General features: G+C 47.5%; 4 protein-coding genes and 1 non-coding gene across 5 annotated transcripts; 3 read left to right on the top strand and 2 right to left on the bottom strand.

Moving 5' to 3' along the window:
* Positions 1–3,597: 3,597 nt before the first annotated feature.
* LOC144163254 (sushi, von Willebrand factor type A, EGF and pentraxin domain-containing protein 1-like) lies at positions 3,598–68,939 on the top strand. The gene is made up of 34 exons (XM_077694128.1): positions 3,598–5,265; positions 9,366–9,621; positions 10,191–10,367; positions 11,120–11,278; positions 12,018–12,197; positions 12,488–12,667; positions 14,240–14,434; positions 15,690–15,941; positions 17,230–17,469; positions 18,157–18,348; positions 20,409–20,539; positions 22,637–22,775; positions 25,581–25,787; positions 25,880–26,050; positions 27,576–27,737; positions 28,759–28,920; positions 29,718–29,858; positions 30,797–31,024; positions 32,633–32,834; positions 33,509–33,666; positions 36,519–36,717; positions 41,184–41,356; positions 43,269–43,508; positions 44,489–44,656; positions 45,121–45,294; positions 46,272–46,725; positions 48,964–49,168; positions 51,456–51,559; positions 54,790–55,126; positions 59,021–59,235; positions 60,064–60,291; positions 61,786–62,067; positions 64,203–64,566; positions 66,029–68,939. Exons 1-34 carry the CDS (start codon positions 4,762–4,764, stop codon positions 66,371–66,373), a joined length of 7,524 nt encoding a protein of 2,507 aa, XP_077550254.1. The 5' UTR covers positions 3,598–4,761; the 3' UTR covers positions 66,374–68,939.
* A 7,714-nt stretch (positions 68,940–76,653) lies between these two features.
* Trnar-ucu (transfer RNA arginine (anticodon UCU)) lies at positions 76,654–76,726 on the top strand. The gene has a single exon. It is a non-coding gene; the product is annotated as a tRNA-Arg (tRNA).
* A 7,738-nt stretch (positions 76,727–84,464) lies between these two features.
* Positions 84,465–91,699, bottom strand: LOC144163251 (armadillo repeat-containing protein 7-like). The gene is made up of 5 exons (XM_077694126.1): positions 91,505–91,699; positions 91,335–91,433; positions 91,184–91,252; positions 87,895–88,032; positions 84,465–84,803 (listed from the first exon to the last, which is right to left on the bottom strand). Exons 1-5 carry the CDS (start codon positions 91,581–91,583, stop codon positions 84,652–84,654), a joined length of 537 nt encoding a protein of 178 aa, XP_077550252.1. The 5' UTR covers positions 91,584–91,699; the 3' UTR covers positions 84,465–84,651.
* Positions 91,700–91,806: 107 nt separating this feature from the next.
* Ampkalpha (AMP-activated protein kinase alpha subunit) lies at positions 91,807–105,225 on the top strand. Its single transcript, XM_077694125.1, has 15 exons — positions 91,807–92,144; positions 92,749–92,890; positions 93,010–93,103; positions 93,775–93,919; positions 94,077–94,164; positions 94,287–94,356; positions 95,343–95,391; positions 96,419–96,524; positions 97,459–97,564; positions 98,835–99,023; positions 101,250–101,367; positions 102,241–102,311; positions 103,076–103,141; positions 103,604–103,703; positions 103,827–105,225. Exons 1-15 carry the CDS (start codon positions 92,036–92,038, stop codon positions 103,913–103,915), a joined length of 1,542 nt encoding a protein of 513 aa, XP_077550251.1. The 5' UTR covers positions 91,807–92,035; the 3' UTR covers positions 103,916–105,225.
* A 2,913-nt stretch (positions 105,226–108,138) lies between these two features.
* Positions 108,139–112,272, bottom strand: LOC144163253 (ribosomal protein L37a). Its single transcript, XM_077694127.1, has 4 exons — positions 112,158–112,272; positions 111,781–111,916; positions 111,017–111,101; positions 108,139–108,281 (listed from the first exon to the last, which is right to left on the bottom strand). The coding sequence occupies exons 1-4, from the start codon at positions 112,158–112,160 to the stop codon at positions 108,203–108,205; spliced, it is 303 nt and encodes a 100-aa protein (XP_077550253.1). The 5' UTR covers positions 112,161–112,272; the 3' UTR covers positions 108,139–108,202.
* Between the last annotated feature and the right edge of the window lie 1,461 nt (positions 112,273–113,733).

The following is a 113,733-nucleotide window of genomic DNA, read 5'->3' as shown; positions in this document are numbered from 1 at the left end:
GTTGTATGTTCTGGCTCCACAGCGTAAATTATTGAGATTGTGGAGAATCATGGGAAGGTCTTCGACGTACTCAGCAATTTCGGAGGAATATTGCTCCTTTCAGGACTCAGCGTAATCCTTCCATATACGCAATGATAGGCACACATTGAATACTGCATGCGTGCTCAAGCAAAGTTTTCAGAACACCCTGAAATCAACTCTAATTATGTCCATTTCCTTCGAGAGTACTCATCAGGGCTTCCCAGCGGCGGACCCGTGCAGACATCGTTTATTGCTGTCTTTGCAGAGGGAACTAAAGCAACTAGTTCCCTTTTTTAAATATTGGAAGCAATACTAAGCGACTTGTATTATTAATATTCATGCAAGCGTCTGCTTGCACGTATACTCGATCCTTATGGTAAGCGGGACCATGACCCGTGTTGTAGAGATGGGTTGAGGCGTTTATTGACGGTGGCGTGACTGACTTCATAAAGACGGTGAGGATTTCAAGGGGTGTTAATGGAATATACATTACGCAAGAATTTACGTGTTGGCTGCAGGGTCCCATCTAGATATCCAATCACTTTACCAGTGAGCAAAACCATCTCCCTGTTTACATCAAATTCCCTCAAAATTCCCCTGGAGTATTCGGCTTGAAAAATTAAGTCAAATCAAAGACGTACAGTTCCAAATACTTGGGCACCGCCCACATTAGACTCCAACCATCGTATCACAAGGGCGAGAAATTGTTGCAGGTAGTTAATCGTAGCGCGCAAAGTATCCGTCCAGCAACTTTATTTTCCCTTATCGCAAGATTATCCCCCCTCCCTTTCCCTTTCTTAGCACTGTAACAATTGCGGCCACTTGGCCGCCTTCTGTCCGAGGAAATCAATGGCTCCACGGGTCCTGTGGGTCCTGTTCCCGTCATAGCTGGGTGCATTTAAATTTCAACTGGCCGAAAATTGCATCATCATTATAAGTGCAGAGCAGTATTTTTTAATGAAGAAAACTTGTTTACTGTCACTGTGGCCTATTTAGGAGAAAACTCAACTAAGCTTCGCTGGACGAACTTCGCTGCGGCGTCTCGAAAGGCGGCTTGCGTGACTGGCACGCCAACGTCTGCTCCTGCTCGAACCCGAGCAACGGACGGTGTTGTGTGTCGTACTGGTGTTGCTGCCGAAACAGCACGCACCACGTTTGTTTAGTGATTGTTTTCTTCTTCAGCGAACTACTGCTGGGCAGAAGTCAAAGTAGGGGTGGCAACAATATCCAACGCAACTAAGGACTCTTGAGAACAACAACAAACTCTGATTGAAGCACTTCTTATGAGTTGTGAATGTGAAATCCTTAAAGTCCAACTGAACTCCACAGAACACTCTGCACTGCGCAGAAAGCTTCGGCTCTGTAGTGACTGCTGCGCCACAGGCCGAGGGAAGAGTAACCAGCCGGTGCGAAAATAGACGGGCAGCGTGCTGAAATCGAACGGGCTAAACCAGAGGCAATCTCCGCTTCTCTATGTGGCTCTGCGCACGCCCGAATGATTTTTGTGTTTTATTTCTGGAGGCATACGCTATGGAGGCCAGCATAGCATCAACCCCATTAACAACCCATCCCTTGAACAGTGGGAGTCTGCGCTAACCATCTCGTCGCCGGAAGTTCAAGAAGCCCTAGTGCAACGAGCTATGCATCCGGCGCAGGCTCGCGACCTCCTGGGCATAGCAGGCAGACCACATCCCCTTCCCAATACCCCCTCGCTCAAATAAACGTTTGCTCCTCCTCCTTAGCCAATGGGCGCGTTAGTTTTACTTCAGCCACTCGACCTTATCTCAAACAAGAGTCTCACTGATTGATTTTGGCGCCATTATAACAACTTCGTCAATGGACACCGACGCGAGGCTATTGCTCAATAGGTACAGCATCGTCGATGCTGTCGATGTCGATGCTGTTTTGTGAGTGGAGGAGGAAAAAAAAGGCCATGTGCGAGATTTGAGCGCATACTGGCCTGAACTATTCCGTATCCTGCGTTCTTACGCTGTTCCTCAATACCCAGGCGTAGATACCGCTGCGGCTTCAGCTTCGGCGCGCAAGACACCAATTTGAATTGCTCGCGCAGCTGGTAAGCCTAGCGTGCAGCCGCAATGTGCTCAACGTGACCGACTACGACGTCTGGTTTCGCGTGGACGCGGGAAACTGCCCGGAAGCGCGGGAACGCCGTCTCCATCACGGGCATATGCATCGTCATCATCGTCGTGCTCTCGTTCGTGCACACGGTCACGCTCGTGTTCATGGACGAGATACGCATGATACGCCACATCTACGACAATTACTACCTACAGGAGCTGGAAATACGGGATGCAGCCGGGCAGCCCGACACTACGCGCTCCTCCCGGAGCTGTCACATTCGAGCCTACGAGGACGCCCTTTCATCACTATAATAAGCAGATATAGCAACCTTATTAAGCTCGAAACGTAGTTTTGAAGCACGATACAAAGAACAACAAGTGGCACTATGTCCTTAAGTGGTCGATTGTAAAAACCTATTCGCGGTAAATTTTGTAGCTTGAGCTACACTGGCCGAGGTTGAGCAGTTTCGCGTCACCACTTTATGCTAATCGTACCACTTTATGCTAATGCGCAGTTAACACACTGACAACTCCGTTTTTAATATTACCCTATTACATCACCGCTGATGTCGCTAAATTGCAAAATTTGAGCATTTTTCAATACTTCTTTTCTTTTTTTAGGTTTAAAAAAGTTGCCGCCCCTCCCTACAGAAAGTTGAGAGAAGCACGAAAGCTTTTTAACATCAAAACTTCGTCACAAGTGCGTCAAAAACTTCGCTAAAAGTGCGTATACAACCTTCGCTGAAAGTGCGTCCTATCGATCATCAAACCTTCAAACACCCAAATCGCAAACGAAGAACGAACTCCTGCGACAATTTTTCGCGCACTAAGTAAACGCATGTACGAACGATCTAAATGTATGCCCATGCGTAGTTTATAAGACAAAGGTACACTATTGTACTCCGTCTTCGTGATCGATGCGTGAACTGTCTTATCTAGAACCGTTCCTTTTTCGCGATTTTCAAGTAACCGTTTTAACAGAATGGAAGCCCGGTTCCACGCACGCGCCGTGTGTCCTGAGATCTTATCAGAGCTCTTTGGTCGACCAGCTGGTCTATGGGGAAATGCCTCAGTTTTTTGACAGAACGTCATCGGGCCCACTAAGAAAGCTTTCGCTTTAAAAACATCCTCTAGGGAGTGGAACCCCGCTGAGTGAGTTACGGAAGACTGCTTCTTTCAAGTTAAACAACGTTGTGTTTTGTCTTTACGGTCCTCTTAAAAGTGGAATGGGCAGCAACAGCGAAATTTGCAGCAACAACCCAAGCACTCAGGCAACGCACGTGTTACCCCCGAAAGCGCTACGCACTCCACCCAGTGACACACTTGGAGCGAGTTAAAAACAAACCCAAGCCGTCTCGGCGCCCACTTGCCGCAGGCCAGAGGCCGGCAAGTGGCAGCAGGCCGCGGAAGCATAAAGAAACTCCGGCGCGCAATATAGCGCCCCGAGAATGTAAACAAAACGCGAAAGAAGGAGAACCAGCGAACGCTGCGGAGGCGTCCGCCGGCGGTTCTTGCCTCGGAGGCGGCTTGAGTATCGGCGGGCGCCGGGCCGTTCCCCGGCCGTCTTTGGTGCGGCTCGCCGGAGCGGCGCTCTGGAAGACGCCGCGCCAAGGATGATGACTCGCCGGCGACTCGACGCCGGCAAGGGCGGCGCCGCGGTGACCGGGCGACGTTTATATAAACAAGGAAACTTCGAGAGCACTGCCTGCCTGCACCGGAAAGGCTTCGAAACCTCCGACGGTTGCTCTCCGCTGAACGAAAGCTTCCACACACCGTTGAGCTCTAGATGAGTGCGGATCCGACGGTATCGAGCACGCCTCCTGCCTGCTCCACGAGACACCGAATGGAAGATGAAACAGGAGCGTGATAAGCTACCGATGAAGCGTGCGCTGCATTTTGCTTGAAAGGTGGTGCATCCGGGTGTCTCAAGGTCGTGGCGACTTCGGGAATCGTATGAGAACTTCACCCTCGCGGAAGATATTGCGCAGTAGGAGGTGTGTTCTGGAACTGGTAAGCGACGAGATCGTGGCACCGTTCAGGCGCCTCTAGTCCTTAGTTTTGGCTATGCTAGTAACCTCCAGATGACGTGCACAAAGTCACTCCCGCCGAAGGATACTGGAGAGTCATCTGGTTATGGTCTTGCCGATTCGGTTCTTCTACCCACTCTGGTCTGCTTCCCCGAGAAAGAACACCCGACACTCATTGTGAAAGCAAATAATGTGAAGTCAACGCTACCGAAAGAGAAGGTCGGAACGGATGAAGAAATTGTCCTTTATCCGATACGCTGGACAGGACGTGACGACTAACTGTCGCCGTGGTACGGCCAGACGCAGCATCGGCTCAAGAATTTCAGAGATCATCAAGCGCTGAAGATTAAGGTACGTTGAGGTGTAAAAATACAGATCCAAGAAGACATTAGCTTACTACGGAGACCTCTGAACGTGCATTTTTTTTTACTGGATGAATGAATCAGCCTGGCTGTTCTGCGGGAGTTTCCTAACGAAGGCTTACGGTGTCAGCACCAATCGGTCATGTCATGCATCTCGAACGAAACTCACTGTGTGCTGACTTGATCGTTAGCTGTAAATTCTTTACGTCTTTTCCGTCATCGAGAATATTCTGTGTGGCATCTGCACATATTTCTGACGTTCACTGAACAATGACAAGACGGAAGAGGACTTTGTTTCAGTGGTTGCAGCTTTTCTTTCTTGCTGTTCTGGCGTTGTCATCCATCACTGGCGGTCCACTCAATGTCCAAGTGAACGGCCATTCGGTTCGGGGCCGATTTCCCGAGCCCACCCCCAAAAGCGAACGCCTCGACGCCCTGGGAGAGACTCTAAGATGGCATGTGGCAAAACTCCGCAGCACCCAAAGAGCCGACATCGTGTTCCTCGTCGACAGCTCGGCGTCCGTGGGTGCGGACAACTTCGTAAACGAACTACGCTTCATCAGGAAGCTGCTGGCCGACTTCACTGTGTCTTTTGAGAGGACCCGAGTGGCGCTGGTGACCTTTAGCTCTAAGCAAAAGGTCGTTCGGGAAGTCGACCAGATCACGGCACCGTCGACCGCCAACCACAAGTGCGCGCTGCAGAACAGCCAACTGGTCGGCGTCAGGTACGCCGGTGGCGGCACCTTCACGCTGGGGGCCATGCAAGAAGCCGTGGTGAGTCATCCTGGCTCAGGCGGGTGAAAACCACGCAAGTAGCGCAAAGTTCACGTTAACGCTTAACGTAGGCCCCCGCCAAAGCCTCCGATAACAGTGCAAAAGTACAAAGAGTACTACTTTACCGTAAGTACATTCAATCGGGCCCGTTCTTTTCGACAAGTGGATTGCATGTGAACTTCTCTGCCCAAGGCCCGCGAGTTCTCGTAGATACCTGCATTAGGGGCTGGGGCTGTTGGAGTGTCCTGTGGTCGTGGTCGTAATCATTGTCTCATGTACTAAAACACCAGGAAACTCGTTTACGCCTCGCGCTAGAACGTAACGCGCACTAAAAAAAGCCCGGGACACTCGTTTTCGCCTCCCTCTGAAGCGCTTCGTAAGCCCTCATTCACACTGCCATTTTTCACACCGTCACGTCACCGTCTTCCGTCATGGTCGACGGTTTTTCGGACGATTTCTCGCCAAAAACAGTGCGACGGTGACGGGAGGCCGAGCTCTACGTTTCCGTCCCGTCAACGCGACGGGACCATGCCCCGCGGTAAACCAGCTCACCAGAAAACAAATTTTTGCGGCTAAGTTTAGCGAAAAGTGAGCACACGTAAAAATCTAAGCCATCTTCTTCACTTTTCAGATTAAGCGCGCTCAGTTCCAGGTTAAACTGATCACTACAGGCAGACGACCCTGTACACTGACGGAGAGCTCCAGTACGAACGCTACTCCGTTTACGCCTCCGTCCCGGTTTCTTGACCTGACGGGGCCGTGACGGAGAAGGTGACGGCTGTGTGAATGTGGGCTAACGCGTACTAAAAAAAACACCGCGGCACTCGCTTACGCCACGCGCTAGAGAGCTTCGTGCTTCAAAGACACGAGACTTTTACAGCAAAGCTGTATACCTCTTCCACCCACCGGTTTCATATCCGTTGGCAAAAATGCCGAGACGCCAAGAATAAACTTATACACTGCGTGCTTCGATCCTTTCCAGGTTTCACGTTAGTGGAGATGGCCCGGTATTTTCTGTTAAGGCGGCAATATGGGATAGTTGTTGCTTGTCAGTATGAAACATACAGACAGCCCATGTAAATGTAGGAAACAGATGGACAACCGCGGGACAGGTGTAGGACAAGAGCTGGATTTTAACCAGCTAGCGCTTCACCTGTGTTCTCTCTTTTCGCCTAAAATGAAGCGTTCTCAGTGCTGCGAAATAGTGACGGAAAGTATTAAATCAGTCTCAGAAGGGCATCCGCTACAAGGCTACTGGTAATGACTAATCTGCACGAGGGCACCAGTACATGTGCGTGTATTCGGAGCACGACTCATGGCTAACATGCGTACGATACAGGTCGGCAATGACCAGTAATAAGAAGACAAAGCCAATCAAGCGCTTGTTATAGGCTCGTTTCATCTCCCATTTTGTGGTGGCGTCACGTAAATATTGGGTATTTAAAAGGTGTTATTCTGTTTATACTGAACAAAATAATTGAACATTGCTCTTGGCCAGACAGTCTAAAGTGCGCAAGCGTGGTTCCTCTCTATAAATGCGAAAAAAAAGGACCCTTAAAACTACCGCCCTGTTTCGACTGCATCTTATTTTTCGCAAATTCTCGAAAAGCACATATTGGGTGTCATGACGTTCTTTGTAACAAAACATCAGTTACTGAGTGAGCATCAATACGGGTTCATTTCCGGCGCGGGCACGCAGGTGTTCCTTGAAAAGTTGTCTAATACCCTTCAAAACAGCATAGATCAGAATAGGTTTCGTTTAGGTTATTTCTTGATGTTAAGAAAGCATTTAATACTGCGAACCATGATATACTCTGTACTAAATTATAGCGTTATGGCTTCCGCAGATCCTTTCTATCTCTGCTTAAAAATTACCTTCGGGATCGTTCTCAAGTGGTGTCACTTGGATCGGTGCTCAGTGATAGTATCAGACTTAAGAGAGGTGTCCCGCAAGGGTCTGTCTTGTCACCTCTTCCTTTTAATTTGTATGTTAATGACTTAGCTACTGTTGTTAAAACTTCAAAAATTTAGCAATACGCTGATGACACCCTGCTGGCATCTGGCAACTTTGGTTATCACGCCTTCTCAAATCTTCAAGATGATATCAGAAATGTAGCCGATTGGTTCGAACCAAATTTAGCAACAACCAACCGTGCAAAAAGTCGGCTAGTTTGTTTCTAAAATTGACAGAAAACAGTGCCGAATGACTGTTTCACAACGATACACACATCTAATCGTGCATCTTGTTCCTGTGCCCGTATTTTCTGTGTCGAGTCTGTTAAATACGTACGTGTATATTTTGATGGGGATCTTTCGTGGAACACACACATGGCTCACACATGTAAAAAGCTTAGAAGTACGGCCTGTCTATTGTACAACTTAAAAGTGTTTCTGCCTTTCTCTGTTCGAAAAATACTAGCTCAAAATTTGGGTTATAGTGTTTTTCGTTATGGCATGTCCTGTTTTTTTCAACTGCTCCGCTACCTGGAGTTTTAGAATATCGTTACCATGTTTACGTTACCGTATATCGTGTTACCGGAAGCCTGAGTTTCCGTTTACTGCTGAAAACGATAGGACACCTTTTAGCACGCCGCTTGAGGTTTTCGTATACCGGCCCACCAGACGCGGTAATGCATGTAACCACAATTGATGAGTTAGCCTCCAAAGTAAATGACACAAAGCTTTGTTGCTCAGACCTATCCGCTTTTGTTTAAAATAGCTTTAATCAGTAACCTTTAAGTGCAGACAACTTTAGGGGCTCGCCTTGTCGTCGTATCTCGCTGTAACGCTCGATTTCAAGCGACTGCCGGAATCAGGCGGCGCAGCGAGGTAATGGACCCAAGTAGAGCCCGGCATTACCTCGCTGCACCGCCTGGTATACGAGCCCGGCGTACCCGTGGTAGGGCGTCCGCAGAGGCTTCGAAAACCAAGCAGTTTAAATAGTCATAACCGTTAACTCGTGAACCGCTGGCGCTTGCCACACATCTCCCCGTTAATTAGCGCAAAGAAAACTGCAGGTACATTTCAGGCTAAATATGCGTAATTAACCCGCAGCGCCCGCGTTCATTTAGTTAAGAACGCTCGTTGGGTTGGTTTTTTACGATAGTAAGCGAAAAATAGGGGCAGTGCAACGCCGGCACGTGCGGGAGAAAAAGCAAGTACAAAAAGAACAGAACTCCCGCTGGCGCTGTTTCAGGCAGGGGGCATGCGAGCACTGCGAAGGCGGGAAATTTGAATTGCATTGGGTGGTAGCAGTGAGCGGATAACAGCGCTAAAGTCCATTATGACGAATCACTGCTCTGCACTTCCGACAGCTTTCACGTTGAGTGGAACGGCTTTAATTTTTAAATTAGCTGTTATCAAGGCAATTATTTTTCTTTTGAGAATATTGTAGAAGTATCCCGTGCGGCGTAAACAAATAGCGTATTATGGCGGTTTCGTCATCTACTGGGCACAGTGTGCATCATATAACGTTGACTAGAGTTCCCGTCTGTGCTCAAAATATACGCATAAAATGAGTAAAATATGACCTAATAACTACGCAAGGACCTACATTTGCCGGCCCAGTACGGTTTGGAGGCGGAAGAAGGATTTGCGAAATCGTTTCGAAGTATTTGAGGCGGGCGAGGCTTAGCGCAAGCAGCTAGGGGGCGGTCATATTGCTCACACATCTGCAAAAAACTGGTCCTTTGTCGCACTTTCGGGCATTTTTCAGGAGCAATAATGTTATAAGCAAATCAAATTAGATTACTTTAACCGGCTGGTACAGGCATTAGGCGCCGAGCGTTGTGCATTTGCTGCAATCGATACACAGGGTACACTTCGTATGCGCAAAAGCTCGGTGGCGACGGTAAAACCTGTGCCGGTAGGTTACCGCTCACGGTAACTGCTTGCGCATGCGTAGTCTGCTCCCACTATCACGGCAGACGGTAACGTAAACAAGGTAACTCTATGCTAAAACTCCCTGTAACACAACGTAAAACAGAAGTGTTGCACATGCGGTAAATTGTTGTCCTCCTCAAGGAACCCAAGTATACGTCGTTTTTTTCTTACGTTGCAACATGTCGCAAAGGACCGCTCACTGTTTTTTTTCTTCGTAGGAGATTCTCAAGTACTCGCGCGACGACGCGTCAAAGGCGGTATTTCTCGTCACGGACGGCTACTCGAATGGCGGAGACCCGCGGCCCTGCGCGAAGATGCTACGCGACAGCGACGTCACCATCTACACGTTCGGCATCCGGAACGGCAACGTCCGGGAGCTGCAGGACATGGCTTCGGATCCCAACCGCGAGCACTGCTACATACTCGACAGCTTCGAGGAGTTCGAGGCGCTGGCTCGGAGAGCCCTGCACGAAGGTGCGCTGTCGCTTGAAGCTCGTCGACGTTTTATTCTTGCGGGAGCAATAGATGGGGCGTGTTGCCAAAAATTTGCGCCGTCGATCCGCGGACACAGAGCGAGGGGAGAATAGAGAACGAGAGCGCGTGCGGAGAGGGGGCGTCAAGCCGAATCCTGAGCCGGCAGTGACACTCGCTGCGGCGGCGCTGCAGTCATATACTTTTGCCCGACGCGCTCGTTGTACGGCTTCCCTACGCATCGTAAAATGATGTGTGAAGAGAGTGCAGGGCTGCGTAGGCAAGAAATAGGATGGAATGGGAATGACGGCGACAAAGTACCGGTGAAGACAACCGTTGACAGGGTGTGCGAGATGTGTGCGAGAAACGCTGTAATGCGCTTTTAAAGCCGGAGAAAGGCGTAAGCATCCAGCGCTGAGCCTCAAGTTTCGGAAAGAGACAGGGGCTAGATGCTCAAGCATCCTTAGAAATGCGCGAATGTCTCACCTATTGTTTTTGTACTATTTCGCTCGCTGCGGGGTCCGGCAATGTTACAGTGTCGCATGCTTCGCCTTCGTGTTCGCGGACTGCAGACATGCACGTTGGTCCACACCAGCTGCTGAACGCGACGGACTGTGACTCCTTGTGCCCCGAAGGCGAGCGCTGCTGCCACCCCGAATCGCTGTGTTCGTGCGGAACATCGTCGGGACAGTACTCCTGCCTTTGCCCCAAGGGACACTTCGGTTCGGGCCTCCGGGACGACTGCCACCGTAAGCATGCAGCTGCGAAAAAACTGCAGTATGTTACGGCGTGTGTTTTTTACTGCATGAAAAAAAAATGAGGTTGGCGCCAAAAAGGAGCGTTCGCTATTCCTTTTATGGAGCATTGTACTTAGAGAAATTCATAAGGCAGAAGCTCAATCTTTCAAACTCTAAGAATGGGCTGTCTTTCAGTGTCTCTGTACTTGGAGACAGTGGGAACTCATTTTGAGCGTTTTAGGATATTTGGCGCTAGTCTGAGGAAGCTAGTTAAACCATTTCATAAGTCCATAATTTGCGAACACGAAGGTTTTACGCGAATTTCAACTTGGAAATTGTGCGAATTCCGGGGGAGTTTGTGTATAATTATAATGTTGGGGACTGCGTCTTCGAAGTTCTTGAGTGTTCCCAGAAGTTATCCTGCAATTTTGCCGTTGAAGTCACAAGATTGCGTTTAAAAGATTATTGCATGACATTCCGAAAGATTTAGATATTAGACGTAACCACATATAACTATCGAGCTTGGAAGAAAAGCCGTTGATGTGGTTGCTACTTCTACTCTTATTTTACTATACTTCCACGTTCGTTATGCCTTCGACCACGGAGTGCCATCTCAACTCTACTAACACGTCTCCCGTCGGGTTGTCGTCTCCGTGTTATGTTGAGAAGCCGTCACAATGACAATGCTTTCCGGCGCATGATCGGCTGCTCCACGGAACGTAATCTTAGCGTAATATTCGCCTTTTCTTCCCTTCGTTCTACAGCATGTCCACGAGGAACGTACCAACCGCTACAAGCAAGCGGAGAGGTCAGCATCTGTGTACCCTGCCCACACGCGCACCAAAACTCTGCTCCGGGCAGCACCAGTGTAGCCCAGTGCCATTGCAAGAGGGGCTACAGCCCCGATGGTGGCACGTGCAAAGGTACGCTTCTGCCTGGCGTCGTACATCATTGAGATATAGCCTTGTATTGAAGAAGAAAGAAACAGTTTAGTGGACGTTCTTAGCAGCCATCAGGTGGCGTGACGACCCTTCTCGACCCTTATCGTACTCATAGCGTAGTATGGGAGCTCTTAGACATTGGTATGCGTAGACGTAAATGGTGGTCTCACGGTATAAAGTTTCCAAAAAAGAAAACCGAGCCTTTTTTAGCGAAGACGGCTGTTGGCCAGGCGGGTTGGGAAGATTAAAATGCTGCAAAGGGTTCAATGCTTTCTTTGTCAACTCTCTGGAAAAGACATCACTAGTCTCGTGCTCACTCCAGCCTGTCTACTCTGGCGAATATCAAGCACGCCATATTAACTAAAGCTAGGGCGGGAAGCCATTTTTTTTCGGTGGTGTCGTTTCCATGGTAGACAGCCGCTCCCTGGACGTCCTTCTTTTCCCCTTTCAAACAATCATCCGTACTACTTCTACTCACTACTACTTACTCCTCCTCCTCCTCCTCCTCCTCCTCCACCTCCTACTACTACTACTACTACTACTAACAACAACTACTACTACAACAACAACAACAACAACAACAACTACTACTACTACTACTACTACTACTACTACAACAACAACAACTACTACTACTACTACTACTACTACTACTACTACTACTACTACTACTACTACTACTACTACTACTACTTCTGCTACTACTACTACTACTGCGCAGTTGTGCAGTGCGACCAACTGACTCCCCCCGCCAACGGCTACATGGTGAACGCCGACTGCGCGGTGGTCTTCAACGCCGCCTGCGGATTCCGCTGCAACCCGGGTTTTCGCCTCATCGGAAACAGCATCCGGGTTTGTCAACACGACGGCACGTGGTCCGGCAGCGACCCCTTCTGCGAAAGTGAGTCGGCCGCTGCAGACGCGCAGTTGGTTTTACAGCGGTAGCTGTTAGTGCCCCTTTTTTAAGGCGAAAGACTTGAGTGACCTGTTGTGCAAAAAACCGGCGTTCTTGTTGTCGCCCGGTAAAAAAAAAATGGAAGCCGCTGTAAACAATAGAAAACACATTGGATTGCGTATTGGAATAAAATCCGAGGCTGCAGAGCTAGACTTCAGTAGCTAGTTCTAAGCGTCATGCCGTATTTTACTAGTAGGTCTCCGCATCTGTGGTCCCTTGCCGGTTTTGGTTGGCAGAGAAGAAATGCTCGCCGCTAGAGGCCCCCTTCCATGGCATGATGAGCTGCTCCGGCGACTCGTTCGACTTCGAGACAACGTGCGAATTCGAGTGCGAGCGGGGATACGCCCTCATCGGATCCCGCAAGCGGACCTGCCTGTCCATCGCCCTCTGGGACGGCCTGCCGGCGCTGTGTCGACGTAAGGCAACAGACTTCACAAATTTATCTCACAGTCGTGCCACACAATGCGGGCTAGATGTTCATGTACGTTTACAGGACATTTATTTAAAACTTAATCTTTTAAATTTATGCAAGTTTCCCGTAAGCATTCCAGCAAAAATTGTACTTATTCCCTGCAGTCTAACCATCTCACTCTAGCAGAATCGTACGGATACCTGGGTGTACTCATCAACAGCAAACTAACATGGACTGATCATATCCCACAGCTTACGGCCGATGCTCCAAAACATTCGGTTTAATCAGAAGGTCCCTGTCCCACTCACCGTCCTCCGTTCGCAAGCTTGCCTATGAAAGTTACGTCCGTAGTTAACTCGAATATGCTGCTACAATTTAAACTTCACATCAGCCTTACTCAATCGACGTCCTTGAACCCATTCAGAATCGCGCGGCTCACTTCATAACTCCCCGGCATAATTTCCGCACAAGTGTTACTACTATAAAATTATCACTGTCCCTCAACTCGCTGAATCTTATACGGAAAATAGCACGCATCTGCTTGTTTCCCAAACTTTATTTCAATTTTGCTTACTTACATGGCTCCCTGCTTCTTTCACCAATTCGAACTTCGCGCCTTCTTTTCAATTCCTTGAGTGTTCAAAATTTAAAAGGCTCCACTAACGCTTTCAACAGATCTTTTCTTCCGTTAGCGATTGAGGATTGGAATCGGCTTCCAAATGGAACAGCCAATGAGCGTAATCCTCTAAAGTTTAAAACGTTACTCGAAACACATTTGACAACCATACCGTCGTAATTTCTGTGCATTAGTCGTGTAACCAGTTTTTTTTTTTGTATTTTACACTTTTATGGCACTTTTAGTTCTGCTATTAGTTGCGTATACGAGTTTTATTATCATTACTGCACTCTAATCCCAATTTTTTTAATTGTACCCTGCCTAATGTTCTTGGTCTGAAATTGCCTTTGTGAATGCATGTTCGAACCCCACCTTATCTAATACCCCGTCAGGGGCCCTTCAGGGTAAATAAATGATGATGATGATGATGATGAAAACGACAGGACTCGCTATAACAAAATCGCCCTATTCAAGTTCTGACTTCGGTCGAAGTTTTTTCAAGGCCCACACTAAGTAGCTGAAAGGGCGACTGATATCTGATTTTAACAAAGTATCGCTTAAAACGAAGTCAATTTCCTGTCACAAAAACTTGGTTATAACCGTAAATTTACTGCACTTGAAATTTCATTCGAAATTTCATTTTGCACGTCCTCGTTTGACTAAAATGGCGTTAACTGTGGGAAATGACAGTTGCGCTTCATCCCCGACATTCTTGAAAGCGGCAAATTTTAAAAGAGCTGTAGGGCAAACAAATGAAATGATAAAATGCACAACCTGTTACAAAAGGTCGAATGATACAAGTTGGCACAAAGCTATTCTTTAGCATTGTTCGTTATGAATTGGTTAAAAATAACTACGTTGGGAATAAGTCGTAATGGGCCTTCGCAATACTGTGACCTAATTTCAACAATGACTGACTATCCTGAATGGGCCTGACGTTACTTTGTGTCGCAATCGCAGCCGTCACGTGTCCGCCGCTTGTGGCTCCAGAGCAGGGTGCCTTCAGCCCGCCACACTGCGGCGAAGCGAAGTCTTCCTTCGGCGAAGTTTGCGCCCTGCAATGCGCCGAAGGCTACCGCGTTCGGGGTCCGGCTACTCGTCAATGTCTGGGCACGGGAGCATGGAGCGAACAAGACGTCGCGGCTACCTGTGTCGGTGAGGGCTTGTTTCGAGAGTATATACCCTTGAAAGACGAGAGTCTTTCTTGGGATACTTTAAACCCGAGAATTTTGTTCTGTCTGTCTGTCTGTCTGTCTGTCTGTCTGTCTGTCTGTCTGTCTGTCTGTCTGTCTGTCTGTCTGTCTGTCTGTCTGTCAGTCAGTCAGTCAGTCAGTCAGTCAGTCAGTCAGTCAGTCAGTCAGTCAGTCAGTCCGTCCGTCCGTCCGTCCGTCCGTCCGTTCATCCGTCCGTAGATTGAGCCATCAGGCCAGAAGTTAAAAAAATTCTTGAGCAACAAGTTTATGTAACTTTCCCAAAGCACTATGTATAAAAACAAGCCTCATGCTTGTCAACAGTGTTGAGCAAAAATAAAACGATAGGCATATTTGAGGAAAAACGTCAATGAACAAGCGGTATTCACAGTGTTCTTTTAAATAAATATTCGCAGCTACCTAATATTTGCACTAATAAAAACTGCGTGCTGAAAACGATATCGTGACCCAAAAAATAGAAAAAGAGCTCCCGCGAGCCTGGACCTTGTGGCGGCTTTCCAAGTCCAACAGTAACAAAAGGTTCCATTAGGGGGTACGCGAGCAGTGGAACCCGGGAAAATTGAGTTGACTTGCGCAAACATCCACCGTGTTTATCGGGGAAGAGCGAGACGGGAGGGTACGAGCGCGAGAGGAGGGCGGGAGAGAAGAGAGACATTTATGTGGCAGAGGCTGTGGAAGAATATCGTCTTTCGACGACATTTGCGCGAGGTGAACATGGCCAGTTTTTAACCTTGGATAACACGTTGTAATATTTATGACTGTGCTGCGCATGCGCTGTTAGGTGGTCCTGTCGACTGCGCCAATTAGATCAGTGCTAGCCCAGCCCAGTGACGAAATGGCTGCTCCCAGGGCGAATAAGTTTAAAAGGTCTATAGCTGCAAAGAGCTCTCAAAGTGATATTGTGGTTTACCGAAACGGATCCCACCGTTGTTTTTCTTGTGTTTGATATGCGGAGCGTACCTTCGCAACTACAGCAGAATTTCTGGCACTTGGTCGTCGACTTTTTAGGCTGACTTGAACTCACGGTGACAGTACAGCTGCACAAAAAAATACTTCTGAACAAGCAGGGAGGAGCAGAAACAAGACTGGTATGTAGGCTACCAAATCGATCGATTCAGTTCACTGTGGGCGCTTACGCATCACGTGTGTAGGCCCTGCACTAATGCGTTTTTTAACTGAATTACTTATTTTCTGAGCAGACGCTGAGCCACCTACCATACACAACTGCCCGGACGACATAGCGGTTGACTCGGAGCCTGGATACGCTGAAGCTATTGTCGACTGGGAGATGCTTGAAGCTGTGGACAAAAGCGGAACGTCCCTGTTCTTGAACGTCGCCCCCGCTGTGATGCCTCCGCACCTGTTCCCGATTGGAGAGCACCGAGTCTCCTACTGGGCAGAGGATGCTGTGGGAAATACGGCATTTTGCAACTTCACCGTTACGGTTGCAGGTGCGTTTAAGCTTTACCTTCGTCATTAAACGATTATGTGCTTCCTGTCCTGTTTTTTATGCACTTCCTTTTTCTGCTCATCCACTTAATAAGAATGGCCTGATCACGTGCCCACCAGTCATTCACAACGCTGTCACAATATGTGCGTTTACAAGTCCCGCGTTTAAGAATTGAACCTAACCTGCGAATCCGTGAGCTTAGCACTTGAGCTATTGCTAATTATTGCAGCGCAGTTACAAAGAACCGATCTTTCAGTATTAAAGACGTCTGACTTTGGCACCGAATATGTTTGTCCTGCCTTTAGAGGCAAAGACGACGGACGAAAAGCTCTCTGTCCGTGCACACGTGCGTCCTTCTAGTCCATCGTCTTTGGTTGTGCCCTTAATGAGATGCACTATTAAACCGCACAAGGGGAACTTGGTTGATTCCACGGTGGTTGATGGACATTAAGTGAGAATAAGCGGTTTCCTGGATGATGTTAGAGGGTGTGAGAGCTAGATCAATTATGCAAAATTTTGAACAAACCGATTTAAAATTTTGGGGGTTCCAGTTTCCTTGCAAAAACTCTGTTGAACGCTTGAAAAATTAGACTGAAGGGAAATTTTGTTAAAACATTGTCCCTAGGATTCCATCTTCGGCGACAGAGTCGAATAGGCCTCGTGGTGGTAAGCAAACGGTGCTTTTCCACAAGCCCCAAAGTGAACCAGGAGATCTATTACTGAAAATATTTGATCGTTCAATTTACAACGCCGTTTTCTAATGAATGCGAAAAACAATAACGCCCGTGTGTCTATATTTCGATGCAGGTTAAAGATTCCCGGTTGGTCTAAACTTGTAGTCTTCCACAACGGCAAGCCTCACAGGAGTCACAGCCCAGGCGTAGCTTCGGTGCCTAAAACACCCAAAATTTGAAAATGTGATATTTCAGCGCCATTGAGGCGTTTTACACTGACATGAATATACTACCATTATTGCTATGGCCATAGTTCTGTCGGAATTGTTTCTCACGCGCTGGAGTTTCAATGTCAGTCAGGGTAATAGAACTGCAATCAGGTCTGGCAGTATTGGTTTACATCGGGCATAGCGCTACAGGCGCCAGACAAGAGGTCGCAAGGCGACGTTAAACAAAAGAGGGGCCAAGACAGAACCTTGCAGAACACCCCGGCGCGGTCGCAAAGGTCCATAGAGTGGCTAAAATAACTATTATTACGAAATGTTTCGGCAGTGAGAATTTTTTTAAAAGCTAGTATACATAGCTTGTTAGATTCTGTCTGTGTTCTATCCGCAGACATGGAGCCACCCTCTGTGGATAGTTGCCCTGACCAAGCTGAAGCATTTTCTGACGGCACGGCGTCTGCGTATGTCTCCTGGGAGGAACCATCGTTCTCGGACAATTCTGGTGTGGAAATGAGGGTTTCCCAGTCTCACAGTCCAGGGGACTTTCCTGTTGGGGAAACAACTGTGACGTACGTGGCAACCGATGGCTCTGGAAACAATGCTTCCTGTGTAATCAAGGTAGTAGTGAGAGGTAAGCGTTGCACTAGTGCATTAGCACCATTTTTGAACGTCTAAGGAACCCACAGTCAAATAGTGTGACGTCACTTTCGACTGAGCCGGACAATCAACTAGTGTGAACGCAGTCGCGAGTGTGTCGAGAGCTCAGCCCAACTCTGAATTCAACAGGGTGACTATAGCACAGTGGGCGCTCTTGGACGCTGACACGTCCACAGTGATCATGTATGAAATCTAATGACTTAATGGATGCTTAATGGCGAAGAGATAAAAGCAACTGTAAGAATGGAAAAAAGGGACTTACGTTACGATGAATAAAGCCTTACCCATTGTTGCTTTCCAGAAGAGTATACGTACCCTTCTCGCGCTTTAACCCTCTGGTAAAGGCAGATGTTTTACTTTTGTTAATAACAAGTTCGCAGCATCGATGTATGATTTAGAATTCCTAATTGCGCTTTTTTTCTGAGAACGTTATTTCCGAATGAAAGTTATTATTGCTATTTTTTTGAACAAACGCCTCGGTGTTGTTTATTGTGCTAACCTCTTTTCCTGTGTTTTAAGAAATGAGTAGCGATTCCAAAAATGTTGCGCTAGCTAAAACCGGCTAACAGAGACCGGCTAACACTTGACGGTAGACGTCGTCCTACGCCAAGCTAGAGTCATCAGTGAAATTAGTTAGGTCGCCTGTTGGCTGTGCTTGCAGATCACCAGTGCGACCAGCCACCGCCACCCGTCAACGGGAAGGCTGACTGCCGGCAAAGCAGCGCCGGCATCAACTGCTCGATCTTGTGCTCGGAGGGTTACGACTTGGAGCCCGACAGCCCCAGGGAGTTCGCGTGTGCCTTCAGCGGCGGCTGGTGGCCATTTCGACCCGCCTCCTTTCCTGACTGCTCTGGTGGGCGAATTCGCCGATGGCGCTTATCTTCGGTCCTGCTGGCTTAACGATGCTTGTGCGTTAGGAGTGCTTGGGAGCAGTCGTAATTTTTTAAGTGCAGAGCACTTTAGGGGCTCGCCTTGTCGTCGTAGCTCGCTCGCTGGACCAAAGTAGAGCCACACGGCGTTCCGTCGTAGCGGCGTGACCCAGAGGCTTCGAAAGTCAAGCGGTTTAGGTATACAGTCGAACACGGATATATCGAACACGGGTATATCGAATTATTGTCTATATCAAACTCATGAATTATCCCCTTGAAAATTCTGTGTAAAAGTATAGGAATTCGTACGTTTATATCGAACGGTATTTTTCCCGACATTGGGTATATCGAACACCGCACGAGCTGGAAGGTGCTCTTCGGCGGTCGCTGCACCCCCGATTTCCGCGGTCGCTTAGTGCCTTTAGTGCCTTCACCGAAACCCAACAGGGACAGAAGCCGGGGCGTCGGAGCGTCACGCTTGCCTTCCCATGGATAACTGCTCGGCCAACCAAACCACCTGCGAGCTCGACAACATCGAGCTCAAGTTTCTGCCTCCAAACACAACAGCCAGGCTGCAGCCGCTCGAGCGTCGTTCAAGGTTGGGTACAGGAGGCGACTCCTCGATAGGCTTTTCATGAACCTCCGCGTGGGCACCGAGCTTAAAGTTGACCAGCTGGGGGCCATACACATGATTACGGGTGCCTGGAACAGCGTAAAGCAGAGCGTGGCCAACTGCTTCCGGAAGGCAGGCTTCGTGACGGCCGAACATTCGGAAGCTTGCGAAGACGGCGACGACGACGAATAGGACATGGTCGACCCGTTTCGTGAGCTGTCGTCCATTTTCCCGGCTGCTGTTCCAGCCGGACTGTCTGCCTGCGACTTCGTGAACGCTGACAGCAATGTTTAGGCTGTTGCGAGCGTCGGTGACGAGGATATCGTAGCTGCGGTTGCAGGAACCCAGGCTGATAGCTCGAGTGGCGAAGATAGTCCGAACGAGGATGCGGCTACACGATCGTACTCCGCCGGTGAACTGGCGGCTGCGATCAGCTTGATTCTGCGTAGTTGCGGCGACATGGGAGGAACTGGGCTGTCACACCTGGATAGCCTCGAGAATATCGAAACCAGCGTCTTTAATTCCATGTACAGGACGAAGAAGCAGGCCAAGATCAGCGATTTCTTTTCACGCAAATAAAGCATCCTGTTGCGTCGTTAGTGCGGAATTAGTTGTCATTCTTGAATGCGCCGATCGGTAAGTGGTCGTCCGCCACAGGTGAGGTCTCAGAGCCCATATTTTTTATATCGAATTTTTCATATATCGAACTATTTCGCGATCCCTTTGGAGTTCGGTATACCCGTGTTCGACTGTATAGTCATAAGCGTTCGAAACTCGTGAACCGCTGGCATTTGTCATCCATCTCCCTGTTGTTTAGCACAAAGAAAACTCCAGGTGCATTTGAGGCAAAATATACCTAATTAACCGGCAGCGCCCGCGTTCATTTAATTAGGAATTTAATTTGTTTTTTACGATAGTAAGCGAAAAAAAGTGGCATTGCGACGCCGGCACGTGCAGGAGGAGCAAGCACAAAAAGAACAGAACTTCTGCTGGCGCTGTTTCAGGCAGAAGGCGTGCGAGCACTGCGAAGGCGGGAAATTTGAATTGCGTTGGACAAACCTGCGTTAAATTAATCAGAAGAGGAATGAGACAGGGCGGCGAATAGCGCGACGGGTGGTAGCAGTCAGCGGATAACGGCGCTGCAGCCAATTATGGCGAATCACTGCTTTGCACTTCCGGCAGCTTTCACATTGAGTGGAACGTCTTTAATTTTCTTTTTGTTAGTAGAGTTCGGCGTTCCTTTATTTTGTTGAATAACTCGTCATCGTTGTTTTGCATGTATTTATTTTATATCTCAAAAGAACAGAGCTTTTTTTTTCTTCAGTTCCCCGCACAAGCTCATTGTTGCACGGTGTTTCACATAGTGTACCGGTCGTGCCAGCAGACGACCCCGGTGGGTTTCGTTTATGCACTTATTGTACTGCGTTTCAGAGTCTGTCCCTCCACCATCGGCTGCCGTAGATACGCGGCTGTTCTACTCCGCGCCGCCGGGCGTCTCCTGCACGGACCAGCTCACGCAAAGCAAACTCCGAGACCACATCCAGATGAAGCTGGCAATGCAGGTAACCAACCGAACCACCTGCCTTCAAATACTATCGCAGAATATATGTGTGTACGGCTCCAATGAAAATAAAATGCGCGCACACGCGCTGTAACGCGCGGTCAATGTATTAACAGCGATGCTGTTAAGCGATTCGTTGATTCCGGCGTTCCACAAAACTCAGTAAAACAGTGTAAAGAAAACAAATCACCGGAACCGGCAGTCAGTCCTCATACCCACTCGGCTACGACCGTGAGTTCGTACCCAAGGGTCAAGCGGCTTACTCACTCGGCTGCGATCCTGGAGAGAGGAATCACGCCACCTACTCGACACAGAACACGTGATAGGGTACGTGTTGCACATGCGGGCGACTAGTTTAAGTGTGCGCGTTCCGCTCGTTCGTTCTGCGTTTTCGAATTGCTTCTTCTCCACAAAGACGGAGTAAAGGTCGTTGCAGCGGCGAAGAAGAAGCAAATCGGCTGGAATGGTGGACTTATGCCGTCGCGATGGTCGTGAAGGTTGCGTACAGCTTCGCTACCTTCATCTTGCGCGTTAGTGTGAGCTTCCTTTATTTTTCTTTCCCGCATATAATGGGGTTGCGCCGAAAGAGTTTTCCGCGTACACGGATTCGCCGGACTTTTTTTTTCGCCTAGCCATGTAAGGCTTTCCTTTAAAATGTGTCCACGACACAACGCCGAGGCTATCATCATCATCATCATCATCATCATAGCATTCTTCAAAATGACCGTTTTAAGTGTCGTAATGGCAACGCCCATACTCAAGCCACAAGCTTCTTTTTTCTCATCGGCGATGCTACTAAATAACCTCAATTAAGAATGAATGAATGAAACAAATCTTTATTAAAACAACAGGTGCAGTTGTTAGGGCATCCGCCCGGTGGAGGGGATCCCTAGTCCGGGATCCCCTGGCTGCGGCTGGCTGCGCGGGCCCTTTGCACCAGGTCAAGCTGGAACGTAGGGTCCTTGCTGGTCAACCGCGCCGTCCACTGTTGTATAGAGGGGTTGGGGATTGGGTGCAGGTCCGGTGTCTTTTGGCACTCCCACACCTGATGGTATAGGGTACCGGGCGCTGGGCAGTAGTGGCAGGTGGCTGGATAATCTGTCGGATAAATGGCATGAAGAAGGGTACGGTGTGGATACGTGTTAGTTTGAAGTCGTCTGAACGTTGTTGCTTCATCCCTTGTGAGTTGGTGGTGTGGAATGGGGAAAATTTGCCGTTTGAGTCGGTAGTCCGCCAATTCTCAGGCAGCGTGCAGAAATTACTTACAAGGTCGAATTTCTGAAACGGCACTTCGTCTTCTTTTAACAAGACAGAGCATTCCCGAAGTTTATATAGTTTGGGTGCCAGGACACGAATCCCTTGAGGGGAATGAGGCGGCTCACGCCGCTGCCCGCGATTACATACACCGGGCCATTTCTCTCACGGGGCAGTCACCACCTCATCCACCTAATCCGCAACCTCAATTAAGACAACTCCTCTACTTAAAGGAGGCTCACCGGATCACATTACTATGGGACTTACTTATGCATAAAGCATAGGCTTAAAAATCACTGTGCACGAATACAAAAGTTTTACAAATCCATTGAAATGTTCCCAATTGCCTAATTAGCTTGTTTAGAAATATGACTTATTTACCGATGTATAAAAATAAACAAAGAGCACACTTTAGTTTAGCCAGTATGCACTAGATGGCGCTAGCTGGTCTAGCAAGCGAGAGATTTATTTTTTTTATGTGCAGAAGGGTCACATTACGAAAGCAATCAAACTGGGCCGTCAGAAATATTGTATGTATTTGCAAAGACTTTTCATATTTGTGCATCATGGTTTTTAAGCGCGTGGGTCATCAACTAGTAAGTTCCATAGGAATGTAACTTATCAGGTACCCTTCAACTTAGCATGAAATCTGCCATTTTGCTTTTTAGATTATTTCCCGACCAACTTTCATAAGTTTACACACTTTCTACAGCTACCTATTTGTCATGTTTCCTTCTCATTTTTTTTCTTCTGGATCAACTATTCAGCCAACGTCACAAATTCATGAAAGACTTAATGATACTTTTGCTGGGACCTCTGGCGGCGCAAAATTTTGTCTCCTCAGGCATCAGAATGTCCAGACGGCGTGGGCTGTGCCATCCAAGACCTGATCATTAACTGCCCACCGGAACATCCTCCACAGCGGGCCCGTCGACGTAAGCGCTCCCAAGAGTACGACATCGGTGTCTCCTTTCGCGTCGCAGGTAAACATTTACTGCACCATTTTTAGCGCGCACATAACCCCTTAGCTTAAGCCCACATTCTACGTGCTCTAGGAAAACTTGTAAAAACAGCGGCCCCCATTTACAGCGAAGGTGTGTATTGCTGGGATCCGAGGGTCTCGCGCCGGCGGCAACAATATACTGAGCGGCACGACGGCCCGGACTAGGGCTGTCAAGATAATAAAGTTCTCTCTTTCTATCTCTCTCTATTAATCTCCCTCGTTCTCTTTATCGCTCTCTCTCTCAATCTCTCTCGCTTTCTTATCCCTCTCTCTCTCTCTCTCTCTCTCTCTCTTAATCTCGCTCACTCTCTTAATCTCTCTCTCTCTCAATCTCTTTCGCTCTCTTAATCACTCTCTCTTTCTCTCTCTCAGCGGCGTGTGTTCCGCGCACGCAAAAATTCATAAAAAGGTTAAAATGAAAGGTCGCCTCTACATTTTGAAAAAGACGGCCTATATTGCCCCTAGAAATATGTCTTCCCGGGAAAGCACTTGCTATTGAAGGTGAAGCCGATTTTAAGGAGATCGGGTAAGCTTTGTCTTCGTAAGCTGGCTTTCCCGCATTGCGTGGTGCAACACGGTGCAATGCGGGGTGCAATCCCGCATTGCCTGTGCCTGTGTCGTGCGGTTCTTCTTCTGTTGTGGGTTTTTATGCGCAGTTTTTTTACAATGGACCACCGGGGACATCGAACCCCAGAAACGTACAGCGGCCGGTGTGGAAATATATGCGGAAATGTCGGAAGCCTGGTTTGAACATTTTCAGCGATACTCTGTGGCCGACCTCGTCAAAAATGTTTCAATCATTCATCCCAAATTTGAAATATGGGAAAACAGAGATTTTTGTAGCGAAAGCTACACTACGCTACCTCGGGCATTTTTTTGCGGGGTGACCAGTTTTGGCCTTGAGAGCTAGAGGTTTAAACCACACCCAATTTTGCAAGCGCCCGGGCCCCGGCACGGAGCAGCGGGCCGACGGCGGGGAGATATATGCGGTAGGGGAGAGATAGGCCCACGTCGCCACCTGGCGGAAGAAGGCGAGGAGGCGGCCGCCGTAGCAATAAGTGCGCGCCAAGAAGGAAGGCCAGGAGGAAACGTACGGCGCAGAGCCACCCTTGTGCAAGCGTCCGGCCCGGAGCAATGGCCCGATAGCGGGGAGATATAGGCGGCAGGTGATTCATTGCAAACCGTTCTGTACATCATTGCGACACGCAACCTCGACCACACCTCGACAATAGACCTAACCAGGGAGTCAAGTTCTCCCCTTCTCTTCTCTTACGTCCGCCTTGCTGGTTGAGCGGCAGATGGATGCCGCTGACATGGGGAATGAAGACGAACTCGTTATCTGCTGGCACCTTGAAGATAAGACAACCACGACATCTGAGAGAATAGAGTGTTTAATTCGTCTCCTGCTCTATTTACAGTGTATTTACAAGAGGTTATATAGACTTTCTAAACACAAATGATTCATTGCAGCCCAATCAAAGAACAGCGCTTTCCCTTTCGTGAACTTCCCATTGGCTGCAGGCAAAAATGTCCAGCCCGTGTTCCTTCCAGCCAATTATCCGGTGGAAAACCGCCTCTCTCAAGGCGATCATTCGTCGCTTGCGGTCTTGCACGGTCCTTGCCTCATTCTTCGTAATTCACAGGGTCACCTCGAGTTCAATGGGTCCTCCGCAATGTGGTGCGCTTTCCATCGTGGTGGAATCATCGCGCCACCTACGAAGGCTTCATAACACACGCGTGCGTGCACTGGCATTGTCGGTCACGCAGCTCCGCGCGATCCCTTGGGATGTCGTATGTCCACGGCCACTCGCACGAGTTCCTCGCAGAGCGAAAACACTTCATGTGATGCCAGGGTCAGCGTGGTTTGGCTCTGAGTGGCCTGTCCGCCTCGTGGTCGCCGCCGCTTAATCGAATCAGGGTGCAATGTAGAGGCAATGATGAGACAACACGTTCTTCAAGTGGTCGCGGATGTTTTCGAACCTAACACAGGGCTTTCGCTATCAACTAGGGTTAACCAAAGCTAAACCACAGCAATTTTTTCATGTCTCTTGTTTGTGAAGTTTAAAAAAAAGGCATCCACGGGCCCCGCCTTTAAACTGTTCGTGTTGATCACGTTAGCAATAATACGTTCCGGGTGTTATGGCGTTTCCTTTAATTATAATAGGTATTATAGAGCATTATTATTATTCCATATTAGAAAGAAGACCACGTAATTCTTTTTTTTTTCTATTAGATTGGCACTACCAAGCAACGTTTCGTTTTTACTGCTGACAACTCATATGGATACGCTAGCATTGCTGCCTGTCTGATATCTCTGTATAAATAACTTCTTTTCAATCGCTTTAAGTGTACTCGAGTGATATTCAAAGCTCTTGGGCACAATCTCCTTGACGCACATACACACATACATAAATGCCTTCACAGCTGGGGTTCGCTGTGTAGGCATTCAGCCTCTTTCTCTTCCGCAAAATTTTACGATGTCGAAATGCGACGAAAGGTCACCGACAGCAGTGAAACATTCCTTAAATACTTCCCGGAATCGCCTACAGCCCTACCCAATATCTTCACGACGCTGCACCGTTCAGTGTAAAACGATCGAATACAAATTGTGTCAGCTCTTAATCAACTCATATAAAAAAATTCGAGCCGCTCATGGTATTTTTTGTCATGGAACATGATGCATACCTTTCTACAGATAATTTAGAGGAGGAATAAATCCTGCATAATTTATAGCGTCCCACCACTCTCCCCTTCTTCTTCGTTGATGGACACGTCTTGGGAACAGGTGCCCTCAACAGGACGGCTTCGCAAGATTCCCGCCTGCTCTCGGCGATGAAAGACCTACTGACTCGAATAAAAGACGCAGTGCTGCGTAAGGAGCTGGACGTTACCCTAGAAGAGGGTTACCTGTCTGCCAGGGTTCTGGAAGACTACGAAAAAGGCGTGATCGTCGTCTGCCCGGTGGGAACTGTCTCTTTAGCGGAACGGTGTGGTGAGTTCTCAGGCTTATCCTTTGTGCACGTTAACACCAACTACAAGGCCCCGCTGCGTTAAAACATGGACGTCCATTTCCTTCAATCGCAGTGAAATGTCCAGCAGGAACGTTCTACGAGGCATTCAACACAACGCACGCAATGTGCCTGCCCTGTCCGGTGGGCACGTTCCAGCCAGACGAAGGACAGGAGCTTTGCCTCGCTTGCCCCAACCGGACCTCAACGCTAGCTGGAAAGTCCAAAACTGTCGACGATTGTAAAGGTATGTTGCTTTTTCTTCTCGTCACTATGTCGTGAGGGTAGAACAGAACAAGCGGTTTGATGACTCGGCTGGTGCCATATAGCTTAGTAAAACATGTTGCTGGGCTAGTTGGTTCATGATCATAAAAACTGGCCAGTCCTGTCTATTTTTCTCTTACGTGTGTCCTGTTCTTTAAAGCGCTAATCCCAGTTTTTATGGTGCCATATAGTTTGCCTGTTCTATTACCATCCCGGGACTGTCCGCTGTTCGGTTGGTTTTGCATGCTTTAGGTACGTTTATGCTGCGATATAACCATATAACCCCCATAGCAAGCTCAGATGACGGCTGGCTGTACTGACTAGGAAACGCATACACGCGTCCGGTACACAATCAGGCGAACGTTTCAAAGTCTTGGAATATGATGCATGCCTGGCTAAGAATAGGAATTATACGTGTGCATGTGTGTCACGACGCATCGACGTCGTGACCAACACGGCCCACTGGGGTGTAGGCGTGGAGTATATACACTGGGTGAGCCAACTGAGCCCAGCCCTCATTACCCGGGGAACGGCTTCACGTAACGCCAGGGAAGAACGAGTGACATGTGGGAGCCGTGTTACAGTCTACTGCAGGATTAAAAAATGCGCCGTTTTGAGGATCAAAGTAATACGACGCGCAAGTTGCTTACTAAATAAAAATATTGCGTGAGGAACTGGCTGCAAGAGAAGCATTTCGGCGTCGAATTTGCCCCTGGCATATGGCACTTGCTGTGAGAACTTGCTCCACAACGGGCTGCATTCGTGGTATACTCGGAAACAACTTAAGAACGGCAATGGAAGTTTCCGCTGTGCCTCATCACCGCAACCGGATGTTACTCCGCGCGGTGCAAGTAGTGCGCTACTGGCAATATTTTGAACTTGGCACGAGCCGTTTTCGTGATTTTTGGGACTTCATATGCTTATAAACATCGACGACAGACAAACTACGTGAGGAAGGGTGGACGATATCGCGCATCTACAGCCACTCCTTTAAAAACGCGCGCGCTCGTTGACATCCGGGTTGATCAGTTAGGAGGAGTGATACCGTACATGAGCTATTGCCGTTCTTAACTTGTTCCTCAGTATAGCAGATGACGTGACAGTCCCCCTTGGGGTGGACAGGAAAACTTGGTCCGTCCGTCCGTCCATCCGTCCGTCTGTCTGTCTGTCTGTCTGTCTGTCTGTCTGTCTGTCTGTCTGTCTGTCTGTCTGTCTGTCTGTCTGTCTGTCTGTCTGTCTGTCTGTCTGTCTGTCTGTCTGCCTGTCTGTCTGTCTGTCTGTCTGTCTGTCTGTCTGTCTGTCTGTCTGTCTGTCTAAATCAGCCATTATATTAGTTCCAGCAATTAGTGGGAGTTACAAAGGGCTGGTTCTCCGAAACTGAGCGAGGTTGTATTTTGTCTTTACGGCCCATTTAATACACAATGTGGGGTTCACCAGTAATGTGCCGCGAGACCAATTTGACTTCCCTGCACGATAATGCGCTGCATCTCTCCGCGCCACTTGCACAGGACAGTGCTTACCGGGGACTTACTCGTCCACTGGCCTACAGCCGTGCCGACCTTGTCGCAAATCCAACTACCAACCGGACTACGGAACGACGGACTGCCTACAGTGCCCCGATGGCCACAGGTCTAGGCGTCGCGGCTCCATTAGCGAGAAGGAATGCAGAGGTAAGTTCGGTGGTGCTTTTAGTGGAGCTCATTAGATTAATTCGCGCTGAAGCTTACACGGTTTTGTAGCTTTGCCGAATTTGCCTTGCAAACTCGTGTCTTAGCCTTCCTGCGTGCAATGATACGCAGCGCATAATAAGTCAGAAAAGTTCGATGTGACACTTGACTCCGCAAATATGGAACTGAGTGAGTGAGCTGAGTGAGTGAGTGAGCTGAGTGAGTTGAGTGAGTGAGCTGAGTGAGTGAGTGAGCTGAGTGAGTGAGTGAGTGAGTGAGTGAGTGAGTGAGTGAGTGAGTGAGTGAGTGAGTGAGTGAGTGAGTGAGTGAGTGAGTGAGTGAGTGAGTGAGTGAGTGAATGAGTGAGTGACTGAGTTGAGTGCGTACTGAGTGGGTGAGTGAGCTCCGTGTGTTGAGTGAATGAGTGAGTGAGTAAGTTGAGTTGAGTTGAGTTGAGTTGAGTGAGTTGAGCGAGTGAGTGAGCTGAGTGAGTTGAGTGAGTTAGTTGAGTGCGTACTGAGTGAGTGAGCTGAGTGAGTTGAGTGAGTGAGCTGAGTGAGTGAGTGAGTGAGTGAATTGAGCGAGTGAGTGAGCTGAGTGAGTGAGTGAGTGAGTTGAGTGCGTACTGAGTGAGTGAGTGAGTGAGTGAGTTGAGTGTGTACTGAGTGAGTGAGTGAGTGAGTGAGTGAGTGAGTGAGTGAGTGAGTGAGTGAGTGAGTGAGTGAGTGAGCGAGCTTCGTCCTGAAGGAGGGATGCTGAGAGGAAGGAGCGACGGTATCCCATTGCAAACGGAAAGACGTAAGCGTACTTGCGGACAGACTGACCGGCGGTCATCATGAATAAGATAAGCTAACCCCTATCAATACTCCCACATTTATGAACAAAAGAGTAATCTAAACGGCCTATAGGTCTACGTATCTCGGAACGTGTTCCGGTGACCCAAGTACATACACAGCCTGGCATCCAAATCCCGCCGTTTCGCTTGTGGTTAATGGCATCATCAACCGTCCTGCGTATGTCGCAGCTCTCTGTCCTCCTGGCTTCGTGTCCAAGTCCGGCGTCGAGCCCTGCCACAAGTGTCCCGAAGGATTTTACCAGCCAAAGCACGGGCAAAGGGCGTGCCGACGGTGTCCGGCACATCTTGACGTGGCGTTCGCGCAAGTGGACACTTTCGGCCACTGCAATGGTCAGTTGTAGCGTGACGCCACGCTTGGTCTCAGTTAAGGTCAATTAAGATGGGTTAAGGGGGGCTAACAAGAATAATGTGAATTACAGACGGTAAAATAGCGGGGCCGCTGTGTTGACGGGCGAACGTGTTTACAAAAGGTGTGTACAGTTAACCAGGATTTCGCCTTCAAGGCACGTGGGAAGACTTGAGTGCCCCGAGAGTTTTTCAGTGGACAACTTCTTTATTATGTGACATTGGAAATTGAGTATTACGGGGTCACTGCTGCTGAGGTAGGGCTCCACGAAATTGGACGATCAAATACTTTGTATCAGAGCCTACGCAGTATGATAATCAGAGGCATACTCGTGCGGCCGTCGCAGACGCCGGAGTTCGCATCTAACCGGCTTAGACATAAACAATTTAAAGCGAAGTACTCAACTTTTGTGGCCCTGCTGCTGATGTAATCATCATCGTCGTCACCAGCCTATCTACGCCCACTGCAGGGCAAAGGCATCTCCCATTACTCTCCAATAAGGACTCGCTTCCTTATTTTATGACCGTGTTTAGGCGTTCAACCTCATCAATGCTCCCAGAAATGGCTGTCTCAGTGTACCATTTCTTAATCCCATGGAATTAAGTACGCCCTATCCCATCGTGAAGGTAAAATTACGTACGCAACGACAATTCACCTTTGGTAATGAATGGGTGATTTGCGAAATAAGTTCGCCTTTGGGGAAGCAACCTTAACGAGTTCGTAGTTTTTCTACGCGGATTAACAAATTAGATGTGTGATTCTGTGATTTGCCGTATTTCAGGCACAGCCTCTACGAGCGAGAGATACGGATCGGGAGACCTGATCGAGGCGAACCCTTGTTTCTCGCAACCTTGCTCGAACGGAGCGACCTGCGCCGTGGTTCCGGCTGGATTTGTTTGCGTGTGCCCCGCCTTGTTCTCAGGTACTGTTTCATTTTTCTTTTAACCTAGCAGCGGGCTATTTACGAGGGTTCCGCATAGCCTGAACGAACGGATGAGGTTTCCGAAGGGCGCAGGCAGGAGAACTAAATCTACTTTTTTATTTATTTATTTATTTATTTATTTATTTATTTATTTATTTATTTATTTATTTATTTATTTATTTACTTATTTATTTATTTATTTACTTATTTATTTATTTATTTATTTATTTATTTATTTATTTCCAATCAAATGACAATTCTACCAATCAATCAGGAAACATTTTATTGTCTGACAGATCGATCAACCCACCTTAAGCGGACTAATTAACCGGCGAAAACAACCAGAGTTCGGATTCCTTAAATTGTAATAGAATAGTATCCAGTGTCATCCCTGAGCTCTGTTAGAACACGAGCTTTTCAATCTTGATTGCTCCGTAACAGAAAAAAAAACTGCGTTTGATTCCTCTGTCATAGGAATCGATAAGACACGAAAGTGAAATGTGCAGCGAAATCTGCAGCTGAGCGTGATTTGGGGGTCGGCGGCTGTCTCGCGGGTGCGCTTGGCGAGCGACGTCCTGCTGGCGGGTCACTTCGGCAAAGGTGTACTAGCGTCACTTCCGTGGAAGATATGACGCGAGTGAAATCTTGGGGTATCGCGGTATAAAACATTTTCGTGTTAAAACATAAAACACGAAAACGAACCGCCCTAAGTATAACATACTCTTCAGTACTAAAGGTTGCTTCCCCGAAAGAAGACCCTGTGTGCAGGGGTGCACCCTTTACAGGCCACTCGCACCGCTGTAATGGCGTCACTTCCGTGACGGATATGACGTCAGCGAAATCTTCGTGTATCCGGAAATAAAGCACTTTCGTGTTAAACTGACGCACGGCGTAGCGTGCGCATCTTACAGCGCTCGTATTTTCCCGCCAACCCGCAGGCCCGTACTGCGAGCGCAGGCTGAGCCACTGCTCCCAAAGGCCCTGCCATTTCGGAGGGACGTGCAGGGAGGAAGCCGACGGCTACCGCTGCGAGTGCCCTCCCGGTAGGACGGGCACCGACTGCACGCAGGACGTGGACGAGTGCGCGTCGTCGCCGTGCCAACACAACGGCACCTGTCTCAACACGGTCGGCAGCTTTGCCTGTGGCTGCGCGCAAGGTTTCGGAGGTGAGTATTGCGGCGAAATCCTCGTATGTCCCATTGTAATGTGACCTCGAATGACACCCGGCGACGACACGAACGGTAAAAAAAAACCCGTGGCCCCAGAAAGCCAACAAGCAAACACGCATGCCAGCTGTGTATAAGATATGAGTGGTAATCACCAATGCTAAGAAATTATTGATCGGTGATTGATCGTAATGGTTAGCAAGCTGGAATAATTTGGGATAAAGGTAGATTAAGATGAATTAAGACTGATTAATTTGAATTAAAACGAAATAAGATGCATTAATAGATTAGTGGTTGATGGTAATGACTCGTAAGGTGGGCTTAGACTGATTAAGGTGGGGTTAGGATCGACTAAAATCGATTACAATGAATTGAACTGTTCAAGATGGATTAAGGTGAATCAAAATCAATTAACATAGATTAAGGCAAATTAAGGATGGTAAAATATCATGGCTGCTGTGCTGACAAATGAACGTGTATATAAAACGTATCCATCACAATATTACGCCGGGCTTTCCCCTTAAAACACGTAAGCAGACTCTAAAGCTCCCCCCCCCCCCCCCCGCCCCAAACTTCAAAAAGAAATTACGGCGGAGCTGTTTATGTCTCGGTCCTCAAGGTCTCGGTCCTGTTTATGTCTCGGTCCTCAGAATATGCTTTGCGGCAAAGCTAACCTTTTCGCGAATACATTCATGCTGACTTCAAAGTGGCTGTGCCATCAATTATCCAAGTTGTATATAGCCTTGAGGACATAACGCAGTTTGTGGAATCACCTAAAGGCTGTCTGACCTGCGCTCTTTCGAAATCAGCAGCGATGCAATTGACCTCAGCAATCGTGTTGGGTGCCTAGCGTGACCGGGTTTATAGCAGATGTAACGGGGACAACGAAGGAGGTAAGCGAGGTCAAAACATCGCCACAGAAAGCCGTCACGGAGACGTTGAAGTAGTTCCCGGTGATGGTATAAAGATGTCTGCCAATAAAGATGTCACATGAACTTTGCTGATTTTGTGCGGGACCCATCGTGAAATGCACTAAGTCGCGCAAGACTTGAACCATACCGAAGCTCCAGGAAATCTTTCTTCGTGAAGAGTGAAGGACACATCACCACGCATTTGTAAAAGTTTGAAATTGTTTGTTTACACTTTCGTTCGCCGCTTTGCACCGCGCTTGTAGTATTCATCGTCATATGCATCGATATCGTCGTGTTCCTCATGCCAAGCATTACATGAGCGGTAGCACTTGACACTGGGGCGCAGCGGTGGCGCGTACGTGCATGACGCATGCGCGGTGTTCCTGGAGTCACGTCGAGACGTTGCGCCAGCTGTGGCGTTTTTGGTTGCTAGGCAACGCGAGGCGCTCCGCATGGTTGTCGCCGTTTTTTTTTTTTGCTAAAGCCGCTGCGCGAGCCGGGGACGCTCGGCAGTCGCCGCGAGGAAAGCGCTCACGAGCGCTCGGCATTTTCTTGGTGTATTTAACGCGTTACACGCCACACATTACGGACAGCTGCAACAAAGATATCGGATATCTTTGTAAATAAGCGCTTGCTCGGATGTATAGCCCAGAAATACCTCTAAATATTTTCCTTCTCCCGTCAACGTTCCTGGCAGGGTCGACGTGCAGCGTGGACCAAGACGAATGCGCCAGCTTCCCGTGCATGAACGGCGGAACGTGCCTCGACCAAGAGGGCAACTTCAGCTGTGTCTGTCCGGCGTCCTTTGCGGGACGCTATTGCGAGACGGAGCTGGACGCCTGCAGAGGGAACGGCTGCGTCAACGGCGCGACATGCATCAACATGGGATCGCACTACCGGTGCGTGCCCCTTAGTTTATCATTTCCTTAGCCTGGACCAAAGATCGACAAAACAGAAATAGTTCACTCAAACTCAATCACATTATTTTTCCTTCACGCTGTACTCACTCAATCTCAAAAAGCTCGTCTCTACTGAAATTACTCGTACTCACTCATCACATACTCATTTGTAATCGCACTCATCTTTACTCAAACTCATTAGCCCTCACGGGTACTCGTACGCGGTATAAAACACTTTCGTGTTAAAATATTAAACCCGAAAATGAACAACCCTGTATATAACATGCCCTTTCATACTAAAGGTTGCTTCCCCGCAAGAAGAGCCAGTGTGCAGGGGTGCAACCTTTACAGGCCACTTGCTTCTTTGCACTGGCGTCACTTCCGTGACGGATATGAGGTCACCAAAATCTTGGTGTATCCGGGAATAAAACACTTTCGTGATAAAACAACGGGGCAGGTGAGATGTATCTGTCTCCAGAATACCTACTTACGAGAACGTGCGGCAACGAAGCCATCGTTTGCTTACGAAGAGCACACCGCCATTCCTGTAATTTCTGTAGGTTATTTTCGACTTTTGGAACGGCGCTTGTATTTCGTTTCTACGCTCCTTTTGTTATTTTACCTGCAGTTTATGGCCAAGCATCCTAAAGTACATTTTTTTTGTGACATTGCAGGTGCGTCTGCCGACCGGGATACCAAGGCCAACACTGCGAAGAGGACATCGATGAATGCGCGTCCGTGCCTTGCAACGTGGGCTCTACCTGTGTTAACCTGCCGGGAAGTTTCGAGTGTATTTGCCCACCTAATCTTACCGGCAGGCTTTGTGAAGCAGGTGAGGTAATCTGCTACCGACTCGCTCAGCTAAGCAAAGAAAACTGGTCGCGGACTTTACTGTAGTCATGATTGCGATAAGGTCCACGCATTTATCAACCGCGCCCCTAAAAATGAGACTTCTGACAGAAGTTCGCTTGCTTTGGTTGTTGCGCAATCGGGGCTCTCACAGGATTTGACCACGAGAACCGAACGAATTGGAAACAAGTGACCGTCACAAAATGAGCGCTTCGAGTGTGCAATAACATAACTATTGATTATAAGGTTTCACGCGCCGAAGCTACAAGTTGGCATTGAGGAGCGCCGTAGTGGAAGGCTCCGGATTAATTTTGACCACCCGGGGATCTTCAACGTGCACCGAAACCTCGAACACACGAGCATTTTCGCTTTTCTCCTCCATCAGAAAAGCGGCCGCGCAATAATGATAACAATTAAAAGGCTGTGAGAGAGGAGGACGGTACAGGAATCAAAAGGCGGACCATACGGAAGTATGCGTGAGAAGCCGTATACTCTGATGCACCACCATCCTGCCATTTTTTTTTTACTTAGGACACCTAGGCACAAAAGCGCAACGTCAGAACGAAATGTCAGCACGCAGCGTTGCCTGTGAGCATGCAAGACGTCATAGCCGATGCAGCGAAGGTGCATTCCTTGGCAATGCACTGCTAATTTTCGTGCACCTCGAAGCTCGCCTACATTGCGCAGAGGTCTGATCTGCCCATCGAACGCCAACACCGACGATTAGCACTTTTCTTATTGTTACACAGGGTAAACAGGGCCGAAATGGGTGTCTCACTTCCCACAATAACACCCTTACCCCTCGCGGGTTCGTTTCCTGGCCGCGGCGGCCGCTTTTCTGATGGAGGCGAATAGCAAAAATGCCCGTGTGTACGAGATTTCGGCGCACGTTAAAGATCCACCGGTGGTCGAAATTAATCCGGAGCCCTCCACTGCGGCATACCTCATCGTCTGCGTTGCGTCGGCGCATTAAACCCTACAATCTATCAACACGCTTACCCCAACAAAAATGCATCACATTTCAAAACAAAAGGTGGCTTTTTTGTTTTCATTGTTGCTACTGGGAAACATGGCTAGCGAAATAACACAGTGCCAAAATCGCCCGCACGCTTGCAACCGTGAAGTTCGCACCGTTGGCACGTTTAATAAAGGAAAACAAGCCCGCTACACTGTGCCGCCTCACAAATTTTCAAAGTGAAGCTAGCTCGCAAAGCTGTCTTGACTGAACGCTCTGCAGAAAAGCTTTACATCGTTTCGCATCTCGTCAAACTCCGCACTCCGCACTACATGGCGCGAGTTTACGTGCGAATAGGTGCCGCAACGCCGCTGGTGCGGCAGAGCAACCAACTTTCGCAGCTGCGACAATTCGCCAAGTGTTTGGGAAGGCGGAACGTTTTGTGTGGGCGGTTTCACCATCACGGCTTCACAATGTCGTTCAGGCTTAAATACCTTGTCCCAAAGATAAGATGTTTCCTTCTTTAAGGGGAACTCACCTGATCACAATCCTATCGGAGGTACTGTTCATGATCCACGGGACATTAAAAGCATCGTGTACCGATACAAAAGGTTTGGCATATTCATAGAGATGTCCCTAACGACCTGGTTTGCTTCTTTTAGAAATATATTACTTCTTCGTTGAGATAAAAAATAAACGAGAAACGCATTTTGGTTTATCCAGTTTTAACTAGATGGCGCTAGCTGTCTAGCAAGAAGAGATTTATTTTTTTAAATGCAGAGCATTTCAGTAACTCACGATGTCACCCGCGTTGACGTCCGTAGTCGTAGTCCGCACCCCTCCCCCTACACTATAAAAATAATACCATCCGGCGCCTGGTTTCGATCCCTCGACCCTGCGGGCGGAACGCAATGTACATGGTGCTCTACCCACTGCGCCACAAAGCCGACACAGATTGGAAGGCTACGAACGCACCTTATATCCTTGACTCATTCAAACTACGTCAAGAAGCTGCTGATACAACGCATTCACTACCACCAACTCCCCAAACACTAAACGTTAACGCAATACACCCACCCCCTATGCGACGCATTTACTCGAGTCCCCCTCGCGGGGAGATGGGCCCAATTTTTTTACTTTAGTACAGAAGTGACATATCTCTAAAATCAGCAAATCCGGCCGTTGTGAACATTGATATGTATGTGTAAAGTTTTTCGTATTGGTGCACGATGGTGCTTAAGCCCGTGGGTCATGAAGCAGTCAGTCCCACAGGAATTTTAACAGGTGAGTCCCTTTTAAGAGCACAAAAACTTCGCTCGTGACAGATATAAGTAGGTCTGCAATTGATTGATTGATTGATTGATTGATTGATTGATTGATTGATTGATTGATCAATTGATTGATTGTAGGTTTTAAAGCGCCGACGCAACGCAGGCGATGAGGTGCGCCGTGGTGGAAGGCTCCGAATTAATTTTTACCACCTGGGGATCTTCAACGTGCGCCGCAATCTCGTACACGCGGGAGTTTTTGCTTTTCGCCTCCATCAGAAAAGCGGCCGCCGCGGCCGGTAATCGAACCCGCGTCCTCGAGCTCAGCAGCACAACGCCATAGCCACTGAGCAACCGCGGTGGGTAGGTCTGCAAATAACGTGTTTCTTAAATGTGAGAAAAACCGCAGGCAATGTAGAAGGCATTGAGATTGTCGCAAGCGGGGATATTCACTCCTAAATTTACAAAAGAAAAACGCACTGTAGTACGGAATGAAAAGCCCACTTTTAGACGTACTGTGATATGTAATAGGGGGAAGGGGGAGGGGGAGGAGCATGAATGCTCACTTCAGTCGTACTTCGCGGGTAATTTCAACAATTTTAACCACCGCAGAGCCGGACCCCCGTTTCAAGCTGCACTTTTCCGGGACGAACGTGTTCGACAGGGCATCCGTTCGGGCACTGAGGAAGCCCCTGCGGCAACTCACCGCCTGCATGTGGATCACGACGACGGACAAGTACAACTACGGGACGCCCTTTTCCTACGCCACCGACGACGTCGACAACATGCTCACCTTGACAGACTACAGCGGGTAGGATCCGGGCTTTAACCACGGCGAGCGCAGAGTTGCGTATCGCTCGTACGCCATTGCGCTGCCGCGCAGTGCTCGTTCGTTTTGATGAAAACTAGACTCTTTCCGACAGAAAACAATCATTGGATAATATCCAGCCCAAAGTTGTACAAGAGTACAGTACAGTCCAGCGTGTAACAGTGTAGTTGCGGCACAGTATAATGCGGAGCAGTATACAGTATGACATAGCACAGTTCAGTACGGTACTGACAATACCGTGCAGGACACTACGGTGCCGAACGGTACAGTAGGGTGCGGAAAGCGACTTTCGTGGGTTTTACCTACTTATAAAATTCCTTTTTGGTGGTAATAGTAGTAACAATATTAATACTAATATAATATTATTGTTTGTACTACTAAACATCCCGGACCATCTCCCCTAACTCGAGACCTGGGGAAGGGCAAAGCATGCAGGGTATAAGTGTGTTCCTGGCGCCTTGGCGTTTTTGCCAACGGAAATGAAACCGTTGGGGCGTAGAGATATACAGCTTTGCGGTAAAAATCTCTTGTCTTTGAAGCACGAAGCTCTCTGGCGCGAGGCGTAAACCAGTGTAGCGGTAGTTTTTTAGTACGCGTTACGTTCTAGCACGAGACGTAAACTACTTTCCCGGTGTTTTAGTGCCGTGGCTACATGAGACGACGATTACGACGACGACGACAGGAGACGCCAACAGCCCCAGCCCCTAAGGGGCTTCGCCCCTAAAAAGGCCCCTTCAGACGACAGTATTTCGACGGCAGGGAATGAGGCCTACACCCTTCAGCTTTCTGACATGTGTGCTGAGTATGTTCTTAATGAACTTCTTCACAAGTATTCATTCTTTTGATTCGCTATACAGAACGAGGACAAACATACCTTTTTTTAGCAGTAGCAGCTAATGAGCTGTTCCTGCCCGAACGTGATGCCGAAACTGAGAAGCACCGGGGAACCTTGCGGTGCAGCTGCGTCGTAGAAAAAGTTAAAGCAGCTCCAGTCAACGCGAAAGCTGTCGGAAGTGCAGGGCAGCTATTCACCCGAGAGACTGTGGCGCCTATATCCGCTCATTGCTACCACCGCTCATGAGCTCTTCCCCTCCTTGTCTCACTCCTCTGTTGGTGAATTGAACAAACGTCTGTCTAACACAATTCAAGTTTCCCGCCTTCGAAGTACTAGCGCGCCTTCCGCCTGGGACAGCGCGAGTTCTGTTCAGAGCACTTTAAAGGCTCGCCTTGTCGTCGTAGCTCGCTCGCTGTTACGCTGCTCGATGTCAAGCGACTGCCGGAATCAGGTGGCGCAGCGAGATAACGGACCCAAGCAGAGAAAAGAGAATTTATTATAACCCACATAGGTACTGAAAGTGCACAACACAAAGGCTTCGAAAAACAACCGGTTTATATAGTCATGACCGTTCTAATCTCGCGAACCGCTGGCGCTCAGTTGTTTATCGCAAAGAAAACTGCAGGCACATTTGAGGCAAAATATACGTAATCAACCTGAAGCCCCCGCTCCCACGCGTTCATTTAGTTAGGAACGCTCGTTGGGGTTTGTTTTACGATAGTAAGCGAAAAAAGTAGCAGTGCAAGAAAAAAATGGCACGTTCCAAACTGCGCACTAAGGCGCCGGCACGTGCGGGATGAAAAGCAAGCCCAAAAATAACCGAACTCCCACTGGCGCTGTTTCAGGTAGAGGCGCGCGAGCACTGCGAAGGCGAGAAATTCGAAGTGCGTTGGACAAACCTTTGTTCAATTCATTAGGAGAGGAGTGATACACGGCTGCGAAGAGCGTGATGGGTGGTGGCAGTAAGCAAATAGCGGCGCCACAGTGAATTATGGCAAATCTACGCTGCCCTTCCGGCGGATCTGACGTTGAGTGGAACGCATTTAATTTTTTTGTGCTTGCTTTCATCTGGGGAGACGTTTTAGAGGTGTGAGGAAACCAAGAAGGTTGGAGGAAACCCACAGGGGAAGATTCTTGAAGGCGCTGACGACTAAGGATCTTTCCTTTGCGGTAGTTTTCAGGCCAGGTCGCGTCCTGTGGGGGTGGGTCAGAAGAAACCATGGGAGGATGTGAGAGACTCTCGCGGGCAGCCATGTGGGCTAACTGGTTCCCTGTGTCACCCTCGGTGTGCGCCGGGGTCCAACCTAAACGAACGGATACGAATTCTTGCCGTAGCTCCTGAATCTTTCTCAGTATAGTAGTGGCAGTTGCGTTTGGGGTGAAATAACGATTTAATTCACGAAGTGCCACGTGGGAGTCTGTGATAACGCGTAGTTTGGTTTGAGGAAGTGACGGGCGATTCTTTTGGATGCTTTAAAGGGCACCCAGAATTCCGAGAAAAGGAGAAGTTATTGCAAACAAGATATACACAAACTGTGCATATACCCCCGACATTCTCTTTAAATGGACCTATCCTCGTACAGAATATACTCCAAAGTGCATATTTTGTGGGGAATCAGTCATTTTCAATCTTTACCAGCGTATCTAGATGTGCTCTGCCTTTTCACAAGGACGATCGGAACTTTTAACACTACACTCCATCCCGTGTGATGAACAGGACCATATTAGCCAAATGCGTGCTAATCCCTCTGTATTAGAGGCAATTGTAGAATTCTCTCTCCAGAATGGTCTCTATAAACCAGTTTGATTCGTGATTGACTCATCCCTGTATGGGTCAGTGATTCTGTGACAAGTGCGAACTGCCTTTCTAATGGGACAAAAAGTGCAAATGTGTTATCGATTACTTTTATTTTCATATTTTTTCCCCTTTTCCCACTCTCCCCCATTCCCTTCAGGGTCTTATGACCTCCTCCAATAAACAGCCAATTAATCAATCAATCTTGCTTTCATCTAACACGTGCCGAAGCCTTACTGCGCAGTTTCGAACGTGTGTCTTCGGCGACCACTTTTTTCGCTTACTATCGTAAAAACCAACCCAACGAGCGTTCCTAACTAAATGAATGCGGGGGCTGCCAGTTATATACACAGATTTTGCCTCAAATGTACCTGCAGTTTTCTCTGCGCTCAATAATTGGTAGATGTATGGCAAGTGCCTGCAGTTCAGGAGTTTTGAACGGTTATGACCCTGTGTTACGCCGTTACGCCGTGTGACTCTGTTTAGGTCCGTTATGTCGCTACTTCGCCTGATTGAGGCGGTTGCTAGACAGCGTGACAGCGAACGAGCTACGACGACTAGGCGGGCCCTAAAGTGATCTGCACTTAAAGGACCTTACCACGCCCGGCGCTATTGTCATTGTCGCAGCAGAAAACACGCGTCTTTAACAGCTCGATTATGGTCGGCCTCAGGTAAACGCTTTGCAGCGACAGCTGCTACGCGGGTGGGCCTGAGCCTGACGATGTGCCTGAGCGTGATGCCGTAACAACACAAAAACATGCATAGAGAAATTACAGATAATGCAATGAATTAAACCGAGGGAATACCTTACGAAAGACCTCGCAATTAAGAAATGCTCTGTTAGTGACACGTGCTGAACCTCCAAAGATTGATCAAGAAAGAGTGACTCTGTCCGGTGATAGGGATGGGAGGGGAGGTCTCTTTTCTCTTTTTCTCCCCTTGAAATTAGCATAGGCATGTCTCACTGATATCAGTAGCAGATTTCTCTCCCGTCGTAGTTGTGCTAAATTTTTATTTATTTTTTTATTTATTTATTTATTTATTTATTTATTTATTTATTTATTTATTTATTTATTTATTTATTTATTTATTTATTTATTTATTTATTTATTTATTTATTTATTTATTTATTTATTTATTTATTTATTTATTTATTTATTTATTTATTTATTTATTTATTTTTATATAAAATAGACCAATTGAACGGTCCAAGCAGGATGGATAAAACAAAAAATGCACGTACACATACAGTGCAATGCACTACAATACACAATACAATGCAGACAATAGCAACGTCAACACAAAATACACTGCAAGATATATAAAATAAAAAAGTCAAAACTTACAACAAAGTCTCAACACATGGGAACACAGGCATAACAAGGTTTCCAATCCACCTAAAAAGAAGTGGCATGGAATACACTTTAAAAATAAGTTGCTCTTTTCGGACAGCACGTTTTGTTCTGACTATTTTTGTGGGATGGTCAAGTTCTACGAACAGAAATGCAAATCTACCCCCGCGTGGTGCTGGAGAAATTCAAGCGTGGTCACAAGACTGGACGCGAGTTGGTTGCGTGGCGTGGTCAAAAGACTGAACGGTATCGCCCCGCTACCAACTCGCGTACAGTCTTGTGACCACGCCTGCATTTCTCCAGCACCACGCGGGGGTATAGTTGCATTTCTGTTCGCAGACTAGTACCCAAACTCTCCTTTTGCAGTTTATATACGTAATCACATCAAAAATGGAGCTAGGAAGCTTTGTCAACTGTCCCATAGCCATTCCTTATTGGCCTCCTGCGCATGCGCCACTTTCGGCAGCTTCGTGCTGTACGTCAACGGCGAGAAGGTCATCACGGACGTGGCCGCCAACGACGGCTACTGGCACCACATCTGCTTCTCCTGGAGCTCCGAGGGCGGCCTCTGGAGCATCCTCAAGGACGGAAAGCTGGCCGCCAGCGGCGCGGGTTTGGCCACGGGCTGCGAAGTTCCAGGTACTCCCGTAGTAGCGATCGCCGAACTAATCAGTTAACGAAGGCAACGTGTTGACCGCATGGCGTAACGATGATAACTGCCTGAACGATGACATCGTATATCCCTACCTTTAGGCTTATCGCTTGTAATCCCGGCTGTCACTTCACCTGTGCGTACGTTCCTGTAGTTTACGCTATAAAAGCGTAAACTATGCGAAACGAAACAGCAACATGCTATACGCACTCCCATCGGCAGTTTGATGTCACGCACGAAACGTTATGATGTGCCGCATTCATCATCATCATCATCATTATTATTATTATCATCATCATGTGTACGCCCACTGCAGGGCAAAGGCCTCTCCCATGGATCTCCAATTATCCCGGTCCTGTGCTAACTGCGACAAATTTATCCCCGTAAACTTCTTCTTGATCTCATCTGCGCACCACTCTGTCGCCCTTGATGACCAACGGTTATCTTGCCTTCGCATTACATGCCCAGCCCATTCATGGGGGCTTTAATCGCTGATATTTGCTCCTCGCTGAGGAGAATGTTGAGCAGCGGGATTATAACCTCTTCCTCGTGGAGGTTATCGGTTGTCACACAACTCATCCTGCGTTAAATGTTTCATGAATAGGTGTAGGGACAATTCCCTCACTGACATTAGGAGCCGGGTGAGAAGCGGCGTTTCCATGGCGTATTTTGTACAAACATCTTCATATCTTAATCTTTGATAAAATCAGGACATGTGTTGGACTGCGCTGCGCATGCGCAGTTAGGTCATCCTGTCGACTGCGCCAATTACAGCCCACAGATAAAATGGATGCTCAAAGGACAAAGCAGTTCAAGACGTCTACAGAGACGCCTAAACAACCGCAGAGCCGGACTTACTGTACAGTGAAATGCTTCCAGTTATTTAGACCTTCCAGGAAGTAAACCCAGAGCTTTTTGATGGTAAAACCGAGCACTGAATGGCCTTATTCAAAGCGAACCTGTCGAAAACGAATACCTCTCTGATCTGTCGCTAACTTGGACCGGCAGCTACCAAATTTGTCATTGCGATGAGATTACAGTAATTTTTGAGCCGTAATATATTTTGTTATTTTTTATTTATTTACGTTAATACGGACAATTTGGCGAGTTCGTACATTTTCATAGTAACCGCGCAAATACAACGGGGAAAAAATAAGAGGGCGAAAACACAGCGCTGACTAACAACTGATTTTTATTGCTTATGCCAGTGGTTTTTATATACGCATAGGCAAAAAAAAACGCAAAAAAAAGCAGCACATAACCCCACCCCGTTCATCAATAATTGGTTTCGAAAAAGCTCTAGCGTTTTTTTAAACGGAATTGTGTGTTGTATTGGTTGTACTTCTTGCCCCGCAAGTAGATCAACGCGTAAAGAAAATGTCGAGTCATCATCACGCGACGCTCACACCCTCTCAAGTGTTCACGCGCTAATTTAGTATTTCTTTTCTTCTCTTTTTGTTGTTTTTGACATATGCGTGGATAAAAAAACACTGGCATAAGCAATAAAAATCAGTTGTTAGTTGCCCTCTTCTTTTTGTCTCGTGTTGTTCGCGCTGTTTCTACGAATACGTTTATTTACGTATTTACGCAATATTAAAATGTAACGTTCGATTTTCTGTTCGCGAGGCCCATAGTAGTAATATATAGTCAACAGGCTACTACGAAGCACTCTCGAACACCAGCTTTGATTTTCGTGTGAACTATATTGCCTCCATCTCATTCTTTCTTTCTTTCTTTCTTTCTTTCTTTCTTTCTTTCTTTCTTTCTTTCTTTCCGTCCCTGAAGCAAAGGGAATTATTTGGATTTGGTGCCGCAAAGCTCTTCAAACACCAGCCTTAACTTCTCTGCGAACTGTCTCACGTTCTTTTCATTTTTCCCGTTTTCCGTCCGTCCCTGCAGCAAACGGCAGCCTCGTCCTCGGTCAGGAACAGGACCGACGTGGCGGGGGTTTCTCCATCTCGGAGTCGTTCTCCGGGGAGCTGACCCAGGTGAACGTCTGGAGTACGGTGCTAGAAATCGACGAGGTGGCCTCGCTTCTCACAAAGTGCGAAATGTACTACGGCGACGTGGTCGCGTGGACTGACTTCCGGGAACGCCTTCACGGACACATTTCGGCGACAAGCTGGGCCTTTTGCCAGGGTTCGTTGTTTATAGACTTTCACGCAGCTCTATGGCTCCTTGCGCCATGAAACACTGAAGCAGTCCAAGACGACGTTTCCGAGTATATGAATAGACATGAAAATAGATCTAGCTATAGAAACTTTGCTCTAAAATCTATTAATATGAGAACACGAATGTTAGGTTCCCTTTTTCCCCCTGCTTCCTTTCACGACTTCTTTTCCTTTCCCGTGTATTTTCCCTTGTTTCCTGTCACCTTCTATCCACTGTTACGCCCTTTTCCGCCCGCATCACTATCTTTTGCCTTTTTTTTCTTTTCGTTTCTGTCGTTTTGCATTTTATTCTATTTTTATCTCTTCCTCCCTCCTTCCCTTTCTGCTAATTCCGTTAACATCATGCATCAGGGTAGGCTGTATCTTAGTAAGCCCGTCCTTCTTCTACTCCGTCGTGCACTAAAACTTATCTTCGAGACGTACGCACGGGTGCGGAAAATTATTCCGAAAGCCCAGTATAGTATATGAGAGTTGTTTGCTCCATCAATCAGCCCCCCTCCGGAAATTTTAAAGCCAAAGCCCCTCAGGGGCTCGGGATGTCGGCGTCTCATGTCGTCGTCGTAACCATCGTCTCATGTAGTCACGGTACTAAAGCACCGAGGCACTCGTTTACGCCTCGCGCTAGTACGTAACACGTACTAAAAAAACACCGGGACACTCGTTCACGCCTCGCGCTGGAACGCTTCGTGCTTCAAAGACACGAGACTTTTACAGCAAAGCTGTATAGCTCTACCCCCAACGGTTTAATATCCGTTGGAAAAAATGCCAAGGCGCCAAGAATACACTTATGCACTGCATGCTTCGCCCCTCCCCACGTTTCACGTTAGTGGAGATGTCCCGGGATTTTTTGTGTCTACGAGTTCAGTTCTAGTTTGTACACACGGGTACAAACGAAGAGATGTAAACAAGAAGCGGTATAATTCTTTGGGTACGTTTATTTCTCAACAGGATGCCATCCTCCGCCAGCTCCTCTGCGTGGCATCGCCAGCTACTCGACGACCGCAACGGGTTCCGTGGCAACCTACAGCTGCGAACGGGGGCACGCTCTTGAGCGAGCCACCACCCGCCGGTGCCTGGCGTCGGGAGAGTGGTCACACCCGATACCGGTGTGCGTCGGTAAGCGAACAACCACGGCGTCTCCTCCACCCTTCCCCACGGCTTACCCGTTGCTAACGCTGAGAAGGAACTGGACAGTTCCCAAAGCAGCTATCTGTGCTATGGATATGTCATATCTGAGGATGTCCAGCGGGAGATCACAAAAAAGCGTCTAGCAGCAAAGTTTAACGAAATCTCGCACCCCTCAGTGTCCTCACCCGAAATTTTCACGTAATTCTAATTTCGACATCGTGTGAATGCAGTGTCATGATCCGCTAATGTTGTGGATGAGTTGGTGGATTGGGAGATGACCTGTGCTTTGAGGGGGAGCTGAAGAGTTTAAGTGTGTCCTTGACCTCTTCTATTCGTCACCTTGTATCACGCGACGGATTAAGCCGGCTGTGGGGGAAAGATTTCGCGTTAGGATAACTAAAGAGCAGGCTACCTCGCAGCCCGCTGTGATGCGCACTCAAACACCCTTTCAGGCGTTGCGTGCGGGATTCCGCCCTATCCAACGAACGGCAGCGTCATGGGATCGGTGTTCCGCTACTCCGGCAAGGTTACCTACGTCTGCACGGGCGGATACCGCATCTCTGGCTCCTCCCAGAGGTACTGCCAGGAGGACGGCCAATGGAGTGGAGTCGCGCCAAGTTGTGAAGGTACGTTCGAACCACCATAAACAAAAGTTCAAAATAGGTCTGTACTAAAAGTTGTCTGGTCACATGTGCAGGTTTCGATTCCTCTTATCATGCTTCACCACTTCGTGTTGTGAACAAAATCTGGATTGTATCTCGATACCACTCCTGTGGCGCTCCTGTAGCACGAGTACATACATGTCCCACGCAAGCCTGTTATGTGGTCATTTTATTTTGACCATAGATCTGTATTGTGAACTGTACTGTGTTACATCGCTGCAGGTATGTAAGTGTGTATCACTCCTGCCTTGGCCACCAAGAGGTGGCTGGCAGTATGTACTAAATAAAAAAATAAAAAAAAAACTGTTGCGACTAGGTGTGCCTTATCGGACAGCAATTAACACAAAAGTTTTCATCGGATGCGTTGTATCTGTGCGCCTATGATGAGACATCCAGATGGCTTTATTCTACAATTGGTCGCGTCAGTTCGGTACATTCGCTTTGAAGAACGCAGCATCAGCAAGCGTTTGCACTATATTTGCATGGTATACACTCGAGGACAATCCCGTGGTTCAGTGTCACCGCAGTGCACTCTAGGCTCAAATCCATGCCGTCAACAAATCAGAGCCTGCGAATGACAGCAATGTGCAAAACATTTGACTGAGAAATGTGATCTGCGCTGTGGCATCCGGCAATGCAGAACGTCACACGTTCGTTGAGTGATACCACAGCGCACACCGAACTTCTGAGTCAAGTCGTATGCTCGACATCGAAACTTGCCGAAACTTTATTGTTTCTGCGTAGACTGATCCATCTAATGCGCTGTGGTGAAGCCGAACTACGATATTAGTGCATCACGTAGGGTCGCGCCCAGAATCAGCTATAACGCCAGTTAGTATTCACAGATTCTTGTAAGTTCCGTTTAAAATTAGAGCTTCGAAAACAAGTGCAGGTACAAGAGTTTCGCAGTATTTTTTTACGCTTAACCCATGTTATTTCAGTCGTCACGTGTACAGGTTATCCCAAGGTTGTCAACGGGATACTGGCAGCCAGCAACGAAAGCGTCTTTCGGCCGGGTGCCAGGTTGAGCGTCGTCTGCGACGAGGGATACGCATTTCCAGAGCAGGAAGTTGTCTGCACCGACGAGGGAGAGTGGCGGCCACCGAACGCAGTGTGCCAGCCGATCGGCTGTCAGGAACCCCTGACCGTTGCCAATGGGGTCGGAGCGTTGCTTTCAACGGTGGACGGAGGACGCCTCGTCGTTACCGTAAACTACTCTTGCGACGACGGCTACGAGCTGAGAGGGAATAAGACCCTGTCGTGCGATGCGGAAGAGGGTACTTGGTCCAGTGATGCGCCCGCCTGCGAACGCGTGTCGTGCGGGCAGCCAACCGACTTGGCGCCGGGTGTCCTATGCGACGTTGGATCGAAACAGTTTTTCGGCGACGTAGCGAGGTTGGTGGCTCTCTCATCGCTTTCGAAGTTGTCGTATTAGCCGTGTGAAAGGCGCAAATAATGCTGTTTGATTATTCGGCTTTAAAGTAAAAGGCGGTGGAATCTTTGTATGACATTGTCTGGCTGCATAGCTTCAAGGAGTACTGACACGAAATTTTCGTGTTACGTTTTTTTTTTTCGCTGCTATGTGTGCCTACCAGCCCACTAATTATAGGATGACACATTAGACGGTCGAGCGAAGCGTAAACATTCATTTACGGCGTTGTTTATTCGTGTCAGTTTCGGTTTCGACAAAACGAACGCCGAGCGGCCGCCATGACAGGAGTATCACGTGACGTCACCATTCTTGCCATGCCGCTGCCGCTCTGGATGCGCGCGCGAGCGAGCGCACGCGCGCGGCCAGACCGGCCGAGGTCTTCACCGTCCCCACGCGCCCGGGCATGATGACGTCAGTCCCACAACCATGACGTGTACGAACGCAGGAGCAGCGCGCGCCAACCACAGCCAGCGCGTCGGCTTCATCACGAGAGCCCCGACGTCGGCAGTTTGGGACAAGTAGCAGATGATGTCATGTCGGCCCGCTCTGGGATTTCTCGTGCGGGCGAAGATTAAAATGGATTTAAAATATGTTGCGCCGAACGGTTGCTGTTGAAACTTGCTGGGAGATGTCTCCTGATAAAACGGAAGCATTTTATATAGTTATCTCAGCTGTGAAATTCCGTGTCAGTACTCCTTTCAGGCTACAGCTGTCCGCAACCGATTCGAGATATTGTAAAAGCGAAGTGGTGTACAAAGCCGGGCAAGCACGTTAAGCCACGCTGTTTCTTTCGAAGCAGCATGTCATTACGTGCGACCATCCACCGGTTTAAGTATTGCGCGAATAATACTCCTACGTGACTCAGTATTGTACTAACTGCTTCTGTTCTGCGGCTGCGCACCTTTCGATAACTGACTTCACAAAACATCCGATTTCAAGGCACTCCTTTTCTTGGTAATTTAATGCAACCCATGCCGTAATAATGTGGCTTCCTCGTTTTCGGTTTTACACGAAACGCTTCGCATAGTTACCCAGTCAATCTGCCCAGTCCTACTCACCTGCATGCCAATAACAATGTCCTCCAAGTACAATGAATTTCACCAACTACTGCCTGGGTGAGCCAATAAAATCTTTGATGTGTATCACGAGCTATGTTAACAGGAGCTTCCGTTTGAAAACGGCTCAATGCTCATTATACAAAATGTAATTATAACGCTCTTGTTTCATGTTCCAACGAGGTGCCTCTTTGTGACCCGTGAAAGACGGGCACCATCCGCTAAAAAATGTTCGCCGGAATAGTTTAATCGCCACGCTAGAAATGCAATTTCAATCATCGAATGCGCAATCACTAAGTGATGCCCTGTTGATGCCACTTAGCTAAATGCTACGTAGCTGTAACTGTATCTTATCTAGTGACACGAGTTACAACTAGTGTCACTAAATATGGTCACAGAAGATCGGCACTTTTTTTCTGCTATTGCTCCGTGCCGCCACCGTTATCATTGGTCAGTTCGTGTCACGTGACATTTGTTTACACTGCGATGGTTCAAGGGCACCGCCATTTAATTGTTTATGCGTTTTGGTCGGTCAACTATGGTCAGCTTGTCCTCACTGCTCTGCGGCTGCGCGCGACTGGCGTCGTTTCGAACGCTAAACAAATATGACGCTCTTCGCAGCATTTCAGCGGCAGAAGTGTGTCCGAATATGCCGCGCTGCTGTGTGTTGTTTACATCTGCAGAGTTGTTTACAAATGACCTCGTCAAAGTTACCAGTGAGGCCGCAGAAGAAGTAATCTGGCAAGACTGATAAACACCAAAATGGCCCCTGTTGCTCACTTGCGTGCCTCAGTGACCGTACTCTGTATCTTATCTAGTGACACTAGTTGCAACAATGTACAAGATGGCTTTTTTCGTTTGTATTGCACTGCGAGTGTCCTGCGCCATGACCTTTTCACTGAATGCTTAAATGATGAGAAAAAATCCGCATTGCTTTTTTTTTCTTTTTGGTGTTCTTTTAATGACGTAAAAAATTCGGAATTCCTTGCTATCTGGTACGTTGCTTTGTAAAGGGAGCTGGATCGCCGCCAAGCTGGCTACAACCAGCTTTTTGGCCCTCATTCCTGCATTCTATTTTCTTGTTCCAAAATAAATGTAAAATAAGCTGAAACTGAAACAAAAACTGTTTGTAAATGCGGTCCGCAGGTGTCGTTGCAAACTCGGCTACACGCTTTCCGGTGGAGCCGACTTAACCTGCCTCGCCAACGGGACGTGGTCACCGCTGGAAGCGAGGTGCGAGCCCGTACAGTGCCCAAAGCCTGCGGACCCGGTGCACGGCGAGGTCACGGCTCCGAGCCTGGACTACGGAGCAGCGGCTACCTACCTCTGTCACCCTAACCACACGCTATTCGTGAGAACGGGTTACTTCCACTATTCGTAACTCGGTCTGACGAAACCATTTTCACATACGCGCGTGCACTTAGCATGGGCCGTGCTAAGCGGCGTGCTACCAATCCGGGGTCTTGAAACGGTTCCCAGGGTTCATACAAGGTCTCTACAAGTGATGAAATCTTACTAAAACGGTAACATTCATTAATGTTATCAAGAACGACGAGGCAACTGTCACCGTGCGAGAAATTCAATAAACCCTTAATGTAACGAAATCTCTTAACTCAAAATAGCGGTTTATTAGACAGTGTTTTTAATGAAATGACTTTATTTCCATATAACAAATACAATTTTATGGGGAATATTTCGGGGGCAAAGTTGCGATTAGGAAACTTGACTGGCCCTAAAATCCACATCGCCAGACAGCAGGAGCAAAGACACTAACTAAGGAAACAGAGAGAGAGAGAGAGAGAGAGAGAGAGAGAGAGAGAGAGAGAGAGAGAGAGAGAGAGAGAGAGAGAGAGAGAGAGAGAGAGAGAGAGAGAGAGAGAGAGAGAGAGAGAGAGAGAGAGAGAGAGAGAGAGAGAGAGAGAGAGAGAGAAGAAAGTGATTGCGAAATACAGCCGACAAATACACGATTTTCATTAAAAGAGCAGTACATCTTACAAGCCCAAAATTTTCACGAGTATACATGTACAGTGGCTAACGCGGCATAATATTGACGATAACAAACAGATTCAGTAGATACTCTAATTTCTTACGAGGAAGAAAAATGGCGATGCAATTGAGTAGTGGGAAATGAAGTAATATCTGTGTTTGCAGAAATAAGGCAGTTTAGTGGCCTCGGTAAACTGGACCGTAACATCTGCATGACATAGTTAATTCTAGGCTGCAGTACATTCCAGTGCTCCGGTGTACGTGTACTTTAGTATTTATGATATCCACTGAAATGTACAAAGAGCAAATCACTCCCGCTTTTAACAAATTATCGCCTATAGCAAAGAAATCTTGCTGTCCAGAAGGCTTCATTATAACGAGGGCCTAATGAACTACAATACGTTGTAACACTGCAACAGGTCACTGTATACCAAAGGAAAAAAAATTAACTGGCTGCTGAGCACGGCGCGCAGCTTCCAGCGGGCTTGATTTAGAGAACCGCATTGCTGTAATTGTGTGATGCCGTTCTTTTTGTTATGATTAATTCCAAACTTCAGCATGCCGCGTACTCAGGAATGAGGCGCTGACACTGTGCGAAAGGAGAAGGCAGGCATGTGACATTTGTTGGAGGGTTAAGCTCCGTGCCGAAGTGTAACCGTTTTGATACGCAGCGTAGCGAAAGCGCTGCGTAACGCATAAAATTCTGGAGTGTGGAAGTGAGTCCTTGTAACAGAGCCCAAAAAACCGTTGTCATAGTGGAATAAACTGCATTCTTTGTTCCGACTAGATTTAAATGTAGAAGTCACCTTTCGTGATGTCTACATTTTACATTCTACGACCGTTCCTTGAAATGATTATTTGTGGCAGTTTGGGTAGCGCTAGAATTTGTCGCTACTGTGGTTTTTATCGCTAAAAAAATCCCGAGACATCTCCACTAACGTGAAACCTGCGGCGGGGCGAAGCATGCAGTGTATAAGTGTATTCTTGGCGCCTTGGCGTTTTTGCCAACGAAGATGAAACCGTTGGGGGGTACAGGTACACAGCTTTGCTGTAAAAGCCTCGCGTCTTTGAAGCACGAAGCGTTCTAGCGCGAAGCGTAAATGAGTGTCCCCGTGTTTTTTTTTTTTTAAGTACGCGTAACGAAGCGTTTTAGCGCGAGGCGTAGGCGAGTGTCCCGGTGTTTTTTTTTTTTTTTTTTTAGTACGCGTTACGGTCTAGCGCGAGGCGTAAACGAGTGTCTAGGTGTTTTAGTACCGTGACTACATGAGACTATGGTTATGACGACGACATGAGGACATGAGACACCAATAGCCCTAGCGCGTAAGGGGCTTCGCCCCTAAAACTCCCTTCACCCGCTCTCCGAAAGTTCTGAGCGGCGTGAGTATCCTCCCCTGTAAACGGTGCACCGCTGCAAGCCGACCCATGATGTGGGGAAGTGTTCTACTGCAGTAGTTGGCGGCATGGCTAGTTCGTGACTTCGTGACGCGTACAGGGCTGACATATGTTTAAACTGTTCGAAACAAGCTTAAGTCGGTCTTCTTCATTCGGCCACTTCTGAACCAAAGGCACCGTGCTACGTCTAGCAAAAAGCTAGCACGAAGAGCAGCAACTTTTTAAAATATTTTTACCTATTTCCGTGCTTCACATTTCAGGGAAGCCATTTGAGGCGGTGCAGGTACGACGGCTCCTGGAGTGGCAGTGATCCAACGTGCATTCCGCTCCAGTGTCCCCCTCACCCGGCGGTCGCTAACGGGAGGCAAGCTAAGAAATCATATCTTCTGCTTCTACAGTTGAACGTCGTTATGACGAACACTGATACAGTCAAACCCGGTTATAGCGAACTATAACATGCGCCGGGATTAGTTCGATATATCCAATAGTTTGATATAGCGGAACCCGTCTATAACAAATTTTTTTGTTACGATTTCGCAATACACGCACCCCCGCTGCCAATCTCACATAGAGAAACGAACCCATAAAGTATGCCATTACCTTACACAAAACAATCCATTTATTGCATGCAATAAAGCTACTTTCAGCCTTAACCGCCTACTTCGCAATAGAGCGGTGGTTTTCGTTTTCACTTTCTTTTTGGCGGAGACATCGTTAGCACCACTTCAAGTCTATGTCATCCAATATCGAAGCAATATTGGCTGACTGGATGGGCTCTGTCGTGAATCACGTGCGTCGGACACAGTTACGGAAGGTGTGCGGGGCATCACGTCGCTCCATGCGACTGTCAACATCTCAATCGCCGCTCCGAGACCCCATGCATTTTGGTGGAAATTGTAGGCGCGCCGATTTCGATATATCCGGTGTGAACTTCGTTATCAGTAATATGTTTAGCATGCATTTTAGTAACGGATTTGGGTTTGTTCGATATATAGCATAATTCGCTCTATCCGGGTTCGTTATAATCAAATTTGACTGTATAGCGAATTACCGGCTATAGCGAACTAAATACGAACTTTGATTGGTCATGCTTCATTTCAATGAAGGCTATTTTTTATAACGAAACTTAAACCGTGGGAACTGCGCGCGATATCGGATACAACAAAGAAATATTGGCCAGTAGACCGAGAAGCTATTTGGAAAAACTCCCGGAGTCCGAAACTGCTGGAGTAGAAAGGGCCCTTTCGTTCGTGGACACTGTGAAAAATTTCATCCTGCTCAGTGCTGTGAATATCCACCAGACGAAGATCACATCATTTCTTAAAAAAATAAGGACGCAGGCCTGTTTTGTCAGATAAACTTTATCCTGTTGTAATTTCCCGTTTCATGTTCTAGTTAATTGCGCATGACATAAGGATTGTCTTGTTTATAGTGGGTTCCAAGCTTAAAATATTTCGTGTTTGTATCAACGGTTTTTGTGGGAGCTAGATTGCCGACTGGATAGAGCCTATTTCTAACTCTACCTTTACAACGAATATCGAATGTAACGAACTAAGTTACTGTCCCGATACTACTTCGTTATAACGAGGTTCGACTGTAACATTCAAGAGTCAGTTCTTTCAGATGGCACCGAATGATGCAGAGTTTGGTGTGCGCCTCTTTCGCGTGCTTACACGCTGAAAATCTTCCCTGTGTCACCTTCCTCACAACGCACTAATGTTACGAGAAGCGGTGTTCAAGGCAGAAAGAACGGCAGAAAGAAAGGCAGAAAATTTATGTACCATTTCAAGGAAATAAACTCAAACTCAAACTCAAGCCTGGACATGTAATTTCAGTCTACAGTTTTACCATCTGTATACGCAAAGCAAAACGTCATGCTTGCACTGAATCATCGCAGTGCTAATCCCGCTACATTAACACGAAAGTGTTTTATTCCGGGATACACGAAGACAATGACGTCATATCCGTCACGTAAATGACGACAGTACAACAAGGCAAGCGGCTTGTAAAGGGTGCACCCCTGCACGCAGGGTCTTCTTGCGGGGAAGAAACCTTTAGTACTAAGGAATACGTTATACTTTGGGTGGTTCATTTTTTGGGTTTTATATTTACAAAGTACTTGCCAACACGGCCACTACACCTCATATGATCCATAAATGGCAGACACTTGCTGACCGGAAGAAGGGCATTGGCACCGCTGCCCCCTGCACATGTACCTTCTGCCACACTGTGTGTGAAGCAAACATGGACCATCTTATTCTGCACTGCTCCGCTTTTGATCTTCATAGACTAAACCATAGTGTTTTTCAAAATTCAAATATGGAAGCATTACATAGGGACATTCTCGAACATCCTCAACACCTGGTGACCTTAGCCGAGTTTGGCGTTGCCAGTGGCCTGGCGAGCGTGCTTTAGTGGGTGTCTACCTCCCTCCCTATTCCCCCTCTTCCCCCTCCAGCGACCTTCGGTCCTCCCCTTCCTAATAAAAGAATTTATCATCATCATATTTTAACACGAAAGTGTTTTATGCGGGGTACACCAAGGTTTCACTGACGTCACATCCGTCACGGAAATGACGCCAGTACACCTTTGCCGAAGCGACCCGCCAGCTAGACGTCGCTCGCCAAGCACACCCACAAGACAGCCACCGACCCGCAAATCATGCTCAGCTGCAGATTTCGCTGCACATTTCACTTTCGTGTTTTAGAGATTTATTGACAGGGGAATCAACCACAGTTTTTTTAGCTAGGTCGTGTGCTGGGCCGTCATTGACCTAATTTTCTCTTTTCATAGTAATTTATGGTCGTTAAAATGTATTGCAGTGACGCAGACCCTAAAAATCTAAAGCCAAAAATCCGTACCTCCACAGTTGCTCGTTGTAAGTACGAGATGGCAAACGGACAAAGGAAAACATCAACATATCATAAGAAGCCACAACTAACGCCTCCAAGTTTGAAACTAGTTGGCGTAACCAACTTAAGTAACAATAACGGCACGAAAACGAGAAAGAGTCAAGAAAACAGGTATGTCGAACGCACCGCCAACTTACAGCTACTACTAGCGTGGAAAAACAAATTTTTACATGAAAACATGTCCTCCTTGTGACGTCGTGTGACCTTTAAGCCTCCGCGCTCATGGTTTCCGTCTTCTGGTGTCCTTGGCCATTTTGCACCTTTATTATTCGTCAAGCAAACATCTTCGACAGGATTAAGGATGTGGCGTAAAAGACTTATGAGGTAGGATCGCAGGACAACAATATTTGATGCAAATCATCCTTGGTGTGTCTTCTGGACCTCAAACTACCGTCCCATTTCAGTCTCTGCTCTAGCTGTAAATCCAGCTTTCGCGGTTTCAGTGGTTGTTTAAGCTACTTTCAAGACGTTTAGCGCCACTACACCCCTTGCAGGGTATAAATATCCTAAAAATGTGTCATTTGACAATTCAACCTAAGCCTTTAAAAACCGACCCTGTAAATGACAAACACCCTGAACGTCGGCTGAAAATTGTATTTTGTCATTGTGGCCCCACTAAATGCAACAACAGTCACCATACCTGTTATACTTCATTTTTTTAAATATTTACCTTTGCGTTCAGGATCATTGGCACGGACCGTACGCTGGGCAGCACCGTCGAGGTCACGTGCTCGCGAGGTTTCGAGCTTCGTGGGCCCGCGATTCGCACCTGTCATTCGGCGGCGCAGTGGACGCCTTCCAAGGCTCCGGTCTGCGTGCCCTCTGTCTGCCCCGAGCCCAAACCCGGACCCCACACCCTCCTCTCTTACTCGAACACGGCCCTGGGAAGCCAGGTGGGCTTCTCCTGCCAAGACGGCTACGTTCTTCAAGGGAGTGATACGGCTGTGTGCGGCTGGGGCCGGCTGTGGGCCCCGTCGGTGCCTGCCTGCATTCCTGTAGACTGTGGTCCACCCCCACCGGTAAGCCTAGGGTGGTTTTTTTAAGACGATGGTCTTTCTTAGACTACTCAAACGCAGAAATTTTGGTATGTCTGTTCGTCTGTCTGTGACTTGATTCAGCCACCGGGCCAAAGTGAAACAGAAGCTGCGCAATTGTCTTATATAGTCACAGCTAAATGTCAATGTCAATGCTCATATTTGTCAAACATTGTTGTACGAGAACAGGACATTACGCAAATATAAGGCAGACAATCAATACATAAGTGATATTTGCAGTGTACCTTTATTAAAAAGTGTATGGATGCTTGGTTTTTGCCATAGCAATTGAAATACAACATCAACTGCAGAAAACCGTCGCCTGCTGTTGCCCGCGCTCCTGGCGGCATTCAAGAAATCGAAGGGCATCAGTAACGAAATGTCCCACTAGATAGGTTCCACGTTCCGCTTGGAACGCTCGTGGAGTAGGGCGACGTGGTTCTATCAACGTTGTAGTATGGTGCCTCGATTTACGCGCGCCTCCGCCGTACGGCAGCGCTGGCATCGAGGCACCCGGCGGTAAATTTAAATTGACCCGACCACCCGAACCCCCTCCCTTCCCCCACCCCGGAGCAGTGGGAGTGCGGGCTGACCAGCTCTCAGCTCGGGACTCAGGAACGCCTGACCTCCCGGGCTAGAGCAGCAGCAGCCGCTCGCGGCTTTCTGAACTGAGAAGAGGCCACCCACCTTCTTTTTTTTTTTTTTGTCGGCTCAAATAAAACGTTTTTTTCCTCCTTGAGCGAACCTCTAGCGTGTTATCGTGGGAGGAACGAGACGGGAGAGGAACAGCATGAGAGGTGAGCGGGAAAGAGAAGGGAGGCATTTACTTGGCAGGGGCGCCAGCCAACTAACATTTGCAACGAAAGTAGCAGATACGCTTGTTCCTCGGTCACAATCGAAAATCAGTCATTGGAATACGTGTCCTCATGACGACGTTCCTGGGACAAAATTGACTTTGTTAGCGGTATTTCATTTTTTATAAGCGGAGATGATGTTCTCTTGTAGCTCTACGGTTGGGACGGTTTAAAACCTGGAATAAAGCGGCACTACTTATGAGCTGACTTTGCTATAACGAGGGTTCACTGTATGTGGGATAGGGCTTGCGCTAGGAAAGCACAAACAAATAACGACCGGTGGGCTACTTCTGCCGCGAGGAAGTATGCAGTGACTGCGTTGCAACTGAAAAATTCAGCGTCCTTCCACTCTGTGAAGAAGGATCGCCAGCAAAGCTGGGCCCAGTACGAGGTCGGCGATGCTTCACCGCCCACACCGCCCCTGCCCGCCGCTGTCGCTTGAGCTGCACTACACGCAGCTCGCTGCGCGCGTGCTGTGCTCCGATGCACCGTTTCTTCTTACTAGTGCCGCTAGATGCCAGAGTGTAGCGTGTCTTCGGTAAGCAGAGTGTAGTATTGGGCGAGTCGGTGATCCATCTTAACAATACAGCGCAACAGAAACAGACTTAAGCTGAGGCACACAGGAAGAGCGCTGACTTCCAAACTGAACTTTTATTACAGAAACGAGCCGTATTTACAAACAGGCATGCACCCGCCTATACGATAAAACATTCGACCCGATAAGTAATCTACATCAAACTGTGCCGAAAACATGAGAAGCTACACAACACCGAAATAATTACCACCCTCTTCGCATTATGTACACACGTGCTTAATGAGAGGGGGGTGGTAATCATTTTGGGGTTGTGTTGCGTCTCATGTTTTCGGCACAGTTTGATGTAGATTGCTTATCGGGTCGGCTGTTTTATCGTATAGGCGTGTGCATGCGTGTTTATAAATATGGCTTGTTTCTGTAATAAAACTTCAGTTTGGAAGTCAGCGCTCGTCCTGTGTGCCTCAGCTTAAGTATCTGCTTCTGTTGCGCTGTATTGTCAAGATATCTTCTGTAAAGCAACCCAGTCTCTCTCCACTTACTTCTGATTCCTCTACAACCTAGATTTTTTGCGCGTGGGGTTGCGTCGGCGGAGTTTTCTGCGTACACGGGACCGCCTGATTTTTCTTTCATCTAGCCATCTTAGGCTTCGCTTTAAAAGGTGCCACTGAATGGCATTACCGTCGGCAGGCTTTCGTCTTGAGGATACAAACCCGTTGCATTGCGGGGAAGAGGGAAAGGATAGAGGGAGAAAGTGGGGAGGAGGGGAAAGTGTCCCTTTTGCACACCCCTGCCGACGCCCCTGATGAATGGTTGCGCAACCAACGCATACTTCTGGGACAAACGTCTAGGCCAGAGAGCTGTGGTCTTGCTATGCACCTTGAGAAAATATTTGCCGGACCAGACGCCAGCTGAAAGGAATCAAGGGTACGAGGGTACCCTTTAATTGTACCCTTGCCTCCAAGGGTACCTTGTTAGGGTACTACAAAGTTACGAGGCGAGCAAACGCGTTCAGAGCCCATGAATACAACCCAGCATCAATAAAAAGATGCGCGCCAATCCACTGTGTGAAGTTGGTTGGAAAGCAAGGCTGTAAACGACACCCACAACGATTGCCCATGCGACGTAATTTGAATTCACACGTGGCTCTACAATGAGTGAAACCATAGACAAGTGAAACCACATCGCTTATTAGATCAAAGAGATATTCTTGGCTAAGGTTAGATCAATGCATGATTCATGAATGGTGGTTGGTTGAGTTGTATTGGTGAAGCACACGAGTGGGAACTTTCTTTTTTATAAAATTACACGAAGCTCAAACCCGGTGTTGGCCGATTTCACTTCTCCTCCGTCTCTGCCGTAGCCGACGGAGGCGACTAGTTCGGCGGCAGAGACGGAGGAGAAGGGAGATGCCATGCGTTGGTGTGAGCTTCCTTTAATTTTTACATCTCCTAGCGCATGCGCAAAGCGCGCACAAGGCCGATATACATGCCGTGGGCACAGCGCGCATTGCCGCGAGAGGTCGCGTAACGCTACCACGTGGCATTCAGCGAGGACGCAGGGGGTAAACCCGCAGGTGTGCTCGGTGCTTGCACCGTCTGTCTCCCCCGTCTCCGAGTTGGCTCGTAGCTCAATTGGTATAGGACAATGGGCTCCCGCTCCACTTCTCTATTAGTTCCAGGTTCGATTCCTGGTTGTGCCAGTAACTTCTTTTATTTGTTCGCGGGAGTTTTCTGTTGACACCAACTGTCGCGATAGAACCGTTTAGGGTAGAAGTAAAAGCTTCGCTTCAAAAGACGCTGGGTTGGATTGTCCATGTGATGCGGACAACAGACAAGAGGTGGACTGCATGACTACCCAAGAATAGAATGGCTACTGAAGGACGAGAAAGCTGTATATATATAGCCGCAAGCTGAAAACTTGTTGTAGGGACGAGACGAGAAAGTTTGAGGGAAAGAGCCAGTCCGGGTGACGCGAGGTAGGAGTATTTGAATTTTTATGAAGAGGCATTCTTCCTTTATATTAAACAGCTGGTGATGATCATCATCATAATCGTCGTCATCATCGCAGTGTTATCGGTGCTTGACCGGTCATACACACACATAAGCCCCTGAAAGATGAAAAAAATGAGCATTTGTCGAATAAATTTAGGTGCTTGCTCACGCTGTCTCGGCGATCGGTACCAGACCCCTTTGCCTAGATAACGCTAACAACAGCGCGGCAAGATGTCATCGGAACCTCTTTCAATTCTGCTCATTATCTCTTAAGATTTCCGCTTCGAAAGACGGTACCAGCGTTAGGTTTTTACTTACCAATGAATGGCGCTGATTACTAATGCACCACTCCGTTTTCACCAGTGCAGCTTCGTCTTTTCCATCCTATGCTCAAGTTATAGCGTCCCGTGAGAAAGGACCTTCAGGTTATGGCGCGTGCTTTTCGCGTTGATCCACTCCAGAGCGCGCTCACTCGAGCGACTTCACTGGTCCCACGCAGCTGGAAAACGGTGAAGCCACAACGGTGTCCGGCACGACGTACCAAGGCGTGGCAAAGTACAGCTGCCGGCGAGGGTTTCGTATTGTCGGCGCCGGGCAGAGAACGTGCGCAGCCAACGGGACGTGGACGGACGACTACGCCCTCCAATGCACCGTTGTTACGTGTCCCACGCCTGAAGATGTACCGCACGCCACGGCCGTATATCCAAGCACCAGGTATGGGCGCATTTTTGAGAGAGAGAGAGAGAGAGAGAGAGAGAGAGAGAGAGAGAGAGAGAGAGAGAGAGAGAGAGAGAGAGAGAGAGAGAGAGAGAGAGAGAGAGAGAGAGAGAGAGAGAGAGAGAGAGAGAGAGAGAGAGAGAGAGAGAGAGAGACTTTGTTACAGATGAATAGGTACAGAGGTTTGCCGACATCAGTTCGCCGTCATGGTACTCTGCGTCATGGTACTCTGCGTCATGGTACTCTGCGGTCGTCTTTGGCGGCAGCTGCTGAACCTGGGGCGACTGCAATGCCTCAATCGCCTTTTGCCTCAGCACCTTGGCAATTTTATTGTCAGAAGTTCAATAAACAAACAAACAAACAAAAGGAGAGAGGGTAAAAAGGCAGCAGACGTAGTAAGAAGAGCATTAGAGAAGAGAAAAGACTAAACAATAAATAACAATAAGATTGTGAAATGTCTCAAAGTGCATGGAAGAACAAACAAGCTTCGAGCCTCTGCTTGATCTCCTGCATACGGGTGCAGTATATATCCTCGACGCACTTGGTGGGGAGGCTAATTAAAACACTACGTACAAAACGGAAGTACGGCTTAACCGGTTATAAACAACGTTGGGAATGCTGGTTTGATGTTCCACTTGACCGCGCTTTACCCCTGGGGATATGTCTATCCGTAATCGGTATCACCCCATGCCGCGATCCTTTGCAAGGTATGGGGGCTTCTCGATCTCTCAATTCATGTAACATTTAGGGCCTATGCCCTTGGTAATGTGACATTATAGCAAACGTAGCACACTCCGAGCCAACATCGCTTTCGTCTGCACACAGCTTCGGGTCCATCGTCGAGTACCGATGCGACCCCTGGTTCGAACTGCACGGGCATCAGCAGCGAAGTTGCCAGGCTGACGGAACCTGGTCCGACTCCGCGCCCCGCTGCCTCCCCACGTCCTGCACGATGCAGAGGACGATGGAGCACGGACGCATCCACTCGACGCCGTCCTTCAGCCTCTTCTCCTGCGATCCGGGATTCAGGCTCACCGGGCGCAAGGCACTCAGGTAAACAATAGAAGCAGAACCGCCGCTTCCCATTTCCTGTCTTCTAAGAGTTGTAAGGCTAGCCCGTCTCCCCCGTGGAGGATGGAGAGCAGAGACTAAAGCGAGAAGAGCTTGAGTAGATTTTAGGGGCGAAGCACCTTAGGATCTCGCTTTGTCCGTGGCTTGTTCCTTGGCGTCCGTGTGCACACTGTGTTGCGCATGCGCGAGGAGCATTGGATTGGATTGGATTAAATTGAATTGTATCGGATTGGATTGGATTGGAATTGCATATACTGTACACACGCGTTGTCGCTCAATTACATGCGCGAGTGGGCAATGCCAGTGGTGATTTACGGTAAGAACGATTTCGCCCACTCGTCACGATTCACTTCGTGGAGACTCGTGATTTTTTTTTTTTTTTTTGTAACGCTCCGCCCACATTGCAACAGCTTTTCTCGGCATCATGGGGCAAGAGGAGCTTCTGTGGAGCCCTTGTTGACACAACTGCGCAACAAATGACTGCGCAACAAATGCTTGCACTGACACAACTTCGCAACAAATGCTTGCACATTTGTTGCGCAGTTGTGTCGAATGTTATATCTACCCCAAGCAGTCACCTAACCCGCACCTGAAACAAGGCATTGCAAATGGCGTTTCTCAGATCTCTCACAGCGATCACGCGAATCGCTAACCTGGCATGAAAGGAGGTTTTTCCGGTGTGAAATGCGCGTGCGCAGAGCACGCATATACCTCGATGATCACCGGGACGCTGCAAAGTGGACGCCGAAGTGCTTATAACCGAAAATAAGGTCTAAAAGCCAAATTCTGTGGGTTTCAGGCGATGAAACTGCACGCGGGCTATGGGGCGGGTCTGTAGTTTAGGGCTCCTGAATTATTTAAACAACCTGCGGATCGTTACGTGCGCCGAAATCTCGGCACGTAGCCGACTTTGCTTCTTTATTTTCCTCCATCAGAAAAACGGCCGCCGTGGCCAGGATTGAACCTCTGTTCTAGTGCTTTCCTGCACAACGCCTTAGCCACTGACCTACCGCCGCGATGACAATAAAGCGTCTAAGATGCCCTCATTCATTCATTCATTCATTCATTCATTCATTCATTCATTCATTCATTCATTCACTCATTCATTCATTCATTCGCGCCAGGCCATACGGGCTACCAAAGCTCTGTTGGTGGTCTTGCGGCGCACCGGCCCGGACGAAGTGCTGCGACCAACTTTATTAATTTCCGAACTCTGTGAATGTGCTTGAAAATTCGCGCGCATCAACTCACTTTTTTTTTAATACACAGACTTTCATGTTATTTTTGTCATACGGCGTAGCAAGCTAAGCGAAATGTCAGGGCTAACCTTGCCTCTCTCTATAATTCATTCATTCATTCATTCATTCATTCATTCATTCATTCATTCATTCATTCATTCATTCATTCATTCATATAATCGTTCACTGCAAGGTGAACGCACCTTCTGTCACAATTCGATCACGCTTCCAACGACAGGTGTCTCGCCAACGGTACCTGGAGTGGCGCGCTTCCCGAGTGCGTACCGAAGAACTGCTCCCTCGACGGGCTGCTCCCGAACGGGCGGCTCATCGAGGACGACGCCACCGGGGAGACCGCCCGCGCGGCCTGCGACCCACGCTACCGGCTTCGGGGCCTCGAGCGCTGGACGTGCCTGCCCGACGGCTCCTGGAAGGGTCCCGGCAAGACCGAGTGCTGGCTCGCCGAATGTCCACCTCCCGACCCGCCCATCAACGGAGTGGTGTCGGGAACCGACTTCAAGTACGCTCGCCCTCCGTTGCAGTCAGTTTTTGCAGCGAAGCTGTTAACCTCTTCGTAACTCTGCTGAAGGTCGGGCAGGTGTAGGGGCCCGCCGGCGCCCTCGAACGTGGCCTCAACGGTTTGCTGCCGGCGGCGCGCAGCAAATCGCGCCGCCGACAGCAAATCGCGGAGGCCACGCCTCGAATAAACTGGTTTCCAGACACACCGACGGAGGGCGCAGTGGTCTTGTGGGGGCGGGTTCCTCCCTCCCGTTAGGGGAGGGCGAGGGCGGAGTCTCCCTCTGCTGACGTCTAGCTGCCGATTCCTTTGCCCGTTGACGTCGGAGCCGTCACAAGAGAACCGCAGCTCCGTTATTTCAGCAGGTTTCACACTGGGTGGAACTGGGTTTGATTTTTTTTTGTCGAGGAACGCGGTGACTGAATGCATGGCTGAGAGGGAAGTTTTGTCCGTGCGTACGTACAGTCTTTCTCAAAAGCCTCCACGCCATGCTAATATCTATTAGGCGCAAAAGGATTCAAGGTACAAGCTTACCTCTCCAGTGATGCTGGTTGTTCTGGCACCGATTTTTTTTTTCGCGTCGCTTTATTAATGCGTAGCATCCTTTGCCGTGTACCCCCACGGCCAGGACCGTGTAACGCCCTGCATTTCGACAATAGCGCAATTTCGCAAAAGCTTCATTTGTAATCGCTATAATGCGTACATGAAAATAATTGATAGCACGACATTGTAAAAAACTAAAAAATAAGAAAAACGAGAAATTACGGAAAATGACTACGCCCTGCATTTCCACCTGTAACCAAAATATAAAGAAATACGGGAAATGACAAACTGTATAGCGCCCTGTATTTCCACAATAACGCAGATTTCGCGGAAGTTTCACCTGCAATCGTTATGTTAGCGTAAATGAGATAAGAAAAGAAATTTTAAAACAACAACAAAAAAAGAAAAATATAAAAATGTGAAGAATGGTGACCTGTGTAATGCCCTGAATTTCGACAATAATGAAGATTTCGCAGAAGTTCGAAATTAATCGTTATAATAGCGTAAATGGAGCTATTGGTACAACGAAATTTCGAAAAAAAAATCCCCCCACCTCCCCGAAGGGGATCGTGCGGAAATGCGAATGCATTGGGTGCACCGATGAGTGCGCTGCGAGTAATTATTATTAATGGCGTACTTAATGAAGACAGACGAGAGTGTGAACGTAACCATTTAATCATTCATCAGCACCTGTTTGTGTTATCGTTGTACCTGATGGCCACAATCGAGCGGAGAGGGTACGCGGAGAGGAGAGAGAGACCCGCGCAAACACGCCAGCCCGCGAGCGAGCTCTCTCTCCGCCGAGCTCCGCGATGCGAGCGCCCTCACACGCCCGAGCGCGCTCCTCCTCTCCCCTTGCCCTCCGCTACTCCCGCCCGAGCTACCACCTGCTCCGGTTGCTAGGCGAGCCACAGCTGTTGCTAGGGCGCGGAGAGATAACACCTGCGCGCGGACGCCGGCCAACGGAGCACGACAGTCCCCGACTAAGAAATGCATTCGCATTTAAAACTAAAAAATAAGAGAAATATAAAACATTGCGGAACATGGCAAACCGTACAACACCCTGCATTTCCACAATAATACAGATTTTGCGGAAGTTCGACTTGTAATCGTTATATTAGCGTAAATAGCGATAATTGGTCGGGCAGGATTGAGAAAAACCCCAAAAATTGGCTGCTAAGAATTCACACTCAAAACAAGCGGCATAAGAATGCTACGCGCTTAGTATACGTACAATTGTCTGAATTTCTGCAGATTTTTTTTTAAGTACTTCTGAACTTTTAATGCTTTTAAAGCGCCTTTTTTGTTTAGCGGGTACTGGCTTTTCTGAACGATTCGCAAGCCACCACAAAACACATTTGGCATATACGAACAGTCACGGCGGACGGAACACTTGATTTCTTCGTCTCCCGACAAAGCTTTTGTTGTTTCAAGTCCATCTAATATCTATCTCTTTTGCAATACAGCGCAGACAGTGCATGGGCTGTAATACACGAGTTAGTACCTTCACCTCAGTTTCCGCATTTACACACGTCGATAAAGAAATTTAAAAGCCACCGCTAAACTGCATTTGCCTTTTCTCCACTACGCAACAGCATATCCAGCGTCGTCTTCTACCACTGCAATCCTGGCTACAACCTCACCGGGCCTCAGCAACGCACGTGCCGGGCCACCGGACTCTGGGACGGTGATGTGCCGACCTGCGAACCCGTGCAAGGCTGCGAAGACGGTGCTGGTGTGACCGCGGCGCGGCACTGTCCCAGCTCGTCGTGTCCAGCGCCCCGGCAGCCGCCGAACGGGCGCGTCGTCTACGACCGGCTGACCATCGGGGGCGTGTCCGTGTACTCGTGCTACCCCGGGTTCCGGTTGAGTGGGCCCCCCTCCAGGCTGTGCGGCCGCGATGGACGCTGGGAAGGCAGGGAGCCGGTGTGCCGAACGCGACGCTGCCCTCCTTTGCAGGTACTGTATTTTTGCTCGTATAACCCGCCCCTCCGTATAATTCGCACCCCCACTTTCAGCCCCCCGGAAGAACAAACTCGTCGCGTATTGTCTGCACATTTGACACAGGAAAGGCGCTGCAGCACAGCTACTGCTCAAGCAACACATCACATACTTTGTAGGCAGAAAAAGCCTATATTTAGCAAGTAGAATACACTGACAGCAAGGCGAAAGTCACAATTCACTCATTGTCACTGCTCTCGCTAACACTGTGACATGAGCCGCAGTCCTCACTGTTGTACACAAGGTCATATTGAGTTACATCCATGTTGTTTGTTTTGTTTTTTTTTTCCTTGTTCTTGTATGTTTTGCGCAATTGCAGTCATGGAAGACTTAGTCAGTGTTACTGCGTAGGAGCTTCACGGCACAACGTGCATTGCCACGAAGCTGCACTAAATAAAAAACCCCGCGTATTATCCGCACCCCTACATTGCCACTGAAATTTTCGCATTTTTGGTGTGAGTTATACACGCGAAAGTGTGGCATACATGTGTGGTGGAGAACCGGGCAAGTTGGTGTCGAGTCGTCCTTTAAAACAGCGCGAACAAAGAAAGCGTTGTGTCTTTCCTTTCTTCAGTACGTGTGTGTTTGCGCTGTTTTACGATACAAACGTCGACTGTCTTTAAAACAACGGGGTGTTACAGCAGAGCGTAGAAATAGTTCGAGTACGCTGTCGACAGTCCACCGGCGCCAATGAACATGCGCAGGCAGGTCGCAACCAATTGTGCGCATGCGCAGGTGTGCCGACTGTGTACCAGGCACCGTACCAGGACCAATATTTATTGAGTCGTTTGTGGTCGTTTGTGTTTGTGGCCAAACAATATTTATTGTTTGGCAACGTGCTCATGGCGACTTTAATGCCGTGGTGCTGTTTTTGTTGGAACCCTAGCAAGGCGCCATTGAAATGTATGCACACAAACGATATTTCGCACAAGGAAAGAAAGTGCTTTAGTCACGCTCGTAGTAGCTAACCTGAGTTGGAGCAGCGACATTTGCAATGCAACCTGTAGCCTGGCAAGAACAGCAGCGTCTGTTTTCAAAGCCCAACTTTCCTCTTGTTCGAGTTCTGATTGGGCTTTATAGGACTAAGCTACCCCATGAATATATTGATTGATTGGTTGTAGGGTTTAACGCGCCGACGCAGCGGAGGCGGTGAGGCGCGCCGTAGTGGAGGGCTCCGCATTAATTTTGACCACCTGGGGATCTTTAACGTGCGCCGAAATCTCGTACACGGGCGTTTTCGCTTTTCACCTCCATCAGAAAAGCGGCCGCCGCGGCCTGGAATCGACCCCGCGACCTCGTGCACAATATAGGGCATGCCGTAGTGGAGGGCTGCGGATCAGTTTAGATTAACTAGTAACATTCCAAGCGCGTCAAAATATCGCACAACAAGCGCGTTTACAACTTTCCTTTCTACCCGCAGACTGCACCAGAGCACGCTCGCGTGGTCTACACTGGGTTCACCCTGGGCCACAACGCGAGTTACTCCTGTGAAGACGGCTACTCGCCCAGGGGCGACCCGACGTCTGTCTGCCAGCCAGATGGAACCTGGAGACAGCGCGGCGGGAAGTTCGAATGCCTGCGCGACCTCTGCCCAGCACTCAAAATTCCCGCCCACGGTCACGTGACACTGGAAGGCGCCTGGACCGGCGCGAGGGCCCACTATGCGTGCGACTCCGGCTACGCCCTGCGTGGAGACGTCAACCGAGTGTGCAACGGAGATGGCAGTTGGAGCGGCGTTGAGGCGTCCTGCGACGACAATCCTTGACGGGACGCCCACGTTGTTTATTTGAGCTTAATGCGGCGTTCACACAAAGAAGGGGGTCTGTCGTGTCCACATCGCACTGTGCAAGCTGCGAAAACGACTCATGTTTGTGAAGTTTAGGTAATAGCAGGACGGACACACCAGTACTGATTAGATAACCAGATGGACTTGTAGTGCCGGGTGTTCATTGGCAACAGGCCACTATGACGCAATAATTGGCTAGCTTGTTCAGAAAAACGTGCGAAATGCTTTTTTGGGGCAGGATGGACATGGAATATATGCTGTCGCCTCTTATTGATTCACTGCTAAAATTCGTCGAGTACTCAAAATAACTGACGAGAACATACAAGTACATTCTGGACGGGGGGGTTATCGGCATCAATTTCACGCCCTTACTGCCTTCTCAAGTTCGTAACAACCTATCGTAATAACCCACTGCAAACAAACAAGTGTGCGTTCGAGCGGTACACAACACGGAATAAAACGGATGTAAATTAAAAACAGCAGAAGCACTGAGGTAGTAAAAAAGTGGGAAGGTATAAGAATGTTGCATTTGTCTGCTTTCGCCTCTGTCGTGTCTTTTGTCGCCACTAAGTGGCGACCCTAGTGTACGCCAGCCGCTGTGCTAAAACTGTCTAATAAAGGGCATCGCGGCCTTCGTATTTTCACATAAAACAGCACAAATTGCAACGAAATTGTCTTCGCAGAAATGCACTGGTGTATAGCAGTGAATTATGTTTACAGCTCTTTACATAGATGCACGCGGTTTTATAGAGGTGTCAAATCTTATAAAACCTCTTGTAATGGTATACACGCGTTCACACGACCTTTTGCATGCGTGGTGAATACAGTCCTCCTTAAGAAGGACTATATTCTTCATTTTATCAAGTGTACTTGATAAAATGACATAGGACCTTTTCCTTCAATACCGCACTCTTTACACTGACCTAAAGATGTCTTCTCAGCAATACATGTCTGCATGGTAGTAAAGGCGACTTTACAACGGCTCGGCGTATATGACGTCATTTGGGAGTTTCTCTCTCTCTCTCTGTGGGTTGCTGCCAGACAACGACACAGAAAATTTTGACCAACAAACTCCCAACTGCTCCCCTGTAAGCACCCATTGGCAAAAAGAAAATTCATCGGGGCACTTAAATCTGCTTACGTGCTGTGAAGGCGAAAGTCTGGCGTTACATTTTAACACCTTCCGGGCACTGATTGCGTGAAAAGAGTGTCATCCTTTCACGCAATTAACCCCTGCACTTTTGTGCCATGATCCCCACATGCACATTTCTGTATACACTGCTGATTAAGCAAGACCTCCATCCATGTGTCATCTGCTCAGTGTTTGTCGAGATTTTTTCGGTAGTGGTAGAGCAGCCCACAGAATACTGGCACGCTATCATTTTGGTCTACAATTATCCCGTTTGAATACCTTATCATTTGCCTTGTCACAAAAAGACTGTGCAACTTGTGAAAAACTCACTGCCTTTGCACTCTGTGAAGAAAGATGACCAGTAAAGCTGGGCGTGGTCCAGTGAGTGTACGAAACAAAATACGCATGTTTGTTATTTCTGATTGACCAGGCTTCCTAGCTAATTAGCTGAATGAAATTTAGAAGGACCAGCTAACATGGGGCAGGTTGCTTCCCTCCAGCGACCAGGGCATGTCTGTGTGACCCAACCACCCAAACCACTCGACCATGGAGGAGGGCAGACAGGTAACTTTTTAGGTGCCTTTAAATGCCGTACTTATGAAGCGTACATGCAAACTGCTTAATTTAAAGCTGAAATTTTGATTCTCGAACCAAAACATGTTTGAACGACGTTTGCAGTGACATCATAAGAACAGATCTTTCAGCTAAACTTGGTGTGGAGCGGAGACTTGCTTACTGTTAGTCAACCTAGATGGCGCCACCACACCGCGGCAAGCCGGTTTGTTTGTGACCATATTTAAACCCGACTTGTTTTTGTTCATGGAGAAAAAAATAGTTTCGCGAAACATGGTGCTCGCCCAACAAGTATGGTCATGTAAGACCGTCGCTTGCGTCAATCGGCCAGTGTCGTCTGAGACAACCCCGAAGCCCGGCAGTGCTGTGCATCTAAACCAAGCATAGCGCGCGCAGGACCAACAGCAGTATGCATCTATACTTCTTTGCTTACGTGTGCTTTCGTAACTTCCTTTGTTTGTCCCACCATTCCTGCTGATATAAAAAGAATTTGCCCTAGATTTAAGCACAAATAGCCCATTCAGCAAGCTTATAAGTTCTGCCTGGTTTGCGTTTTCGGGCCTCCGCCAAACGCAGAGCTGGCTGGTACGACATCATAGGTTCTGTTGCGAGGAGTGAGCTAGTGGGCTGCATGGCCGTCCCCCCTTTTCCTAATTGTACAGCTTATTTGAGCGAAGTTTACGTTAAAAGTGGTGTCAGCATGATTCTAACAAGGCAATCTTTCGAATGAACCAGACGAGTTTTGTCTTCATGGCCCCTTTAAATCGAATAATTTCGCAGTGAGTAAAGCATCGTTTGCTTCCGGACAAGTGCTGGGGGCACTATAGAACACGAAATCTTCCGAATAAAACAAACTTGCATTTTGTCTTCACGACCCGTTTAGATGTGCTGCTACCCTGCTGTGTTGCAGCAATGCGCTAAGTGTGAAAACTCTTCCCATTAATCAGTGCGCATGAGGCATCTTATGGTCCCGCATTGACACCAAAAGAAAGCTGTTACCAGCCTGAATCGGTCTCCAGCAGGTCACCCACGTTCCCGATGGCATGCAACTTTAATCGGCCATGTAAAGGGACATTAGAAAAGCACCGTATACAACCTAGGAGCTGGAGGAATGAATTACTAAACACGCAAACCAACGCACAAGTCATTACTTTATTCATCTTTAAGTGGAAGCAAGATGACTAGCTGGGCCAAATCCTTTTGGCAGCACCCAACAGAGATCACTAGATGGGGAAATACTTAATGCAAAACGGAATCTTTTTTTACAGCAAACACAACCAAGCAACAAGTATCACATCAACAAAAGAATAAAAACAAAATATATAAAAAATCTCATAATCAAAATGGCACATGCACATCCTTGTCGAACACACATCTACACAATACATGATAAAGGCACAATTGGAACATCTGCTGCTTGTCCCCGCTGCCTAACAATAAAGTAGAGGCACCATGGAAAAGACGCGTCACACAGCAAGAGAAAACATATTGAGAGACGATGATGAACGATGAAGCATTGTTCACCTGCCCTCAATGAAGAGGGTTGCGGTGAGTTACGGAAAGGCTCAAGAGGTGCAAAACGATGTGTAGGCACAGATTTGGTCACTGTGAACTATTGTAGCAGACTGTCGAAATGACAGGGGCATCATCACAGTATAAGTTTTAACTCAAACACATTTTTGAACTGAAGACTCAGAAACTTCGGTTTAAGAATTTACATCTGTAGTAGGTGGCAGAGCCGTTTACATGTTTACTTCACCCTTTGAGCACGTCCATGTTAATCGTTCGTAAGCCTCTAGTGGCAGCTGTCATCATCACTGGCCATCCGTCTGCCTGAGTGGGTATTTGTGAAATGAAGGTAGGTATGTTGATGCAAAGTAAAATCTGACATCCACCTCAGTGCAGTCGCACGGCTACAAAGGAAAGGTGTACAGCTTTCTCGGATCAGATTTGCCTTCGCAGAAACGGGAATTTCCCCTAAATCTGGTTGATTAGGTATGTTGATGCCGCAGTCAATGGGATCTCTGGAATCGTTCTAGCCACGCCAATAATGCGGACGCCAGATTTTTGTAAAACAGCAGAAGGACTGTCGATTGGGCAAGTTGGTACTGGTTCATGACGGAAACAGCGCACAGACGACGGACTTAAAAAAGAAGGGTTGTATTTGGCGCTTTGCCCATGTCGGCCTTGCGCCATTAAACCATCATCTTCTGGAAAAGAAGGGAAACAGGACACCTGCTGACTAGCAACTGAATTTTTTACATTGCTGAAAATTAAGCGCGAACTATTAAACACTGACAGGAAAGGAGGACGTCACCGGCGCTTACTAACAACTGAAAGGTTTATTTTCACAGTGAACGCACGTGCACACCCTCAGTGCCACCAAAACAGACACGTGCCACTGCTGCACATGCGCATATGTGGGTAAGACCCGCATCTAACCTCTTTCCTTTAAAGCTGTTACTTCCTTTTCAGAATTACCGAGAGATGGTTGGCTAACACAGCTCGAGCCCCTAATCTGTACGTGGAATGCTTCGGCCAGTTCTCTTGTTGCCGAGGACAAGGGCCATCTTTGACCCTATGCATACATGCTTTTTTGTACATAGAATTTCTTATTGGAGTATGCATAGGGTTGAAGGTCGCCCCTGTCCTGAGCAATAATTTTATGAGTAGGGTTGATTGTGACCTGGACCGTAATTTGCAAGGCATTGGACTTAAAGTTGTTCATTATGTTGACAATTTTGTGGTCCTGGGAAGCAGCACTGATATAGAATCTTTCAGCCGTAGTGTTCTTGACGTCTTTAAAGTCAGAGTCTACCATAGAGGCTTGAGTTTCACGTGAGGTTCCCTTAGACAACACCTTGAAGTATCTTGACCTAAACCTAAATTTTTCTGCCAACATACGTGCTGGATGTATGCCCGCGGTCAAGCAAGCCCCTCCCTAGTTTCAGTTCTTTCCACTCCAATACACTAGAAAACGGAATTGCGCTCACGAGCCTAAAATTGGCGATTAACTCGTCACCATCTGGCGCAATGCAGCTTCTGTGAGCAGGTTGTTCGGCTGAGAAATGCCGGCTATCCTGTTTCTGTGTCGCAGCCCATCTGTCAGCGTCGCGTGAAACAATTGAAAGGCAGCGCACTTGGCGAGCCCAATCTGGACAAATGTGAAAAACTGGCTCTCATACCGTATATGCATGCGCTGTCACATCGTTTGAAAAAGACAGCTGACAGACTTAGCCTTTGGGTGGTTTTTTCTGCCAAGAATCAGCTGGGCAGTTTGTGCTCAATGGTTAGCAACACACTTGACACCGGCGGGTGCGCTGCCACACGTGGTTGTACAATCAATAACACAATACGTTTTCTACTGTGCAACACTAATGTCTACTGCATTATTCTGACCTGTGGTCATGTGTATGTGGGCCAGACTGGCCGGTGCATTAATGTGCGCCTTAGGCAGCATCACTTTTCTATGAAAGGGAACCCTTGCACTCACTTGGCCACACATTTTTCCAAATGTGGCTGTAAACCGAGCTTTTACGACACGGAAGTACTTTTCAAGCACCGTGATCGCACAACAAAAGAACTGGCCAAGGCATTCCACATACAGGTTAGGGGCTCGAGCTGTGTTAGGCAACCCTCTCTTAGTATTTCTGAGAAGGAGGCAACACCTCTTAAGGAAAGAGGGTAGGTGCGGGGGTCAGCACAGTTTATTAAAGACTATAGTCGTTCTGGGGCTACTTGAACGAGATAATTTTGGTCTGCCTGGCTGTCTTTAACGTGATTCAGCTACCCGGCCAAAGCGAAATATAAAATGCACAATAGTCTTATATACCCACAGCCAAATCTAAACGGTGTCAATGTTCATACTTGTCAGCAAATTTAAACAAGAACAAGACATTACGCAAATAGTTCGCGTATCGAACCCGCGGCCCGCAGCATTTGCGACTACAGAGGCCGTCCCTCCGCGTCACGGCGCGTATATCCCACGGTTGATAGGAGCTCTTGTAGTAGCGGACAGGACATGGAGAGGGTGGACAGTGTGCGAGAAATATAGAGGGGACATGTCACAAGAGGCATTCGCGGCATTTGGGACGATCGACATTTGGGCGAGTCGAGAGAGATATATATAGAAAAATAAAGCTTTATTCTGCAAAAAAAAAAGCGCGCAGTCGGATTCCTTATTTCAGGATCCCGTTGATGCTTGCTGCTTTCTCCGCACAGTCCACCAGCTGAAGCTGAGTGTAGCTGCTGGAGCTGGCCAGTTCCCTCTCTGCTCATGCGAAGGGTTGGAGATTGGGCGAAGTTTGGGGTTCCTTTGGCATGCCCAACTCATGTGGTAGAAGGTACAGATCAGTGGTGGAAGGTAGAAGGTCAGCGCCGTCCGGTCTTCTCGGCTCCGGCACTTGTTTCTTGAGCGCCCCCCATGAAGGTGTTCACACAGACCGAAGCCCAGAAGACAGCTTCTGCCCTCGTCTGTTGCGCAGTGCAATCGCGTCCATAGTGAATCACGCACTCTTCCGAATTTCCAGAGATGGCGTGTCCAGCTTCAGGGAGTGGGTAATAATGGCCTTCTAACTCAGGTGTAACTTAAGAACGACAACGATGATGATGATGATGATGATGATGATTGCTAGTGGTATCCCTTCGTAACGGGGCAATGACGTGTCACCTTACAAAAAAGACTCTGTGGCTGATTTCTCTGTCATTGGAATCGGTAAAACATTAAAGTGAAATATGCAGCGAAATCTGCAGCTGAGCATGATTTGCGGGTCGGCGGCTGTCTTGTGGGTGTGCTTGGCGAGCGACGTCCTGTTGGCGGGTCGCGTCAATGAAATCTTGTAGTATCTCGGCATAAAACACTTTCGTGTTAAAATATAAAACCCGAAAACGAACACAACCTTATAAGTATAACGTACTCTTTAGTACTAAAGGTTGCTTCCCCGCAAGAAGGCACTATGTGCAGGAGTGCACCCTTTACAGGTCGCTTGCTTCGTTGTACTGGCGTCATTTCCGTGACGGATATGACGTCAGTGAAATCTTTGTGTATCCGGGAATAAAACACTGTTAAAAAACTAATATAGCTATGTTTTATACTCTTTGTTTAGTACTAGCGCTGATAGAGCATGCACAAAATATTTTTTCTGTGACAGGTGGCAGCTGTCCTAGGCAATATTCCCCTCTCTGCTTTTCGTCCACCAGCATTCTAACCTTTTCGTCGCCTCGACAGCCTTGAAGTCCCTCTGTGCTACCCTTAAATCCTAGAAGCCGAATATTTCTCTCGTGTAGATTTGGATGGATACAGTCGCATTCCGACACTATGTGCCGCATAGTTTCTGTTTCTTTTCCGCAGACCACGCAAAACCCATCATTTTGTGTATACTTCCACACAAAGCTCTTATATCTCAAGCAACCTGCTCTAGCCTTAAAAAGCAATGCACTGCCCTTGGAATTATCGTAGAAATTTTCCTTTCCGATGTTCAATTTCTCTGCCCTGTACATCTCTAACGGCGTTCTAGCTTCCATTTTTTGTAGCGTGAGCTACACTGGACGCGGTTGAGCAATTTCGCGTGGCTCCTGGAGAGCCGTGCTGCGCAAGCGCGGCACGTGGCAGCCCGGTCCACTTGATGATCATGCGAGGGGTGGCCGAGTGTGGAACCGATGGCTCGTGCGTCGCAGCAACACCGGCGTGCGCCTGTGGAACCAACTTAGCTCGGGGCGATTGGTGACGTTGCGCCGCAGCCGCTTGATAAGTATACAAGTGTCACATAATGCGTATACCGTGTGTGCGTCATTGAAGCAGCAGTAAGCATGATAATCAAGCTAATCCTAGACAACCGGGAAAGATAAGAATAACCAGCTGCACGTTAACTCACGCTACGTATATCCTGGCATAGCCGAGCTAAGCCACGGCTATTTTTTTTTCTCTCCATTTATTAGTTTCTATCTTCTTGGCTGTCTTGGATTCTCCTCTGCTCTTTCAGTATTTCATCGTTAGCATTCTAGTCTTCCTTAGACACTGCGTGCAGCGTGTCCACGCTGTTTATGTATAGGTACCTAAAAATTTTAGCTGTCCACCTACGTTGATCCATTGCTGTCAACCTCCCCTCAAAACGTATTTTACTGTGACCTTCTGGAACTTCATTAAACACAGCTGGTGGGAAAGTTGGTGCATTATGATTGAAAAAATAGAGCGCGACTTGGACAACGACAGAAATGAAGAACGATACTATGTTGTTCTTCGTGAGCGTTTGTCCCGCCGTTCTTCATTAGTGTCGTTGTCCAAGACGCGCTATATTTTCTCGAACTTAAAACGACGCCCAGCCCATATCTCCCTGCACTGCTTCGTTAGTTCTTTTTCCATGCGCTCCTAAGGCCAAATGGCCGACCGTCCTCTGCATTGTTCACTTCAAGGCATGAAAGAGTCTCTGATTTTAAGCAGAGTACTGCATTCACAAATGTGAGAGCCGGAACCATTACTCCTTTCCACAATCCTCGCACTACTTCATATTTGTTATAACCCACAGAGCTCTATGCTTTATTACAGCTGTGTTCCGCTTTCCTTTATTCGTAAGTTCTTCCTCGTGAGTTTTTGAGTAATGTTACCCTTCGTTTATCGTGCACACTCCCATATGTTTATATTCCCTGACTCCGGGTAATTCGCCATGCTGGATTGACACCGCGTCAGTGCTAGTGTCATTGAAAACCATTATTCCCGATTCTTGAGACCCCAAGTTTGTGGCTTCCGGGCCACTAATGTTTATGAGCCGTTGCATATCGCTCTGGTTATCAGCTAAAAGAACAATGTCGTCTGCGTAAAACATTCTCGAAATGCGCTGTTGTACCACTTCGCCTTGCAACATATTCGTTAGGTTGAACCTTAATTGATTTTCTTCTAGTTTCTTTTCGAATCCTGTCATATAAAGCATAAACAGTATTGGGCTCAAAGGGCATTCCTGTTACAGTCCTCGATGAGTGTTGACCTGCTGTGCGCATTTCTACCTTTCCCAAGTCAGGTGCACTCTATGATGTTTATAGATTGCCATAAGAAACTGTATTAACTTGTAATCTAAGCCCTGAAGTTTCAGCACCCCCCATTGCAGTTCTCTGCTTATCATATGCCTTTTAATTGCCAAGAACGTAATTCATAACGGTCTATTCTGAGCTTTCGCAATTTCAATGCATTGTGTTATCACAAACAAATCATCCAAGCGCCTCTCTTGTCTAAATCCATTCTGCAGTTCCCTAAAGATTTTCTTGCCATCCACGCTTGAATTTCTCATTTTATCGCCTGCAATACGAATCATACACCACTGATGTTACTGTGCACACTAGCGTTATTACCTCTGCCTTTGTATGTTAAATTGATCCTACTTTCTAACCAGTCCTGCGGTATTTGCTTGTTTTGTAGCACCTTATCTATTGCCTTCATAAACGATCATGCCTTAGTTTTTGATCCAAGCAGGTTTATCAGCTGCCTTGGTATGTACCATCCGGGCACACGGCTGTTTAAGGGAAACTACAAGGGGGAAACCCCTCGCCCAGATTTTTTCCAATCAAGGTTGCTTTAAATTTATTTCCCTTCCACTGCCTTCTGTGGCGCTGTTGTTATCGGTGCGGGCTTCCTTTCCTCTATTTCCCTAAACTTCTCACTAATCACTCGATGAATATGCGCGCCAATGCCTGCTCTCCTTTTATATGTTTCCCATAGAATCAAGAATTTTTGATAGACATCGTTTTTTGAGCTTAGTGATTTTACATGGTTCCAAAACGTCTTGGATGCGCTTTTGTCCTTTTTCATTCTTTCTGCCATTTATTGTTCGCTTTTTTGCTTTATCTTTGCTTGCACAATTTTCTGCACTTCCAGTTTTTTCCCCCGGTAGCTAACCCATTTTTTCTTCAGTATACCTCCGGTTCCATACCAGTTTTTCTTGCCTCTCTATGTTCTCTCTACGCCTTTCACGATCGGCTTTCTCTTCCCTTTTTATCGGTTTCGTTGCTTGGCTTCATGTTATGCTTTATGAACGCGATAATTTCGTCATTAATCCAAATTTTTGTCTGGGTACTTACTGATTTCCTCTTCCGTCATATCAGCGATGATCTTTAACTGTTCATTGTTCAAATTAGTTGCTCCGGTTGTACCGATTTCTAAATTTGCCCGCGGGCTGCACCTGCAAAATGCGAGGTAAGCGCCTCCTAGCTGTCTGTAGCGTTTTCATCTAACATCATTTCCCGCGACCTTTCGTATAGCTGTTTCGGAGACTAGGATAGTCTATGCTGGACTGCCTGTTACCGCTTTCCCACGTTATTTATCCGTCACACTTGTATTCTGTGTTTCCTATTACTATCCGGTTTTCCTGAAATAGATTATCACTAGAGAATTATTGTCAGCAGACATCAAGAGCAAACAGGCGTGCTGTAGTATTCGTATACGGGAAACACAGTCTGCAAGATGCAAGCCTAGTCTGTGCGGGCCTGCCATCAGACACGCGCAGGAAAGCAGTAATAAATATACCAAACCGTGGGAGGTAAATATGCGGCGCACGTGCATGACGTGGTCCCTGTAGCGCAGTGGATAGCGCGTTGGACTTCTAATCCAAAGGTCCCGGGTTCGAATCCCGGCAGGGATGAAACTTTTATATGAAGTGACCACCGTGCAAGCCGCGTTCCTTCCAAGTGGCTATAAACAGAAAGCCGCAGTCCCGCTTCAGCCATATGACAGGTCGCGTCCAGCAGATAGTACCGCGCCCAGATTTGAAACGGCTGGCCGAAGTAAGGTTGCTTCCCTGCTTCGGCTCTTCTGATTTGTCACAATTGTTTCACATTAATTTTATTTCAAATACACGAAATTGCATTTACATGACCAACACTTTGCCATGACTGCACGCATATCCGGTGACTCAGTAGCCACCAATCATAGACAAAATAAAAAGCATAAACATATGCGCAAAAATGTTTCATATTGGTTAGCAGATTTTGTTTCTTGTGAAAGTATGCAGGCGTTTTTTTTTTTCGTGAAATTTTGGTGAGGAGTAATGCCAAAACATGAGACCACCAACTCTGCCCTTCGTTAATTAACCACTAATGAGAATTGTTTCTGTCACAAGCTATACAGACATACCTTACGTGGCTTTGACACCAGCCATTTCTCAGTTTCCTGAGCGAGAAAAAAATGAACAAATGTGCGCACACGGCACCCCCGCCAATTTTTCGTCTTTAAATTCCGAGCTTATTCCTTGTTTGTGCCGCTATCTTTTAACTTTTTTCCGCATACGTACAGGGGAAAGGTACCCACGGAATTAAACCCTGCATACCCAAGCAACCACCACACATCCATAGGCAGTCCAGCGTACGTCCACTCCGGCTCTAGCGGACGTTCGTTTCAGAGCCGATGGACATATACCATGTAGGTCCGCGGGACGTCCGAATTTAACATTTCCATACGTCCATTTGGACGTCCGGAACTGGATGTATTCCGGACGTTCAGTAAAAATTTACAGAATCACAAGTGTATTGACAAAAAGTATATGCTCCTAAAATGAATACAACAACGCACATCACCAGCGCAGCACCGGGAAGATAAGTAAGGGGGGAGGGGGGGGGGTTAGAGAGAATTTATTATAACCCACATGTCAGGGCGCATCGACTAGTGATAACAGCGCTGCCCTAAGTACAGAAAATTATCCAATCAGTTTTCGTGTAACGTGGTCATTCTACACACTGCGCAAAAATGTTTGGCGTGGGCAACAAGCTACTGCAAATGAAGTCACACAAAGTCCACCAGCGCTCAAAGAAAGAGTTCATAAACTATACTGAACTCAGTACGGCACTAGGGAAACGCTCAGGATGTTGCTCCTGACCACTAAAAAGCGCGTAGACTAACGCAAAAGGAAGGCTTCTTCCCCTAGAGCTGCCAACTCATGCTCCAAATGACTCATGAGAATAGACAGGACAAGCCACAGCAGAGGGTACATTGCCCGTTGCGGCCGGGCTCGAAGACATGCAGCACCACGATTTCTCCACAAAACGAAAGCACCAGCGCACATCAGAAAATTCACCAACACATAATTTGAACGAGTGTTCATTCGAAGTGTGAGTCCGAACACGTTGCCGCTACACGACTGGGAAACAAGGCATGTTCTAACATTTCAGTGTGGCCGCAGTGTGGATACCTTGCGGAACGCACAACGCCGAATCTCGCCAGACGGTCACACGTCGGGAGAACTTCCCAGCCACGTAACCACCCGAAACCCCGAACATCAGCCGGAAGTGCCGCCGAGGTCAGCTGATGCCAACGGACACCGCGTGACCTTCCTATCTGTTGGTTGTCTAATTGGGTACACGAGCACGGTAAACTTGGTTCACATGTTATAGTAGTGGTTTTCAATTCTTAAGTACCCATCCCCAAAGAGATCATCGTTAGAGTCGGCGACGTGCCTCAAAGTTAAAAAATTACGCTTAATTTTAGTGACTCACAGATAAAACTTGCAATATACAAGCCATGATGTTAATGCACAATATCTTTATAATTGACAAGCGGGGTAGTTTTTCAGGTTTGGCTTTTATATTCATTTTACGATATTTGATGCTACTTGGTAACAATGTACGTCCACGGGTGGATGACCTTAGGATGTACGAAAATGTATATCCTTTGTACATCTGTTGCTGGATGTGCACAGTACGTCCGCAAATATACATTCAGAGATGGACGTACCGTGACCGTACAGTGGCCGTCCAAACTTGGCATTTTTTCGGCTGTTTTTTCGGACGTGCCACGGACGTCCGTGGTTGCTTGGGTACACCACTGGTTGTCCTCAACAGCAAAATGCAGCAAGCATGCACGGCTCAGGGTCCAGCAGTTGCCAAAGAACACCTGGGATGTGAGCACAAGGTCGTACCCAGAAATTTTCTTCGGGGGGGTTATGAATTTTGGGAAGGGGGTAGTTTTGCTGAAAGCAAGAGTAAGTATTGTTTACGTGGTGCCTGGAAAAGATTTCGGGAGGGGTTTGAACCCCCAAACCCCCCCTCTGGGTACGGCCCTGTGTGAGCATAACTATAGCTCACTGCACCAAAAGTGGCATGGGGCTCCAGCAGTGCATGGTTATTGCCTCCTCGAAAAGGAGCTAGGCGTTGGAGGAAAAAAAGATTAAAGCGAGGATGTGTCTAGTTTGTAGTCCGGCGTCACTATATAAGCACTCCACTAAACTGATGTCCAAACGAGTTATATCAGTTATATATCTTGCCCATTGCCACTTCTGCCACCACGTCTTTACTTAGATTGGCGTATAGTCCTTCCTTAAAATAGCCTAATCTAACGCAACCCAACCTTACATAAACTGGAGTATCTAACATCACCTAACCAATGCAACGTTATTAAACAAACCATTGTCTTAATTTAGCTTAGTAATTAGTTTTTAAGCCATTTAAGTGGTTGCAACCGCTTAAAATGCTTAAAACTAATTACTAAGCTAAATTAAGACAATGATGACCAAAACAGCATAGCTAAGGAGGAGGAATAAAATTTTATTAAACAGCAAGATGCTAATATCAGGGGCACCCGACCAGTGAGAGGAGTCCTCAGTCTAGGACCCCTTGGAGTCTACCGGCCTTAATTCGTGTATCCAGCCAAATATTCTATGTGGCCTTTCATATATCTCCAAATAATATTATTTCACTCAAATCTTTGAACTCGTTTATATCTCTTGTTAAACAGTTTACCATTTCCTCATTTTCCTCCCTAGCGCTGATTCCGGCCCACATATACACAACTCGTATACCACGTATTTCGCCCCGCTATCCTGCCTTTAGCCCAAGGATGCTCTTTACAGCTTTCATGCACTCTCTGCCAGTCGGTCCCTTGTTTAATAAGCATGCCAACACCTCCCCTTCTCTTCATTCCTGCGGTCCTGTTGCACCCCTCACCGGTGGGGCTTCTGGGTCTTGGAGGTGAGTCTCGGCTATAGGGCGTACACATTTATTTCGTCCCGTTCAAGCTGGTGTTGAATTTCCGCCCACTTATCAGGCCTTCCTCCATATTTACGTAGCTGAATAAATATTTATTGCATTTGTTTTCCCCTTTTGCTTTCGACGGCGATGATGATGATGATTGCTATTGGTTTCCCCTTTGTAGCAGGGTGATGACGTGTCATCTTACGAAAAGGTACTAATATACCTATGCTTTATGCTCTTGGCTTAATACTAGCGCTTCTTATGGCAGACACAAAAAACTTATTAGGCACAAAATACTTTTTTTCCTGCTGCAGGTGGCAACTGTCCTAGGCAATTCTCTTCTCTGCTTTTCGTCGACGAGCATTCTAATCTTCTTTTCGTCGCTTCGACAGCCTTGAAGTTAACTTCATTTGTGTTACCCTTAAATCCTAGCTAGGGCTTCTGGAAGCCGAATATTTCCCTCATGTAGATTTGGATGGATACTCTCGCATTCTAACACTATGTGCCGCATAGTTTGTTTCGTTTCCGCAGACCACGCATATCCCACAGGGATTTATACGCACCCACCCCCAGCACCCCCTAACACCCCCACAGAAGGATATCGACACCCCCCCCCCCCCCAAAAAAAAAAAAGCTTCCACAACCACGAGCACCCTGCCCAGGGATTTATACGCACCCCCCCCCCCCCCAACCTCCCCCCAGGAGGATTTCGACAACCCCCCCCCCAATCGAATTTCTGGATAACCCCCTGATACCCCATCATTTTGTGAATAATTCCCCACAAAGCTCTTAGTTCGCAAGCAACCTGCTCTTGCCCCAAACAGCAAAGCACTGCCCTGGGAATTATTGTAGAAAGTAGCCTTTCTGATACCCAATTTCTCAGCCCTGTACATCTATAACGACGTTTTAGCTTCCATTTTTTCTCTCCATTTATCCGTTTCTATCTGCCTTTCCTCTTTTTTGGTTACTTTGGCGGTTTGGGTTCTCCACTGTTCCTTCCGCATTTCATCGTTCGCCTTCTAGTCTTCCTTAACCACTGCGTGTCCACGGAAGTTGTCTCTGCGCCTCATCACCCCAGCCGGATATGTTCCTCCGCACGGCGCAAAGAGTTGCGGATATTTTGAACGTGACACGAGTCATTTCCGTTGTTTTTCGCACTAGATCTGTTTGCAAATTTACTGCAGCGATGACAAGCAGACTAGGCGAGAAAAAGCAAATGATCGATGTCTTTAACCTCACGAGTCCGTCGCTTCAGCGGAGTGATTACATGTGTTATTGCCGTTCTTTCCCCATGCTCTGTCATTCATACCACAAGCAGCATGCAGCACTGTGGAGGCTACATTGTTGTCAGTAGAGCTCCCACTGAGGGCGCCTAAGTCACCGCGAAGGAAAGCGAGAATGGGCGCCAGGGCCTTGCGGTTCCACCTGCCGAGAGGGGAGACTGAAAGGTCCTTTCAAAACCCCCTTCATGGTGAATTAGGCGCCCTCAGTGGGCGCTGTATCGACAACAATGTAGCCTCCACAGTGCTGCATGCAGCTCGTCGTGTGAACTATAGCTATAGTGTTCCTCAAATGGGGGCCCCGGACCCCAGGGGGGTCCCCGAGGGCACTTTAGGGGTCTGCGAAGCCTGCCCGAAACCCCCCCCTCTCACCATAATTTTTTTTTTTTTTTGCCAACCACTGCTGCCCATTCGAAAATGGCTTCGTTGTAAGACGTATACATGTTTCAGTAGCGAAGCTCCTTAAGTCATGGGTCTGTCCATCCCTTGTGTCTCGTGGTACGTGACCGCCGCATGCTTTCGGAGATGTCGCAAAGTGGGCCGCGTTGCACGCGCAAGAACTGGCTGCAACCGGCAGCGCAAACTCGGCACCGGGAGCGCGAGCTTGTCTGTGTTCGCCAACGAAGGCGCGAGCGCACGTGCACTGCGAGGAGGAGATCACGCAAGAGATCAGGCAGTCGTTCTCGGAGATCGAACGAGACGCAAGGACCTTTGCTCGTTTCCTCTCGTCTTGTTTGGGCACAAGATCGCCCTAAATAAAAGTTTTTTCTTTACCGTTGTGTCCCATCCTACGTGACAAATTGTGGTAGAGGTGCGGGGTAGTCCTCGATGGCGCGGGGTCTTTCACCAGGTCTGGGCCTGGGAGCATTGACTCCGAAAATAAAAGTTGATTTGTACAATGTACGCACACAGTCTTACGTCTTTCTTAATGATGTAATGGGCGAACTTTCACGGGAGAGTTACGGTTACCGATGATCTCCCCCTCTCGAGCTTCGCCCCACTTATCATTCATTCCGTGGATATGGCGTGATTTTTTTTCTCTCTCTCTCTCAAATCGGCCAGACGCAAATATCCACCTCCTCATCCATTAACTCACCAAACTAGAAGCAACGCAGTTAAGAAGAATACAGACTATCTCTTTCAGGCATGCCTCACAGTTGCACATGATTCATCCCAGTCTGTACAGTTACGAATGCCAATTCTGCGGCACCCCCAACACTCTCTACCACATGGTGTGGGAGTGCAAGGGTGTGAAGGAACTTCCGGAGGTCCTGGCGCCGTCGACGGAGCAGTGGGAGGCCCTGCTGCCCAGCGAGGTCCTGGATGACCAGCGCGGCCTGGTTATCTTGGCCAGACAAGCAGCTGAGGGCCATTGCATCCTGGACTAGGGACACCACCCACCATGGATGGTCAACCCTACTACAATGAAGATCATTCAGCTCTCAATTTTCCTTTTATAGGAATCAATAAACATTTATTCTTCCTCCTCCTCCTCGGCGTTGCATGTCTTTTATCGCCGCCTGTTTGGATAACACACCAGCTATGCATAAAAAGCCAGACAAACGCCAGGCACAAAAGGCAGCGTGTAAATGTTTGGGCGATTTTAACAACAGAGCTGTTAGGGAAATACCTGTAGGAAAATGAAACACACTTTTACCCAAGCACCCATTACTGCGACCGATATTACTGCCTCAGTTTATGGTCCAGGTATGAAAACGCCAAGAGACAGATATGTTCAGTCATGCTACCTAACCGAATTTCCTAAAATCTAAGATGTCGAACATTCATCTGGTAATCCTTTGGCAAAAACCGTAAATCTGGTTTTTCAAGGCACGCCTACTTCGAAAATTATTCCTTGGATGCCCTGTAAACTTGCAGGTTTAGGGCATGGCAGTTAGCACCGAGAGCATATATACGTTGGTTCCATGTCGTGGGGGAAGGGGGGAAAGGGGGCTTCTGAACTGCTGTGGCAAAGGAATAAAAAGCACACAAGCATCATTGCTATTCTGCATCCGAATGAGTTAAGCACGAACACTGGTGTGGCTTCATAAACTAATCTTATCACCTCTGTGTCTAACGTGTTGTACCAAGTGCCGTCGGACATTTTTTCGTGGACTGCTGAGAGCATGCGAAGGGGCAGTCAGGTTTGTGTAAAGGGGCCTTGCAGACAAAACACAAGTTAGGTTCATTCGAAAGATTGCCACATTAGAATCATACCGACGCCACTTTTAAAGTAGCAAATAAGCTATATAATTAGGGAAAAAGGGAACGGCCATGCGACCCACTAGCTTTTTTCCCGCAACAGAAACTTTGATCTCATATGCCCAGCTGCGCGATTGGCTGAGGCCAGCAAAAGCAAACTCAAACTAGGCAAGGCTTGTTAGCTTACCGAGCGAGCTATTTGCGCTTAAATTTAATGCATATTCATTTTACAGCAGCAAAAATGGTGCGCTCAAGAATGAAAGTTGCGACAATACACGTAAGCATAGAAGTGCCGATGCGCACTGCTGTTGATACTGGGCACATTATGCTTGTTTTAGCTGCACAGCAGTCCGCCGCTTTGGAGTTGTCTTACACAACACTGGCTCATTAATGTAAGTGACGTTGTTTTACGTGACCCTGTTTGTCGAGGATACCCCATGTTTCACGAAACAATTACTTCCTACCATAACAAAAACAAGCCAGGTGCAAATACGGTCAATAAGAAAGCAACCGCAGTCAACAGTCCGTGGATGAGTATGGTAGCTCCACCTGGGAGGACTGATGGCAAGCAGGGCTGCAGAGCCAAATGAGGCTCTGGAAGTTCGTTTGAATATGTGCACTTACGACTTCATTGCTGACATCCCAAAAACACGATTTGGTGGGAGAATAAAAATTTTAACCTAAATTGATTAATTTCTCAGCGAATACGGCATCATTTGCTACCAGAGAAGCACTAGGGGCACTATAAAACACAAATCTTTCGAATAAAACAAACTTGCATCTTATCTGCATGGCCCCTTTAATGGACGCCTATGTGAATTTTAGTAATCTCTCGTGCATAGTGTTAAAAAGGTGCAGATCGGGCGGACCAATCACCGGCACGCTTCGAGAGGCCAGGTCCGCCTGTTGGCAAACAAAGAAACAACAAATTGTATGGTGGCTGTTATGACATGTCTTGTAGTTATATTTTATTATAAGCCCTTGACAATGAGGAACGACCCCATCTCCGGAGGTCTATGAAGCTGCCGTCGCTACATCATGAAGATTTTTACACAACACACCACACACACGAGCCCAGCACAGAGGAGGGGACAAGTCTGGTCACAGTGGGATGCCATTTCCTCTCATGGAATGGCGTCCCCGGCACCTGCCACACTGTTTATCTGCTCAGGACTGCAGATGTCCTCGAGGAAGATCTTGGCGAGGTTGCTGAGCCTGGTGTTGGGCGATTCCGAGTACCGCAGCATGCAGTCGATCACCGATGCAGTTGTGATGTCTGCGCCACGAAGAACAGTTCAACAGAAAATGTTAGGCTTGTGAAACAAAAAATATACAAGCGCCTATGATTACTCAGCTGTAAAACAGATTACAGTGGCAGACAAAGACAGAACATGGAACAAGCGCTCACTTGACCGCTATGCTCAGTGGTGCCGGCTGAGGCATTATTCTTCCTCTTTTTTTAAACGCCTCACCATAACATATGTTGTCTAATAACCTTTGGCACAGTAATGTGTTCCACAGCTGCGCACCAACTTGCTTAACTGCATATTCTTCTGGAGTCAATGATTACTAGGCGAGTTTGTGGCATCATGCATATATTCGGGGACAACTTTCTGTGGCAATGCAGTCAAGGCTACAGAGGCGAACGACATTGTTTTGCAGCGCAGCTGGCAGTGGTCCAACAAAAATCATTTGCTGGGTGTAAACTATAGGTGGTATTCATTGAAAAGTTTAGCTGTCAATTTCTTCGCTCGGCAACACTGGAAACAGACACAGACATGGCCGATGCGCCATGGACATAGCGCGGCTAGTGCCACTGCACACGCACACCGCAGAAAAAGAAAAACATTGGCGTGCATCGTCTGCTCTGTTTCAACCCGATTCTCAACGGAGGTGTCAACAGAGATGTTATTAATCGTGCTCACACTGGAGTCAAGGCATTACTTTGAGTTCGGTGTGGCAGAGTTTGGAACGTCCAACACAAATCATGTGCTCAGCATGGACAAGTACCTCCATCCTGCGGAGCCCGATGTAACCAGTGATGGCGCACTCACATGGTAGCCTGCATACGTGCCTTGCCAGTGAATACAAGCTATACGCATTTCAAAAATATGTAGTTCTTATTTTATCATTGAATTGATAATGCCACCAACTTATGTGCAACACCACCAAGATGTGCAACAGAGAGAATCATTCTTTACGTTTTCAGGCTGGTTGCAGTGTTCACCACTGGTGTTGTATAATTCTCTTCAGAAAAAAAAAAAAAAAAAAAAAGAAACTCGGGGTCCTTGTCGATGGCTGCTTCCTTTCCCTTTAATAGCTCAACACTTCATTCGCTGCATGGGATTTTGAAGAAGTGGAAAACCAAAAACTACGAAGCAAGTGGTCTGCAAGTTGCTCATCCCAGTGAGACTGACGCAACCGGGACTCTATGTCATTTTCACATTTTAACAGCAGAGTACTTTAGGGGCTCGCATTCTCATCGTAGCTTGCTCGCTGGACCCAAGTAGAGCCACACGGAGCTCCGTTGTAGCGGCTGTCATAGCGGCGTAACCCAGAGGCTCCAAAAGGCAAGCAGTTTATATAGTCATAAATATTCGAAACTCGTGAACTGCTGGTGCTTGTCAAACATCTCCTCGTTGCTTAGCGCAAAGAAAACGGCAAGTACATTTGAGGCAAAATATATGCAAGTAACAGGCAGCACCTGAGTTCATTTAGTTAGGAACGCTTGTTGGGTAGGTTTTTACGATAGTAAGCGAAAAAAAGTGGCTAAGCACCGCTGGCACGTGCGGGAGGAAAAGCGAGCACAAAAAGAACAGAACTCCTACTGGCGCAGTTTCAGGCAGGGGGCGCGTGAGCACTGTGGAGATGGGAAATTTGAATTGTATTGGCTGGTAGCAGTGAGCTGATAGTGGCGCTACAGCCCATTATGGCAAATCACTGCTCTACACTTCCAACAGCTTTCACATTGAGTGGAACGGCTTCAATTTTGTTCGGTTAGCCAGCTTGGGGTGAAAGTGAAGCACACTGTCACACAGATCAAGGCGGAGATTCAAAATGGTACCCTGACATCTTCGTTTAGCGACTGGAAGACCACCTAAGCTTACTGGAAAGCAAAGAGTGCCGCAGTACGATACATAGTTTCACCCTTCAACGCACTCAACACGATCGCAATGGGATTTCACAATGCGCCGTAGTGCGTGCGTGTTGCTCTTTCGGTATGCTGCGCCCGCACTATGTAAGCATGTTATACATGTCCGTGGTGCTGCAGTTTTCAGCTCCAGAAGGGTTTGTATCTCAGTGCATGCCTTCAAAACGGCAGAGCTGACAAAATTCGCGTCATTTGTAGACAATGCAGAGTTGGATGACATCATTTACGGTATAATTCATTAAGTGACTCTGAGTTTTCCACTTAATGTGTGGTCCTGTGTTCAGGAAACAAATGAAGCGCAGGGAAGGAGCCTCCAATATGTCTACACACTCAGTGATCGCGGTTCAGTACACTCAACTACGGAGCTCATGCGAAGAAATGAACTGTTGCAAATGCGTACCTGTCACACCAAAACTGAAACCGAACCAGTTTATCGGAAACTATTTTGGCACAGTAACACAAAGCAGTAAGCTCCTCCCCTCCCCCCGTAGCCTTCTCTCCATTGCCACAAGAAGTTGTCCCCGAGCATAGTGTTCAATTCCGGCGGCCATTTTTCTCATGTAGGGAAAAAAGGAAAACAGCCGTGTGTCGTGATTCCAGCGGACTTCTAAATTTATCCCTAGCCCTCCGCCACAGTGCACCTCACAGCCCAGGTGTAGCCTTGGAGCATAAAACCCTCAAATCTTGTTTAGTTTGGCATTATGCATCTAAAGTTATGCATCTAATCAAGAATCTGTGAGGTAGCAACCACAAATAAGTGTCGTAAACGGCATTTCGATTCGTAAGATTAAGCTTCCTCTTTAAAAAAAAAATAGACACTGCACTGTGTTGACTCCACGGAAGTGAAGTTCTGCTTGAACTTTTTTTCTAGACACTGGAGTTAATTTTTTTACATGACTTGAAATATACACACCAGCTTCATGGTGTTAATTGGGCGAAAAGTTTCTCAAAGGCGGCTTGACAAGCCATAACTCCAAAGGTGGCATTTTCAGTTTGTATAATGCCCAAACCGATGGGAATTTCAGTGTGCATATAATGCCTCACCTCAAAGTGCTACAGGCGGCACGAAAAGGCAGTAAAGTTGTCTTGCTTGACGGGCAAAGTTAGGCCATAAATATCGAGGCGCAAAAAACATACCACAGGCTGTGGCCCCAAGCACGAAACAACCAGATGCACTGAAAGCAGAAACACAACGTATAACGCATACGACGCCTACCTTTTTGGCAGCCCGACAACCCAAGAGAAATCAGTGTTGTTATCGTAGACAGCACTGTCTCTTCCTGTGTGTTGGAGAGGCAGCTGATGATCTTGTCCAAATTCTCAGGCTTCAGGACCTCGACGCGGAAGTCTTGATCTGGAAGCAGTAAACACAGTGTGTTGAACTGGAGGTTTAAATTTCCCGCTCAATTTAATACACCCGCCATACAATTTAATCCAGACACTAGCTAATTTAATCCAAACGCCATCTAATTTAATGCAGGTGCCAACCAATTCAATCCGGTCGCCAACCAAATTAATCGAGCTGTCAGGAGGTTGTTTAGGAGTGTTTTTGTACATAATTAGGCACAGCTCTCCGGACTCTGTTGCACGTGGTGTGGTGAAAACGTGGTGTTTTTTGATCCGTTATGTGCAAAATATCTTATGCGCACAGCTTAATAGACTTTTACTAACACACGGAAACCAAGACCGCGGTCTTTTTTTGATTCGTTGGTGCCGCATGCTGTGAGCTGATCGTCTGCGAGAGCACCGTCGATAACTCACGCCAGAAGTATCGTCTGCTCCTCGCGTTACAATGCCGTCAGAAGTTCCTTTGATAAAAACACATTTAAATGCCCTTTGCATTCTGATTTTCTATCAATGAATGTGTTTCTGCACTGTAAAGTATTATTTCCATATTATAATATCGTCTGCTCACGTCAAAAATATCACCTGCTCTCATCAGAAGTATTGGCTGCTCACATAACAATACACTGGAAAGTCTGCCGGCGTTACAGTATGTGAGCAGACGATACTTCTGACGATCTTGCAGATGATCACCACGCGGCACCAACGGATCAAACAAGATCGCTCTCCTGGTCTGTGCGTGTTAGTATATGTCCACTAAGCTGTGTGCATAAGATATTTTGCATTTAATGGATCAAGGAACACCACGTTTTCACCCCAACAGGCGCAACAAAGTTCGCAAAGCTGTGCCTAATTACGCACAAAACATTCACGAACAACCTCCTGACAGCTGGATTAATTTGGCTGGCGACCGGACTAAATCGCTTGGCACTTGGATTAAATTAGCTGGCGCCTGGATTAAATTGAGTGGGAAAACTTGTAGTAAGGGAACTTGCTGACTTAGCCACCCTGACACGTAGGAAATACCGGCCCTGGTGGCTGTGGCTCAGGCGGAGTGCTGCTGAGCACAAAGGTGCAGGTTAAACCCCTGCAGTGGCGGCATTTTTTTCTGGTGAAGGTGAAAAACGAACGCCGTTGTGTCAAGATTTCGGCGCTAGTGAAAGGTACACCCAGACCAGGTTCTTAATCTGTAGCCCTCCACTACGACCCATCCCAGGGCCCAGATGTAGCTCCGACAAGTAAAAGGCTTATCAGTTGAGAACAGACAGAACATAAAAACCCTAATGTTAGGCAAAACCTGCACAAAGAGAATAGTAGTATTGAGCTGATCTGTTATTACAGGGGCCATGAAGACAAAGGCTTGTTTTATTCGAAAGATTTAATGTTTTATAGTGCCCTTATGCACTTGAACGGCAGAAAACGACAGAAATTTAACAAATTAAGCCAAAATTTTAATCCTCCTGGTCAATGGTGTGTTTCGTGACAACAGCGATGACGTATCCATATTTGAGACGATTGTTAGTATGGTGACTAGGGCTTCAGCGAACATCCAAACGTGTTTTGTGGCCTCGTTTTCCATCGTCCTCCCAGATGGCGCTACAATACTGCTCAGGACCGCTCTCCGCACTCGCATTGTTTTTGACCAAATTTGTACCTGGCTTATTTTTTGTTACGGCTGGTACTAATCGTTCCGTGAAATGTTGGGTATGCTTGACAAACAGGGTTACGTAAGACAATGTTGCTTATGCCAACTGGCCAATGTCGTGTCAGACAAGCCCAGCACACCAGACTGCTGAAGCTATTAGAATCCTCGATTAACCGCACCGGTGCACACCGGGGCACACCGGTGCGCCTTTTCATCCTCGATAAACCGCACCGGTGTGCACCGTCCGTCCTCGATAAACCGGGGCGCACCGTCGCGGGGCAATTTTTGGTTGCACCGCCGCGCACCGAGAGAGTCGACGGTGCGCCGGGGTGCAGTCCCGAGATGCATCGCGGACGACGCCGGCGAAGGGGCTTCCTCCGCCGTCTGCTGCAGTGACGGCGCATCGCCGCACTCGTGTCAAGGCGGAAGGAGCTGTGTATTGCTGCTGACAAAGATGGCGTGCTTGCGAATTCATCGGGCAACGATGCGACAGGCTCCTAACGGGCGGTAACAACAGCCAGAGATTGTAAATGAGGATGCGAACTTCGTGTACTTCAAAGACGGCTGCATGCATTGCCAGACAGTTGGGGATTGACATTCGTTTCGTTCGATCGAATTATCATGAACTGTCACCGGAGTGCCTAGACGATGAATACCTACTTGTTTTGCTGTAACGGAAGGGCGGAACAAAACAGGCACAACAGGCACCCGCATTATGGCTCAAATGAAGATGAGAAGCAGCTTGTATGTAGCTGTTTAGTGGAAGCGGTGGCGGTACGTTATTCCGCATGTGTGACAAATTTAAGTTGTGCAAAATCATTGGCCTTCAATAAATACCACTTTCTAATAGCGCTGTCTCATTACAGTGCTGTATTGCTACTTGTGAACGTTTTTATGAGTTGATTTCTTAGATTAAGAGATGGCGCCTGGGTAGAACCGCCCCGTTTGTCCTCGATCAACGCTCCGTGCCGGTACGCACTGTCGTGGGGCACTGTGCACCGCGCCGGTTTTGGGGGCAACACCGGTGCATGTTTATCGAGGACGCTATATGACAAGCATAGTGCGCACAGTATGCACTGATGCTTCTATTTTTACGTGTCAGTTCGTAAATTTGATTGCTTACTCCACCATTGTTACTGCTATAAAAAGATTGTGCACTAAAATTTAATGCAAACAGCTTGCTCTGTCTGCAAGCTTATAATCCCTGTTTGCGTTGGATTTTGGTAGGCCTCAACCAATCGCAACGAGCTGCCCATAATACGTCATAAGTTCAGTGCGGAAAAGTAGCTAGGGTGTCGCACGGGCATTGTTTTCCTCACTCTACAGCTTATTTGAGTGAAGTTTGCGTTAAAAGTCGTGCCAGAGTTACTCTAACGAGGCAATCTTTCGAATAAACCAAACTTGCATTTTGTCTTCATGGCACCCAATAGGAAATGACTTCGTGTGAGAGGGGTCGGACGCACTCGACAGATGAGCGACGCAGGAGGCCACGGACTTCTGAACAAAACGGGCTTACCTGACGACAAATTGCAGATCCCCCCGATGGCGTACTCCCTTAAATTATTGTCGGCACTGTCTAGCTGATCTGTAAGCAACACGACACACTGAGCAACGGCCCATCGAAGAGCGACTATGAATTAAGAACGCGATTGCAAGAACGTACTTACCTATGAAAAGCTTGAAGACGTTCAGGCGCTTGAAATGATCATAATTTACAGGATCGTAGGCGAAGTTGGCCAGATTGGCAAGAACTTGCTCTTTGGAATCTGAAACAACGAGAAGAACGTGCGTTTTATAGTTTCGCCTAGCGTCCTCATGCCGTTGTCGACATCCTTACCGTGAGATGCGCTGACTTGAAACTCTGTTACGAGTTCTTTCAGATACCTGAATCTTTCCTTGGGATCATAGGTGGCCATGATGCGACTGCGGTCATCACACGGAACAAGCGAGCGAGCAAGATCTACACCTCGAGGGAACGGTTCACGCACGACGCCATTTCCATAGAACGTAAACAAACGAAGTTTCTGAAAGAGGAAACGTGGTCGCTCTCACTACATGCACAAGATGGCGCCACACGCCACGTCCGCAAAATAAAGTTTTTACAAACTGGTTTGCTCCGCTGCCAACAGATAGCACCACCGTTTTAGGCGAAAAAACAGCTGTTTGTTAAAAAAGTGGTAAACACATTTAAAGCTCTTCTCAGGTTGTTTACGCAGTGAGCATTCCAAAGTGAAAACGCTTTAGTCTTGCGGGGTTTACATTTCGGTAGAATCGCATCGTATTCACCTCGTTATCGGACGTAACCTAGTTAGGCGACGAGATCGAAAACATGCGCTGGGATTGCAGCCACCGCAGTGCTTGAGAAAAAATGGCGGACAAAACACAACCTCAAGGCGCTCAAGGGCAGCCGCTGGTTAAAATAGGACACTATATCCTCGGAGAAACCCTCGGCGTTGGCACTTTCGGCAAGGTTAAAAGTAAGTACGCCTTCCTGCGTGTCTTAAATCGTAGTACCGAGGCTTTAGATAGTCGTCTTAACTTCGTTGCCAAGTGCATGCACTTTGCAATTGCCGACTAGTTCGTCCGCGGAAAACGAAACGCGTAACAACGTAGTGATCTCAAGGTTAAAGATAATGATACTCCAAAAACGCCCTACTGGTTGCTTTTAAACTGATTCAACGGGTCAGATGACCGCATGGAACTTTGCACAAGGCAGTGCATTTCCGGCGTGCAACGTGAAACCACTGCGTTGCATGCAGCACGCTATTCTGAGGTGCTGCGCATGAACGCACCCGAAGCAGCACGCGAACGGCGATGTCGAGGTATTTCCTGCGAGCTGACGCACCGTGTTCGGACAACCTTTTTGTGCCGATCTGAGTTTCTTGTCGCGTCCGAACAACAGGTTATTCACGCAACGCGTTAGCATGTTCGTTAAAATGCGAGCTTGCAAACGAAAACATTGACGTGGATTTACAATGTTTCCCGTCCTCTGTGTATGACTCCTGGCTGGTGAGAGTTGCTGCAGTGATGAGGGTAACTCGAGTCCCGTTGTGATGTAACATGTTCTTTCTTTTTTATCAGCGGCATGTCATCAACTGACCGGCCACAAGGTCGCGGTGAAAATCCTGAACCGCCAGAAGATCAAGAATCTCGATGTCGTCGGGAAAATCAGGCGCGAAATCCAGAACCTCAAGCTCTTCCGGCACCCGCACATCATCAAGTTGTAAGTGCATGCTTTGTAAAAAAAATAATAATAATCAGCAACAAATAATGTAACTATCCTTGCGTATGCAATCGAAAAAAGCGACATCGAACCCCTTTTTCTTTTTGTTCTCGTGACAGGTACCAAGTCATCAGCACGCCTACAGATATTTTTATGATTATGGAGTATGTGTGCGGAGGCGAGCTCTTCGACTACATAGTTAAGCATGGGAAGGTGAGAGACCGTTGTTCTGCTGTCTGCCAATTCAAACGTCATGCCACAGATGCTTCATAATGTGCCGTGTTGTGTACTCGAAGCCATTAAATACTTGTATCTCACATTGGTGCCAATGAAACTTGGTGCACAAATTAACTTGTGTGTGGAATGCTGAAATATCCTTTCAACAGCAGGCCGGCAACTTTTGCGTGAAGTAAACTGTCATTCATGTTTCCATCTGCTGGTGTAATTGCCTTTGCAGTACCTGACAATTATAAGTAGTTAACGAGTCATCATAGGCTGGTGAGCTGTTCGCTGAAAGTTCAGTTTCAGAAATTCAAATTATAGGAGTTTAATGTGCCGATGCTACGCCTGGGCTGTGAGGTGCGCCGTAGTGGAGGATTCTGGATTAATTTTGACCACCAGGGGAACTTTAACGTGTGCGGAAATCTCAAACACATAAGCACTTTCGCTTTTCACCTCCATCTGAAAAGCGGCCCCCGTGGCGACGAATCAAACCTGTGGCCTTGGGCTCAGCAGCACGATGCCTTAGCCACTAAGCCACCACGGCGAATAAAAGTTCAGTTTAGCAAGGTAGCTTGAAGTGGACACAAAGGGCATGCTGGTAAACGACGTCAGTTGCAATGAACAGCTGCTTCTAACGTTTCCTTGTGTGTTTCCGTTTGCAGCTCAAAGAGTCGGACGCCCGACGCTTCTTCCAGCAAATCATCTCGGGCGTTGCTTACTGCCACCGGCACATGGTGGTGCACCGGGACTTGAAGCCCGAAAACCTCCTCCTCGACCAGAACCTGAACGTCAAGATTGCAGACTTTGGTCAGTTTGTGCTCAATGCTGTCTTGCAAACAAAGCGAAGCACGTTGATTCATTGTGTGCCCCCCAAGATCAGTGTCGCACATTGTCAAGTACTTGTCAGAATTGGTTGCATGGAGAATGAAAAGTTGCTTTCTGTTTTTTGCGTCTTTTTCCCTAGGGCTTTCCAACATGATGATGGATGGGGAGTTCTTGCGAACGAGCTGTGGATCTCCCAACTACGCTGCACCTGAAGTTATCTCTGGAAAGTGAGTCGCTCATGCCATGCCACGGAGTCGCTCAGTGCCCGATATAAGCTGCTTGTGAAAGTTTTGTTTGTTTCTCGACTTTTGGGTAAATTTGTACCTTGACACTGTGTAATCTGTTTCAGGCTCTACGCAGGCCCTGAAGTTGACATTTGGAGCTGCGGTGTTATACTCTATGCCCTTCTGTGTGGAACGGTGGGTGTCTGTTTTCAGTTGTCTCCAATTAGTTTCACATGGTAATGTTGTACGCAGCTATTAGTTCTAAGCTGATTACAACAAATGTCTGGAGGTGTAAACATTGTTCCGTGGCTACGTGTGCTAGGTACGCACTAAGCATTTAGTACTTGTGCATGAGAAATGGTTGGTTACCCTTGTGTAGATGAGACTCCAAATTTACTACCTGTCAAATATTTCCTCTAAAGGGACCCTGCAGCACTTAGTAAACTACTCGTAATGTATTTTGGAATAGTCTTTCGTCCCATCAATCTCCTCCTGAAAGAATTATAAAAATATGTTCTCTATCGTCGAAGCTGCAAGCGATGAAAAATGACGCATAATCGTTCCCTCTCAACTTGACCTGGGACCACGCAATGAAAGCTGTGTACTTTCTCCCAGAGAGAAGGGGCAGCTCGTGGTGTTCTCTTCGGCGACCTTCAATATATCACAGGCCGGGGAGTTTTCTCTTTTTCTCCGCGGCGTGGAGGGGTCTGTTTCCGGTCTGGTGCCACAAAAAAGCAGGCAGCAGGCATTGCGGTCATAATGTAGAAATAATGACACTGTTTATGCTCGCAAACGTGGCAAGGTCGAGGCAATCAAAAGTAAATGTAATCGGTCGATTATGTTTAATTTTGGGCAGACTTCTGGGCGAGCGTCTTCTGTGAAGAGCGATGAAAACCAGGGAATGGCAGTTCGAATTAACTGTTCTGGATACCGCGTAGTTCGAATTATCTGTAGCTTTCCCCCATTGAAATGTACAGGACTGTGCCAAACCAGGGCAATAGTTCAAATTAAGTGTAAGTTCGAATTTACCGACTTCGAATTTACGAGCTTTTACTGTACCTACTGAAAGAAAAACTGAAGCGAACGCTATTGCTTTGTAGGGTGTAATCAACCCTCCTGATGTGTCTTTGTGCACATTATGTTTTTCAAGCTCTGCTCTTTTGTGTGACTTTCTTGTGCAGTTGCCGTTCGACGACGAGCATGTTCCAACACTTTTCCGCAAGATCAAGTGTAAGCTGTTTGCAGTTTCTTCTTCCTTGTATGCATGTGACTTCTCTGCACATTCGAATGTTCCACAGAGGCAACCACAAAGCCATACAATGACCTTTTCGCACTGTGTACTAGTGATGTTGCATGCATTTAAAAGCTTTCCTGTCTTTGCCGAAGTCCTCAACAATGGATCACCAGTGGTGTTTATCAGTGCTGCTGCGGAATCAGGTTGCCCGCAATGTTACTTAAGATTGCCACTTTCCCCCGAAAAAAAAAAAAAAAAAGGCCCTTGGATGGGGGGGGGGGGGGGGGGGGGGGGGGGGGGGGGCTTATAAAATGTTTAATTTGTGTTGAAAAAAAAAAAGACTCCATGTTTTTTTGCCCTGCAGTACCATTTATTGTAGCGTTGTCCCAGAGAGAAATCAACTTAACATTTGTACTAAAAGTGATTGAGATTTTGGTTATTGTTCTGGATGTGCTTCACTTAAAAAAGTAACCGCACTTGCTGACCGCGGCGGTGGCATTTCGTTGTGTTGTTCCTCCCTTAGGTCCCCCTCCATCTCAGGCAGCGCGCTCGCCCGCGTATTTTCTCTGCTCGCATCTTTGCACAGCTTGTCGACGCATATGTATCATCTTAGTTGCTTTATGGACGCTTATAATACGCCAAAAAGGAAATTATCACGTCACGTTGAGAAAAAAGCGGCCAATGATGGCCGGTTTTAAGCACGGACCAGCAACCGGTCAGCTATCTAAGAAAAACGGTCAGGCCGGTCCAAAACCGGGCAGGTAGCAACCGTAATGCTACTTCTCCTCAAAAGTGGTTGTTGATTTAACTTTGCAGCTCTAAGCGTGCATCAAGGTGTCAGAGTGGCCCACCTATCACTTTGGGGGAGACGTAGCCAAAGACGAATCCGTTGTTCAGTGTTTGTAATTAGAAGCTAACCTTCTTGCACCACCACTGTGTGTTGCGTGGTCCTTGTGTAAGTGTGACTTTGCAGCAGCATTTGCGACTTTCTGCGGTGATTGTGGCGCCTTACACGCTACGCAGCGGGGATATTCCCGATTCCGGACTACCTCAACAAGTCGGTCGTCAGCCTGCTTATCCACTGCCTGCAAGTGGACCCCATGAAGCGCGCCTCCATGGAAGACATCAAGTGAGGCACCCGCAGTTGCGCCCTTTTTTGCAGAGTATCTAGGCAGCTCTGTAGTTTTTGCCAGTTATCCGCTCGAGCCAGTGGCCCCCGTAAGAGAAGGGGCGGGGCGCGCATTTTGGTTTGAACAAAAGGCAGTTGCAAACTTTTACATATGCAGCCTCTCAGAAGTAGGCCTTGCAGCTCCAAAGGGCAGCGGATTTAATTTGTACACTTATAATGACACCAAGATAGAAGGCAGCAAAATTAGTTTGTAAACTAATAGCGATGCTAACCCAACAAAAAGAAAAATCGCTATGGCTTGGGCCTTCCAACCTGTAATGACCAAAGCACACTGGAAGTGATTGTGATCACCCACCACATTGGTATCGTGGCTACTGAATTGTGTTCCTACGCTTAAATTTGCTGCTTTTTACGGAGGCAAGATGCTGGTCCCCTCATATCATTGACTAGACCCAAATTCATCCCAAGGTGTGCTACATGTGGTTGCCTTTTGCCATCGTAACATCAAAGAAATGTGGTTTCATTTTCATTTATTTCGATTCTGCGAGGCTTTCGCTGTGCCTCCCATCCGCATTAACTCTTTCGTTCCAGCGGAAAAATGGGCGATTTTGAGTGCTTCCACAAAGCCTTTTTTTTTTTCTCTTGAGCTCCTGGACACATTTAGCATTGCTATCTATGAAATTGTAGCTTATAGATGGCTTTTTCAAACGCATAACAGAAGTTCTGTGATAGGTACATTTTCAGTTTATTGGTCAAATAAACGGATTTGTTTAAGTATGGTCCGAAATGTAATAGGCCGGAATGGGATCTTAGACAATTGTGTTTTGGAGCTGTATGAATTCATGTATTTCAAACTGTTTTTGATGAGCTCTTTGGCTTAGATGCCTGCACTAGAATTGCAACTCCCCCTCTCTCGTTCTGTCTTGTTTCCAAGAAACCACGACTGGTTCAAGAAGGACCTGCCGGCCTACCTGTTCCCCCTACCAAATGACAACGATGCATCAATCATCGACATGGACGCGGTGAAAGTCGTCTGCGAGGTAAGCGGTTCATTCTCGTCGCCATCTCTCTGTGAAAGCAAAACGCTGCAGCAGGGACTCGGCAAAAACGGAGGAAAAGAAATGGATGCACGAATTGCACAAGCCAGGTTCTACAACAGAATGCCGCATCCGGGAGCTAATGCGAGGAGGTGTGGAAATAAAGCGGTTTAAAGGTTCCGGCAGCATGTTTCACTTTATACGTCATGAGAGCGTGAATAAAATAATTGCGCAAGATACTTGCTGCCAACTCTCCCAAATTGTCTGGGAGACTGCCTAATTTTGACCACGTCTCCCGATTGCATGAATGCCATCTCAAATCTCCCACAAAGTGCTCGCCACAGAAGAGAGGTCGTCTTTTTTTTCATAACACGGTGTACGGTAGTCTTTCCTGCTGTGACAGTTGCGATGCTTTAGAAGAGTGCTTACCACCGTTGGTTCCTTGAAACCATACCATAGATTGCCGCTAAGTATATTCAAGCCATTGTAGTATTGAGACTGTATACCGTGCGCACTCCACCACGCTGCACACAGTATACCACGGCTAAAAGTGTGCAGCTAAATACGCAGCTGAAAGTGTGATGATGTGGATTTAAAAGTCTTGGAATTGGGTATCGGTCCCTAGATTGCGAGTTCTCATACTTTTCTCTGTATTTTCTCATAATTTGGTACGTACTGTTAAGTTCCGACCGATCGCCCACTTCCGAAAAATCGCCGACCCCCCTTTAGGGGTGAAATATTCAATTTACTAAAAGAGCGCCAAGATCGCTTACACCCTAAAATCAATGGCTTTAGCGATGGTGAGTGAACAAAATAAATGCGAATCATCTGTTCATGTGTTGATGTGGTCATTTATTTGTCCTTTCCGCACTTGAGCCGAAAGTTTGCCCATCTGGTATTTTTCCTTGATATCTCCGCTGTTTTAGTTGACGGTGCAGCCACTCTTTGTAGTTTTTCGCACCTGACACGAAAGATCGCCCATCCCGTGTTTTTCACTTGATACATCTGAAATTTGGGTGGGCGTTCTTTCGGTACTTTACGGTAGTTGTACTTGCGTTCTCTGATTTCAAATTTAGTTTTGTCCTAATTTAATACAACATATTTCCATACTTCAATGTTATTTTTAGGAATGATTCCAAGTAGTTTTGTGCACGCTTTTTTGTGTGTGGGATTTTGTATGTTACTTCTGTGCCGACCTTTTTTTTTTCTTTTTTTTTCCGATTTTATCCGTCTTTAATTTTGTGTGTGATTTTCTCGCGGGATGGGGGAGCAGAAGTTTGGGGTGCAGGAGAAGGAGCTGCACAGCGCACTGCTCAGTGGCAACCCACACGACCAGTTGGCCATTGCCTACAACTTGGTCGTGGACAACAAGCGGATCGAAGACGAGACCTCGAAGCTCGAGATCAAGGACTTCTACCTCGCTTCCAGCCCCCCACCACCAACGACGGCAGCCCTGCTTGATGTGAGGCTACTTGCGACTACGTATCTCCAACTTAAAACCACTTCTAATAGAGACATAATTACAGTGGCGTGTTCCGTTTCTTTATGTATTTCGTTTTGCAGCGGCGTGTCCTGTTTTTTCCGGTCTTCCATTTTTGTGTCAAGCACGAGCTCCTTTTCACCAGAAATGTACCAGCTAGCACAGATTATACCCATTCTACGGTGACTAGTTACTTTGAACTTAAAACTGTCTCATAGAGATTTAGGGTTATTTTTAATAAGCAGTGCAAATGCTTCTACTTTTCAATTCTTTCCTTCCATCCTCTGTTGTGCTCCTTTTCGAGAGAAATAACTGGTGATTGATTGATTGATTTATTGATTGTGGGGTTGAACGCGCCGACGCAACGCAGGCGATGAGGCGCGCCGTAGTGGAGGGCTCCGGATTAATTTTGACCACCTGGGGATCTTTATCGTGCGCCGAAATCTCGTACACACGGGCGTTTTTGCTTTTCACCTTCATCAGAAAAGCGGCCGCCGCGGCCGGGAATCGAACCCGCGACCTCGTGCTCAGCAGCGCAACGCCTTAGCCACTGAGCCACCGCGACGGGTGAAATAACTGGTGGCTTACTGGGAGAAACGTATGGGTTTCATTACCATCATCACTGTGTATTGCTAGCGCTTGATGAGTCAAGGGTTCTGGCTCTGCACTGGTTGTCTCCGGTTAAGACTATGCAGTGTTTGATTGATGTTGGGATCAGACTTCTGGTCTCTGCAATGACGACAGTTACTTTGTTTTTCAGAATTGTGAGTTAAACTCAGAGTAGAGATGATACAGTCTTGAAGGATGTTGCTTTTCATAAGTGGTATGGCAGTGAAGCCTTTCGTGGCTGGGACACGAAGTATATGATGATGCCTGCATTTCTCATCTCAAATGCGATGTCGCAAACAGTTGTGAATTACCGTATTTACTCGCATAATCCTCACACTTTTTTTTTCGGAAAAGTCAATGCGGAGTTAGGGGTGCGAGAATTATGCGGGAAAAAAAAATCTGGTGCACAATGTTGCCAATTTGCCTTCAGCCAATCCCGCTAAATGTAGCGGTCATTTTTTGTATATGTAAGCTCAGTGTTGCCAACAGCGGATATTTCTTTTTATTTTATTATTTACAACGTAAACAGTCTCCTGTCGATCAGCGATCATGAAATTGCCGCCTTTGCTTTCTGGCGCGCGCCCTATCTCGTCATCGCCGTCGTCTTGTGCGTGCCCTACTCCAGTAATGCATGTTGAAGTCTGTGACGCCGAAGTGCCTGCCTGCGGCGCGGTTGCCGTGTTCGATCGCGTACTCTATCGCTTTCAATTTGGAAGCGGCAGTGTAGCTGGCGTTCCTCCCCATGGCGAAGCGGCACCAAGCACAAAACAAAGAGATCAAAAAGTTCTCAAAATGGCAGTGAGCTATCCACCACTGACGCGAGTGACTCACTGACTGCTGCCGCTCAACAACGGGACCACGACGGCGACACGACGACACGACAGCGGGCTGCGCGAACACCGTCTAGTTGCGCGCACGCAAAACATGCGCGAAACCAGCTCAAGGACAGTGTGATTAGTGTGTTAGGGCGCCTGTTAGGAGGTTGTTAGGGCGCCTGAATGGCCTTGGATACACAGCGCTCTCCGCCGAACAGAGAGGCGGCGGAGGAGGGCGCGCGTTGGAGAGCGCGTGCACCATGCGGGTTTCGCGAGCAGGTAACTTTCACCGCTGCAAAGTTAGGGGTGCGAGGATTATGCGAGGAACCGAAAAATCCAAGTTTTGGTGGCTCACATAAGGGGTGCGAGGATTACGCGAGTGCAAGGATTACGCGAGTAAATACGGTATGCACTGGTATCGTTCAGTAAGAGCACTACGACACAAAACTCTGCTTTTTCTCTCTTTTTTTTTTTTTTTGAACTTGTAATAAATTGTTGTGAATCATGCATTTTATTGTTTGTCGCCACTTGTGCTAACACGTGACAGGGGAAGGTGTGGAGTGTGTCTGCTATACAGCATTTTTGTTCCAGTTTGGCTGCTAGAAGTGCTGTTTTTATTTTTTGCTCGGCTGTCAGTTCTTTAGACCAAATGTTTACTGGAGGAGGGCATTATGTTTCCGATCTGTTTCGCGTACATGCCAAACGGTGTGAAATTGGGCAGGGTTGTTCGTGCCTGTGGAAACGTGAAGTGTCCTTTTCTTGTCTTGGCTCGTTACCTGCGCAGCAAAGCCCACAGAGGCCACATCCAGAGCGCTTGGGGAGTCGACAGAGGATGCTCAGCGGAGGAGGGAACGGTGCGGATCGCAAGGGCACCCCCATGAAGAGGGCAAAGTGGCACTTGGGTGCGTACTGCGGTTCTGGTCAATCCTAAGGGGCACATTTGTGGGGGTGTGTGTACCACTTGTAGCTGTGCCCCATGGCACGGTGTTTGTTTCGGTTAATGTCTTTGGCTTGGCTTAAAGCCTAGGATTAATGTCTTTGTTTCTGGGGTAATCAGTGACAGGTTCGTTTGGTGTCACAACTGTTTGGCGTTCTTGTGTGGTTCATGCTTAGTCTTACAAGGGACTTAGCGAGGTCCAAGGGTGTCCGAGGACCTTTTCTACCGGTGTCAAAGCCACTACTTTTCTGCAGTTTGAAGAGAAATTGAGGTAATGCAGCAAAAGGAGTAATAAGCAAGGGCAGTTGTGAAATTCAATTTCCTAATATGTTGGGGCACCTTACTGTTGCATTTTGGTGCGCGAGCCCTAGAGGAATAAGCCGAAATTAACTAGGGGTATGTGACATGAGGCAACCAGGGGCCGACATGAAAAAAGAGGGGAAGAAGGCGAGGAGCTTCGAACACCATGTACAAACCTAACAAGGAATGTGTTTTTAAAATGCTGATTTCAAAAATGCTGGAAGGCATCTTCACAAACTACTGACACCAATTACTATATCATTTTTTTAGGATTCTGAATTTGGTGTCAGTGCTCCATTAACTTCCGGTGCCTAATTACTTATTTGCTCAACAGTTTTAATGGATGTAGAGACATTGTATTCACTCGGCTTCTCTATCTCTATAGTCTAGGCCATGAAGTCTGCCGTCTTTCTTTTTCCCGTTAAACTGGCACAGCAGAATGGTAATGATTGTCAGCCCCACACCTGAAATTCTTGCGTTAGTATCGCGCTTGCTGTTTTGTGGAATTTTTTCCCATCTTTTGCATCTTTCTCGACAGGCATTCGATCACAGAGCAAGCCCCATGACATCATGAACGAGGTGTACCGCGCCATGAAGGCGCTTAACTTTGTAAGTCCTCTTTACTGCGGCTAATCACCAATTTCACAGTGTTTAGCTTTAGAGGATACCTAGAGGAAAGAAAGTACAAACGTAGACGAAGGTACTTCTGCCTTTGATGCGCATTCATGGCGTCGAGTGTGCATTTAGTGTATGTGTGTGTGCACGCAAGAGAGGAATTTGTTTCTGGTGGCTGAAAAACATTCATATTACTTGGCGCGTTTTAACCCAGTGGAAAAAATGGTCGCATTTACACCACGTGTGGGTTTTGTGAGGCGAGAACCTTTGTTGCTGCAGCATGGCAGAAACTGCGTGCATTTTAACAGCAGAGCTATTTGATATTGAGATTGGTCTAATGGTGCTAGCAAAAAAAAAAAAAAAAAAAGAAAGAGAAAGAATAGAAACCTTTCCCGGCATGAGGCACGCACAACGACCTTTGCGCATGGCTCCCGTTCAGACAGGGAAGCCCTGAGTGTTCGGAGGCAACATAAGCGGGTTTGACTCGGTTGAGGGTGACAGTCTTGGCGTGCCGTTAGCTGTATGAGGAATGTGTATAGACTTGCTCTTTCTGCTCCCTCTGCGTCAAGCTGCGTCAATTCCTTTTTTTTTTTTTTTCACACACTTGTGAAGATGTGATGGCATCTCAAAGAAACGCTGCCTTGGATGTGTATCTCTCTGTGTGAAGCCACCATACAGGTGTTCCTAATGTGGTAACTGACGCTTAAAACCATGACCTTCTGCACCTCGATCTCTCTCTCTCTCTCTCTCCTTTTCAGGAGTGGAAGGTGGTCAACCCATTCCATGTTCGTGTGCGACGAAAAAGCCCCAACAATGCACGACCGGTAAAACTTGCCTCTGTTGCTATAATTCATCCGAGTTTCACACTAATGTATACTAAGGGAAAATCATGCACGCTTCAGCGAGCGTTCCATCATGTGCTGGGTAGGTACTTCCCGCTTGTCCTTGGCGAGGCGCACCAACAAGTTGCCTGTGGCTTCAAAAAAACAACAGTATTGTAAAAGATAATTGTCACAAAAATGGAGCCCCGAAGGGTTTATTTGTCAGGGATTATTTACAAGCTTTATGCAAGACGAAGAAATAAGTGCTAATTTTTGTCGACTTTGGCTTCGAGAGGGAAAAGAAGCCATGTGGCAAGCCAAGCCAAGTAGATGAACATTGCGAGCTGCTATTGGCGGTGCCCCCTACGGCACGCAATTGCAGCGACAGATTTCTCTTTTGTATATATTAGTATGGCTGTCGAGATTTACGAACGGAGAAGCCTTGACGTGCGTATTTACGTGCAGGTGAAAATGAGCCTGCAGTTGTACCAAGTCGAGTACAAGAGCTTCCTCCTCGACTTCAAGTCGCTGCCAGCCAATGAGGAGCCTGTGTCGCAGGACCCTAGTGAGTTCCTTTTCAAATTAAGGTTGCGGTTTGCATGTCCCTTGGTTTTGTTCCAGTGTGGGGTATCAAACTGCGTCGTGGTCGTTTGCTGCTGCCAATGGCTCCCAACTTCTTACTTTTCAGGCGTTGCCGAGACCAGCTACAACCAAGTGCACAACACGATGGAGTTCTTCGAAATGTGCGCCGCACTCATCACACAGCTGGCGCGCTAAAAAAGCAAGCTTCTGTGGCGCACCTGCAACTGCCCCCGGATCCTGCCTGCATTGTATTGACCCCTCCCCCCCCTCCCCCTTTGTACTGCAGTGCCTAATTTGAGACCATTGCGCCATCCTCAAGCCATGGCCGCAGAAACTGACGAGAGGTGTCAAAAACGCCGCTTATTTGCGTCTGCCGAGTTCACTCGAAAAATTAGAGCACCCTCGGAGAACTGAAATAGAATCGAGTTTTATGTGCATAGTATCGCCTAAACAGCGATACCGTGTTAAAAAATAACTACTAGCGTGCATTCTACTTCACACAAAATTTATATAAAATGCAGCTCTCGCATCAGATTTTTTTTATGGTAATCGGCTCCGGATGGTGCACTGGCTCGATATAGCCACTTAACTTGTATATGCAGCAAGCTGCAGACGTTTGCACTTGCATTGTGCCATGTAGTGCAGCTGTTCTTATTTACGGAATATGTTTTAGTTTTTGTTAGTAGTCTACTTAGGGTAGAGACAGGTTGTTGACATCGTGGATAGTTGGTGGAAAGTGTCACAGGATCACTGCTGAGCAGGGTTTGGTGCTAGGTGGGACGCTTGCGTTTAAGCATAGAAATGTATCTCTTATACGTTAGTACAGATACAGTATTTTAGGAGACACTTCTTTCTCATTGTACGATACTATGCGGAGTACCAGTGGAGTTTCGGAAGTTCTTCGGTTATTGTTCGGCCAACACGTTCTTGCATTTCGTTCGTTGCGTGGCAAAGCAATGGTGTGCTGTTGGGAGAATCATTCTGCCGTTGGCCGTTTCTGTTGTACCGCGAGATTTTTTTTCCGTCTTTTTTTTGTGCCATGCTAACTAGCTTGTTAGAGAATAGAATTTTTATACCAGGGCCCTTCAATGGACGACATCTGAGAGTAGAGTAAAGCGGTTTGTATGCTGTACATGTATTCTGTAGAAGGATGTGCCATGGACAGTGGTTTAACCGGAGAAATGGCCTCGCCAAAACTTGTGGACAGGGATAATATTTTCTGTGGAAAAGTAGTGGCATTAGAATGTGCCCCATAGGTGTCCTCGAAAAGGTGCAACCTTTCCCCCCGAAGACTTGATGAAGCGCATCGTGTTTATGTGTTCTCTGCAGAGCCATTGTTTGACACATGCCAAGAAGGCCAAAGCTTTGTTTTGGTGTCTTATAATGGTTGGTGGTAAAGGGAATTGAATGGGCCTTCCTTATTTTTTGTTGAAGTGTGAATGAAGTGAAAGTATCTGTACATATTATAAATATATACATATTCGTCAATAGAAGAATGAAACCAATGTGTGGTGTGCTTTTTTTGTCCCTGACATGGCGATGGGCTGCGCCATTTCACTACGTGCCGTTTCTGCAGCGTAATTACGCAACTTCTTTGGACGAAAGTGGAAGCAGCAAATTAGTGTTCACACACTTTCACAACTGTACAGTCGAACCCCGTTATACCAAAGCAGTATCGGGACAGTAATTTAGTTCGTTATGTCTGTTATTCGCTGCAACAGTGGATCTCAAAATCGGTTCGAGCCAATCGGTAATCTTGCTCTCGCAAAAATCCCCGATACGAAAACGCATTATTTTAATCCTCGAACCTACTATAAACAAGGTAAACCTTATCTTTCTCTGTGGCATTCCAAGCTCAATGAACCAGAACGTGAAATTACACAACAGAACAAAATTCATTTGACAAAACAGGCATGCGTTTCTGTTTTTATGAGGAAGGATGTGATTTTTGTCTGGTGGCTATTCAGAGCACTGAGCACGAAGTTCTTCACAGTGTCCATGAACAAAGGGGCCTTTTCTACTTCTGCAGTTTCGGATGCCGGGAGTTTTTCCAAGCAGCTTTTCAGACTCCTGGTCACAAATTTCTTCGTTATATCCGATAGTGCACGCGGCTCTCACAGTTCCACTTTCGTTATAAAATAAGTGTCGTTGAAATGAAGAGTGACCAAAGTTTGTATTTAGTTCGCCTATAGCTGATAATTCGCTATATCAGTGTTTGTTATAACAAGGTTCCGTTAGTATCAAATGCAACTGATTTTGCCCTCCAAGTGCCAAAGTCGGCTCCCCACCACAATACCACAAACTTCGGCTTCAGCAATGCAAGAAACCACAAGAGCAACCTATTACTTTGCTTCAGTCAAATACGTTGCATTGAATGCCCTTCTGATAATGCCTTCAGATAGAGAAGCATAATGCCTTCCGATATATATATATATATATATATATATGGCCTGCAGATGGCAACACTCGATCCCCTGTGATGCATCACTCTGCTTAGTCAGCACTGCTCAATATAGAAGAGGCAGAGAAGTTCAGAACCCTCTCAATGCACGCAGTTCAACAGAGCAGCTACAGCAACGTCAGTGCAAGCTAACCTCGAAAGGAGTGTTTCTTTTTTCATACGGACGTTAGTTTTTATTCGTGGGCCACTTCAAGGCTGTTGCCTAAAAGGGACACTGAAGGAAGGAAACAAGTTGGCCTGCACCGGTAGATAACGGTTCCGAGAATTTAAATACACACTTCTCGTGACTAGCAGTTGTTTAGCAAGTCAGGAAACGCCAGAAACGTGCAAACAGGTGACGATGCCCCATACATTTTTGGGCACTACAGTTGGCGACGTCACAAACGTGAACGGCGAAAGCTAATTGGATAAGCATGTACAAATGTTTTCCTCAAATTAACAGTTCCTCAGTGGTTAAGCAACTAAATGTAAATAAAAACTTCCCGTGAGCTGATCCAATTTAAAAAACGGACTACAGCCCTTATACATTCAAGACGACTGCTTTCCTCACGCTTCAAAGTCTGCCATCTCAATTTCAGTTTCGTTTTGGAAAAGTGCTGTGCAATTGGCAAGTCAATGACCCACCACGGTGAATGCCCAAGCTTCTGCAAGCAATATCCCTAGCAGGAAGTGTCAAAAGGAACAAGAAGCATTGCATGTGGTTAAAGCGACCCGCCTGATCTACTAATCCATTCTCCGCAACGGATGTTGCTATCGGATGGTATCAAGCATGCCTGCACCTGGTTCAAACATTATCGCCCATGAAAGGTTACGGTACTTACTGCAAGGGGTCTGAACGATCTGAACTTGTGCTTTTCTGTTTGCTGCGAGCCACTGTTGATAAATAATCCATAAATCGTGCGTGCGTAGCTCTAACCCTTGTCATGAAAACTAGTTACTTCAGACGGGTGTGAGAAGAGTATTTCACGCCAGGTTGGTGCGTTGCGCGATAAGAGAGAATATGAGATGGTCGCGATGAAGGCTCCCGCTTGGACAATGCACAGCCAGGCCGTCGCACTGGCACAATATTTCAAACTGCGCTTGTCACTTATTTGCTCAGCATTGGTGTGATGGGGTCAGGGTGTCCGGTGTAGGCAGGCGTGCCAGCTGCTGGAGTGGTGAAAAGCATTCCTCATTCCGGCGGGGAGAAGTAACACTCAAGCCAGCCCCCTCGGCCAGACAAATGTTGGCAGCGTCGACAATGGCTTGCAGGCGTAAAAGCTACTGCGGTCAGCGTGAAAACGCCTAGCCTACACCGGTGCCTCGCTCCTAGTTTGCGACGCAATTGCTACATCACGAAAAAATTAAAAAAGGAAGCGGGCGAGGAAAATGGCAGCTGTGTTTGCTTATTCTCAGCACATAATGCATTGCTGCTTGTCAAACAAAAGCCGAGAGAGCTGCGAAACATCTGATCTTTCATTCAGCCTTTAGCAATAGCATTTTTCCACATGCACTATGCTGTGCGGTAACCCAGGGGAAATGAAACCAGACGTAAACAATATTGACTGGAGAGGGTGCGCTAGCTACCAAAGTGCATGCCGCCACAAATATACACATAGTCTTTGGTATCCACAATGCAAAAACCTCTCAAGATGAATTTGATAATGCAAACGTTTTTTCACAGTCCCTTAGAGTTTGTCTTAACAGGAGTCAACTGTATATATCACAATGCAGAACCTAGAGCCACCACACCCACATTTCATGCCACAGTTGGTGGTGTCCTTGCATAGCTGGTTGGGTGCTCACTCCTGTTACAAGCCAGTTCTATACCCTGCATCATTTTTGTGCCCACATTTACTCCAAACAGTAGACTACAAACAATCTAGGCCAACAGTGACTGATTCAAAATATCCTCCCTCAATCTGGTCACACGCTACTGCACAGAGCTATGAGTGAACAAAGAGAACGGCCAGAAGGAGACAAGCAGGTCGGGAGGGCCCGGCGTTTATTACTCCAAGCTTCCCCCGGCGCTTTTTACACACTTATTTGCCGCCCGCACCGGATCCACCGGCCACTGCGTGCTTCTGGGACTTCTGCAGGCCACCCTCGCGGAAGCCGTTCCTGCAAGACAACAACACCGCCACTCGTCAGGGCCACTTCTCTTATGAACCACGCTATGACCATGCAACACAACCTCCCTGACACCCCTGCAAGCCCTGCGCAAATGAACAGTAAGTGCTGCTGTCTCACAAATCAGACACGTCCGTGAGTGCACACAGGAGTTTGCGTCGAACAGAGAAATTTGTGGCGGTCAAAAATGCGGAGCATTAGTACTCGTGTTTAACATGCTAGTTCTATTTAAACTGCTTCACACTGCACTATGCACACTTGCCCCTTCACGTAAGAAAAACTTCAAGGGGATGCTGAAGATCTGTGCAATAACTTCTGTAGGCGCACTGGAGGCAGAGCATTTACTTAACAGCACAAGATACCACTATTGAAGGTTCACATTCATTTATGCAAAAACAACGGCAAATCAGAATTAAAGCACAATGTAGAACTATGTGCATTTATCTAGATTTTTAAGTATAAACAATGCCGTGACTTTGCAGTAGTCTGCAGTGTGTGCAGCACATGCTCTAACCTTCAGGAACGAAGTTGAGGCTTCCACTACTACACAGTGAAATAAATGTCAGCTAACAGTTGGTACACCACGCAAGTAACATGCAACTAACCTTCCTCAGAGGCCCTCTAAGTGTAAATGTTCTACAGACTCAAAAACAGGGAAAAAAAAAAAAAAAAAAAAAGAGTGAAATCACGAGGTGAACAGCACAAATTGATGCGTCATAGGGACCAGGACGACAACAAAACTTGGATTAATACAAAAATGGGAAAGTTTGCACATGACTACCACTCCGACTGGAAACATTGCTACCATCGTGAGGAATTGAAAGGGGCGCATTTCAAACAACTCGTTCGCTGTGCCATAACATGATGTGGCAAGGGCTTTGCAACTTTGGGGGAGCAACCAAAAACTGTGAAGAAGCCGGAATTGCTCATCAAACCCTCCTAGTAAAACCTGGCAGGGCGATGCAACACGAAATACCCTGTGCCACCATAACGGCGCACACACGTTTTCCTCTGTGATAACGTTAAATACGAATAGCCTTCCACTAGGGCATGCTACGGAGCAGCTTGCTTGACATTGAACCAAACACACTGCGCACAACTGGAGATCCTCCATCTCGAATGTCTCCGCGCAATAGCTGGCCTGCCGCGTCACACGAGGCCAGAAGAGCTCTACAGGTAGTCTGGCCTCCCTCCCCTCAAAGCCTTTATCGAGGCGCACAATGAAGGCCATGAACTATGACGGCAAAACACAACAGCGGGCAGAGGACTCCTCACTCTCACAAAACTACCCCCCGTACACCCAAACTGCCATGCCTGCTGGAAGCCTTGGCTCGATGTGCTCCTCAAGCTTCCAAAACCACTCTCCAAAAAGTGCCATCAGCAGGGTCATGAAGCTGAGCATGGAGCAGCAGCTGCACATACTGACAGAACCTGGAACTGTGGTCACGGCAGCCACCTGGGACCCCATCACGCACAGAGCCAGGCTAGCTGCGATCTCCCCAATCGGCACACGCAGACAGATCCACATGTATGAGCACCAACCCAGCCCAGATTTCACTGTCCGCCATCCTGTGTGCAGTAGACGAGGTTTGTGGGGAGACGCGTCGAGGACTGAGGCAGACAGGGGAGAGGGTGGTCATCTATGCAGACCGTAGGGAGGCCGTAAAAATCCTCTTGCTCACGGTATCAAAATGGCAAGCACAGTGCAGTACAGGCACTATGGAGTGGAGGTGAGGGTGGACTGGATACCAAGGTCACGCCGGTGGCATTGGCGAGCGAGCTAATGGACGACCGCTCCGCCCTGGTGACCCAGGCTATGCCCGCACCAGACGACCCCAACCCAACAGCCAAAATTCATGCAGCCAAGAAGGAGCGAAGGCGTGCCCTTTGGCAGCACATCCCCACCAACCACCACCCACTGCCCCGAGGACTCCCACGGGGGCTCAGGTCCTCCCTAGTACCATTCCCTTCCAATTAACATTGGTTTTCATAAAACTACTGCACTGCAGCCTTTGACAAAGTGCCTTAACACCACAAAATAACATTACTGATTGTTTGAGCCACCATGAGTTCCAGATGCAAAAAATTTCTATGTTCATATGATTCGGATTTTCGCCAACTGCAGTCACAAGTTGGGAGCGGAAACGTAGCCGACAAGTCACCGCACTCGTTTTTCCATTTACTGCATTATATAACCTACTAGACAAGTTCGCGCATGAGTTTGCACAATTGTTATTCTGATGAAAGAATCGATCAACTGGAGCAATGTTGTATGTTGTCTTCGTGGTCCCTCAATCTCTGCAAAGTCAACTAGAGCAAATACCATGCATGGGGAAATTACACCTGACTACTGACGCGGTAACGGACATTTTTTGTTACGGACAATGATCTCATTTACATCATTTTTCACGACGCCAGCCACTGAAATTCAGCCCTGTAAAATTATTTTACACGAGCTTTCCTGCTTCTGCTACAGGTGTTGATCACAGCACAGATGGTTTCTTTGCTCTAAGATTGCTGAACAATATTGAAGCTCGAACATGCCAATGTAAGCACACTGCGAGCCCTCACAGCAAGGCACTGGTTGATCACAAAGAACTTGTGGTATGAGAGTTTCCCCAAGGATTCAACATTTTTCACCACTTCCCTGTTTTCGTACTGTAACGCAACTCCAAACAAAGCTAGAAAATGCGACTCCGCGTGGATTAGCCTAAGCTGCCTCTCACCTGAAGCGCCTCCAGACCTTCCTGAGGTGACGAAGACGACCAGTGCCAGTGGTCTTCCTCCTCTTAGCCTTGACGCTCCAGTTGTCTGAAGGCGAGAAAAGAAAAGACACACTGCTACAAAAGCCGTCACGCTGCTTAACATGCTCAACGATTGAGGCGAAGCGCCATCAGTGGTTCCTTAGATCAGCACGATCCATCTCTGAGAATAGAATTTTTTCATCATATGAACGCTTCAGTAGTAGTCACGCAGTTCCCGCACCGGGAAGCCACTTCGGCCAACCTTTCACCCATTTGCCGCGAAACAAAAAAAATAGCGCAAACGTCTCGGGTGTAAGCACTGTGCTAGGAATATCAAGGGATGCTATGCAGTTGGAATTCGCTACCAATCTACAGGCACGTGACAACGAAAAATGGGGATTTGGGCACGGCGTTACGTGATGGACAAGAGAGGAAAACACTTCCCCATGTGCAAAGCGATGTCAGCGACTTTTGTGCAAGAAAAAGCGGTGTAAATGGAGCTGCCCATTTCAATGCCACTAGCGAAACGTGTAGGGGCTTACTGAAAATGGCTTTTCTTTTAGCATGAGGCATTAACAGTGCTTCGGCGATCGTGGACCTTGGTGCAACAGCAGCCGCACTCCGGCAACAGTAGCAGCACTACACCACACTTGCCTCACAATTTACTGCGGCCACGACTGGGTGAAAAGTTGGCCGCGGCACAGCTCCGCTAATCGCGACGTAAGGGAACCACACGCGGCACTTACAGTGGCGCATCTTGCTGTTGGGGTAGCCGCACTGGGCGCATCTGGACTTTTGGATGTGGTAACTGCTGCGCCCGCAACGCCGACACAGCGTGTGGGTCTTATTCCTCCGTTTACCGAAACTGGAGGTACCCTTCGTCTGCAAAACAAGAAGGCACAAGGCTGTTGTCAAACGCGAGCCTCCCAACGACGCTGAAACCAATGCCGCTACATGGGTGGCCAAAGACCAATTTCGCAAAGTCAAAGCATTTAATACGCCAGTAAACAGATATCAACACGTTCAATCAACATGCTAGATGCGCTTTATTTAGATCTGACCAAAATATAGACGCAATATTTGCCGATTCAAATAGATTTAGGAGCAACAGAAAAACGCTCACCATCTTGACGGTTTACCAATCCAGGAAAGGACCCGGCACAACATCAACACAAAAAGGACTTTTGTGGTGGCGCTAGTAGTCAACTTTTTATTACCACTAAAAACCTAATACAAAGCATACTTTTTTTAAATGCCTTTTGTTTTAAATACATTTTAAAACTTTCAGAATTTTAATATGATGGTTTGTCAAAAAAATAGTTTGTTACCGTAAGAAAAGCGTCTGCTCTCTGAATCCGTACTGCCCGTACTCTGCAATCTCCTTCATGCATAAACAGCCCCTGTATGAAAAAGTGTATTATTTGGTCCGGTTGTCACCAAGTTGCACTAACCTTTTAAAGTTTTATCTCTCTTTGTCTCTCACAATCGCAAAAACGATTCTGAGAGCTGAATAGAGATGGGGACAATACATGTGCAGGGGCGACGCATTGGCGGTCATGTTCTGAAGGCGTATGGGGAACGCTATGCCTCATTTCCCGAATTTTGATCCGCCAGTGGCCTACTTTGAGCTCCTTCGCCGGACCTACTAGAAGATATTGTCCAACTATTGTTACGCTAGCAAGATGATTTTACGCTTGCCGCACACTGTAAAGAAGCTTCGTAGCTGCGACAGTTTCTTCACCCGCGGCAGCATGCCGCTTGCTTAGCAAGAGCGCTTAGCCGCGCTAGGAAGCCTCGGTTTCCCTCCTGTCTTGTTCTTGCACTAACACATGCATGTTGTCGCCGCTTACGTGCAGTGAGAGGGTCAGATCTCTTTTCGCGTGACCTTTCGGCGTGGTGTGGAAGTATAAAAGTCCTGCCCCATTCCTTCTGTCAGCTTTCCAGCGAAGTGCAGGATTCATAAGCAGAATGATAAAAAAACGAAAAAAAAAAAACGGCGCAAACGGCACTCATAAAGTCAGGAGGCCTTGTCAAATGCTGCGGCGCAGAATGTTACATTAGCAGAGGCGCGCAACTGGTTGTTCTTGCAGGCATCACCAAAAAAATTCCCCGCATTTCCCCGAGGGGAAGAATGTGAAAGTGCAAATGCACGAGTTGAATTTGCGCGGTTCGGTAATGTTCGCGAAAGAGAGATCACACACACAACTACAAAGAAAGAAAGATGCATTTATTCACAGACACCTATTTGTGTTGTCGTTGTACTTGATTGCTAGAGCGGATCTCAGCTTTGAAATTTCGTGTCAGTACTCCTTTAAGCGGGTGCATTAGCCCTTCTCACGCCCGATTCCTGGCCAATCCCCCACGTGGGTATGTGCCATGTCAGCGGCCAGGCAGCGCGCGCCCATCTCCCCCCGTTGCCAAGGAAGACGAGGAGATTCCTGGCCAATCCCCCACGTGGGTATGTGATGCGGACATCGCCGGTGGACGCAGGTTCAGGGTCGCTTAAGAAGTGCATTGCACTTAAAAGTGAGACATCATGGGCAGTGCACGCTTGCATAGTGCGAGGAGATGGACGAAACGAGGGAGCATCGCGGCGCGGGTAAAAAATGTGATGGTTTGATTTGCAATAACTCCACTAATACTTATCGCTTCAACACAATTCTTGAATGGGCCTGATTACTAGAACATTGATTTACCTG

The sequence above is a fragment of the Haemaphysalis longicornis genome, unplaced genomic scaffold, assembly GCF_048455015.1.
Source record: "Haemaphysalis longicornis isolate Haplotype H1 unplaced genomic scaffold, Haemaphysalis longicornis Haplotype H1 scaffold_12, whole genome shotgun sequence".
Taxonomy (NCBI): Eukaryota; Metazoa; Arthropoda; class Arachnida; order Ixodida; family Ixodidae; genus Haemaphysalis; species Haemaphysalis longicornis.
This window is presented reverse-complemented; position numbering and strand designations above follow the sequence as displayed.

Excerpts from the sequence above, each read along its gene's own strand:
- LOC144163254 (XM_077694128.1), top strand. The coding sequence starts at position 4,762 with ATGACAAGACGGAAGAGGACTTTGTTTCAGTGGTTGCAGCTTTTCTTT. Across the intron at positions 12,668-14,239 it reads CCTGCCGGCGCTGTGTCGAC|CCGTCACGTGTCCGCCGCTT; the intron begins GTAAGGCAACAG and ends TCGCAATCGCAG. Across the intron at positions 45,295-46,271 it reads AGTCGCGCCAAGTTGTGAAG|TCGTCACGTGTACAGGTTAT; the intron begins GTACGTTCGAAC and ends ATGTTATTTCAG.
- LOC144163251 (XM_077694126.1), bottom strand. The coding sequence starts at position 91,583 with ATGGCCACCTATGATCCCAAGGAAAGATTCAGGTATCTGAAAGAACTC. Across the intron at positions 91,253-91,334 it reads CGTCTTCAAGCTTTTCATAG|ATCAGCTAGACAGTGCCGAC; the intron begins GTAAGTACGTTC and ends TGTTGCTTACAG. Across the intron at positions 88,033-91,183 it reads GATCTGCAATTTGTCGTCAG|ATCAAGACTTCCGCGTCGAG; the intron begins GTAAGCCCGTTT and ends TACTGCTTCCAG.
- Ampkalpha (XM_077694125.1), top strand. The coding sequence starts at position 92,036 with ATGGCGGACAAAACACAACCTCAAGGCGCTCAAGGGCAGCCGCTGGTT. Across the intron at positions 99,024-101,249 it reads CGACGGCAGCCCTGCTTGAT|CAAAGCCCACAGAGGCCACA; the intron begins GTGAGGCTACTT and ends TTACCTGCGCAG. Across the intron at positions 103,142-103,603 it reads GCCCCAACAATGCACGACCG|GTGAAAATGAGCCTGCAGTT; the intron begins GTAAAACTTGCC and ends ATTTACGTGCAG.
- LOC144163253 (XM_077694127.1), bottom strand. Across the intron at positions 111,102-111,780 it reads CAACAGCAAGATGCGCCACT|ACAACTGGAGCGTCAAGGCT; the intron begins GTAAGTGCCGCG and ends TCTCGCCTTCAG. Across the intron at positions 108,282-111,016 it reads AAGGTCTGGAGGCGCTTCAG|GAACGGCTTCCGCGAGGGTG; the intron begins GTGAGAGGCAGC and ends GTTGTCTTGCAG.